The sequence below is a fragment of the Lissotriton vulgaris genome, chromosome 11 (genome assembly GCF_964263255.1).
Source record: "Lissotriton vulgaris chromosome 11, aLisVul1.2, whole genome shotgun sequence".
Lineage (NCBI taxonomy): Eukaryota > Metazoa > Chordata > Amphibia > Caudata > Salamandridae > Lissotriton > Lissotriton vulgaris.
The window spans coordinates 789,344,286-789,488,464 of NC_141699.1; positions in this window are offsets into that span (position 1 = coordinate 789,344,286).

Sequence of the window (144,179 nt, forward strand, 5' to 3'; positions counted from 1 at the left end):
GACGGCGTTCACTTGCTTGGTCATCGTGAGGGAGGAGTCCAGGATGAAGCCCAGATTGCGTGCGTGGTCCGTTGGTTTGGGTGCACTGCCCAGGGCAGGGGGCCACCAGGAGGGAGATGGTCCGAGGATGAGGACTTCCGTCTTGTCTGTGTTCAGTTTCAGCCGGCTGATCTTCATCCAGTCTGCGAGATCTCTCATTCCTTCCTGGAGGTTGGCTTTGGCGGTGGCGGGGTCGTTGGTGAGGGAGAGGATCAGCTGGGTGTCGTGGGCGTAGGAGATGATGTTGAGGTTGTGTTGGCGGGCGATGGCTGCGAGAGGGCTCATGTAGACGTTGAAGAGGGTGGGGCTGAGCGAGGATCCTTGCTGGACTCCGCAGATGACTTCCGTGGCCGCGGATCGGAACGGGGGGAGGCGGACTCTCTGGGTTCTTCCGGCGAGGAATGAGATGATCCATTCCAGGGCCGCTCCTTAGATTCCGGCGTTGCTGAGGTGCTGTATCAGGATGCGGTGGCAGACGGTGTCGAAGGCTGCTGAGAGGTCCAGGAGGTTGAGGGCAGCCATTTCCCCATTGTCGAGCAGGGACCTGATGTCGTCGGTGGCTGTGATGAGGGCGGTCTCGGTGCTGTGGTTTGCTCGAAAGCTGGACTGTGAGGGGTAGAGGGATCCGTTGGTCTCGAGGAAGGCGGATAGTTGACTGTTGACGGTCTTCTCGATGACTTTGGCTGGAAAGGGGAGGAGCGAGATGGGGCGGAAGTTCTTGAGGTCCGTGGGGTCCACGTGGGTTTCTTGAGGAGGGCCCTCAGCTCGGCATGTTTCCAGCTCTCCGGGAAGGTGGCTGATGCGAAGGAGCTGTTGATGATGTCCCGGAGTTGGGGTGCGATGATGGAGTCGGCTTTGTTGAAGATGTGGTGTGGGCAGGGGTCGGTAGGGGAGCCGGAGTGGATGGTGTTCATCATGCGGGTGGTGTCTTCGGTGCTGACAGGGGTCCAGGTGCAGAGGGTGGTGGTGGGGGGCGCTGGTTCGGCGGTAGGGTGCGTGGTTTGTGCGCCGAAGCTGTTGTGTATGTCAGGCGATCTTGCGGTGGAAAAACGAGACGAGAGAGTCGCAGAGGTCTTGCGAGGGAGTGATGTCGTTGTTGCAGGCGCTGGGATTTGAGAGCTCTTTGACGATGCTGAAGAGTTCCTTGCTGTTGTGGGTGTTGTTGTCCAGTCTTTCTTTGAATGCTGTCTTCTTGGTGGTGCGGATCAGCTGGTGGTGTTTGCGGGTGGCGTTCTTGAGGGCGGTCATGTTTTCTGAGGCTTTCCTGCGCCGGGTGTCCTGGGAGCGTTCTTCAGTGGTGCGAGTTTTTTCGGCGCAGTCGGTGAGCCACTGTGTGAGGTTGCGGGCTGCTTCGTCGGGGTCTGTCGTGTTGGTGGGCGGGTTCTGGCTGAGGGCGGTGGCGAGCTGGTCGGCAGTGATCTTGCTCCAGCTTCTACAGGGAACCTGTTGCGGGCGGGGGTGGGTCGTGGTTTTCCTGAATTCGAAGTGGACGCAGCTGTGGTCTGTCCAGTGTAGTCCGGTGGATTGGCTGAAAGAGATGTGCTTGCTGGAGGAGAAGACGGGGTCAAGTGTGTGGCCGGCGTAGTGGGTGGGGGTGTTCACCAGTTGCTTGAGTCCGAGGTTGGCGAGGTTGTCCAGCAGGGTGGCGGTGTTGCAGTCCTTGTTGTTCTCCAGGTGGAAGTTGAGGTCCCCTAGGAGGATGTAGTCTGTGGAGATGAGGGCGTGTGGACTGACGAAGTCTGCGATGGCTTCGCTGAATTGTGTGCATGGTCCCAGGGGTCTGTAGATGAGGGTGCCTCTGAGGGTGGTCTTGGGGTCTGTGTGGATCTGGAAGTGAAGGTGTTCGGCGGCGGTGAGGGTGTCGTCGGAGTTGGTCGTAATGCGGATGGTGTTTCTGTGGACAATGGCGATGCCTCCTCCGGTTTGGTTGATGCGGTCCCTCCGGGTGATCTTGTAGCCATCCGGGATGGCTATGGCAATGTCGGGGGCTGAGGAGGCGTTCATCCAGGTTTCCGTGAGGAAGGAGACGTCTGGAGATGTGGTGTCGAGGAGGATCCAGAGTTCGACGGCGTGAGACATAAACACATGCACTCACACACACTTTCAGAGCTCTTAATCATAGACATGGTGTCATAGACATTCATCCACGCTATGAACTCACTAAGACCCCTAGAGAAGACTAGGTTCACAGTAGGCACTATACTAGAATTCTATGTCGCATGAAAAACAAGCATTGGCATAGCCAATAGGTCTCGCCTTTGGGACCTTATAAGTGTTTAGTTATGCAACACAATATCCTTGGTGCAACAACATTAACTGTTGCATGGCTAAGCACTTATAAGGTCCCAAAGGAGAGAACTGTTGGCTATGCCAATGCTTGTTTGGCTTTTGTTGTAGGGTTGGCCTTAAAAGGCAAGTACTGAAGCATGTTTGCAATTAGAGAGAAGCCTTTGTGTTCTCAGAGAGGCACGTTGGCCCTGACAAGTCCCACTCTTCCATTTCACGGTGGAGGACGGTGAGAGGCAATTTTGGTTAGACACGAGTACCAGTTGACGGCTCTAAATATTTAGAAGCACCAGTTTTCCTTCAGAATAGGACCTTATTTTCTGGTCCTATAAGTTACTGACCACATAGCAATGAACCACAACAAAAGTTAGCCACCACAGCGCGTAACAAAACTCGAGCAAATGTAAGCCTGATAGGAGATCCTCAATTCTATTAAGTCTCCAGTATTTGTAAATCGCGAACTAATCACCTCTTGGGGTCTCAATGCGCTGGGGGCCGTCGGGGAGATTAAGTGAGCTACTGCCCAGGGTCACAGGGTGCTGAGCAGAGCTGCTGTTGGCAATTATCAGAACGTTTTTTTTGCTTTCGTGAGTACAGTGGGACAAGACAACTCACAGCTCTATTGTAAGATGAAAGGTAGGCAAACTTTTTAAATGTTTTGCCTTGTGTTTTACACTGCTGCATTTTTTGCTTCAGAACATCAGGCAATGGCATTTGCATACTTCAATACAGTAAGGACTATGATGACATTGGCAAAAGCGCTTTATGTCCCCTCTCGCGGGTGTGAAGCGCTATATGAATGCAATAATAAAGGCATTAGTGCTAAAACAAAACACTATAGAAAAGCAGTCACACAGTAATCTCTACTGGAAAAAGAAACGCAAAAATAAGCATGATCTTTGTATTTGACTTGGATCATGAAATGTGACACTATCAAGTATTTAAACAATAAAAGACGAATGAAAAGTATGTCTTAATTTCAAGGTGCTACTTCGTATTAATGATCACAAAGTATATGCATTTGTACGTAGTGCCCATTTGCATATCTCAATACAGTAAGGACTGATGACATTGGCAAAAGCGCTTTTTGTCCCTGCTCGGGGTGTGAAGAGCTATATGAACCCAATAATGAAGGCGACAGTACAGTGCTAAAACAAAACACTATAGAAAAGCAGTCACACAGTAATATCTACTGGAAAAAGAAATGCCAAAATAAGCATGAACTTTGTATTTGTCTTGGAGCATGAAATGTGACACTATCAAGTATTTAAACAATAAAAGACGAACGAAAAGTATGTCTTAATTTCAAGGTTGCTACATCGTATTAATGATCACAAAGTATATGCATTTGTACGTAGTGCTTGGTTTTTTAGACCTTCACATCAGGACACAGTTACTATTACCGACCCTTCGGGGCTCATTTTATCACCCCTAGAGAGATGGGAGGCTGAAAAGGACGGAATTAAAATCCCTGACCTGATGGGCGCGCCCACGCATACCTGCATCAGGCGCTTTAGCATTCTGAGCTAGCGCAGCTTTTCACATTAACATATTATCCCACTAATGAAAGCCATACAAGATACGCCTTCTTCGTTCGAAGTAATTTGGGGAGAGGGAGTGGGTAACATTTTTGGAATCACCAGCCTAATGTCAAGTGGCAGACCTCACGACCTCCCCTTCTACTAATATGGCAGATTCCAAAGTAATTATTTATTTTCCTTTTAGCACGCTCACTTATTAATTCCTTCTTACAACAGTCGACAATACAAAAAATATGAATTGCACCATAAACGCAATTATCTGAAAACTGCACAATGTCTACAGAAACAAGCCTTTGATCTTGTGACGTTTTCAAATTATAAAATCAACTTAGTGAAAACGTAGAATAAACATGGGTGAATTTTGCGAATTCGCAATCCACTAATTTGCGGATTTGCGAATTCGCAATCCGCAAAATTCACGAATTCCCGCCTATTTGCAGATTTTTTTATTTTTGCGAGTTCGCGGGTGTTCCCGGGGCACTTTGCGTGTTCGCGGGTGTTCGCGAGGCGCTTTGCCTTTTCGCTGGGTTTTTTTTTTGCTGGTTAATCACTGCCACCCTCTCATTTTTTATGCCCATCTGCCCTCTGTACCACTCGTTTCTGTGCCCTTCTGCCCTCTGCTTCACTCATTTTTTGTCCCCTTCAGCCCTCTGTCCCACTTTTGTGCCCTTCTGCCCTCAGCCCCACTTAGAATGGCGCCGGCAAGCTGCCAGCGCCATTCTAAAATAGCTGCAAATAGCTTCAACAGGAAGCACTAATAGATAAAGTAAAGCAGGTGCTGGAGTTGAAGGTCAAATTAAGTTACACAATCATTAATCACCCGAGTTTGGGGTGATTAATGATTGTGTAACTGAATTTGAGCAGCACCTGCTTTACTTTATCTATTAGAGCTTCCTGTTGAAGCTGACTTTTGTAACTATTTTAGAATGGCTCTGGCAGCTTGCCGGCACCATTCTAAAAAAGTTACAAAAGTCAGCTTGAACTTTTGACCCAATCCGTTCCCCTCGCGGATTTTGCGGAAAATTCGCGAATCTCGCAGATTGCGAATTTACCGAAAATCCGCAAAATCCGCAAGCGGAACGGATTTTCGCCCATGCTTAAAGTAGACTACTGCAGGCACAATGCTCATGAAAAAAACATTCTTTGGTGGCCCCTGGCGGCCATGACTCCTATTTCATCAAGCCTGAAAAGTATGGAGGCACAATAGTCTCTTTCAAGTCTTACAATTGTGATGTTTCTTTCTTACTCGAAGAAAAAGAGAAAGGGCGGGGTGTGATTCGGCTGAGTAATGTAATGAGAATGCACTGAAAGCAAACAATCACAGGAGAAACAATAAATGCGCAGGCCTTTTAAGGAAACTTAAACAACAGAAATGCCAAATTCTAATACAATATATGCTACGTTGTCAAGCATTGTGACATTGGGACCCACCAGTAGGGGGGGGAAGCACTGACCACAGACACCAGAATAGTGTAACAAAGGCCAAACAAAACTAGACCTCACTAATAAGAGAATGCCTGACAGCCCCCCACCTCCACCCCTAAATGGATCCCCAAAATTTCAACATCAACACAACATCCCATCTGCAACATACCCCCCTACCTAACTAACTGTAAATGACCTCATTGTCCCCCACCACCTACCGAACAGCCCAGGCCTCCTGCAAATATCCCCCTTTCTTAAATAGGAGAAGCGCCACTCGAAAGCCGCCTAACGACTTTTAACCCCCCATAGGACTCCAGCCCCCGTGGATACCTGCGCACCCCCAAAGCCACATCAAGTGCCTCCTTCAACTGAACGACGTACAGCTCCATCCCATACCGAGAGAGGTGAACCTCATCCTCCCTAGAAAAGTACACCGCCCCGTACCTAAGCTCAGGACGCTCCATCCGACCTATACCCTCCTTGGCACAGAAATCCCTCATCTCCCTGTTGATCTCTGCCTCGTCCTATCAATGGCCCCTGGGCGCTCAGCTCCCCTCCAAAACCGTCTAGGAATAAACTCTGACCAAATCATGTGACAGCCTGACCATTGCCTCCGTATCTCCAACAGGTCCCTCTTCATCTGCTTGACCAGCGCCAAGCCCTTACACAACACCAGGTCATTTTCGCCCAAATAGATAACCACCACATCCGGGCACACCCCGCACCACATTATTCAACAAGGGCATCAACTCATGCCAACGCATTCCCCCCTTTCCCCGCCAATGACATCTAAACATTCTGTCATCCAGTTCCAAGTTGAGCTTCCGATGTCTGCCCCACTCGGCCCTCTCTGCCCGCTTGACAAAGGAGTGTCCCACAATGAAAATTTGCAAGACTGCCGCCTTCGGCCCCGCCACAGCACCTGCAAAGACACACATGTAAGAGGGCGAACAGAAACAGCTCAATGCGCTCCCTCTACCCCCCGCATCCTGATGTACATCCTATAGCAATCCGACTTCCACCGCCCCAACCGCTTGATCTCCTCTTTCCCCCACCCACTCAGAGCCGCTTCCGTCGCTGCCCCGATTCGAAAGGAATGTGTCCCAAAAGCCTTCGGGTCCTCACCCATATACCGCAGAACCCACAAAGCCTGAGCCGCCGTCACCCTGCCACCGCCCCGTCGACCAAAGACCTCCTCATCCAACGCAATCCGACCCGCTGCCAACTGCCAGCCCCACACCGTGGGACACACCACCTCCCAGCCCCCCGGGCCCAACACCACCCATGTTCCCACTCCCCGTTTATCCGTCTTGGAGCATCGCAGGCGCACCGCCACATCCTCCCACAGGATCCCCGACCCCCCTTTTCGGCCCACCAACTCTGACACACCCAAAATGCTCCAAAGAAAAGCCATGACATGAGTGTGGAAAACAAGACCGTCTCACCCCCATCTCGGCACACCGACGGCAACGCACCAAGCAGACCCACCAGTAAGCCCACCGTGATCGGCCGACGCTGACTCACCCTCGCTCCCCTCTCCTCGCCCACCCTTCCAGCAATCGAGCCCCCAACTCACCCGCTGACGGAGGGTACCCCACCACAGCTTCCCCATGAACGCCACCGCCGACAACTTACCCGCAATCGTCACCCGCGACAAACCCTTGTCCATCAAAGTCAACATGAACCTTACCACCTGCTCCTCCCGCTGCCACCGATCCCCATGCCTTACCGCACCAGACCGTCGCAATTCCTCCCAAGCCTGCACATACGCCTTCCAGGTAGACGCAGGCACCGACGCCCTGACCAGCTGACGACCCGTCGTCTCCCACTGACCAAAGTTCCCTCGGGACTAGCCCATGGAACCTCTGCCACTGTGAACGAGACAAAGCATCCGCAATGTCATTGTCCACCCCCGGGACGTGGCGAGCGTGAAACAAAATGTCATTCTCCAAGCAGCTCAGCACAAACACTCTCATCAACTTCAACACCTGGGGTTCCCGAGACGACTGCCTGTTCACCACCTGTACGACTGACATGTTGTCAACCCGGAACAAGACTAACCCTGGGCGTAGTATCCATAGTGGGGCTACGCAAAGCTACGCAAAGTGGGCGTGAAACTACGCCCACCCTCGCACTTCGCGTAGCCTCACTACGCGCCGCATGCCCCCCTCCCCTACATACCTAATTTTAGTATATGCGCTAATAAAAATAAATAAAAGGCACTTACCTTATCCGCTGCGTCCCGGGGCTCCCTCTGCTCGTTCACGCCGCCGTCTTGAAAACCAAATGCGCATGCGCGGCGGCATATACTAAAATTAGCTATGTTCGGGAGGGCGGGAGGGAGGCGGGTGTCGGGCAACTTCTATACGCCCAAGGAGTGGGCGTAGTGTTGCCTGCTACACCTACTTTGCAAAGGGCGAAGTAGCCAACACTACGCCCACTTCGTGGGCGTAGCGAAGTCCTTCGCCCAGGGTTAAACAAGACCCTCTTGTGGGGCAGCTCGAGCGCCCACACCGTGACCGCCACCACCAACAGGAGCAACGCCAGGAATGCGATGCTACGTCCCCCCCGCCTGTCAATTCGTCGGCCATTGCTCCGCGCACCATCTCCCGGTCCAGTAGAGCCCGAAACCTCCAACTCCCGCCGCATCTGAATACAGCGTGACGTCCCACTCCCAGTCCTCCGGCGGCGCCATGGGCACGCTATTAAAATGCCACAGGAACGCCTGCCGCATCCGCAAGTCCTCATTTGTTCCCGCCGACAAGCGCACATGATGATGGGGCAGAGTCAAACCCGACAAAGCCAAACCTAACCTCCTGCAGAAAGTACGTCCCGCTTGCACCACGCGACATGCAAAGTTGAGGTGCTCCAACAGTACCTGAACCTCCCGCACTGTCACCTTCCGTTTTTCCAGCATGCCGTCCACCAAAGCCAACATTGCCGACCTCTTGTCCTCCGGTAGGCCTGCTTCCATGGCCGCAGAGTCGAGCTCTATGCTGAGAAAGGACAACACCGTACTGGAACCGTACGTCTTCTCTGGTGCCAGGGGAACACCAAATTCACCCAGTATCTCTGTCAAACTGTCCAGCTGCTGCTGGCAGTCTGTCGAACTGGGCCGCCCCACCAAAAAGAAGTCATCCAGGTAGTGCGTCACCGTCTCAGAGCCTGTGCGCCTGGAAAAAACCCACTGCAGAAAGGAACTGAACCGCTCAAACAACGCACAGGAGATAGAGCACCCCATAGGCGGCGCCTTGTCAACAAAAATGCCACAGTCAAACTGAATCCCCAGCAGCTGGTGATCCTCCAGGTGCACCGGGAGTAAGAGCAATGCCGACTTAATGTCACACTTCGCCATCAACACACAGTCAACAAGATTACTCATTCCCCCCTCCCCCTCCCGTATCTCCCCTTCCTCCTCCGACTTCCCCACACCAACATCCTGCAACTCCCGGCCGCCCCCTAGGGACTCCAGCCGGTTCAACCCCGACTTCTCCCGCACACCTGCATCAAGTCAACCAGATCCCCACTCTCCCCCCGTCCCGCCGCTGCACTCGCACCATAATCTGAGTCAAATACATCCAAAGGCACCTCCCAACACTGGCGGCCATCGCGAGCCTTCGGGGGGGCTGGCGGGGAACTGTCCTGCCTCCGACCAATGCCGTCCCATGCCATGTCCTGCGTTGGAGCTGGACTGCCCGTACAAGGCAGACCCGGCCCATCCCCTCGGTGGACCGGAGCCGCATGCTGCTCCCCCGAGCGCCTCACCAACAGTTCCTGCCAATGACAAAAGGTGGAGTCCAGCATGCCGCTGAAAAAATGCCATCGCCCCCCCACGCGCTGCCCCCCCAGGCTTGTGGTGCGTCCCGACCCCACCCTGCGGGGTCGGGACCCGCCAAAGGCCCCCACCCACTCCCCCCGCTCCACCCTCCAACCCCTCCCCCCAACCCAACCAATGCAGCCCCACCAGTCCCCCCACCCACCATCCTCCATCCCAATACCACCCCTCCACCGAGCACCCCTCAGCCCCCGCCTCGCCCCCATCCCCCACCATGGCCCGGCTCCCCCCACCATGCCCGGGCCCCAGCTCACCCCCCCTTGTGCCCGACCCCTCCCGCACCCCCCTGCACCCTCCCCAGCGACGGAGACCTGCTCGGACCCACCAAACTCGCCCCTCCCCCGAAGAAGACCTCCAGTCCAGCTCGCTTTCCCCGCCCTCTTTGTAACCCATCCACACCCCATCTCACCCTTCCTCCAGGTCTGACTCCTCCACCAAAAGCGGGGACCCCGCCCCCCCCAGCATCACTCCCCTACCCCTCAGCTCTCCCCTCTCCCCCTCCCTGCTCCTGTGTCACCACCGTGTCCCCCCAGACCTCCACTGTCCCCTGCAGCCCTGCCATCTCCCCCAACCCCGAGTCCCCCACCAGGCCCCCTGCAGTGCCCCCAGCCCCCATACCATGTCCTCCTGAGTTCCCCCCTGCCGGCCCCTCCCGCCACCTGCCCCGCCCACAAACATCAACATCGGGCGTCCCCTCGGCCCCTTGCTCCCCCCCGCCCCTCTCTTTGCGCACCGCCGCTTCGCGGCCCAACATCGCCGCCCTCTTTCCCCCACCCCCGCCCCCCTCCCTCCTCCAGGAGCCTTCCGCGGCCGAAACCGCGGAGGCTCACAGGCCAACACCGCGCTGCGGCGCCGCTCGCAGCGCATCGCGGCGGTTTTACCTGGAGGTCTGGCCGCACCAGGTCCATGCGGCCCGCCTCCCCCAGCAGCCGCAACGCCTCCTAGACTCGGGGATCAGCCAAGGCCGCCATGTCCCCGAAGCACCACATCACAGCCAGCATTCCACAGAACCACCAGGTACCGAGCACCGCCAAGCTCCCGGCCGCCGCACAACCACCAAAAGCCCTGCACCAAAGCTTTGACGTAAAAAGCTTGTGCCCTCAACTGTCCCTTGACCGGCTGCTGTGTCACTGCACACCAAAATGGTGGACAGTGACACAAAATGTCCGGCTTTGAAGACCCCCAAGCCTAAACAGCCCAAAAAAATCACAAAAACCCTTCCCCAGCCCAACAAGCCCAAATCCTTTGGCTGTTTGCTTGTGCCCCCCCTACCCCCTATTGCCCAAAAAAAAAACCCGGGGGAGGCAGGCCTCCCGCTGGTCGGCCACCCCCCGTCTCCATTATTTTTGGAACATAATAATGATTTACGAAACACAGTGCATTTAGCATTGGTCTGCATGGCAATCTCTAAGAGAGTGCGGTATCAAGATATAACAAGGACGCGAAAGACCGTGAAAGCGATCACATTCGCGGGGACGCGCAATGTGATTGGGGAGGGGTGGAGCGAGGCACGCTGCTTTGGAGAGGCGAGCGAGGCGCGTGCGTGTAATCGCAAGCTGGTGGCCGCCTTTGGTAGCACTTTTAAAATCTGATTAGAAAATGTCTCGCAGAGCAGCGCATGCGCTGACTCAGCGAGACCTAAAAACGACATAACCACATCTGGGAAAAACAAATACATATAGGGAATGTAAGATAAAGAGAAACGTATGAAATTTCAACAGGGACTGAATTCATTTAATGGATTAACTTAAGGTTTTTTACAGTCAATGTTGAGAAATTGACATGTGTTTTTGCTGTAAAGTCAAGGACTGAATATAGTGCCCTGTGGGGACTCGATTCAAAGTCAGTTTTTAGATACAGCTGAGTCTGCAGCCTGGCAGGAATTGCTCACAAAAAGTCCTGCATCTATTGCTTCAACAAGCTGTAAATGCACCTTTCTTGAGCAAAAAAAAAATACTCCAAAGATTCGTGGCCATGATCCTAAGTGAAAACTTTAAAATCAAATAAATAATTTGCAGGCAAAACTATATAAACTATATAAAGGATCATGAACATGTGCTGTTTTTAAGGTAGTGTAGAGATTTCATGATAGGCCAATGCCTGGGAATGACTTGGAATGTCGACATTTTCCTGTAGCCTAGTTTGTATTTATATGAAAGAAGCTGCAGTTGCTTAGACCACATGAGCTAACTGCGCCTTCTACTAAATCAATCTATTCTCATTAGTATTTAACTAGTTCAATGTGTTCAGTCAGCGGAATTTAGTTCTTCCATCGCTCTCCGCAATTGCTGTACATGTCTAGGCTGCTACAGCTTTGCTGTTGCACAATTCAATGCTAAACGCATGGCAGCAAGTTGTGTGGTGTGTTGCACATGCGTAGGGTGAAATACTAGCTGTCTAGTATGTATTTCTGTGCTGCGTGCTTGCGCTCAGGAACACAAACAATTATGGATGGAATGTTTGACCACGATCCAGCCATATGTGAATCAACATTGTTCCAGCTCCATTAGGAACACTACAGCTATATATGCCTTGGTGCATTTCCTCAGAATGGGATCACAAGCAAACCAAGATTGCTGTTGACCTGTTTGGCCTCATCTATTGGGGCTGCTTTAGTCCTATGGCAACGTGAGAACGGGATACATATTTGGGCAGACCCTCGGACTTAGGGCATCGCACTGAGGAATACAAAAAAGTGATGGGTGAAATGCATGAATTAATCTCAGCCACTGGTAATTACTTGTGCCATATCCCAGGCCATTGTTTCTTTGCCCACCATTGTCACCTCAAACAAGGGCTAGCCATATACAAACCAATCTTGGCCCTGCTCTCACAGGAACAGTCCATCCTGAACTGCCAGGCCACACATCACCTCTGAATGGAAATCGAAGAAACCTCAAACCCGTCATGGCAATTTTGGGACTTGTTAATAGGGTGGAGCTGGAGTCTTATGGCTTAGTGAGCACAGGCCCCATGCCTTAGCATGCCTGCACATTTAGGGGGAAATGTGTTATTATATCATGCAGTGCAGCAAGCCACATTGCTGCCCATTTGCTGCGCTGCCTGGAAGAGAAGGGGCAGGAATGCATCATATTTAACATGATGCTGCATATTCCTGTCCTTTTCTTGCACTGGTGCAAAATGTGCTGCCTAGAGCCAACACAGCAGCCCTGCGTCGTGGTGCAAGGGGGCCTGGGTTGGAGACAGGGTTGTTTTATGCAGGAAGGGAGACCTTCCTGTACAAAAACAATCCTATGAGGCATTTTCCTCTTTCTAGGTGTGCTTCGGAATGCACACATAGAAAGAGAAAAACACAAGGAAAAATAAAGATATGTCTTCTCGTTACGCCTCACCAGGGAAGGCGTAGCATTTTGATGCATTTCCAGGTCTACCAGTAATGGTAAATTAGTGAATCCCCCAAAGTCCATGGGTGAATGGGATTTGCGCGGCATTTCGTTACTCTAGATGTATCATTACATGCAGGGCCCGCAAGGTGCCCTTGTGGGTCTCGATAAATCTGTCTTAGAAGATGTGTTGCTCTTGCACCCCCTTGCGTGGCACAAGGGCAACGCAACTCAATAATAAATCTACTCCTCAGTGTATTGCACTGAGCCATACAAAAAAAGTGATGTGTGGAATGCTTGAATGAATCTAAGCCACTGGAACGACCTTGCCTACACTTGTCAGGTAGCAGGTTTTGACATGAGTAGGCACTCAGTCAGGCAACCGTCCACTCACTGATCCATTGACACATTGTTGCATTCATCCATCCATCCATCCACATAGCCATAGATCGCAGACATAAACAGCCACAGCCCGTGGAGGGAGTTGCGGTGGGGCAAGGAGGCGGGATGCAAAATGCGATGCAGGGCACGCTACGAAATTCGTTTTGTTATTTAAATTGTTTACTTACCTCCAAATATCCATATGCCGGTTTTTATCACCCCCCTTCCTCCCCTCCCCCGCCTCCCTGCCCCACCGCAACTCTCTCCACGAGCCGTGGCTGGACATAAACAAACTATTCAGTGATGAAACACTTTCACTTATTAAACAGCCAGTCTTATGGGCTTTGCGTCGCTTGTTGTCCTTTGTAAGTATTCATTTAAGCCATGGGTTTTCTAGGAGAAGCAGAGACAGAATGAACGAACGAATTAATGAATGAATGAATGAATGAATAATGTATTGCTTGGTTACTCAAAACCATTACATTAAAAGCAAGATACAAAGGTAAAATAATAATCACGTTAAAAGAAAATCTGTATAATTAGAAGCAGAGACAGCTCTATCTAAGATTTTCAATTTGTCCTTCCACTATGTAAGTGAGGTCCAGGTAGATCCAGGTTATGAACATGTATTTTAGGAATATCCCCAAATTATGGCAGGGATCCGGTAATCATATGTCTATTTTGAAAACTGGACTTAAACGCGTTGTACTGCGCAACAGCCCCCTGAATCTGCCAAAATACAACTGTAGATTTAAATAAATAAATACCCGAGGAAATAGCAATGCAATAAACAGTAAAAAAATTAAAACAAGCATTCAAAGGGGGGAAAAAGAATAGAAAAAAACAAGAAAATAAATAAAGAAAGGGAAGGGAATTAAATAAGGACGTGGAGAAAAAGAGAGGTGCAGAGCTAGCGGATTAAAGGGAAACGCGTGGGCCAAAGAGAATGATCAAGGGCAAAAGAGTTTGAAGAAAGAATTGGAGAGATAGGCAGCCCGATGCAGGATAAAAACCTGAAGGGAACAGCGGAAGGAGCAGAGAAAGAAAGCCTGAAGAAAAAAAGAGTAAAGGAGAGGGCCAGAGAGGCTATGAAAGAGAAAGGCCTGTGTGAAATGCCTGGCCCTTTGTGTGCTCCCTTTTCAGGCTGATTTGTCCCCCTTTGTAGTGTTAATTATTTGTGAGAACGGGATAACAGAGGTACTGAGCTCTTCCATTATACCCCACATAAAAACAGCACACAGAAGACGCTGATCACTTGTGAATTAGCAAACATGATACTTACAAAAAGAAGGAGAGAAGAGAGGGAGAGGAGAGGGGAGGGAGGCAGGGAGAGAGAGAAAGCAACATAAAAAATCATTAATACCGTCAGGGATTAAAAGGCTGATTAAAGTGTGGCTGTAAGCGTATGCAAATGGGAGATATGCGTTTATCGCGGCTCATGCAAGCTGTCTGTGTGCTGCAAAGCCCTGCATATGTTTCTCAGCTGATTAAAAGAGTTTTAACTTCAGCAGGATTTCTTTCTGTTTTTTTTTCGGGGGGATGGGGGCGATGAGGAGGAAAAAGAAGCAATTTGTCTGCTTACAGCTTCCTTTTGGCTAAGTTCCTCTAAGTGCACTCCAGACGGATTCAGATCCTTGCTCTACCCTTGTATTGTAGACAGTTCTTTTCTTTTTTATCCATAAGAAAAACAGGACTGGGTTTATACTGTCGCCCTTTATTTCCACATGGCTTCCTTGAGGGTTGCTCTTGATATGAGACTCAATCGGGCTAGTGGTTTGTGATCATGCTGAAAGTCTGGTTTATTGGCATCTGCCTTTTAGCTAGAAGCTGTCAGAAAAAGAAAAAACTGTGAAAAACATTTGGAAAGAAGGTTATTATAATTCATAGAGTACTTACATATCATTGATTTTAGCTAATTCTGCCAACAGAATTGGCCGATATTACAGAGTCTGCTGCCAGAGCTGCCAGCGTAGAGTATTAAAAGAATCTCTGAGAATCTCCTTAAGTTCCCTAGAAGCTAGATTGGATGTATGCCGTAACAACGCATGCTTTTACCACGCATGCTGTTCCAACGCAGGTTTTACTACGCATACCATTACAACGCATTACAATTTGGGGTGCTCGATAGTGAATAGTTTAATTTACTATTCCAACTCCAGTCCCCGTGGACACTAGGGAAGGTGTTGGATAGTAAATTAAAGTTATTCCTTATCCTAGAGCGCCCCCCAGTGTAATGCGTTGTAATGGTATGCGTAGTAAAACCTGCGTTGTAACAGCACTGCGTGGTAAAAGTTGCGTTGTAAAGGATGTTCCCCAGCTAGATTTCATATCGACATGTGTCTTTGTGGAAATCTCTTTAGCCAAATGTTCAAATAGGACGAAACTCTTCTGGGCTTGGAGAAAGAAAACAAGCTCTGTCTCAGTGCTGTGAAAGGCTTTCCTTGCTGCAACATAATGTTGCATCATTTCCAGAATCTCAAGTTATGCCTGCTATGTGGAATTTGTGGAATTCCACCATTTGCCTGTTGGTGACATTAAAGACCCTTGGCCTGATTTATCAAAGGATTGCATTGCCCTCGCGCCACACATGGTGACGCAAGTGCAACATAACCTTAGGTCCGATTTACCAAGCCATGCAAACCCACCTTGAGTAGCCCTGCATGGCTTGGTAAATCTGGAGTAATGCAAGGCAGCATAAGTCGCTGCCTTGTGTTACTCTGCGCCGGGAAGGAATTGCGTGGTTGAGAGTGGGTGTTCCTGAGTATCCACCCATGGATTTTGGTGCATTCCCAGATTTACCAAGACAAGTAAACTTGGAGCTGCATCAGAATAGTATGCCTTCCCGAAAGAGGCGCAACTAGGAGAAATATCTTTATTTCTCATTTTTTATCCTCTTTCTAAGGACCTAAAGGTCTGAGAACTGCCAGACTGGTGGTGGTTCGGCGGTGGAAGCCCAGCCACCGCCGCACCGGTTGCCCAACCGCCATTTTACAAGTTGTGTGGTCAGACCGTAAGTGGACAGCTGGCTCCGCCAGGGAACCACTGTTCCCTGGTGGAGGCCCAGCAGTCAGGGCCATTGTAGGATGCAGGTAGTGCTGCTGCGGCACTGCCATGCATATTACAAGTTTCAGGACTAACAGCATTTTCATAAAGGTCTTTCCTCCATGAAAAGGCTGGTGGTGCGGAAACAAAGAGGGCCCTAAAGGAGCCCCCGTTCCTCCCCAGGCAGGGGATGCATGCGGGGGGCACAACATGTGCCCCCCTGTATGCATGCACCGCAGTTCTTGCACAGCATGGACTTTACAGTCCAAGTTGAGCAGGAATCTGCGTGGCATTCCCATTGCTGTGCCTTTTTCAAAAATACCGCCACCTTTGAAAGAGGCATCTCCTTAGGAACCACCACACTGCCCACCCGCCAGACCACAAGATTTCATGTAATTTGACAGGCAGCAGTGACTCTTGACGGTGCCGGGGCGCGGTGGTGGCGGGCTTCTCAGCCCCGCACCACCAAAAGACGTAATCTGGTCTTTAGTGTGCTGCAGTCTGTGGCACACTTAGAAAGAGAGAAATGCCTCTAAGGATTTCTTGGTCCCTTCCAGGACAAAAACAATCCTACCTACAATGCTGGCACCCTTGCAGCATGGTGCAAGGGTGCCTGTGTTGCCACTAGCAGCACACTGTGCACAAGTATGTGCCATATGTTAGTAAATATGGTACATTCCTGCTCTCTCCATTTGATGAAGCACAGCAAATTGTCTTGCTGGGTTGCCTCAAATATTATTAAATCTGGGCCCCTATTTCTGGAGCAAGGGAGTTGTGCAAACAATTTGTGTGTGAGCAGTTGCTGTTTGCTCAAGTGTGTTTTTTAGCTACTTTTTAGTGCGCAATAGATGCACGGATGCATTTTGCAATAAAATCTAGCGCTTAATGCCAGTTTTGCATTTCACATTATTTTTCTGAAGTTTTCTGTATTTATATAAAAGGAAATTTTACACATCTCTACTCTTGATCCCCTTCATTGCCGATAAAATAAAGGTCTTCATATCACTTCAAGGCTGTTTCAGGGTGGGAAAACATAATTCTGGCATAGCAAAATGCGACAAAGCACTGGGAGATATTTTGATAAAGCAGAAAAAATGCTTTATGACTGGGATAAGTTTTTATCACAGTTACAGTGTATTTAAAGAATAAAGTTTACAGCCTCACAGTTTATGAGTCTTTCTCCCTTTTCCTCCTTTACAGGGAACGTGCCTACTGACCACTCCCCCCCCCCCCCCCGAACCCTTGGAGCGTGTGCTTGGTCTGGCTGCAATGAGATTGGTGTCCAGTCCCTTGCTAGGTTGTGGCCCAGTAACCCTTGCGGAAACTGAAGGTGAGAAATAAGAAGAAGATATGTAAGGTAAACACAAAAAGAAAAACACCCACTTGGCTATTCGCTCATTTAATGGAAACTGTCTTCAAGTGGGTCTCCCACTGCCCTTCTAGCTGTACTTCCCATCACTCTCAGGACAGATCTGTGGATACCCCTTCCAGGAGGTATGGAGTATATTTCTCAATTTTCCCATTCCAACAATAGATCACTGCCCATCCTCTACCTCACATATTTCCCGTCGTCAGACCCACTGGGATTGGTCACGACCCATCCTCGAAACATGGCAGGACTGGGTGCTTCACTGGGAAGGCCTGGAAATCACCACTCATCCCCCGGTCATCTTCCTCCCCGTCATCTGAGTAAGCCTGGAAGCCTTTCACATGGTAACAGTATGACTGCCACGGTTCAAATAACCTGATAACTTGGATTTGGCTGTGGTAGCGTTCCCTTAGTCCATTCCCTGCCAATGGCACTGGGTTCTCTGGAGTCCCTTTTCCACTGGCGTTATCCTTGATTCTCTCCACGCTCTTCCTCCTTTTAGACTTTCTTCCTGGATCATCTTTCCGTTTGTGCAGTGCTGTAACTGTAACTTGGTCAGACCTGCAGATTACTCAGTCAATATTTCCCTACTACCACCTTCTCAAAGTGCTCACACATCTTCCTCATTAAGGTCTTTCATTCGTGAAAAACTGGACTGTGAAACCTGAAGAGAAAGTCTGCATACACTTGGGACCGAACCATTATATATGAACTTTGAAATCTGAAGGTTTAGAGTCACAGAAATCATCACAATATTCTACTATTATTCATTTTATTCTGGTTTAAACAAGTTAGTGAGGCATGATATGTTTATAGCAGAAATTCTCCTTAATTCAAAGAATATCTCAGGATTTCCACTGCCTCTTTTATCACAAGCTTTTTCAATATTTGAATAATTTGTTTCTCGCAGAAAAAGTTTTCTGTCTTTCCTGACCCTCTTCATCTGAGATCATTATGCCCCTAAACCTAACCCTTAAATGGTTCTCTGTAGGATAAATGTTTTTTTTTTAAATGAACTGATAGTAACATAGACTTTGAACAGATGAAGTATTTTAGCTGGTTAAATGCCCTAACTGCTGCTTCAATGTGATGTCTTAATTGCTTCTCTTCACTTTCTTTCCTTAGAAAATCAGTTAGGGGAAACGTTGGGTCTGAAACTTAATAGTACCCTGCGAGACTTATGAATGCTCAAATGTTTCATTCACTGTCTGGAATTGAGGATCCATTAATGACCATCATCTTTTTACTTGAGAACTAATAAGCCCCTGCCCTAGCAGGCATCCTAGGCATTTAACTTAAATAGCTGCTAACTTACTTTTGTTTGGATTTGCATGTAAGCCCGACGATTTAGGGTGATGAACATGGTTTCCAAATCTGCCAAAGTTCTAGAACTTGCAAATATAGTAAATTCATAAGTTCTGTGCAGCTTAGGGTCGTATTCATGAATTTCTGGAATGATGAATGGGGATTCAATCCAAAAAGCAAAACTGAACATTGGTACATTCTATCTTGGGTGGAAATGTGTTTTTCTCTTTGTCCAGAGCATCCAATGGAATTTGCTTGTATGTCCTTATGAGACCTAAAGTGGAGGTGTGTCTGGCCTATCCCAATAGTTCAACCTTCTCATCTACATGTGGTTGCAGATACGCATTAAACTTAGGCATCTGGTTCACTTTTCTGTAGTCAATGTTAAATCATATTAACCAAATTTTCATTGGCAACAAAACTATAGGTAAGTTCGATTCACTTTTCGATGGTTCAACAACACCTAATTCTAACATCTTCTCTACTTCTTCCTTAATACAACTTGCCTGGATTCTGGAATGCAATAAGATTTCTGCTTTTCTACCTTCCCTGGCTCTGTATGGATCTAATGTTCAATTAAGTCAGTTTTACAGGGTTTACCGGAAAGGAGGCCTGGGAAGTCGTGGACAGTTATTTTCACTTCCTGCTGTTTCCCCAATAAGGTGTGATCCTATCAGTCAGGGCCAGCATGACTCGTGGGTAGAGGAGCGGGGGATCGCGTAGGGAGAGGGTCACGCAGGGAGGGGGGATTCATTTAGGTTTTTTTTAAAATCAAACTTAACTTCGTCGCCAGTCCTGCTTTACGTCTCCTCTTTCTGCTCACAGGAAGCAGAAGCAGGCAGGCTCTCTCCTCTTCTAAGCCAATCACAATGCTGCAATGGCAGCATTGTGATTGGCTGGGATGCCGACCGCAGAGGCGTCTATGGGGAGGCCGTTTTCTCCATGCAGGTTGCATGCAGCCTACATGGAGAAAACGGGAGAATGTGCATGACTAGTTTGGTCGGCCTTAGGGCCGAACAAACAGTCAGCGCCCAAAAAATAGGGCTATCCACTCCTCCCCAACCTGCCTACCTGCCCGCCCCCAACCAAACCCTTCTTCTGCTTTCTCCAGACTACAGCCCAATCCCATAGACCAAACCTTCATGGTTTACTGCCTCAATTATAATATTACTGCTGTTTTGTTTGTACCTCTGTTCTCTTAATTTACTAATATATGTAATTTGCTGGGCCTTGCATTACAGTCAAATCTTGTCACAAACTCCTTGCTGCAAGCATTAAAAACAAGTATTAAAAGTCCATCTCGCCAGCATGTTTGTACCAATAATATTCCAATGCTTAAACAACAAGATATGTTGTATTAAGCTAATGTCTTTATGGTTATTGTCTTGTGTGCTTTACCACTCATGCCAGAAAGAGGCTTCCCTATGTGACTCATTTGTTTGTGCTCATTCTGATGTCTTATTAGATGTCTCCCTTAGTCAGTAGATGTCATTTCTGCAACATGCTCAAATTACTCCAGACCCTGATGACTCATTTCTGGTGACTTCATTGTTGTTTTCCTTTGGCAGCAGGTGCATGTTCTGCAACAAGCTTGAAAGCACTGCTGTTTTAGGAGGCACCTCTATTTAACGAGGTTGTACCCTTTCAGCTGCACTTGTTATTCATATTTGGTTTTGAGAGGAGCTGCCCCATCAAGGAGCCAAACACATAAGAGGTTTTCTTGGTTTCAGAGAACTGTTCTAGTCTTGCTGCAAATAAAGGCTGCACATGTTTCCTGACACTGTGCACTCTGTCCACTGTGCACTCTGTCCACTACGTGCTTTTAGACCACGGACATCTTCTTCAGACATTCGGATGAGGCAAGGCCTTCTGACAAAGCACTTCTGTAAGGTGGTGAGTTAGGGAGGGGGCACGCTTAGGACTCCACTAGTGGTTGTGAAGGAAATCAGTGCAAAACCAACAGTTGATGGACAGAATGTAGAACAATGTCATACATTCACCCCAGTACAGAGATCTGGGCCTAAATCCATCGTTTTTTGTACTCCAAACCACCCCAGGTCAGACATGGCCATATGCATATCAGCCTTGACCCTGTGCCTCATGGGAACAGTCCAGCCCGAACTGCCAAGCCATGTCTTTACTGGACCGGAATCAAGCATCCTAGGACCGGTTTCTGGCTATCAGCCGTCTTCAGCCAGGATAGCTTGACTCCAGTGGTGTGGACAGCACGGGACTCACGTCTGAGCATACCCTTCCCACTCAGGGTTACAAATGCAAAACCAACAGTTGATGGACAGAATGTAGAACACTGTCATACATTCACCCCAGTACAGAGATCTGGGCCGAAATCCATTGTTTTTTTGCACTCCACACCACCCCAGTTCAGACATGGCCATATGCAAATCAGCCTTGACCCTGTGCCTCATGGGAACAGTCCAGCCCGAACTGCTAAGCCATGTCTTTACTGGACCCTAATCAAGCATCCTAGGACCGGTTTCTGCCTATCAGCCGTCTTCAGCCAGGATAGCTTGACTCCAGTGGTGTGGAGAGCACGGGACTCACGTCTGAGCATACCCTTCCCACTCGGGGTGACAAATGCAAAACCAACAGTTGATGGACAGAATGTAGAAAAATGTCATATATTCACCCCGTACAGAGATCTGGGCCTAAATCCATCGTTTTTTTGCACTCCACACCACCCCAGGTCAGACATGGACATATGCAAATCAGCCTTGACCCTGTGCCTCATGGGAACAGTCCAGCCCGAACTGCAAAGCCATGTCTTTACTGGACCGGAATCAAGCATCCTAGGACCGGTTTCTGGCTATCAGCCGTATTCAGCCAGGATAGCTTGACTCCAGTGGTGTGGAGAGCACGGGACTCACGTCTGAGCATACCCTTCCCACTCGGGGTGACAAATGAAAAACCAACAGTTGATGGACAGAATGTAGAACAATGTCATACATTCACCCCAGTACAGAGATCTGGGCCGAAATCCATTGTTTTTTGTACTCCACACCACCCCAGGTCAGACATGGCCATATGCAAATCAGCCTTGACCCTGTGCCTCATGGGAACAGTCCAGCCCGAACTGCCAAGCCATGTCTTTATTGGACCGGAATCAAGCATCCTAGGACCAGTTTCTGGCTATCAGCCGTCTTCAGCCAGGATAGCTTGACTCCAGTGGTGTGAAGAGCACGGGACTCACGTCTGAGCATACCCTTCCCACTCGGGGTGACAAATGCAAAACCAACAGTTGATGGACAGAATGTAGAACAATGTCATACATTCACCCCAGTACAGAGATCTGGGCCTAAATCCATCGTTTTTTGTACTCCAAACCACCCCAGGTCAGACATGGCCATATGCATATCAGCCTTGACCCTGTGCCTCATGGGAACAGTCCAGCCCGAACTGCCAAGCCATGTCTTTACTGGACCGGAATCAAGCATCCTAGGACGGGTTTCTGGCTATCAGCCGTCTTCAGCCAGGATAGCTTGACTCCAGTGGTGTGGAGAGCACGGGACTCACGTCTGAGCATACCCTTCCCACTCAGGGTTACAAATGCAAAACCAACAGTTGATGGACAGAATGTAGAACACTGTCATACATTCACCCCAGTACAGAGATCTGGACCTAAATCCATAGTTTTTTGCACTCCACACCACCCCAGGTCAGACATGGCCATATGCAAATCAGCCTTGACCCTGTGCCTCATGGGAACAGTCCAGCCCGAACTGCCAAGCCATGTCTTTACTGGACCAGAATCAAGCATCCTAGGACCGGTTTCTGGCTATCAGCCGTCTTCAGCCAGGATAGCTTGACTCCAGTGGTGTGGAAAGCAAGGGACTCACGTCTGAGCATACCCTTCCCACTCGGGGTCACAAATGCAAAACCAACAGTTGATGGACAGAATGTAGAACAATGTCATACATTCACCCCAGTACAGAGATCTGGGCCTAAATCCATCATTTTTTTGCACTCCACACCACCCCAGTTCAGACATGGCCATATGCAAATCAGCCTTCACCCTCTGCCTCATTGGAACAGTCCAGCCCGAACTAACCAACCGTACCATGAGAGACACATTGTGCACTAATTCCTAATTCCCCTCAGTAGAGATTTGTCTCTGGGTATATAGGCATGTTTTGGGAACTCACAATGAACCTTAAAAAGAACTGTCATAGTTTTACATTCCAGAATATCAAGAACTTTGTGCTACTTAACATGAGGAGCTGTAATTCATGGCTTTGCTCTCTCAGGGGAAGCAACCAGCATTTTCTTATGTGAAATGTAAAAGCAATTCTTCATGAAAGTAAAACTAAGAATTGTTGACTAACCCTTTTCCTTCCAGGTCTCCCTCCCTGCGGTAGCCACCCTAACTTTCCCTCCCCCCATTTGGCCACATCGATACTCTGGTGAAATATAAAACTCAGAATTGGTGATACCAGAAGGAGGGCATCTTGAGAGCATCGCTTCAGAGGAACCTAGCCTGACAAATCTTGTCATTATTGGGTTGATTTTACCATATTGCTCAAGTCATTTATCTTTTTGAGTGTGACCTTAAAGGTGGCATTATATTTAACCCTGGGTGTAAAACTCAGCTCCGCTCATGGAGTTTTGAGACTCCACTTTTCGGGTAGAACGCAGAGTTGTAGAACACACCATGTTATGCAAAGGAGTTGAGGGTTTTTTTGTTTGTGTGCACGAAATGTGGTTTTGCACACTTGGTAGCGACTTATTAGGTGATTGCGATTGCTGACAAGATTTCCCGAGCCATTCACGAGCGTCACGAGGTTTGCTAGGTGGCGCATGGTCCCACAAGAGTTTGCGATGGTGAACACGTCATTTGGACGCACCATCGGACTTTCGGTGGTAATTTTGTGAAGACCAGGATCTTGAACACTCAGAATCTGCAATCTGGAGAATGTTCCCTCCCGAGCAGCATCAAAACCTTCTCAAAATGAACATTTGGAATAAAAAAACTCTTCAGATTTACATTTGGCTGTACTGTTTGTGTAAGGAGTCCTTTTTCTTGTTTTACTTTTTTTTTAAGAGGAAAGAAGTGCCCCAGAGTCTCCAACTTCCTGTTCTTTTCCAGCAGGCTCCTCCCAGTGCTTTGTCCATCTCCTGTTCACTTTTCATTTGGATTTGGAGCTGGAAGGATCACTCTTTGTGTCTGCTGCATCATATATCATTGGATTTGAGGACTTTTGAATTTGAGATTTCACAAGTAGATTGGAAAATTGGTGTTGTTTGCTTGATTGGGCCATGCACCTAGATTTTTGTACTTTTCATCATTTAAAAAAAAATGTATTGTGGTGGGTGGCCTGTAGTTTCAGTAGGGGGCTAGTTGTTTCTTTGTAAGTAATTTTCTTCTTTTATAAAGGAAACATGTTGCACAGTTCACTACATTTTCTACAACTTTTGAAATCAATTTGCAATATTTATTTAATTCACTATGTAGCCCAGTAGTCCACCAATAGATTTTTCAGCCAGTAGGCCCAGAACTACTCATGGGTGCGTGAAACAACTGTTTCTGTGGTGTCTGTTGACTTTAACATCATTTAGGTTAATGGATGGCATTGGATTGAAATGCCAAATGTGTTTTGGGGGGTATTTCCCTTTGTTATGTGCCTTTGTTGGATGTGTGTGGTTGTAATAACTTGCAAACCTATTTTAGCCCTGGGGATTTTTACTTTTGGCATTGTTGCATTAAAGATGTGCTGTTAGCATGTCTCCTTTGTCTGGCCACTGTGTGAGTGTGTTTGCAATGCCTTCTTGCTGGTCATTGTTTTGCATGCAATTGTTTCTTCTTTTATCCAGCAAAGAATGTTGCACAGTTCACTGCATTTTCTAATAAATATGCAATATTATTGATTTGAATTGATTCACTATGTGGCCTGGTCTGTCAATGGGTTTTCCAACCAATAGACCCAGAGCTACTCATGGGTGCATAAAACAACTGTTTTTGTGGTGTCTGTTGAACTTAAACATCATTTAGGGCATGGATGGCATTGGATTGAAATGCAAATGTTTTTGTTTTTTATTGATATTTCACTTTTATTATATGTTAAATAAATGCCATGTTGGATGTGTATGGTGGTTGTTGTAACTTGCAAACTTTTTTAGCCCTGTGGATTTTTGTTTTTGACATTGTTGTATTAAAGCTGTGTTTTTAGAGTGCCTGCTTTGTCTGGCCAGTGTGTGAGTGTGTTTGTAATAGTGGGTCAGCATTTGCCTTGGCTGAGCCTCCCCATGTGGCCAGGGGCCATTTTGTAAAGTCTGTGTCCATATAGGCCTGCTTGAGTTCATTGTTTTCCAGGCCTCCTGTCTGTTATGAGTGACCATGTGGCTGGCGGCTATTTTGTGGTGGCAGTTAGTGTATTTTTGCTCTATGCCCTAATGTCTTTCCCTTGTTCCTCTTGGCTTATTGCTTCCATCCATTGTCATTTGTCAGCTGCAGCTCCCTGAATGATGCATCCCACGTGATGCACAATGCCACACTGTTACTTTTGTATTTTTCTTGTTGTTCTTCTTCTTTCCTATCCTTATTGCATGTACTGTGCAGTACACCATGTAAGCCCATGTTGTTGTCAAAGTCTCCAAAATGGATACACTGTATTGCAAATTGTTTTAATAACTGAGGTAATAAATGTAATAATATTAATTAATAAAAACACTAACAAGTGTGACCACACACTAAGTTATATTATATTTGTTTGTACTAGTAGTAATTGAACCACAACAATGAATGCCACATTTCACTGATGTTCTTCTTGCTTCTTTGCTTTTAGGTGCACAAAAGAGGAGGAGACAACATCACCCATTGTACTGCCAGACAGAAGGCCAGCGCATGATGTCAAGTGACGTGTGAGCACGGACATCTCTTCAACGAGTGCCACTGTGTACTGACATCTTTAAGATGGCCCCAAAGAAAGGCACCAGGTCCAGTACCAAGACAATAGCCAGTGAGAAGAAGGTACTGCCACTTACCAAGAACGGTATACCACCCAAGACCTTTTTTAAGAAACCAAAATGTGTGCCTGCAGCAGCAATGTTCGGGCAGCAAGCTGGGAGCAGCAACCCCGCATCAGTGGACCCACCCCACCAACCTAGGCCCAAGCCCATGTCTGTCCCAGAGGCAACCAGTCTAATCACTAGTCCAACGCCGACGAGCAGTGATCTTGAAATTGACTTATTGTTATTGCAAAGTAGTACCCAATTAATGCAGGAAACTCAGATACGTTGACAACAACAGTTGCAACCACCCCCAATAGTAGTTGTTCCTCCCGAAGTAGGGGCAGTTCAGAAGGTCAGGCTTACTGCAAAGGAAGAAGAAGAGCTAGCCACTCTTTCAGAAGATCCATTGCATGGAATCAAAAGTCACGCCCACCTACCAGTTCATCTGACATTGAAAGTGGCACCAGCAGCGTCAGACAGTTGATCTCCCCAGTTTGGGACTTTTTTTCGGTTAGCAGGAAGGAGGTTAACATTGCTATATGCTCCATTTGTCAAGCAGGGGTTAGTCGGGGTAAGCTGTGGTACAAACTATGGTACCTGAGGCCAAACAACCCATCTGAAAAAACACCACTTGATCCAGTGGGAGGAGCAGCTTAGCAGCCAAAAAACTGCAAGTGTTGTTGATGGAGGGGATGAAGAATATCCAATCACAGAGGAAGGTTGTAGCGATTACCTGCCCGCTTCCCATGAAACAGAAGTTTTCCCATTGCGGCATAGCCGCCAGCACTACATGTACCAGCAGGCCATGGGGCAACTGACACGGAGGCAAGGGCGGTTCCAATGTAAGCACCTCCCCTGCAATGGGAAGGTGCTTGACAATCGTTCTCGTGTATTGGAATGGCGGATGGTGTGTCCCCGCCGGATCCCAGCGAGAAGACTGCAGCCGTGAACATCTTCTTCTAGCTCCTGCTCGAATCTTCAGTTAATCCCCAGTTTCCTGAGCTCCTCGTTGAATCCCAGCTTCTGACTTCGTACCCAATGGGTATCAGGTACCGGAGAGGAGTGCTGGCTCGCCTCCTTCCTACGCGCTGTACATACAGTCAGTTTCCTTCTGAGCCGCGGTATTCAGCGGAATCTCCCAGACGCGACTCAGTTGTTCTGAGACTCGTTTTGAGTAATACGCGTGTTCTGGACTTTTTATGCCTCATATGCTATGTTTGCTTTTGGATGCTTTTGTGATTTTGGTGCAAGTCTGAGTTCTTTCATTTCGTATCCAGGAGTGACAATTGGATACGCCTTTGATTAACTATTTTTTGGGCACTTGAAAGAGCGCTGTGTTCAGCGTTTTCTTCGAAGGATTATTTCATTATTGTTTGGATCTCACAGATCGAAAACACTTGACTTGAGAATCCTATTGTGCTCATAAGGCATACCCTGGAGTACCTTGTATTCATTTTGTGACTCATAACAGCACAGAACTTTTGCTCCCAAAGTTATTGGAATATACAAGCATGTTCTGGTAGTGCCTTCTCCTTCTTTGACTTACAGTGTATCAAGTCAATCATATCAACTTGCAATTAGCAGAAAGGGTTGTTGGTGAGTGAATGTACAAGGAAGGCATATTGTATATCAGAGTGTAACATAGAGAGTGGATACCTCACTTCTGTTTTTCTGTATTCCTGTCCTGCAGCACATCCATCAATACAGTTGATGTGCTGTTCCTCAGACCAGACCCAGAAGGGACCCCAGAAGTTTCTGCTAGTTTATTATTTTATCCACTCCCCCTTTCCCCTGGCTCAATTTCATGCAGTAGGCTTTATTCCTCTGCTGGAGGTTGTGTTAAAGGGAACTGGGGGGTCATTCATCTTCCATCGTCTCTGCTGGCCACAAGATAGAAAGGTTAGTGGCAATTTATATTTCTTGAGCTACTGACTATCGCCACAAAGGTGAACAAGAGGGAGACATTTTATCAGGTACACAAAGCAGCCCTGTCCCCAGCAGTGCAGTGGTACCACCCACATTATCATCAGCAACATTTCAATGGCACACAGCCAGGTTGAGAGTATACCAAGGGGTCCAAGGCAAGAGAGTACTGCCATAAAAAAACACGCATTGAACCTAATATTTGGTCTCAAGAATTCACATGCATCACTGGCACCAGAAAAGAAAGAAATCCAGGCTACCATCCTCAGCATGTTTAGGTCAGAGGGGCAGGACGAACGCACCCACCCAATGGCATGTTTGTACAACACGAACCTTGCTAAAATGTTGGTGCTGGACCTCCTTGCTTTTTCTTTTGCAGATGGAGTGGTTTTTTGTGAAATTGTGGCAGCCATCTGCCCGAAATGGAAGGTTCCCAGCTGGTCCTATTTCACTAGAGTTGCTGTTCCAGTACTACATCCTGAAATGCTGTAATTACATGGACAAGCTATGCAGCAGAGTCCTGTTCACACTATCCATCTGACAACAGACTTGTGGACCAGTTTCCAAGCCACCGATTGCATGTGCAGCACTGCACACTGGATCTCTTTTGTGGGGGTTAGAGAAAAGATATCTGCAGGTGTTGACACTGCTGAAATCTTTATTGCAGCTCGGAAACATGCAACTGTAGCCAGGTTCGCCATGGAGAAATCTCATCCTACTGCAAACATTTTGGAACACTTTGATAAGAAGGTCTTTGAGTGGCTGCAAGCAAGAGGGCTTAGCATTGGTTTTGTTGTCACAGACAATGGCAGTAATATAGTTAAGGCCATGGCTGATGGTGGCTGTTTCAGGGTCTGGCGCATGTTCATGACTTTCTGAAAAAAGGAGACAAGGTCAGCAACTTACTGACCACCTGTAGAAGAACTGCACACTTTTCAGCCATTCTTTTAAAGCCTGGAAGCAGCTGGGGATCATTCAACGTGATAATAGAATGCCAGTTAAAGCACTCAACTAGGAGGTGCAATCACTTTGGAACTCAACTTATTACATGCTTAAACACTTGTTTGGGCAGTACAGACCAATCAATGAATATGTCATGCAAAGAGGGGATGCTACTGTGAAAAGCATGATCAATGAGATGGACCAATGGGGCCTAGGAAAATGCCTGACAGAGATGCTACTTCCTTTTGAGGTCTTCACATGTGAAGTCAGCAAGGAGGACTGTACTATGGGCCAAGCCATCCCATTGCTACACATGCTACAGGAACAGCTGAAGAGGGTGTCTGCAATGTATGCAGGTGTTGAGGAAACAAAAAGCATATGAGTTGGTGGAGAGCTTAACCCTTTGCTTATCAGAAAATACAAGGGTGCAAAGAGGCATCCTTTCCGAGCCTAAAGGGACTGCCCCGTGAGAACAGGTAAATGATGGCATGCATTGCACACTGAGTGATTGGTGTTTGTTGTGCATGATGTCTACTAGTATTCTAGACCCCGAAAATTGACTCATGTCAATCTTTCCCTTTTTGTTGTTCAATAACAAAATTGTACTACTGCAGACGGATGCATTGCCTCTGGACTCACTCTGGACACTTTTGGTACAGATTTGGACACTTTGACCGAACTATACTAGCAGTCAGAGTCAGTAGGATCGGAGATGATTGATGGAACAACTTGGTGCATGAAGTGGCCTAAAAGGTAAACAACAACACCAAACCTACATGTCTGTGTAGTAGTGGAGGCGATTGTGGTGGTGTGGCTGACAGTGGTGCATTGATTCTGTTACTTAATTTGGAAAATGCTATGTTGCTGTGTGTGTATGTGTGCTCACTGCTCTGTGCTGTTTGGCTCAAATTCAAAGCTAAGAGGCGGTTGGGTGGGGGGCCTGGTCCTGTTGTTATAGGTAACTGCTGGAAACAGGCATGATTTAGCCATGCCGCCTCTGAAAGTCTTCTTGTTGCACTCCTCCTTAATTATGCAGTTTAACTTTTCTCCTTGATTTTTCAATATCCTTTTTGCTTTTCCATCTACAGGCCGGCCTTTACCCTGCGCTATATTGGGAAAAACAACTAACACTTACCTTACCAAACCGCATCCGCTAGGCATTCAAGAATGACGGACGGACAGTCTAAGGAAGGACCAAGAGGAATGCGGAGATGCAACTCCCATTTTGGCAATAACTGTAGTATCATTTCATTTGATTATGTTTTTCCCTTCAATCATTACAACTGTGTGTGTTGTTTATGTTTGCTTATATTTAACTCTTACAGATATGTTTACATTTTATTTGCTATCTTTCAAAGGAATCCCAGTACAACAGAACATAAAATGCATGTAACTTGGGTCTCTCTGGGGGCAGACAGGCAAGGCAATCGCATAATTAATAATATACTGCCCTGTACTAGTCTAGTACTACTCATCAAGTCATCATCATGCATGCATTTTCTTTTTTTCGCTTAACATATTTATGATGGTCGGCTGCCATGATGCATGTGTGTTGTCCATGTGTAGTGTTTGTCTTTGTCGAACCTTTCCCTCAAATCCCCCTTCCCAACCATTGATCAAACCCTAACCCCGACCCGGTCGGCTGATTGAGGTGTGACTATATAAACTGTACATCAATTATTGATCGCACACTTGCTGGGGCGGATGAGGTGAAAGCAACACTAGCTCAAAGCAGGGCGAGGATCTTCTTCTGCTCTAAGTATATATACTTAGCCAACACTGGCAATATATAGAGATTAGATTGCTCACCCATGCACAATATTCAATATTCAATTTTTTTCCAGAGGAACATAATCAATCATAATATAGTTGCCAGCATCGAGTCATCAATCATCCTTGTTTCAGCACTAAGGGTTACTTACAAAGCCGCTTGTCCACTTCATAATCATAGCTCGAGTCGACTTCAATTTGCAACTTGTACTAGGCTAGCCCTCCATTCTGTTTTATTTTACTTTAGCATTGCTTATCATCATGGTTTCTTGTTTGGCAGTCTTCTTGTGTACTGTACTTCTACTACTCATTCCCTAGTCTCCCTCAAGTGACTAACTGTCTCATTTTAGTTTTTTACAAATGCTACTGTCGGTGTCTTCTACTATTATCACCACCATGGCACCTTTGGAAACCAAACCAACACCATGCAGCCATCACTTCGCTTAAGTATAAACATTAAACACAGATAAGAGAAGAAGTTTGGGGGAGACATAATGTATATACTATGGAAATTAACTAATTCATCCACCCACACCCTTCCGAGTCCATTGGGGTTTTAGTTGCAGACTGCACAGACTGGGAGGAGAGACTGACAGTACTAGTAGGACAAGTGAGGGTACCGCCTCTATCTGTTGGTGTGTTACACTATCGGGAGATTATTTTTAATATATGACTTGCTGCAGCCCTGCAGCAAAGGAAATATTGTGAAGTAAAAAAATAACACCCCGCAAAAGATTTACATCATATGTAAACTATAAATAACATATTCCCTTAACAAATAAACTAGAATGAAAAAAAACACAACACCTGACCCACCCCTCTCCCTAACCCCAACCAATGTCCAGCATTAAGTCCAATTGTTCAATGTCCATAAATTAAAAAATCGAAACCCCAAGTTTTCCCCAATGCCCAATTCCCACCCACCACCACAAAAAAGGATTTAAAAAGGGGCAAGGGTCAAGACGGAGGTCTAGCGGCGGGCTCGCCGTATCTTCCTCTCTAGGGTGTTTAACCAACCCTCAATCCTGGCCTTAAGGCAGGCCATCCGGAGGAGCATGTGACACTGAAATGTCTTGCATGAACAACAGGGGTGTGCATCAGTGCTTGAAGTGCGGTGGGTGGCTGCCAGACCACAGCGTCGGAGGCACTGTGGGGCCTGGCTGGGGCCAGGGGCATTGGAGGAGGCTGCAGCTATTGCTGCCTCCTCCTCCTCCGCCAGAACCACCAGTCACCAATATTTGTCCTGGATGGCCTTTAGCTTCCGTTTCTTGGACCTAGCTGCTAACTCCTGCCTGGTGAGTGGTTTTGGTTGGGAAGGAGTAGCTATATCAGGAAAGAAAAAAGAAAATTGTAACCAATAATCTTAGCAAAACAGCAACGCAAAATTCTACACATAAAATTATACTGGCACAGTAGCACTAGCAAGCACAGTAGATAATATTTGTGGTATCCTCCAACTTCCTCGGCCCCTGACATTTGTGGGAGTTTCAGGCATTACTAGGCACTATGAAGTAGAGAAGTCTTCTTCTTCTCTGTCTTGTTTAGCTAAAGTAATCTTGTATGTATGCCAGCTCAGTCAGCTTGTGCCCTAGACAGACATACTTGTGTCACAGTAGCAGATTATTTTTCCATTATGGCCATACTCTGTTAAATCAATGGCAACTGTTCAATTTCACGTTCACCCTGACTACTACAACAAGGCAGATGAAATCTGATTACTAATATGAATGATGCTATATGGGACAACGTGAGCTACTACTATTGTTTGATTGTGTGACCACCATGCAGCTGATAGGCCACCCATGGCTGACATGGGCATAATGAGCAAATGACATAGGTAGGGAGCGGGAGTGGGCCTCAGAAATGGAGGGATGCGATTGATAATGGGTGGGCGTGGGTACATACATACACAATATATATGTTGTGCTTGCAAACTACTATGAATCAATGGAGTATTCAGAAATATAATGTTGAATCAAAAACCTTGAAAAAAAAACAGTCCTTTTTTCTTCCCAGCAATTATTCAATTTACCATTTCATTGCTCTTCTAGCATTATTTTTTTATTCCAATTGTATTCTTCACCCTTGAATTGTTTCTCTTTCACGTTTATTTTTCTTTTACATTCTCTTTATCCAGTTACAGTCTCCACCCATGCTATGATTGAAAACCATCCAGACATCCATCCATTCAAAGTAATGATGGCTATAATTCTTCTTAATCTCAACAAAACTTTCACCAACAACATACATTAGTCATTTTTTTAACCACCACCCATGCGTCCTTGCTTGCCTTTGAGTTTGACCCATCAAACTCCCCAGAGGATGTCTTTCACCCATACAGTTTCACCAACCCACCCAGACAGGCATCCTTTCTTTCACCTTTCACCCATTCTTCAACTGCCCATGCATCCTATCAGCCACCTATATGCATCCCGGGCCACCTTCCTCCACCCATGCATCCTTCTCTGCCAGTCATATTTTGCATGTCACCTGTCTTTCCTCCTTCCATCCTTCTAGTTCTTTCCCTTTTTGTTCAACTATCCATCAAGGTCGTCTGACTCTTAGGCCCCCATTAGGATGATGGGTGGACTTTGTCCGCCCACCATCCCATCGCAAAAAGGGACCACCCCCCATAAGGGCTGGGGTCCCGTTGGTGGCATTAGGATGCGTCCGCCACAGTGGCGGGCGCATCCAGCATTCCTACCATTGTGGTGGGCGGTGCACTCAGCACCACCCGCCACAATAGCAGAAAGGCATGCTGTGCACTTCCATGCACAACTTGGAAGGTACCACGCAGTGCCTGCCATGTTGTCCATGGAACTTCTGGAAGGTACCATAGGTAACCCCCATGTGCACCCCCCAGCCCCCGGAGTCCTTGGGGGCCCCCCAACAGGCCCCCAAAGCAGACTCTGCATGCCTTTACGTGGCTGCATTGCCGCCACGGAAAGGCATTGCAAAATGCCCATCCTAATATGGCTGGTGGTGTCTGATAGACACCGCCACTATAAAGAACCCTTTACCGCCCGATCGCAAGGCGACCGGGGCGGAAAAGCGGCGGACGGTCTTGCCGTCCGCCGCAGACCCCCAGCCATACTAATATGGCGGGGGGTCATTCCGGCACGGATGATGGGCGGATCGCCCCCGCCAGGCCGGGGGTGGCTACCGCCGGCCTGGCGGGGTGATCCGCCATCCATCCTAATGGGCCCCTTAGTCTTCTTCATAAAACTTTCCCAGCTGAGTTGAAGTCAGATAGAAGAGGCCATTAGTTACTCAACTCCCGCTGCTAATGCTATTGCTAATGCTATTGCTAATGCTAAGTAAAGGGTGTCTTCTTCAACCGGTGCTCACAACAACTTAGTCCCTCTCAACAGTACAATGTAGACCCTTGCAGCAAATGTATTATCAATAAGGAAGGAATATAACTTACCCTTGTCCGCCACTGTTGCTGGCTCACCCCCTGCAGCTGCTGCATGTGCTGCTCCCTCCTTACTGGCATCGCCTTTGCCACTGGTCCCAGCACTGGTGGTCGCTTCACCTAGAAAAAATATTGCAAATTTTTTAGATGCCATATACGCCTCCCCCATTTATGTTTTTTCACTAGCAAGATTGAAAATACAATACATACATACACCACACACATTACTAGTACAAATCGGGAAGATAGTATGTCCTATCCTATCACAAATAATAAAATATATTCTTGGGTATTTTGTAGGTGGAAATGTTTTTAAAGCCTCTCAAGTAGAGGACAACCCAAAGGACTAGACTCAGTGGCTAGAGCTATTGGTGAATCTGAGTTTTTAAAAAGAAGAAGAGTGGCCAACCGGGCGAACAATCAGACATGAGGTCTTTAGTCTTGAGTCCTCTCTCTTGGTTGGAAAAAATATTTGTGCTCTCTTCCTCATACTTCCTTCTAGCCATGGTATATGTTTATCAGTTATTCACCATCAACTGCTGCTAATATTAGTGCTAGGCCTAGACGGGAAAACGTAAAAATACACCACTTTGGGGTGTCCAACGTGACCATCATTTTATTTACTGATTGAGCATAAGAAAGAAAGTAAAAGAAAGCCTTCTAATCTCAACATGCGTAGAATACCTTAGTTGGACATGCAATCTGAACAGCAGAGTAGTCGTACTAGTAGTAGTAAGGACCAATGTGTTCTTTGAGTCTTACTGGAGTACCACCACTAGGCAGTCAACAAAATATAAGGGGAGAGGGAAGGCTGACTTAAAAACCAGAATAAAGCAAGCTACAGATAGACTAATAGTACAAGGTCAGAGGCAGTTAGATTGATGTGAAAAAACAGACACTAGAAATACGAATAACTAAGTTGGTAGGTAATGCAGGGATAAGAAGAATTTAGAAACAGATAGATCGAAGAAGATTTGGTAAACAATTGAATTAAGAAATGGAAATAATAGTTAAAAAAATAAGGTACAGTAGGAGGACTTACTGGGATCAGCAGAGCCATTTGCAGAGGAGCCATCCTGGGAGGCACCTCCAGGTCCTACCTCGGCAGATCCCGTTTTCTTCTTGCCCCTGGATGCTGATCATGTAAGACATATTTAATTAGACAAAAATTGATTGGTGTGAAATAATAAATATTAAAAAATCACTCCATAAAGGTTTTGGACAAGGATCAGCAATTGCAATAAAATTGACCTTTCTAATCAGATCGTCTAGTAGTAGACAAGTATTGTGGTTGCGGACCATCCTATCTCTTTTTTATTCCACTGTTCCATTCGGATTCCAGAATACTAAACCTAAGTATCACCTAGCCCGCCTATTTCAAAGACTTTGGAATTTATTGCCCAAAAATAATATTTGCTTCTTCTAAGTTCTGATCTCATTCGCAATCATCAACCCCCTTTGACGGGTCAATTCACTAAATCTGCATTTATTTTAGTCCTCAAATATGCATAGATAGAGTTATGCATATTGCATATACCAAATTGCTGGTTAGTTGCTGAGTTGCTATATTATTCATTCACTAAAAAACTACAAATGGTTCTACTAAGGAATCAGCAGCACGTGAGAGGAGGACGCGTCACACTAAAAAATTACCAACCAATACTAAGTAACTAACTAACTACCTACCACTATCTTAGTGACAGGACAAAGGAAAGGAGTCTCTCTTGTCTGCCTTACCTAACTTAAGTTCTCTAACCGCTCTCACATAATCAGCCCAAGTGAGCGCAAAGTGTCAAACAAGTAAGATAAGCAGCACCTTTCACCTGTCTAGAAGAATAACAATCACATAATATAAGATTTTTTAACGTAACTTACCTGCAGGTAAGCAGCAACATTCTTGCTATTTGGGAAAAAAGTAATATTTGCAATAACACAGGACAGAACACACAATAGTAATATAATTAGCTACTCACCAAGCCCCACAACCTCAAAATCTAGCAGGTCCAGCAGGCCCTGTTCCTGGACCTCAGAGCAGCGATCCTCACCCCCCCCGGCGATGACACTCCTGGATCCCGTACCCGGAAGCATGCCTGCCTCCTGCTTCCTGGGTTAAGGGGAGGTGGTGCTACACACAAAAAACGAGTGCAGCCACCTCCACCTCAGAGAATAAGACCCGGCCTGCACCCCTTCCACAAGGAAGGCAGCTCCTCCTGTTCCCCGGGAACTAGAGGAAAGGGAAGTACTCTTCGTAATGTTCTTGGCCATGGTTCTCGGGTCGGGTCGGAAAAGAAAACATAGGAGTAAAAAATTAAGTCAGGAGATAAACAAAATTTAAAAAGCAAGTAATAGAAAAACAATACAAAACGCAGTAAAACACACAAAAAGTAGAACAAAATGCAAAATATACACTTGGGAAGAGAGAGGGATAGATATTAAATAAAAAAGATCAGAAAAAGAGTTTCAGGGACAAAGGATTGGAGTGATTTAAGGAGGATTGAAAAACAGGCTCCAGAACAATAACCTGACAAGAAAAACAAAATGGCTGTGCCATGTGCGACCGAGTGGTGAAGGAAGCCAATATTTCCCCCCAAACAAGCAATCCATGTTGCTGAACGTCAGAAAACGTCTCACGAGCATGCAGAACAAGCAACTCCACATGCTTGCGGAACTCAGCAGAGCATTGCACAGTTTTTTTCCCGCTTTGCGGAGTGCCACCTGGGCTTAATTATATTATTCTACTAGCCCATCAATTTAGGGATGGTAAGCAGATGTTCTTGACTGCCTGATTACTAAGTGATTTCATACTTTCTTCATCATTTATTGCATGAAGTATGTTACATGGTCTCCAAGGATTTCACAGGGACAATCTGTGCACAAAAAGATATCAATCACGGCAGTTGCCGTTTAAGTGGCTCAAATGTGGCATAAAGCTAAGGCTGCAGATTATTTAGTGGCATATTCAAGGATGAGGAAGATAAGTCAAAGCCCTCTTCTTAAGGAATTAGTGGGCCTACCAAATCAATCCCAATCCTATGAAATGGGATGCAAATTAGTGGCATGTTTAGTGAGGGAGCTTTTGGGGGTTTATAATGCTCACTTCTTGTCATACAGCATATTTTTGGCAATACATCTTGATTTATTCCAGCCAGTAGAATTGCCCGGAACCATTCTTTTCTGGGTTTTTGTGTGAGCAAAGTGTCCCCCCATTAAATGAGTGCTTGGAAGGAAAAGTGCTGTTTCCCTGAAAGGCTCAGGTAATCAATAAATGTAATTTCTGCTGTCGGTCTACCTTTCCATCAACAACTTATCAAGGGAGGGAAGTAGAAGTGTCCCACTTCCTATGGGGCAAATCTGAAGACAAAATAAGGTAAATACTGTTCAACAGAACAGATCAATTCACCCATAATCGTAGTTTAAAAACACCTAGAAATTACACTCAGTAAAAATGTAATATAAATGGTAAAATAAAAAATTGCGTAACATCTTTTGGGAATTACTATGACCCTAACCTTCAGCTAGGATCTAGATAATGACTACGACCTAACGGAGAGCACGGCACAATTCTTGACTTGTTTAAATACCATCTGTAAATTGGAAATTACCACGATCCTAGCCCTTGCTTAGGATCTAGATAACAACTACGATCAAAAGGAAAACACTGCACATTTCTTGACTTGTTTAAATACCATCTGAAATTATATGTGTTGGCATAGTAGGATGTATGTATGAGCTAGTAATGGAGTAAAAGTGGCAAGTTAACATTTTTCTTCCTTTCACAATTAAGTACAACCAAGTGAAAATAGCACACAGAGTTTAGGCAACCACCATTAAAGGCACATCTCTAGCCAACACATAAAATCAGTTTATAGATTTAATCATAACAAGATAAAGTAAACAATGTTTTGAGAAATATGTTGGCTAACTTCTCTTTTTCAATTACAGCTGAGAACAATGTATTCTTGATAGCCGGAATGAACAAAACCGGCTTACAAATTTGATCCAGAGGATAGTGTTCCGCCTAACGTGAGTAATAAAAATAAAAATAAAGGGGGACTACTTCCCCCTCAGATTTGGTCCTGATGAAAGCCAGCGGCTCAGCAAAGGTGCATGTGGGCTGAAACATGTAGACCAGCGTTATCCATGATGTGAAGGATACATTGCATGTCACACCCTCACATTTACTATTGATTTTAAATCTTACCTTATTGTTTCCTTTATTAAATCAATTCTACAATAAGAGGTCATTTTAATTCACTTTTTCATGAATAGATACCAGCCAACCTCTGGGGATCGAATCACTGACATAACCTCGACAGACCGAATATCGACTAGACAAAATATCGATGCCAAATTATCGACTACAAAAATATCGACTCCCAAAACTTAAACAAGAAATAACAAATATATCGAAACAACAATACCGATAATAAAAAAATCGACTACAACATTATCGACCATCTACAATATTGCATGTAAAAAACATCGACCACCAATCCTTAACATAAAACACCGTCAAAATTTCGACCAACACTATATAGAATACTATAATATCGAAAAAGAAATATTATCGACTTTACAAAATACATACAAAATTCGCTTTCTAATAAAAATAACATATTATACACATCAATAATATACATAATATATTTTTTTAAATAATACGACATACAATAAACATTTCTAAAATGTAAAAAAAAACATTCACATCAAATATACATTTTATAATACATATACAACATTGCAAATAATAAAACATTGCTTAATACACATAATAAATATTCTTTCACTTTAAATATAAAGAAACGCCATTAAACATTGAAAAAAATTGCTTTAACCATTAAAAAAACATTAAATGGCGTCACCCATTTAAGGGAAACAATTACCAAAACAAGTAAAAAAATTCAAATAAACCAATAAGAACAAGCTATCAAAGTGGATAACCAATAAACTTTCAGAAACAATTTAACACACCCTATAAAAAGAAGAATTACACCTGCAAAAATCACAATCTAAAACACCAAAAAAAAGGAAGGAGAAACTCTGCCACTTTGCCGAAAGAAAACGGATTTACTTCTACCAAAAAGCAGCTACACCTATCTAAAGTAAGTACTACCTGATATTTAGAAAACAAATAACTGAAACATCTCTTTTATTCCTACTCTATTTTCTACAGATAAAAATAAATTATTGAAAAACTCCACAACATCAACACTTCAAAGAAAAAATATAAAAAGTAGGTATCTAATCTAAAAAATGACTTAAAACCTTAATAAATAGAAAACTAAGGACAAACTAGATAGCAGAGAACAACAAAAGAAACATAAATAAATATACATTCTTGTAACACATCTTCTCCATCTTAACAGGTACAGAAGAAATACAGCTAAAAGAACAATTCGAAGAAAAGCAACAACTGAATTCAACAAAGAAATAAACTGGGAAATAATTAACGTGCAAATCAATGTTATTATAAAACTAAATATATTATTTAAAATCTTTTCTAATAATGTAATGTTTAATTTCTCCTAGCACCAAAAAGCAAACATGACTGAAGGAGCTAAATTTGTGTATTCTCAGAAAGGCAAAATGCTTCTTTGTTACATGGGATATGTATACACTCAAGATAAACAGAAAGATATGAAAGTTTTTTGGTAATGCACTAAATACTATTCTAACAAATGTTATGGGAGAGCTATAACTCAGGAAACTACTGTAACTTATACTAAGGAACATAACCACCCACCCAATGTTACAGAAATTGAGATTAGAGAAGTGCTTGATTCCCTTAAAGAAGCTAGCACTACCAGTGATATAGCAACAACTACTATTCTAAAACAGCAATTAAGTGCTCTACCCCAACATGCCTCTAGCCAACTACCAAGTATAGATTCCCTTAAAAGAACCATAGCTAGACAAAAAAGAGCTACAGCAACTACTCCTCCCACACCTAAAACTTTTGAAGAAGTGCAATTTCCCCCTGAACTCTGTGTAACTCATAATAATGAACCATTTATACTATATGACAACAACTCAAAAGATAAAAGAATAATACTGTTTGCCACTGCAGACAACATGACTAAACTAAACCAATGCCAAACTTGGATGATGGATGGTACTTTTGCCGTATGTCCTAAACCTTTTTACCAATTGTACACTATCCATGGTCATTTCCAAAATGCTAATATTCCATTCCTATATGCCCTCCTACCAAACAAACAACAATCTACCTACCAAGAAATCCTAACCAAAGTCAAACAACTAACTAATGACTCTTTCCCACAAAAAATTATCATTGATTACGAAAAAGCAATGATAAACAGTATCCTAAAAATATACCCACACACAGCAATACAAGGTTGCTATTATCATTTTAATCAATGTATATGGCGACATCTACAGAAATCTACATTAAGGGGCCCATTAGGATGTCGGGCGGATTGCCTCCGCCAGGGTAGAGGTGGCGACCGCCACCCTGGCGGAGGCAATCCGCCCGACATCCTTCCCTGCATTCCCGCCCGACATCCTTCCCTGCATTCCCCCCCGCCATATTACATTGGCGGAGGGGACCGCAGCGGTGGGAAACACCGCCCGCCTGTTTTCCGCCCCGGTCGCATTGCGGCCGTGGTGGAAAAGGGATAACATGGTGGCGGTGTCTACCAGACACCGCCAGCCATATTACAATAGGCATTTTTCAATGCCTTTCCGTGGCGGTAATGCCGCCACGGAAAGGCATGCAGTGTTCACTCTGGGGGGCCCCTGTGGGCCCCCAGAGTGATGGCCAAAGGGGGGTGGCACACGGGGGGGTACCTGTGGTACCCCCCTGCATTTGCATAATCGCAGCGGCAGGCACCGCGCGGTGCCTGCCGCTTCGATTATGCAAATGCGTGCATTTGTTTTTAACATTCTGGCGGGCGGTGCAGTGAGCCACTGTGGCGGGCGCATCCTAATGCCAATGTCGGGACCCCCGCCCTTTAGGCGGGCGGTCCCGATCTCCGTTAGGGGCGCAGGCGGACTTTTTCCGCCCGCCATCCTAATGGAGCCCTAAATCTCCAATACGCCACAGATAGCACCTTTGCTTATCAGATTAAAAAACGTACCTCTCTAGCATATGTTCCTGTAACAGACGTTGCAGAGCACTATAACCTATTAATAGACAGTCCCTACTATAAAAGAAACGAAGAAAGATTAAGCCCTATGCTTGACTACTTCGAAGATACATGGGTAGGAAGGCTACACCGATCAGTTCATAGAAGACAACCTAAATATCAAATCGCCTGGTGGAAGGTCTACCTTAGCACCCTAAATAAGGAAGCAAAAACAAACAACGCAGTTGAGGGATGGCAAAACGCCTTCCAAGCAACCACAGGCAGAGGAACACCTACTCTTTACAAATTAATTCAATCCCTTCAAAAAGAACAGAGTTACCAAGAGCTCCGAATGGAGCAATCAGTAACCCTGATAGGACCAAAATTAACTAAACAAACCAAAAAAATGTATAACGCATTCCAAAGCCAAGTTACCCTCTATCCAAGTACCAGAGGACTAGAATATCTCTCAATGATAGCTAAAACAATTCTATAAAATATATCACAACTGTACAAACATTAGCCATTTATAAACACACATTTTCCTACCATTACTATATGTAACAAATTGTGATTAAATTATCAAATAAATTACAAACACATTTATTAAATTAATTTTGATAATTTACTTTCAAACTGTTACATATAACATAGCAATAGAACAAATTTAAACTGATTTCCCACCCAAAAACATTTCTTTATATACTTACAGTTTTTGTCGCTTCTTCTAAAGTAATCCAATGTCAAAAGATCCATACCAAATAATCCAAAATGTCCATACAATCCAAGGAAGCCCCCAAAAAAATGAAAAAATACAAGCAAATCCATGGCGACTCCTCTCCAATGTTTTTCACAGAGTATACCCTTCAAAACCCGAAAATAGTAATTTAAAAAAGAAACGCTCCTGGAAAACCGTAAAAACAAAGTATGTGTGTAAAAATCTGAGTATATAATACTCGTCACACTACTTAAAAAAAAACGGACCTCCTCCAAAAACTAAAAGGGCGACGACAACCTAAAAATAGAAAAAACACATACCCACCCACACAAATACACCCATACACATATAAAAATACATATTTATACTATGAACATAAGCATTTAGTAACATTTAACCATATAAACATCTTTGACACACCTACTACTAAAACGCGATAAACACTAAATATCGTACACTCGAGCTAACACCTAAAACACAAAGTACGATATATCTTACAATCCTACTCAAGCTAAATAAACCACACATACACTTAAATTAAATTTATTACCTTATAAAATAGAACAAAAACAAACTTTCCAGTACAAAATCAAACAAAATAACATTACGCGGTTAAAAAATAGTCCTATTATTACTGAAAAGCCTATTTCTGTTCGATATTCTTACACTTAAAAATTAAAAATATAGGCTTACATTATATATTATTTCTCCTAATAATTTTTTTAAACAATTATAAATATATATTTATTTTAAAAAATTATTTACAATATTTTTTAATAAAGTATGAAAAAGAAAATAATATTTATATGTACACTTTATAATGAATTATAATGTTGAACTTACTTTTATCCTTCACCTTCTACTAAACCTTATGCTTATAAATATGTTAATGTGATTATAAAATGTATGTATGCAAAATAACGTACCCAGGCAAGCAATGTAAGCACTGGCACAATTCAATTAGCAAGCAGAGTGAAAGTAAATGGTGAGACACTGAATTAGCACGAAAAGTACAATTTAATAGATTTCATAAAAAGTGTCATGAGATAAATCATTGACATATTGATAAAACATGATAAAAAAAAGGTTCTTATAACAGATATACATTGTTTATACAATAAAGTAATGTAGTGGAGAGATGGTTTCCTGTCTACGTGTTTTGACACGTTGAAGGTGTCTTCCTTAGGACACTACCATCTTGATACTAGAAATAAATAAACAATATTTAAAAATATGTCTTTGTGCTAAACAGTTTACAGTGATAAATACAGTTTACTAGAGTATTTGGGCCAGTGGGTTGATAGGGTTTCATGATATACCGCATAACATCAGTTCATTTTATTTAGCATGCAAAAAGATACTAACAGAGCATGATTACAGTCACATTCGTTGTTTTCGAGGAAATCTTTGGTAGGACATAGTTTAATTAAAGCAGACAGTTCACATTTCATTATAAGGGAGTGCTAAAAGAGAGACAAAAAGGAGAGTGGTGAGGATGATATACAAGTATTGAACAAAGGAGAAAAGAATGTGGTGTTTATCTATTCCTTACAGATGTTAAAGCAGTCAGGGGTTCGTTTTGACCTATTTGGTAGTATTTAAGGGGGGGGGACTGTTCTAAATAAAGTAGAGAGTTTTATAACTCAGGGGGTATCTAATCAATTAGGGATATTGTATAAACTCAACGTAAAATTATATTGAACAAAATGATGATAAAACTAGGAAAGACCTTGTAGGGAGGAGATATAATAAAAATAGTTTAAAATAAAATCACATACATGATGGGTAGATGATATTTCCTGATAAATACCTGAGTTACAGCTGATAAGTACTGATATGGTTCCCTGTGTGGATAAATAACATCAGCGTTGCTTAGGAGGGGTAGCAATTTCCATAAGGTTGTATTCAGTCCCTAAAAGGTCAAAGGTATGGTCAGTGTGGTTAGGCTACCTGGTGGTACATTGTGCATCTGTTGGCAGATCTACTGGGAGCATAATATTTTAATAGTTAGGTCTATTGATAGCTGAGTTTAGCATACAATCGATTATTTCGGCCCAAACGGATGTTTAGAATACAAAATAATAAAGAGGTGCCATCTTGAGTATTTTATCTCATATACATATTATATTTTTATCTGTCTTGTGAATTTGCTAGATGTTTCATAGTTAGTAAAGAATGGACACGAAAGGCATCATCCCTATTTCAGAGGTGGGACAATGTGTTCTTAGCAGAGCCGGCATATATATCGATAGTTTTCTTTACCTGGAAAAAGGGGATGTGGTGCTGATCCTCTGTTGATCGTACGTTAACGCATGAATGGATGTTCCAGATTTATATTTATCGGGTGATGATAGAGGTCAGATTGCCAAAGCCGTTATCTAGATGTTAAAAATACAAATGTGTATATAAAGAAGAACAAACGATGAGTAGATCCTCATATTTATTTATATGTGTAGACCGAATATTTATATCCTAGGGAGAGTATATGGTATTAGATAAGCCTTGTACATTCCTATTAGAGAGAAAGAAGATATTAGTTAAGTCTAATAGTTTTACATTTAGAAGTCTGGGGCATAGTCAGGCTACGATAATGAATAAAGGGATGATGCTTAGGTAAATATTTGTTACTTTGTTGGGTGGGGCGGGGTTGGGGGGGTTCTAGCTGCGAAGTACTACTGCCCCGGCTCACTATACATGCCTATACACAGGTAAACTGCAACAGAGATATCGTAGCATTTGACAAATTCTGTGGCATCTTAAATAACCAATCGATGCTTTGCGCCCTATTTATGGTTATTCGTTTTTCTTGACAGCCGGCTACACATTTCTGGCAAGTGTTTTACTTGAAACGCAACAACACAGAGCCTCAATTTTAAAAACCACGCTGCTACGGCTCTGCATAAAGACCTCGACATAGGTAACAATACACGTAGATAGACTGCTACGCTACAATTGCAACAAAGTAACAAATATTTACCTAAGCATCATCCCTTTATTCATTACCGTAGCCTGACTATGCCCCAGACTTCTAAATGTAAAACTATTAGACTTAACTAATATCTTCTTTCTCTCTAATAGGAATGTAAAAGGCTTATCTAATACTATATATTCTCCCTATGATATAAATATTCGGTCTACATATATAAATAAATATGAGGACCTAATCATCGTTTGTTCATCTTTATATACACATTTGTGATTTTAACATCTAGATAACGGCTTTGGCAATCTGACCTCTATCATCACCCGATAAATATAAATCTGAAACATCCATTCATGCGTTAATGTACGATCAACAGAGGATCGGCACCACATCCCCTTTTTCCAGGTAAAGAAAACTATCGATATATATGCCGGCTCTGATAAGAACACATTGTCCCTCCTCTGAAATAGGGATGATGCCTTTCGTGTCCATTCTTTACTAACTATGAAACATCTAGCAAATTCACAAGACAGATAAAAATATAATATGCATATGAGATAAAATACTCAAGATGGCACCTCTTTATTATTTTTTATTCTAAATATCCGTTTGGGCCGAAATAATCGATTGTATGCTAAACTCAGCTATCAATAGACCTAAATATTAAAATATTATGCTCCCAGTAGATCTGCCAACAGATGCACAATGTACCACCAGGTAACCTAACCACACTGACTATACCTTTGACCTTTTAGGGACTGAATACAACCTTATGGAAATTGCTACCCCTCCTAAACAACGCTGATGTTATTTATCCACACAGGGAACCATATCAGTATTTACCAGCTGTACCTCAGGTATTTATCAGGAAATATCATCTACCCATCATTTATGTGATTTTATTTTAAACTATTTTTATTAGATCTCCTCCCTACAAAGTCTTTCCTAGTTTTATTGTCATTTTGTTCAATATAATTTTACGTTGAGTTTATACAATATCCCTAATTGATTAGATACCCCCTGAGTTATAAAACTCTCTACTTTATTTAGAACAGTTTCCCCCCCTTAAATACTACCAAATAGGTCAAAACGAACCCCTGACTGCTTTAACATCTGTAAGGAATAGATAAACACCACCTTCTTTTCTCCTTTGTTCAATACTTGTATATCATCCTCACCATTCTCCTTTTTGTCTCTCTTTTAGCACTCCCTTATAATGAAATGTGAACTGTCTGCTTTAATTAAACTATGTCCTACCAAAGATTTCCTCGAAAACAACTAATGTGACTTTAATCATGCTCTGTTAGTATCTTTTTGCATGCTAAATAAAATGAACAGATGTTATGCGGTATATCATGAAACCCTATCAACCCACTGGCCCAAATACTCTAGTAAACTGTATTTATCACTGTAAACTGTTTAGCACACAGACATATTTTTAAATATTGTTTATTTATTTCTAGTATCAAGATGGTAGTGTCCTGAGGAAGACACCTTCAACGTGTCGAAACGCGTAGACAGGAAACCATCTCTCCACTATATTACTTTATTGTATAAACAATGTATATCAGTTATAAGAACCTTTTTTATCATGTTTTATCAATATGTAAATGATTTATCCCATGACACTTTTTATGAAATCTATTAAATTGTACTTTTCGTGCTAATTCAGTGTCTCACCATTTACTTTCACTCTGCTTGCTAATTGAATTGTGCCAGTGCTTACATTGCTTGCCTGGGTACGTTATTTTGCATGCATTATTTGCCCTGACCCAGGAACTTTATCCATATCAGGGAGTCCTTGTTTCTTCACATATTATAAAATGTATGTACAGTTTAAAAATTATTTCTCATTATTTACTTTTGTAAAAATGAATAATATTAATATTTACAATATTAATTTTATTAATATATAAAATAAACATTATCATTTTGTAACCAACAAAAATGTTACTACTTTGAGATCTGTAAAAAAATGTATCTATCAATGATTTCTACTATAAAATACTAAAAAATTTATGAACAACGAATATAACAATTATTTGCAACATGTTTACTATTAAAATATTTCTATTTTGTCTGTGATTTAAAATAATTGTTAATAAATAAAATGTACACTATGTAATTATATTTGTTATAAAAATTGACATTTGCAATATATGTGAATTAACATAAAAATTATCTCATTGCAATTTATGGATGTTTTTAATATACAAATATTTACTTGCTATTTTTTTTAACTATTCACTTACAAAATAAACTGCAAATAAAAATGTTTCCTCTACTCCCCATTTCTTTTTACATCTTAATAAACAGCTTGTAAATATTTTCACTTAAACATGTGTGTGTCTCATTTTTTAATTTTCTGAATAAAATATAATGAAAATATATTTTAAAATATTTAATAATTATTTTTATTAAATAATAAAAATGTTGATTTCTTTATCAATCTACTACTAATATAACAATAAATAAAATTACTACTATATTTAATATATTTACATATAAATAATAATTGTAATATTCTACCAACCAAAATGTATATATCTACAAAGTTTTTGCTATTCCCACTCCACCAAGTATAAAATCAGCGAAGGTGCTGGACAGTAAACACATATATATTACTATTCCCACTCCACCAAGTATAAATTCAGGGAAGGTGCTGGACATTCAACCCATATAAATTTCTATTCCCACTCCACCAAGTATAAAGTCAGGGAAGGTGTTGGACATTCTACCCGCATAAATTACTATTCCCACTTCACCAAGTATAAAGTCTGGGAAGGTGCTGGACAGTAAACCCATATAAATTACTATTCCCACTCCACCAAGTATAAACTCAGGGAAGGTGCTGGACAGTAAACCCATATAAATTACTATTCCCACTCCACCAAGTATAAATTCAGGGAAGGTGCTGGACATTCAACCCATAAAATTTACTATTCCCACTCCACCAAGTATAAATTCAGGGAAGGTGCTGGACATTCAACCCATAAAAATTACTATTCCCACTCCACCAAGTATAAAGTCTGGGAAGGTGCTGGACATTCAACCCATATAAATTACTATTCCCACTCTACCAAGTATAAAGTCAGGGAAGGTGTTGGACATTCTACCCGTATAAATTACTATTCCCACTCCACCAAGTATATTATTATTATTATTATTTATTTTTGTAGAGCGCGTAGTCACCCGGAGGTATCCCAGCGCTAAAAGATCCTATCTCCTAAGTTCAGCGGGACAAGGGAGGGAGAGGAGGGAAAGGAAAAGGGCAGGGAGAGAGGAACGGAAGAACAAGGTAAGGGCCAAGAGTGATTCACTGAGGAAAGAGGTGGGTTTTGAGCTGTTTCCTGAAGCGGAGATATTGAGGTTCGAGGCGCAGGACTAGGGGAAGTGAGTTCCAAAGTCGTGAGGTATGGACTGAGAAACGCCTTCCTCCTGATCGGGCTCTCTTGAATCTAGGGGTAACAATGAGGTTTTCTGTGTCAGAACGGAGGGGTCTTAAGGATTTGTAGGGTGTGATAAGTTTCTTGAGAACAGGGGGGCCTTGATTTTTTCGTAGTTTGTGGGCTAGACACAGGGCCTTAAATTTGACCCGCTCTCTTATGGGGAGCCAGTGGAGGAGTTTTAGGGCCGGTTTGGCCGATGCCCTGGCAGGGGTATTTGTGAGAATCCGGGCCGCGGTATTCTGAATTCTCTGAAGTTTACTCAGAGTCACCTCGGGGGCGCCCAGGTATATCACGTTGCTATAATCAAGCCTCGAGATTATTAGGCCTTGAATTAGCAACTTTTGGGAGTTGGTGGGCAGGAGGGGCAGGACTTTCCTCAATGATTTCAGAAGTCCGAAACAAGTCCCGGCCACTTTCTTTGCCTGCACAGTGAACGAGAGGTCGGTGTCAAGCCACACTCCCATACTCTTTACTTCCTCTCTGGGTTTGGGAAGAGGGCCCAGACAAGCTGGCCAGATGTTCGGGGACAGTGTGAGTCCTTTTGGGCCGAGGAGCAGAACCTCCGTTTTTGACCCATTTAATTTTAGGGCAGAGATGTTCATCCAGTGATGGACCTGCACAAGGCAATTACATAGGTCTGCTGGTTGTTTTCTGGGGTGGGATAGTGATACAACCAGTTGTGTGTCGTCAGCGTAACTGACGACGCTCACTCCGAATGGGGTGATGACCTCCTCCAATGTGGACATATAGATATTAAATAATGTGGGGCTCAGGGAGGAGCCCTGAGGCACGCCACATTGGAGGGGAATTTCGGAGGAGCAGGCGTTGTTCTCCCAGATCTGATAGGTCCGTTGAGCCAGGAAGGATGCGAGCCAGGCTAAGGCAGAGCCCTCTACACCGGCTCCCTTGGGTCTTTTAATGAGAAGTCGGTGGTCAACGGTATCGAAGGCCGCGCTTAGGTCGAGGAGGATCACTGTCACTGATCCTCCTCCGTCCAGTAGCGTTCTGGCCTCTTCAACCGCTGCTAGGAGGGCGATGTCCGTGCCCTGCCCTGGGCGAAAGCCCGTCTGGGAGCTTTTTAGTATGTTATTGACTTCCAGGAACTGGGAGAGTTTTTTGTTAACCAGTTTTTCAGCAATCTTGCTGATTCCTGGGAGTAGGGAGATGGGCCTATAGTTAGCCAGGTTTTCGGGGTCGATGGAGGGTTTTTTTAACAGAGCTTTCACGACCGCCGCCTTCCAGCTTAGGGGTACAACTCCCTGTTGGAGTGAGGTGTTAATCAGATGAGTCACGGGGGGGATGATCGTGGAAGCTACCTTTTTAAGAATTCGGAGCAGGGCGGGATCCCTAGGAGAGCCGCTTTTTATGGATGTTAACGTGTTTCCCACTTCTTCGGTCGTAATTTGGCCCCAAGAGGAAAGACGGCAGTGTATCGGGGGTTGCGGGGGATCGTGTTCCTTGCCCGGAATCACGGGGGGAATTGACTCGAGTATTTTTTGGATAAAGTCTGGGAAGGTGCTGGACAGTAAATCCATATAAATTACTATTCCCACTCCACCAAGTATAAACTCAGGGAAGGTGCTGGACAGTAAACCCATATACATTACTATTCCCACTCCACCAAGTATAAATTCAGGGAAGGTGCTGGACATTCAACCCATAAAAAATTACTATTCCCACTCCACCAAGTAGAAAGTCTGGGAAGGTGCTGGACATTCTACCCATGTAAATTACTATTCCCACTCCACCAAGTATAAAGTCTGGGAAGGTGCTGGACAGTAAACCCATATAAATTACTATTCCCACTCCACCAAGTATAAACTCAGGGAAGGTGCTGGACAGTAAACCCATATACATTACTATTCCCACTCCACCAAGTATAAAGTCAGGGAAGGTGCTGGACATTCTACCCATATAAATTACTATTCCCACTCCACCAAGTATAAGGTCTGGGAAGATGCTGGACAGTAAACCCATATAAATTACTATTCCCACTCCACCAAGTATAAACTCAGGGAAGGTGCTGGACAGTAATCTATACTACTATTATAAAGAGAGAACTGTGAACCTTTGAGGCGGGTAAATTCCAGAAGTACAGCACCAATCATAACACCCAATACAGCGTTGTAAAGGGGAGTTCCAGGAGATGGACATAGGCTATACATCTGGCCACCATATACATTAGAAAGGTAACATAACATAGGGGGGTAAAGTAGTCCCCGAAAGTAGTCCCTTCTGCGAGTGGGCGTGTCGTGGGCGTCATTAGGGGGCGCTGCGTGTGCCATCTCATTGAGCTGAAAGTTCGCCACCTTCACTACAGTGGGCGTGTCGTGGGCGTCGTGGCGTTATGTTGGAAACTACAGAGGGCGTGTCGTGGGCAACATTGGGCGTCGTGGCGTGTGCCGTCTCATCAAGCTCAATCTTCACTACAGTTCGCGTGTCGTGGGCGTCGGGGCGTTATGGTGGACCATTGCCGCTGGATACAATCAATCAATGTGGCCGTCAATCATATAGCCATATGACAATAGCGTTAGCCGCCTGCTTCACGCCCCCTGAGAATAGCGTTCAACGAACCCTGACAACGTCACACGCCGCCTGCATCACGCACCCAAAGAATAGCGTTCGACGCACCCTGACAACGTCACACGCCGCCTGCATCATGCCCACTGAGATTAGCCTTCGCCGCGATCGCTGCAATGGAAACACAGGTTCGGGATTGACTCACACGCCCCCTGCATCACGCCCACTGACATTAGCCTTCGCCACGATCGCTGCAACAGAAACACTGGTTCGGGATTCAGCATTAACTTAAAACTCGAAAAGTAAGTTACGTAAGCATTTAACACATTCTCTTTTTATGCCCGGACAACGTCGGGACGGGCTGCTAGTCCCATGTAAAATACTATTCCCACTCCACCAAGTATAATCTCAGGGAAGGTGCTGGACATTCAACTCATATAAATTACTATTCCCACTCCACCAAGTATAAACTCAGAGAAGGTGGTGGACAGTAAACCCATATAAATTACTATTCCCACTCCACCAAGTATAAACTCAGGGAAGGTGCTGGACATTCAACCCATATAAATTACTATTCCCACTCCACCGAGTATAAAGTCTGGGAAGGTGCTGGACAGTAAACCCATATAAATTACAATTCCCATTCCACCAAGTATAAACTCAGGGAAGGTGCTGAACAGTAAACCCATATAAATTACTATTCCCACTCCACCAAGTATAAACTCAGGGAAGGTTTTGGACATTCAACCCATATAAATTACTATTCCCACTCCACCAAGTATAAACTCAGGGAAGGTGCTGGACAGTAAACCCATATAAATTACTATTCCCATTCCTCCAAGTCTAAAGTCAGGGAAGGTGCTGTACAGTAAACCCATATAAATTACTATTCCCACTCCACCAAGTATAAACTCAGGGAAGGTGCTGTACATTCAACCCATATAAAATACTATTCCCACTCCACCAAGTATAAAGTCTGGGAAGGTGCTGGACATTCAACCCGTATAAATTACTATTCCCACTCCAGCAAGTATAAACTCAGGGAAGGTGCTGGACATTCAACCCATATAAATTACTATTCCCACTCCACCAAGTATAAAGTCTGGGAAGGTGCTGGACAGTAAACCCATATAAATTACTATTCCCACTCCACCAAGTATAAACTCAGGGAAGGTGCTGGACATTCAACCCATATAAATTACTATTCCCACTCCACCAAGTATAAAGTCTGGGAAGGTGCTGGACAGTAAACCCATATAAATTACTATTCCCACTCCACCAAGTATAAACTCATTGAAGGTGCTGGACATTCTACCCATATAAATTACTATTCCCACTCCACCAAGTATAAACTCATTAAAAGTAATAGACACTAAAACTATATAACTAACCAAAATTCTACAAAACACTCCCAGTAATTTAAATATTTTTTACAATATAACTTTAAAAATGTTATTTCAAAGTTACCTTTATATCTTTAATTATTTTCTAATTTTAATTTCAAATTTTGCCGTTTTTATTCCTAGGCTAATCCCCAAAAAAGGCACAACACAGTCCTAATACAAAATTGTGTAATAAATGTACAAATTTGTATCAATTAAAAAAAGGTAATACATTTTTTTTAATTAAATTTAAACATTTACATTTCAATATTTTTTAAATATTCATACATTATTACCCAATAAATACACTACCAAAGCATAAAACACAAACATTTCTAATACTAATAAATGTGTAATAAATGTGTTATATCAAATATTTTACTTAACATTATTATTGCTATTCAATTTAAAAATTTTATTAAAAAAATCAAAATTTCTCCCCAAAAATTCCACTACACAATCCTAAAACACAAATATTTCACACAATAAAACAATGTTAAATATTTTTTCTATATATAAATACATAACTTCTAAATATTTTCCTATTTAAATTCTAAGAAATGTATAAATTTTATTAAATAATTTCCATTTATTTTCAAATTTATTTTAAAATTATTTTCTAAATTTAAATAAATAATTTCACATTAATTTAGAAATTATTGTCAAATAATTATCTAAATTTAAATAAATAATTTAAAATTAATTTCGAATTTAATTTCAAACAAATATCGAAATTTAAAGTAATAAGTTAAATTTCAACTCCTAATTATTTTCAAATAAATATCTAAATTGTTAAAGAAAAAATCTATTTATTTTCTAACTTAACTTCAAATTATTTTCTAAATTAAAATTAAAAATTTCACATACATTTAGAAATTATTCTCAAATAATTTTATAAATTTAAATTATTAATTTTAAATTAATTTCGAAATTAATTTCAAAATAATTGTGAAATTTAAATAAATAATTTCACAATAATTTAAAAATAAATTTCAAATAAATTTCGAAATTTAAATAAATATTTTTTAAAAAAATTCTAAATTTAATTTATAAATATTTTAAAACACTTTCCACCCTATTCCCCAAAAAACCCACAACCCGCTACTAAAACATAAATTTTTCCTAAATTTTACAATTATTATACATTTATTTTAATTGATTTCTATATGTTTTAAAACACTTCCCACCCTATTCCCCTAAAAACCCACAACCCGCTCCTAAAACTTTTTATACATTTATTTTATTTATTGCTATATATTTTAAAACACTTCCCACCCTATTCCCCTAAAAACCCACAACCCTCCTAAATTTTTTTATTATTTTTCAACTACATATTTATTTATTTTTATTTAAATTATTTATATATTTTATTATATTAAATAACAGACATTAACAAAATTTTACAAAAATAAATTAAAAATACAACATTATTAACATTTTACACTCCACAAAACGATATTCTAACAGTCGATATTTTCTCTTTCGATATTCTGACACTCTATATTTTGACATTCGAAATTTTTTACATATACAAAAACTCGATATTTTTTACACTCGATATAAACTAGTCGTTATTCTATACTTCGATATTTTTTAATTCACTTAAAAATCGATAATATTGACATTGATATTACTTACCTCGATATTACCGCCATGTCGATATTCTGTGGTCGATATTCTGTCCAGTCGATAAAAAAAAATAGATATTTACACTGGGGATCACCGCTGGGCGGAGGCACAAAAAAGTAGCCAAGCAGTGGGATATATGTTCAAAAATTAAACAAATGCTTTGTTAATTGGTTGGGTTTTATCCCGGCTATAGTGAAGTTAAGGAATAAAGTTCACAGCCTCACAAGTCATGAGTCCTTCTCACTTTTCCTCCTTTACAGGTAACGTAACTAGCTGACCGATATTAGCCCCCCCTCCCCAGGTCCATGTGTGACCTGACTGCACTAAGTATGGAGGGTATTTCTCAATGTTCTCCTCTTTTCCAGTAACCTCACTGCTTGTCTCATCCCTCACATGGGCCCCCTCCTGCAGTCCTATGTGGATTAGCCATGACCTATCCTGGAGCCATGGCAGTACCGGGTGTTTCAATTGGAAGTCTTGGAAATCAACATTTCTCAGTCTAGTTGTCCTGCTTGAGTCAGCCTGGAATCTTTACCCTGGTTAAGTACTCCCTGATGGCTTAAGTGTGGCAGCATTCCCCCTGTCCATTCCTTCTGGTTGGTAATGGATTTTCCAGAGTTTTCCCTATTTTGGTATTTTTCTAGCTCCTTATGGGGTTCTGTAGCAATTCCAAAAGTATGTCTTTTGTTTCTCTCTTCCTCCGCTCTATATTTCTGCCTTGTTCATATTTCCCTGAACAAATCTTTCTTTTATTTCCTTAGTTGCTGCGCTGAAGCTGTGACTCGACCCAACCTACAGGCTACTCAGTAAGTCTTTCTCTCACACCTTTAACAAGACCTTTGTTATCATTCAAACATACTGCTCAAACTTTTTCAGCTGTTTCATCATGACGTACATCAGGAACATGAAATATTTGTAATAGAACTCAGACATCAGGATCAGTACACAGATGCTGCTCTCCAAAGAACACCTCAAGAACTCCAGGTTCTCAAGACATATCTCCAAGTAGGACCAGATGTACTGGAGGCCTTTATTGAACCAAGTCACTGGCACTGAAAGATGCTAAGTCACATTAATAAATTGTTTCACAAAATCCTACTCACCAAGACCCAGATATAACTGACACATGATTTTGATATCACCACTCAACGCTTCAATTAATATATCAACTCACCTTCCTATTAGTTATTGAATGTTTGAAGGAGGCTGTAAATGCAGAAATACACCTGTAAGTCATTCTTGCAATGTCCCTGAGATGTCACTGCCTTAATGCCTTTGTGAAAACCAATTTCACCAAATTACGTTGCAAGTTCTTGTCTGGCTATCTTGTAAGGAGCATTGATGCATCCGGAAGGTACACACCATACACATATCTTTCAGAAGCTATATAAAAAGGAAATGAAATGACACCTGTTTGGCTTCTATTGTTTGGATCAAATGCATTTTGCTAGAGTGAAAACTGAGTTCCTGGAGAGAAAGAGGAATGTGGAGGTGTGTCAGGTTGAGGTGATAGGAATGAAAACTTGTAAAAACATGAATTCACCCCATTGTGAAGGATCTCCTACTGCGAACCCTCTCAACAGTGAAGCATGACAGTCTAGAGGCACCCCTGACATTTGAGGAGGTCCAGGAGGCAGAGATGGCTCTGCTGCCAGGAAAGAGACTGAACCCAAATGTTTTTTTTCATCCTGAGTTCTTTAACCAGTTTTTGTCACTCGTGACACCTAACCTTCTTGACCTTTTTAACACATTGTCCATTTCTTGAGGCCAGTTGCGTTGGGCTCTTCTACGGACGATCATGCCTGGGGGCTTTTTCTGGCCTGGCCATAGGATCTCCTGCGCATCATCAACTGTGTAAACTACATGTGTCTTAGAGTTCCACTGGAACCAAAGTCCGAACAGGAAAGTCCAATGGCCGTGCACCTGCTGGTGTCTCAGTTTCACTGTAATGTGTGCTGATAAGCAACTCTTGATGAGGGTGCTATAGGAAATGTCCTGGAAGAGTTCAATTGTCTAGTCCATCTAGGCAATAGAGGTCACCTGCCTGGCCTTTTTCATTATCGTGTCTTTTAGGGACAAAGATGCTTAGTTGGCAATTATCTTGGCCGGATACCCAGCGAGTGTGCCTCTGTGGGCCCTCATTATAGGAATTTCAAAATGTACCTCTTCTTTCAAGATGAAGCAGAAGAATAGCTGCCATTATTTGATCACGTCCTAGCCCTCCTCATTTTTGTGCACAATCAGGATTCTGATATTATCACAACTAGAATAATTCTCACAGTCTGCACACTTATCTCACAGGACTTGGATGTCCTTTGTCATCTTGGCTTGATCTTCTCAGACTCTCTCCTCCTGACTCATGGCCACCAGCTTGTCTTAGTGGATGGACACTTGTTCCCCCAGGGCTTGCAGGTCCTTCGACATGTCCAATAGGGTGGCTGCCATATACGATTTAAGGGATTGCATCTGAGTGGTGACCATGTTAGATATCTTGTTTGGGAGGACGCAGAAGCAGGATTACAAGTCCTCCTTTGTCTTGTCAGGAGGGGAGGTGAATCACCCTTTTTTATTTCTCCTTCACAGAAGAGATCCCTCATCTAGCCGCGTCTCCCTTGCAGTTTTCCACTCCACTTCAGTAAAGTAACAGACCCTTCTGCCCCCTGAGCATTTTGGGTGACATGAATGGGGAGGCAGAAGTCTCCCTATCATAAGAGTTTCTGTAATGTCACACAAGTGATGGGCGGGTGTGGTCTCCAAGGAGCATAGTGCCACTCTCTGCCATGCCCATCAATATGCAGTCCAGTGAGGGGAGGGGGAGAGGGAAGAGACACCAGTACAAAACAGGCACCTGTTCCTCTGAGATCCCAGCCATTGGCAATGTGTTTTACGATGTGAGTGGAGCAACCCTGCACCTCAGTGACTCTGCAGTCAAGACCGTGGTATCAGCCAATGTGAATATTGCAGTTCAGGCTTGAAAAATCAGTGGCTACTTAGGTGGACACATCTCAGTTGTTTGCAGGGCATTCACCTTAGAGCCTAGTGGGCTGCTGGATTCAGTGGGAAGGACCACCCCTGCTTCTGTCCATGGCCACACAGCTTCTTGAGCATGGAAACACTCTGGCAGCCTTGTTCTGGAGTCTGTGGTTCAGAAGCAGGCCTCAAGATGACCAGCGTCTCCCTGTGGGTTGCATGATGGAAAGCGTCCCACTCCTCCCCCACTTAAGGGCGGACTCGTCAGCTGCTCAGCTCATTCCGGGCATGATCTGAACGTCTCCAGGGCTGGGCAGGGAACCAAAACCAGCCCTGGCAAAGTGCTCGGCCCCCCACCTCCCCCACAGGGTGCCGCCGAGCTCTTTGCCAGTGCTGTTTTTCTGGCAATTTTGTTACAGGGACAGTTTTGCAGCTATGCTGCAAAAAGGGCCCTGTAACAAATACGGCCGCCACGGCCCAAATTCGGCCCCCACCAGTGCGGCGCACCGGGGGATTGCCCGGTGCCCGGTGCCTGCTACGGCCAGTCCGGGCCTGAACGTCTCACCCTTACTGCTGACTTGCTGCATCTGCCATTGGTTTCATGGGGTCGGGGGTAGCTGCAGAAGAGCTCACAAGAAAGACGCCATGCCTGTCCCCTCACAGGCCACCCACCCACCCCATCAGCCTGCTTTTAAAGTGCACTACATTATTGTCCCAAAAATTGCCAGTTACCTTTTGGATTGTTTTATTTCATGAGTAGAGATCAAGGTGGGGAGGATGCTCACTTGTTAATGATGTTCTAAAATATGAATGTAGAAAAAAGCATTGGCAAAGCCAGTAGGCCTGACTTGACAAACATCTAATTTATTAATTTATTTACATATGCAACAAGTAGAAAATTGGCAAACATAAAAAATAAATAAAGGTTAAGCAGTGGCCAAGCAGTACAGAAATACTGCATGGCATTGAAGTGCACTCATTTCCAGTAAGCTTTCCTTGAGTGATTACTTGTGATTAGGCTAAATGCCATCACTCAAGGTGGAAGAGAGGCTATGGCTGAAGTAGGATTACCCAATGTCTCATGCTTTATGCTGCGGTGGATGGAAGCAAAATGAAAATGTCAATTCAACAGACCAATGGATGACAATAGCTGACCAAAAGCTTTGGCATGTATATACATTGTTTTAGAAAACATGATTCTGGTGGGGGAGCTAAAGCTTTCTCTAGGCCAAACATAATGACATTGCACGTCACTTTGGAGTTCTAAGACCTTGGTCTTATTTCAATAAAATGCACATTAAGCTCCTTGTGACTTGCAATGTATCCACTATATAAACCAAGAGTATGTGACTTGCAATAGGCATATTACATTAATCAGGAGTACTTTATGAAATTGCTGTGGGTGTCCTGGGTTCATAGGCGGTTTTAATTGATTTTGGCATTAAGTTGAATCAGTCAGGACTTAGTTAACAACATGTAAGGGCAGGAGGAAAAAGCTCATCCGGTGAGATTCACAAAGACATCAAACTGCAATAGAGAGAAATTTCTTCTTAATTCCTTTAGCTTTTATGAAATCTATAATGATTTATGTTTTTTTACCAGAGCACCAAAATGAACAATTTTGTACAGTAGCGGGCACATGCATCAACCTATTTAGGAAGTGCAAACGGTGCGAATAGGTAAATTCGGCCGTTTGCGCTTCCTAAATACGTTTTTGGGATGCATGAAACAATTTTTCAAAATTAGCTTTTTTTTGCATTTCCTAAAAAATGCGAATGCATTTAAGGAATCGCATTTGTGCGATTCCTTAAATGCAATGCATCAATTTTTAAAAAAATGCGAATTTTGAAATAGGAAGTGCAAATTAACACGAGGTTGACCCTCGTGTTAATTTGCAAAATTCTTTAAAAAAGCACAAAAATGCATTTTGGAAAGTGTCATGTTACACACACACATGTCCTTAGGACATGTGTGTGTGAAACATGCACTTTAAAATACATTTCAGGGGTGCGGGGGGGGGGTCCTTTGGACCCCCCTCTGCACCCTTGCAATGCATCAACAAATTGCGAATTCCCCAAAAAAGAAATGCAAAACGGCATTGATTCCTATGGGCCTCTAGACCCATAGGAATCAATGTAATGCCATTCCTTAATTGCGATTCGCAATTAAGGAATCGCAAATTCCGAAAATTAAGAAATCCTAAAAAAATGTAGGATTTCTTGATGCATAGGATTTTGCAATTCCTAAATTGCGATTCCTTAATTTTCGCAATTTAGGAAATGCAAATTCCTACAATGATGCATGTGCCCGAAGATGTGTGAATGCTGTGCTTGCTAGCAGTGTAAATGTTAAAGTTTAAAACATTATCATTCAGTCACCAATGATCTGTCTATTAATTTACCAAAACCATACGATCACATGTCGCTGTTGAAAATGTCTCTTTATATGCCCAAAGGTACTCTCATTTCTTCCATTTGTCCTTTAGCTTGGAAGTGAGAGGCAGTGGGCTTCTGTAATTTGTCTTGAAAACCATTGTGGACGCTCTTGTGCCACAGACAGGCATGCAACCAATAAATGTGCCAGGGAAGGTATGGTCCCATCATCATCTTTTGCAAACTCAAATATGTAAGCAGAAGAAAATGAAAAGTTTGATATCCCACTACTATTCTGGTGGGAGGTTACACATGCCTCCTGCTTTATGTCCATTGACAAGCCATCATTTGTGAATCGGTTTGACTGTGCATATCACTAGTGACCAATGGCTCTTGTCCCTATGTCTGTGTGTATCTTATAGGGAATCTTGGAACTGCTTAGTCTTCACATGGCCAAAAAAAGTCTGGGTTGATTTTGTTGCCTGCTGAAGGGGGTCCTCGCCTGACAGTTCAAGAAAGACCATTCCCTTGGGGAGCAGAATTGGTAATGATTTTCATAATGGCCTCTTTCTAAGGTGGCATAGAGGGTAAAAGACAGTGGGTTGGGGAGCTACTCGTCGTTTTTGCTACTGGTGTACTCTATTTGCAAGCATTTTTCCCATCAATCTTTGGTTTGTGCCAAGACGGACATGCCAACCTAAGAACACGGTAACAAACTAGATGTCTAAGTAGGAGACTGCCGTTTTGCTATTTGTCTCTGATGCAGCACTACAAGAAAGTTAAGTCAAAGAACACTTATATGGTGCCTAGACCTGGTGGCATCTAGGTGCTGGCACAAACTAAGGCCAAGCAAATTTTACCCTACCAAAAGTGTGCAAGTCTTATTTTTGGGTCAAAATTCCATCCACAGCAAATAGCAAACCACTCTACATTCAACAGTCATTTTCAGCAGAACAAAATAAGCTCCCTTCATCATTTTTACTAACTTATTCTTCTGCTGGTAGCAGAAAACACTGCCATTTTATAATGTCAGCACCATTTTTGTTTGTGTTTAAGTTTAACAGCAAACTGAATAAAGAAATAGAAAGTAATGCTAGGTGTGCTGATGAGAAATATGGAGTGGTGGTGTGTGTGAGTGCAGCTACGACTGGGGGTGTGTGTGTGGAGATGAAAGGAGCTGTGGTAGGGTTCTTAATTACAGGTACCAATGATTCTGTAAGTTGAATTCTTGATGTAGATTATAATGTTATTTAAAATATTGTACAAATCAAATTTGAGCAGCAAATGAAGGTCTAAGTCAAATATTACTGACGATAAAAGTGAAATGCAGAGCGTTGATGCAAATGGGAACATCAGTGGATGTACTCCATCGAACACTTCACTCTCATCGGTCTGCCACTTACCACCCCAACCAACAAAGCACCCCCTACCACAACTGGACCAAAGTAACCCAGCAGCAATGAACCAGTGCCCTCGATACCAACATCACCACCAACCTGGACCAGACAGTAGAGAATTTCAAAGCCTGGATCACCAGCGCTGCCAAACAAGTCACCCCACCAAACAAGCAAAAACACACAGACCCACTAAACGAGTCAGCTGGTACATGCCAGAACTCAGCACATCAAAACGCCAGTGTAAACAACTGGAAAGAAAATGGTGAACCAGCAAAGACGACATCGAAGGAGCCACCTATAAATCAGCCCTCAACTACTACCATCGCCAGATCAAAGCTACAGAGAAGGAGGCACTGACATGGGGGGTTGAAGCCAGCAGCAACCAAACCAAGGAACTGTTCAGTATCGTCAGAAAGTTCACCTGCCCCTCAGCCACTGAAAACTTGATCTCTCCCCCACAAGAACTCTGCAACTCCCTTGCCGACCACTTCCTCAAACGGATAGCAGCCATCTACAGAAACTTTGATCCCAACCCTCCGACCTCTTCTCAAACTCAAAAAACACTTCCACCAACCACCTGCTCACCGCATGGGAACTTGGCTCACCAACAACTACAACCCTGATGAACTCCATTTATTGAGGAACACCCTCCAACCCATATCCCTTCTGACTCTTCAAACTGGGAAGCAACGCGTTCAGCCTTCAGCTCACCACCATCCTCAATGCCTCCATATAGACAGCAACTTTCCTGATGCATGGAAAAGCACGGAGGTCAGACCCCCTCCTCAAGAAACCATCAGCAGACCCCAGAGAGCTCCACAACTACTGTTGCTTTTGCCCTCCTCCCATTGCTCTCCAAAGTCCTGCAGAAGGCATTCAACCTCCTACTCACAGATCATCTGGAAAGAAACAAACTGCTGAACCCTTCCCAAATGAGTTTCAGAGCCACCCACAGCAACAAGATAGCGCTGAGAGCAGCAAAAGATGACATTGAGCCCTACTTGACAGAGGAGAGAATCAGTCGCCCTCATCCTCCTTGATCTCTCCACACATTTTCACACCATTCCCCACCACACACTCATCGATCAACTATGCCAGATTGGAATCACAGACAAGGCATTCAGATGGATGGCATCTTTCATCAAGGGGCGAACCCAGAGAGTCTGCCTCCCTCCCTTCACCTCAAAACACAAGCACACCATCTGGGAGTACCCCAAGGCTTATCCCTCAGCCCTGCCCTCATTCAACATCTACATGACATCACTCATAGACATCTTTAGCTCTCACAACATCAATATCACCTCCTATGCAGGAGACGCTCTGCTCGTCATTTCACTCTCAGCAAATCCCACAAAGACCAACTTCCACAATTCCATGAAGACTGTCGCAACTTGGATGAAAGACAACTGACTTAAACTCAACATGGACAAAACGGAGGTTCTGATCTTCGGCAGACACACTGACTCCTGGTGGCCGACAAGGCTTGAAACTACCCCCACACTCAAAGACCATGCCACCAAACTTGGCATCATACTGGACAAAACTCTCCATGAAACGTCAGGTCAACGCCATCACCTCAGCCTGCTTCCACCTGATCCGCAAGCTCCGCAAAATCTTCAGATGACTTCCTGTTAGCATAAGGAAAACGGTGACTCAAGCCCTCATCACCAGCTGGCTTGACTTCGGCAATGCACTCTATGCTGGCACCACCACGAAACTCATGAAAAGACTGCATACAATCCAAAACCCAGTAGCCAGACTGATCCTCAACCTCACCAAGAGGACACACATCACCCATCACCTGAAAGACCTACACTGGCTCCCCATCCAGAAGAGATACCAGTTCAAGCTCCTCACCCACACCTACAAAGCCCTCCACAACCAAGGACCAGACAGCATGAACCACCAACTGATCTTTCACCAGCTGACCAAAAACCTCTGCTCTGCACATCTCGCCCTCGCTTAGACAACACATATAATTGCAGCCGCTCGAAAGGACACTCCTTCCCTCACCTTACCGCCAATGCCTAGAACACCCTCCCACTCCACCTCCATACTTAAAAACTAACTGAACCACTTCAGCAAGGGACTCAAGACCTGGCTCTTCAACTGATACCTGCAGTATAGCATCTGGATACCACTGTGGTGATTAGCTGTGCTATACATATACTACTTGATTGACTGAATGTTTGAGTGGAGGGTTGTATGGCAAAATATCAGGCACAAAAATATTGTGATATACAAATATTGAGTTTATATATTTATATTTATATATATGCAGATTCTCTATAGATAGATAGATATATATTCACTGAAAAAACCAAAGGTTACATAGACGTTATGGTTAGGATCAGATTTCACTCGTACAGAACCAGTGAAATGCAGCAGTTATAGTTACCTGAGCTAACTATAACTTATGCCCCTGCAATGCACTGCATATTACATCACATATTCCAAAACTCACAACATGGTTAGTAACATCACAGATAATATCACTCATGACATCATTAAGTTAGTGTAAGTGTTTTCAAGAGTTTATGGGTGTTAGATATATATTCTAACCTACTGCAATAGTTAAATTAGTATACTAGGTGCAATACTACTGAGTGATACTACTTCTAACATATATCATGTGAGTGGCTGTGTGGCTGTATGTATCATTATGTGTGTGGGTGAGTAAATGGCTGTATGGGCATATAAGTGGATGTGTGAGTAGCTATGTGGTGAGTGAGATGCTGTATTAGTAGCTGTATTGATGATGAGTTGGTGTGTTAGTGCCTGTTTGGATCAGTGAGTTGCTCTAAAGGTGGGTAGGTAGGTAAGTTGGTGTGCAGTAACTGTATGAGTGAGTAAGTGGGTGTCTGAATGGCTCTTTGAGTGAGTGACTGCATGTGCAAGTAGCTGTGTGGGTGAGTGAGTGGGTGTTGTCTTAAGTGAGTTTGTTTGTGAATGGCTGTATGGGAGAGTAATTGTCTGTGTGGTTGGCTCTATAGTTGAGTTAGTGGATGTACAAGTGCTTTTATGGGTGTGTGAGTGTTTTGTCTGGGTGCGTGAGTGGCTGTGTTCAGAGGCTGCATGATTGAGTGAGTGGGTGTGTAAGTTACTGTGTGTGTAAATAAGTAAATGTGTGAGTCACTGTATGGGTGAGTGTGTGGCTATGTGACTGGCTGTATGGGTGAGTGACTGGTTGTACGAATGGTTGTATGGGCGAGTGAATTATTGTATGAATAGCTGAACAAGTGAGTGAGTGGGTGTGTGAGTGACTCTATGGAGGAGTGAATGGATGTATGAGTACTGGTATGGGTCTGTGAATAGGTATGTGAGTGGGTGTATGGGTATGTAAATAGGTGTACGAGAGGTTGTACAGGACATGAGTGGGTGTGTGAGAGGTTGTGTGGATGATGTCATCAGTGATATCATTGACCATGGCATGAGTGATGTAATACGGGAGGTAATAAGCAGTGCATTACAGGTACTTAAGTTATAGTTAGCTCAGGTAAATATAACTGCCAAATTTCACTGGTTTTCTATGAGTGAAATCTGAGCCTAACCATTTCTAAGGGGTTTTAAATGCTAATTCCTAACTATAACATCTTTGTAACCTTTGTTTTTTTCAGTGACTTTCTAAGGTTTTTTTAATTCTATTTCCTAACCATAACTTCCCTGTAACCTTTGGTTTTTTTTTTAGGTGAATTTATAGGGGGGCGGAACCTCCAAAGTCCTCACAGCAATTGCGTTCTATTGGACTTACTTATGTAACAAGAGCACTTGTTAGCCTCAAGGACCCTCTGTAGCCAAGGGTACTTCATCCCCCAACAAAGCAGTGTACCTGGAGGCCTGTCTGTAGAGTGGTGGAGAAAGGGGGCATGGCCCCCAAAGTCTTCTCAACAATCACACTATGGGACTTACTTGTGGTAACAGGAGGGCTTGTTGACCCCAAGGACCCTCTGGAGTCAAAGGGACTTCACCTCCCAACCAGCAGTGCACCAGGAGGCATGTTTGGAGAGTGGTGGTAAAAGGGGCTGGGCCTCCAGCGATTTGTCAGTCCCTTTTTTTGAATTTCCTTTTTTATTATCAGGGAAGAGGGGAAAGCCTTTTCTGAATGTAGGAGGGAGTGAGTGCCCCCCCTCCTTGGGCAATATCGGCCCCAGGGACCCATCCCCAGGACCTGACCTTTTTCTGTGTTTTAACAAAAATAGAAATAAAACCAGGCCGACTTTGGGCCCGAGGACCCGATCTCCCTGTGCCCAGTCTCTAGTGTGGGTGCCCTGGTCCCACACAGGGCATCCACATTGTAGTGTTGGGGACTGTTTGGGGGAGCCTCAAGGCCCCCGTGGTCCCTGTCAGCTCTCCGCCTCCTCTGGGAGCCAACATTGTTTTGACAGAGATAGAGCTACTAACATTTAGCTCCGTCAAACCAATTTTGCTGGCTTTCAGCAAGCAAGAGCATTTTCAATGCTCTCACTTGCTGAAAGTGAGCACAGTGAGCACAGTTTGCTATGGCTTAGTGGGAGCGGTAAATCTCCCGCCAAGCAATAGCAAGCAGCTATGTCCACAGGGTGGGCACCCTGGGATATTGCAGGAGCCAACCCTGGGGGTGGCAGTCCCCAGGTCCATCTATGGCTCCAGGAGGGGGGCTGCACTCCCCCCTTCATTGCAGGACACAGCCCTGTGGAGGCGGTGGTCCACGGAGATATGGGGGGCGCAAGGCCTCCCCAGTTTCATTATTAAAATTTGGCCCAGAGAGGTGGCGTTCCCAGGGGGGTTGCGGTGGGGCTGAAGCCTCCCAATAATTAATATTACATTCCACCCCAGGGAGGTGGTTATCTCTGGGACTGCAGGTTGCAGCACAGGCCTCCTGTATTCCTACAACATTTGCCCTGGGAACGTGACGGTCCTTAGGGCAACCCCAGCATGAATGAATAAAAATGCTTCAGGAGGTGGTGGTCCAAGGGGCTTTAGGGATCCCAGGAGAGGTGCCTTGTGTACCCCCTTCTGCATATTCTGGACATGCCTCCGGGATCTGGCTCACCCGGGGGCTGATTCAAAATGAAGCGTAGGAGTCTGCTTTACAGAAGTGGCACTCCCACTGGGGCACCTTCTGTGTTTATATTTGTAAGTACTTCCCGATGAGGTATAATTTCTGTGAAATAAGCATCATGGCCATAATGCCAGGTGCCCCTGTTGAAGCTCCACTTCTGTAAAGCACAAATGATCCTAAGTTCTTAAACTTCACAAAGGCAGACCAAGTGTTTTCCTCTTGTATTCCACATTGAGAAAAACTATATGTCATCCATATGGAGGTGAATTCATTATTGGTCTTTTGGAGCACAATCTGATGTCTAGTGACTGTGATGAGTGGTTTCCTTCATGTTGTTTCCTTGTGAGAGTAGAGTCTATGGTTCTACATTTTAAATACCCTCAGTATGCAAATGCCCAAAATAAATATCACCACTCACACACCCACTCACAGACCTACACAGGCACTCACACACCCACTCACAGACCCACACAAACACTCACAGACCCACTCACAGATCCACTCCCAGACCCAAAAAGGCTCTCACAGATCCAAACCCATACTCCCACACAGGTACTCAGTCACCCACTCACATACAGTACATAGAAAATATTGTATAATAGATCATTTGTACAAAGGACCTGTATTGGCATTGGATGTTTAGGAAAGCCTATGTGAAATCAGATCCTTTGTGAGCAAATAAAAAAGCTGTACATTTAACAAAGGCTGTCATAACTGCCAAAGAAATCAAATGAATGCTGAAGAATGATTATCTATTAGCACTTTGTCTTTGTGGTGCGTTTAGGCATCAGAACTGCAATTACCTCCTAGGACAAAAAGCCATAAACTATCAATCAATCAATCATTTGTAAAGCCGACTACATACCCGCGAGGGTCTCAAGGCGCTGGGGGGCCACTACTGATCGAACAGCCAGGTCTTGAGTATCCTCCTGAAGGTCAGCAGGTCTTGGGTCTGTTCTAGGCTCATTGGGAGGGTGTTCCATGTCTTGGCGGCGAGGTGGGAGAAGGATCTCCCACCGGTGGTTGTTCTTCGGATGCGCAGGACGGTGGCGAGTGAGAGGTCGTCAGAGCGTAGCTGGCGGTTGGGGATGTAGAAGGAAAGCCGACTTTTGAGGTAGGCTGGTCCAGTCTTGTGGAGTGCCTTGTTTGTGTGGGTGAGGAGCTTGAAGGATATTGTCTTCTTGACAGGGAGTCAGTGCAGGTTTCTCAGGTGGGGTGATTTGGCCCTGGTGTGGTACGTCGAGGATCAGTCGTGCTGAGGCGTTTTGGATGCATTGTAGTCGTTTTATGAGCTTGGAGGGCGTTTCTGTAGTCGAGTCAGCTGACGACGAGCCTGGGTGACTGTCTTTCTAGTATCTGTCAGGATCTATCTGTAGATCTTGCAGAGCATGCAGAGGGTGTTGAAGCAGGAGGAGGAGACAGCATTGACTTGCTTGGTCATTGAGAGCTTTGAGTCGAGGATGAGGTTCCGACGACTGGTCTTGATCCAGTCGGTGACGGCCTTCATTCCTTCGTGGAGGTTGGCTTTGGCCGTGATGGGGTCCTTGGTGAGGGAGAGGATCAGCTGAGTGTCATCAGCGTAGGAGATTATGTTGAGGTCGTGCTGTTGGGCTACGTGTGCGAGCGGGGTCATGTAAATGTTGAACAGCGTCGGGCTGAGGGAGGATCCCTGGGGTACGCCGCAGATGATCTCAGAGGCTTTGGAACGGAATGGGGTAGGCGGACGCTCTGGGTTCTGCTGGAGAGTGAGGAGGTGTTCCAATCCAGAGTCTTTTCTCGGAACCCTGCGGTGTGGAGGCATGCACGTAGTGTGCAGTGGCAGACGGTGTCGAAGGCAGCAGAGAGGTCTAGGAGGATGAGTGCTAAACTATCAATTAAAATGCAATGGTGCCAGAAAAGTAAGTGCATTAAGAGGCACACTTTGGCTCCTGTCTAAGAAAAAGATTATTGCTTCTCATTAATAAAACTTAAAAGAATTTCATATGGGACATGCATTCATTCACAATGTCATGGCTGTGATGGAGTGCTTGATTAATTAGCACAAATAGTGGATTGACTTGTTTTTCTTTCTTTAGGAAAACTTAAGTTTTTAGCCAACCAGTATCATCCATCATCCATCATCCCTCATCCATCATTTCTCAACCATTAACTAGATACATTTCCTTAATACCTTATACCTCATCCATTTCTCGTCACTCCTTACTCCTTGTCACTCATTTATCATCACTGTGAGAAAGTGGCTTATTAGTTGAAGTGGATGGTAGACCTCTTCAAGTAATAATTGCACTATACTTTAGAAAGTCCATTTAGTTCTCAATAATTTAAACCTGAACTCAACCCTTGGTAGCTATAGCACAGAGTAGACAGGCTTTAGATGTTCTCTAGTGCCAAAAAGCACAAAGTGACCATCGGGGTATTTGTTTGTGCCAGCAGGTCTAAGGTAAAAGTAAGTGCGATCACGATGGAGTGCAGATTAGATACAGAGAACGAGATTCAGTCCAGTGGAAGTTTTACCTTATGACTTAAGAAGGTGGGCTTCTTGCAGCTTTTTTGGGACCCTGCATGATAAATTGCAGTAAAATACATTGAATACAATGGAAGTATTGTAGATCTTTATTTCACTTTATCCACTAGTCGATTTCAACTGGTATTTCTATTTAAATCTAAGCATTCTCTTTGCTAACCTAACTACTTCACACTTCTCCCTTCTTATTAACAGTACCTACCCCTTTACTAATTCCACACATTTCCCCCAATATATAATGTGTACAAAAGACAAAAACAACAAATGACAGAGTATACCCCCTTGTATACAAAGATCTAGGGCCTGAATTTGATTTCATTGGACGGGTTACTCCGCCACAGCTTTGATGATATCCTGTCCCCAGAAATATAAATTCCATAATATCATATGGATGTATACCTGTCTGCTGAAATATACATTCAATAATATCATATAGGATTTATATTTCGGTGGACGGGGTATCCATCACAGTTGTGATGGAGTAACGCGTCCTCTGAAGTCTAAAACAGAATTTCTTATCCAAACGTCTTTTAACTCATTATATAGTTGTTTAGGTACTGAGGGAATTCACGTATTTTCACACTTCTCCTGTTTTCTCCAACTTTTTCAAATTCCATTCGATTATTTTGTCCTTTATCGACAGAATGACAGATTGTTTTGTCTACATCAGACTCATGACAGGCACACACTACCTGATTTCAAGTTCCAAATACTGGAAACATCAATCTTTATAGCATTCTTGAATACATTCTAACAATTTGTTTTTTTGTTGTGAATTTTGACCATCTTTGACACCTAACTGGTGCTTTAATCTTCACCCAATCACCGATCTGAAATGTAACATTTGTGCAAATGAAAATACTCGTTCCTGTCCTGTTAACGTTTAAGTTCCCTATCTCTCGTTCACCTAAGCCAGTAAATTCTAAGCTTCTGTCTAACTTTCTGGAAACCAATGCCTGCCTGGACGCGGCCCAGTTTGGCTTCAGGCCGGCCCACGGTATGGAGTCTGCCCTGGTGGGCGTGTTGGATGACCTGCATTCGCGTGTCGACATGGGCAGAGTGGCATTTTTGGTGTTGCTCGACATGTCGGCCGCTTTCGACACGGTTGACAACGCGGTGTTACTGGGCAGGCTTCAGAAGGCCGGGGTGACTGGTCTGGCCTTGGACTGGTTGACTTCCTATCTTTGCAACAGGCAGCAGGCTGTGGCACTCCCACCTTTTCGGTCAGCAGTGAAGAATGTAAAGCAGGGCGTGCCTCAGGGATCGGCAATTAGCCTGATCCTTTTCAATCTATATCTCCGTCCACTAATAAGTTTGATTAAGTCTTTCAGCATATCTGTTATTAACTATGCCGATGACACTCAACTTATTTTTTCATTTGAAGGAGATGATGCGGTTTCGAGGGAAACCTTTCACCGCTGCATAATTGCAACGGCAGATTGGTTACGCCACAACTCACTCCAATTCAATGGAGTGAAGACCGAGGTGCTCCACTGCTCGCTGGACCGGTTGCCTCGCCCTCTACCTGATGGGTTCTGGCCTTCTTCAATCTTGGACACAGTGACTGCTGCTGACTCAGCCCGTAATCTTGGCATCATGTTCGGGCCTAGCCTGCAGCTTGACGCTTTTGTTAATAAAACCACGGCGACCTGTATGCTCCTGCTTCGCACTTAACGGAAGATTCTGCCGTTACTTCCAACTGCGGTCAGGACAGTAGTGGTGCGTAGTACCATCCTCAGTAGGTTAGACTACTGCAACGCACTGCTTCTAGGAGCCCCTAACATCTTGGTTTTTAAGCTGCAGAGGATTCAGAACATGGCTGCCAAGCAGGCCCTCTCTCGTCCACGCTCAGCGTCGACGTCTTTGGCGCTTTTGGACCTTCATTGGCTGCCTGTTCAACAACGGATTCATTTCAAGGCCTCTTGCCTTGTTTTCAGGGCCTTACATGGGCTGGGGCCAGTGATGTTACAAGATCTCTTCTCCTGGTACTCAGCCCAAGACCGCTGAGGTCTTCCTCAGCCTTCCTGGTAGTTGTTCCCAGGATTAAAAGGGTGAGGATGGGTGGTCGGTCGTTCAGTTTTGCAGCTGCAAAACTTTGGAACTCCTTATCCCTGCCCCTGCGGAGCTGCCAGGATTTGTCGGCTTTTAAAAAGGGTTTTAAAAGCTATCTCTTCCCAAGAGTAGTGTAGTGCGTAACATCTGTCGGTAATGTTTTGGTCACAGCGCCAGGATACCCTTTTGGGTGACAGTTGCGCTCAATAAATACGTATTACATTACATTTACATTACATTTTACACTTACCCTGGATATGACTTTTTATTAGCAGCTCTCCTCTTAAACAATTCAAATGGTGTTTTACATTTAGTAGCATGGGGTAACAGCCTCTACACTGTGATTTTTTACTACAATTCCTTTTACCAGTCTAAACTGTTCAACCTTGCCAGCTCTGTACTCTCTTTTAAGGTCTTATTTAGCCTCTTAATTGCTCCATTTGTCTCTGGATGATGAAGAGTGATTTTCTTATGACATATGCCACACTTACTCAAGTATCTCTTCATTTCTTGTAAACAAAATTGAGAACTATTATCAGACAAAAAATAATGTGGATAACTCTCCTAAAAGTATCTTCTAAAAATGTGATCCCATTATGTGAAGAAATATCACACACACACAGCTAGCCTCAACCCATTGTGAATATAAATCAGCTAGCATTATCAAATAAGATGTCCGATGTTCACCATGAAGAGGCCCTACAATGTCAATTGCCACTTCCTCCCATGGATATTTAGGCAACTCTCTCTACATAACATTAGCACATGTCAAGTTTTAAGCACTTTATCACTCATATTGCATTGTATACAGTCTCCTACTGCATGTTCCTCCATTAAATCACCTGGCCACCAAACGCCTGGACGTATCACACCTTTGTTTTAGCAGTGCCCATACGGCCTTCATGTGCTAAGGAAATCAATTTACCAATCAAAGCTTCCAAGGGAAGCAATCTTGTTCATCTTGTGAAAATACCATCTCTTACTGCCAATTTTTCTTTAACCACAGTCCATGGTATCTCGAATTTATCTATTTGCCTGACAATATTAGTTATATGGCATTGAGCAGTGCAGAATCCTTTGCTATTTCAGCCTTCCATTCATCTTCTTCTACTGCGCATAGTGTGATTCACAAATTCTTACCTCCTGCTCAAGAAAATCATCCTTTGAATCCTTTGAATCCACCATTAACTAAGCATGACAAACAGTCAGTTGTGAAGTTTTCCACACTGGGAATATATTACAATCGGGGAGTCATACTCCTTGAGAGAAATAACCCATCGTCTTATCCTGGATGATACAGAATCTAAACCTTTAGTTTGAAAAATGTTGTTTAAAAGCTTATGATCAGATCTTACCTCAAAAGATGTTCCCCATATCAAATTTCAGACTTTAGCTAAATCCCAAAAGATAGCAAGTGCTTCCTTTTCAATCATACAGTAATTGCTATGTTATAAAATGTGTTATGTTATAAAATGTGTGAAGCACATAGCTGCCCCAGCAATGGAGCTTCACAGCACTAGTCCAATCTAAAAACAAACTGCAACAAAATGGCTTCAGGGCAGTAAGAGAAGAGGGACCCTACGTAGAGAAAAAACAAGTCTTCAGTATGGACATGATAGTCAATAGAAAATTACCAGATTGGACAAAATAGGAGCTCACTGGGAATACAAGATCTTATGGGTGATACATAAGGTCTGAAAGTGCACACGCCTGTCCACAGAGGGCCAATGCAATTTGAGGAGAAGGCCAGAAGCAGAGAAAAATTTCTGAAGGAAGAACAGTAGCCTAGCCATGGCATTTTGTGCCAGCTGGAGTCTTCTTAATACAGATTGTTGTCTCCCATGTACAGAATGCTTCAGTAATCCAGCCGGGATAGGATAACTTCCTGAATGATAGTTTGACGAATGCCAGAATCGAAGAAACCAAGAACGGGTTTAACCCCTTCCATGAGCCCAAAGCACATCCTTGCTACCGATTTGGCCTGTGCCTAAAAGGATAATGGATTATCCATACAAATTCCTAGATGTTTGGTCGAAGACTTTGGTAAAGGAGAGGTCCCAAGAGAGGGAGGCCCCCAGTGGTTGCCTTAAGAGTACGTTTGTTTTCCTAAAAGTAGAATTTCTGTTTTGCTCACATTCAAGCATAAGCAATTAGCATTCATCCACTCTACAGTGGCTAATATTCCTTTTGAAAAATTGTCAGGTCTGACAGATGATTATCAGAGAAGGAAAGCAGGAGCTGAGTGTCGTCAGCATATGACACCAGCATGAGCTCCAAGAATTTAATAACCTGAGCCGAAGGTTGAATGTAAATATTGAACAAAGTAGGGCTCAAAGAAGAGCCAGCGGGAACACCATGGCGGAATGCATGAGTTTGGGAACTACAGGGGTTAGAGATGACCTTGAAAGATCAAAAAGAGTCAAACCAGGCCAATGCAGACCCACCTACACTGATATCCTGTAAGCGTTGAAGCATGATTTTGTGTGACACCATATCAAATGCAGAGCTTAAGTTAAGCAAAATCAAGGCTGAGGATATGCCTTCACCCAGAGTGCTACTTAGTTGCTCCATAACTGCAACAAGTGCAGACTTTGTGCTGGTCTAAAGCCGTTCTGTGAACTGTCCAGAATCTGGTTGTCTTCCAGAAGCTGAGTTTGAATGGCATTGACATGTCTCTCTGTTACCTTGGCATGAAAAGGCAGGAGAGAGATAGGCATGAATTCTCAGGCTTGGAGTCATCCAGTCACAGCTTCTTTGAAAGGGGAATACCTTTGGCATGCTTCCAAGGACCAGGTACAGAGGCGGAAGACAGAGACAGATTCACCAATTCTAGACAGGGTGGAAGGAGAAAATCCTGCAGTTTCAGGAACAGATCAGGTTTGAACAGGTTGCAGGGGAGCCCAATTTGATCTGGCTATATAGGGTTTGCAATTCAGGCAACCCTAAAGGGGGTCATGAAATGAGGTGAGGGCGGAGAAACTGGCAATGCCATCAGTCATCACAGCAGGAACATCTGAGATAAAATTGAGATAAATATGCAGATAAAATATTCAGCTAACTTCTCGCAATGAATGTTGGAGGCTTCAACGGAGTCTGCTGAGAGTGCTGGATTAGTGAGGCTATTAACCAAGTCAAAAATGTCTTTTGCGAGGTTGTTGCTGTTCCTGATTTTATGTTAAAAGTAATCTGCCCTAGATTTCGGAATACATTTATGGTAGGACTTGATGACTGCTCTATAACGAGTTTTTAGAGAGGTATCTTGTTTTCGTCCTTGAGCATTCTGAGGCTATACATGTGATTTTTAGTAGAGATCAGGGGTTCATTAAACCAGGGGGTGGCATGCTCTTTCCTACCGCAAACATGTCTAAGAGGAATAAAGGCATATAAGGCTGAAGTAAGCCAAGATTGTTAAGTGTTATTCCCTGCCTCTTTATTAGAGGCCAACTGAGGACGGCAGACCTGGATGAAGTCCCCAAAATTTTGGAGGTCAAGCCTATGCCACAGCTATTTAATAATCGGAGCAGAGTGGGGTGTCTACTTGGCGAAGCAGGCAGGTGAACATGGGAATTGCAAAGTGGTCAGCCCATGGCAGGAGTAGGTGAGTCAAGCCGCTAACTGAGCCAAGATTAGAGAAGAACGGATCTCAAAATTGACCAGCTGATTGTGTGGCACCAGTGACTGCCTGTGTTAGCTAAAGTGCAGCAAGATTGTCTCTAAAATTAGAAATGTTGAAGTTGTGATTGGAGTCCAGATGAAGGTTAAGATCTCCCAGGATGTTAAAATTAGCTGATCTCACAATTAGTGCAGTGTTAAGATCGATCAGGGCCTCCTTAAAGGCTTTAAAAGAACCCAGGGTGGTAAATAGGAATCCCTGATAAGGAAAATTTGCTATTCAAAGCGATTTTAAACAAATCACTTTCGCAGTCAGGAATATTGCAGAAGGTCAAGCTGCAGATATATCTATGTCTATAAATCACTGCCATTCCACCTCTCTGCAGCTAATTCTATTAAAACTCTTCAAATGGTAACCAAGGAGAAGTGCTAAAGCAGGTTCAGCAATGGAGGCTGGGCCAACCATTGGTCAACCATGTTTCAGTGAGAATCAGAATAACTGGAGCGTTGTCTTCAATAAAGTCGAAGACCTCGGCATGGTGTTTGACCAAGGAGCGGCAGTTGAGGGTATAGTACTTGTATTCAGGAAACTAAATAGGTCATGGGCCCAGAGACACCAGCAAGAGGGCCAGCTGGTTCACCCCAGAATTCCTAGCCTCCAAGCAAGCCTGCCGGAAACTAGAGAAGAAATGGCATAGTGAACAAACTCCGGACAGTCACGCAGCTCACAACCACCACCACCTAATCAGGGCGGCCAAGAGGACCTCCTTCAAAGACCACCTCGACAACAACGCACACAATAACAAGGAGCTCTTCAACCTCGGCTCCACCACCAACGACATACCGCCATCGCAAGCCCTGTACGACTCCCTAGCCACCTTCTTCCACCGCAAGATAGCAGACATCCACGACAGCTTCAACACCCAGACAGCCCCAACAGGACACCATCAAGACCATGCGCACAATCCACTCTGGCTCTCCGTCAGACCCATTCCCGCACCACATCTTCAACAGAGAAAGCAGCTCCATTGCACCCCACCTGCGCAACGTCATCCATCTCTCCCTCGAGACAGCAACCTTCCCAGAGATCTGGAAACACGCCAAGTTCAACGCCCTACTCAAAAAACCTAAGGCAGACCCAAGAGACCTCAAGAACTTCTGGACCATCTCTCTGCTCCCCTTCCTGGCCAAGGTCATCGAGAAAACTGTCAACTAACCCGAAAGCTAAAAAAAAAACAGAATCCTGGACCCTTCCCAGTCCGGGTTCCGCAGCAACCACAGCACCGGGACTGCCCTCATCGCCGCCACGGACGACATCAGGACCCTGCTGGACAGTGGCGAGACCGCAGCACTCATCGTCCTAGACCTCTCTGCCGCCTTCGACACCGTCTGCCACAGCACACTACGCGCACGCCTCCACGCCGCAGGGATCCGAGACAAGGCTCTGGATTGGACCACCTCGTTCCTCTCTGGCAGAACCCAGAGCACCCACCTCCCCCGATTCCGTTCCAAAGCCTCCGAGATCATCTGCGGCGTACCCCAGGGATCCTACCTCAGCCTGACGCTGTTCAACATTTACATGGCCCCGCTCGCACACATAGCCCAACAGCACAACCTCAACATAATCTCCTACGACGACGACACTCAGCTGATCCTCTCCCTCACCAAGGACCCCATCACCACCGAAACCAACCTCCATAAAAGAATGAAGGCCGTCGCGACTGGATGAAGACCAGCCCTCTGAAGCTGAACTCGGAGAAGATGGAGGTCCTCATTCTTGGCTCTAACCCTTCAGCCTGGGACGACTCCTGGTGGCCGACAGCACTGGGGGCAACCCCGACACCCACAGACCACGCACGCAACCTGGGAATCATCCTCGACACAGCGCTCTCAATGACCAAGCAAGTCAACGCTGTCTCCTCCTCCTGCTTCAACACCCTCCGCATGCTCCGCAAGATCTACAGATGGAGACCTACAGATACAAGAAAGACAGTCACCCAGGCCCTCCTCAGCAGCATACTCGACTACGGAAACGTCCTCTACGCGGGAGCCCCGACCAAGCTCATCAAACGACTACAACGCATCCAAAACCCCTCGGCATGACTGATCCTCGACGTACAATGCCATGGCCACATCACCCCCCACCTGAGAAACCTGCAATGGCCCCCTGTCAACAAGAGGATATCCTTCAAGCTCCTCACGCACGCACACAAGGCACTCCACAAGACCGGCCCAGCCTACCTCAACAGATGGCTCTCCTTCTGCATCCCCAACCACCAGCTACGCTCCGCTGACCTCTCACTCGCCACTGCCCCGCGCATCTGAAGAACAACCACCAGTGGGAGATCCTTCTCCCACCTCGCAGCCAAGACATGGAACACCCTCCCACTGAGCCTACAACAGACCTAAGACCTGCTGACCTTCAGGAGGATACTCAAGACCTGGCTGTTCGATCCCTAGCTGCCCTATCAATGCACACAAATAATATGTCAATGGTCAAGGTGGTTGCCCTTGACACTTTGTGTCAGAGTTTTTCCTTCATGGATTAAGGGGTCGATACAATTAAGTGGAGCGGGTGAATCATCCTAAATCAGCAAACATACGGCTCTGCCAAACCCTCCGCTCTTCTTTCTCATTTACGAATGAGCAAACTGCTATGTTTTTGATGGTGGAGCTTTATTTAACTGGAGGCCCATTTGATAACCCACCCTATTTAGAAAGGGGCATGAGGATACCAAGCAGAAAAAAGCACAAAAGCCCCTGACATGCTGGGAGAAAACTCAGGGGCATATGTACAAAACAATGTTGGAGCATTTGGCAACGCCGCACTCCAACATTTTTCAAATGCAGGGATTAGCAGTATTCACAAGAATACGGTGCACACCTGTGCGTCTCCTAGCACTGGGGCAAAAGAAGCTGCCTAGAGCCAGAACAGGCACCCTGCCGCCATGTTGCAAGGGTGCCTGCCTTGATTTACTCTTTCTATGTTTGCTGCAGAATGCACTGCTGCCATCCTCTTCTCACTCTTTCTCTCTCTCTTTCTTTCTCTCTCTCTCTCTCTGTCTCTCTCTCTCCTATAGCACCCACTCTGCCTGCTGCAATTCACCTGGTCGTGCTGGAGAAAGCAATACAAAAGGGGGTGGTGATGGACGGAGCATCTGAAACAATCAAACACTCACACCCAGTCAAAAGATCTGGGTTTTATCCATCACCGTTCTTTAGCCCACTCTGCCACCCCAGTTGAGACATGGCTATATGCAAATCAGTACCAGAAAGAAGCACCACCAGCAGCCCTCTGTCTTAAAAAACCAATCTCCAATTGCCACAGCCGACATGACAACGCCGGACTGAATAAATGAGAAGTCCGACCCTACTTAGTTGACTGTGACATGAGACTTCTTGTTTATTACTAGAACTGAGTATCAGTAATTCGTAATCTTTACTCATTATTTATAAAAAACATTAGAGTGTTTAGAGCCAAGTGTTTACTGACTTGGTGAAGTCCCTGTCTGAAAAGCAATCCTTGAATCTCTTTTGCATGTCTCCAAATGAAAACCTTAAACAGGACCTCATACTAGAATCCATTGGAGACAAGCAAGCACTTTCCAAAGGAAAGTGGAATGCGAGAATCAGGGTGTGGTTTAAATAGCAGAGATTGCACAAATTCCACAGGAGTTTTGGAAATTGTGTGAAACTGACAGAGGTTTGGAAATGATGGGGCATAATATCAAGAAACAGTGTTAACATTATCGTCGCTTTAGCGGCGGAAAACTGCTGCTACAGCGTCGATAATGGCCTTGACAATACGCCCTTGGGAATTCCCATAGAAGCCCATGTTCTGTTGTGAACATGGACTTCTATGGGAATTCTCAACAGCGTATTATCAAGCCCATTATCGCCGCTTCAGCAGCAGTTTTCTGACGCTAAAGTGGCAATAATGTTAACGCTGTGCTTGATAATATGCCCCATTGTTCCCACCTTCTCATTTTGTTTTCTGAGCCTGTAGGATTGATTTAAGCAGACCGAAGAAGAGTTATGTGAAGCTGATAAACCTAATAATCATTGATTAGCAAATTTTCCCTGATGTCCTCTAGAAGACAGCAAGAAATATGTACATTGTGCAAGTAACAAGGAGGGATGTGAGCACTTTAAGCCTTGAGAAAGAGCTGTGAAGAGAGATATTACTTTTGACCCTCTCCTTCCTGTACATCTCATTTCTGTCCCCTACTCAGAGGCCCGCTTAGCTTTGTTCTGACAGCTGCCTCTGTCTCTGGGACTCAACACATCAGATCCTCATGGTCAGTGGCACTATGAGATGCTATGCTGAAATGGAATATAGGCCAGCCTTGATTAGCCTACGAAGGAGGACCAGGGCAGCAGACAGCTCACCTGGGGCCTTTTTACAGAAGGTACCCTGGAAGAGCAACAGCCATAAGTGCCTGCTTTGTGGGCCCCTGGGGTGCTTTTGTATTACAGAAGGGGCCACAGAAGCTTGTGAGTCCATTTCAGTAATGCGGGCTGCACTGGTAAACATGTACCCTGAAGTGATAACAAGGAGCTTTCCCTTGTTTGCATGGGGAAACACTTTGCCTTTGCACCTGCTCCGTGTTATCGACGTGGACACAGAGGCAAAAAGGTCATCAGGAGGTATACTTACTGTGCGCCACAAAGAGGTGGTCACAGTGTGCTCCAAGAGGGTGCCCCTCGGAAGGAGGAAAAGGGAGTCGCATGAATTTCCTCAAATATCCCCCCGCAGGCGGGTGCAGACTCTTACTGCACCTACCTGCAGGCGGATCTCTTCTCCCTTTTAAAGTACAGCCTGGTCGTCCCCTACACTGTGATGGGCAGATAGGCTGCTTTAATCAGACGGTTCAACTTTCACTATTGTGCTGTCATCAGGGCAGGGGCAAGTTTGCAACAGCACTGGGGCAACAGTTTAACTGGAACAGGGAGCATTGACTCAATCTGTGCCCGGCTCACCAGGTTAAAGGTGTGCCATAGCGCGCGAACAGGCCAGTCACATTATACATAATATGTGCCTCGGTGTCCAGTTAGCAATAGGAATTTATTGCTACATGCTAGTGCTAGTGATTTGGTCTCCCTTTGGTGATACATACAGCAGAATGACTATTATGCATTACAATGAAGGAAACAATTTGCTCATGCAAATGAGTACAAGAAATTTTGCACACTAAAAATGTAATTGACACTGTTATTTGACACTGAGGTTGGGCTAGTCCAGTGTTATGTTATGTTGTGTCGGAGGTTTCTTGGCGCTGCATCTATTTCAGTAGTCTGAACTGCTCTATTGAGATTAAGATATATAGGGCTTAGTTGTTTTCAGTGCTTTCCTGAAGGACAGGAGATCAGATATGGATTTAATGTCTGGAGGGAGAGTATTCCATACCTTAGAGGTGTTTACTACAAAGCTTCTTCCGGCCCACGAAGAGCGTATAAAGTTGGGGACAGCAACATTTTTAGCACTGAGAGAGTGTATCTGTCTGGTAGGACAGTACCATTTGAAACTTTTTTTCAAATATTCCGGACCTGTGTTATGAAGTGCCTTATGAGTAATACTCAAAGCCTTGCAGGTAATTCTCTGTTTGATGGGCAGCCAACGGAGCCTACGTAGTGCCTGGATAACAGATTGGTATTTAACTAGCAGCATTTGTGCTGCTGCATCTTGGAGGACCTGGAGTTTATTTAGAAAATGGTGCTGCATATTTAAACAAAGACTATTACAGTAGTCAAGTTTGGACATGGCTAAGGCCATCACAACTGTTTTCTGTTATATCTTTGGTAGGTAGGGGAGATGTTTCTTCACTATTTTGATTTTATAGAAAGAGGAGGAGAAGGAAGCATTTACTTGTTAACCACATGTGAGTTTACTCTGTCTGCAAGGAAACCTAAATGTTTTACTCCCTTAGCTGCTGTTTGCAGATTTCCTAGCTCTTGAGGCCACCAGGCAGGGTACCAAAAGGTGGTTTATTTGCCAAAAAGGATGACCTACGTTTTTCTTGAGTTTTGCTTAAGGCAGTTCATGCTCATCCATCCACTGACTGCCAGCATACAATTACTACAAATGATGTTGGTGTTGTCATCATTTCTGGCTAAGGAGGCCACGATCTGGGTATCATCAGCATAAGATGTGAAGAAGAATCCAAAGGATTTGGTCAGACTGGCCAGCGATGTTACATACACATTGAACAACATAGGGCTCAGCGAAGACCCCTGAGGGACACCACAGGGTAGTGAGAAATGATCTGATTCAAAATTCCCAGATGACACTGTTTATTCTCTCTCACTAAGAAAGGAACTTAGGGGGACTAAAGCGCTCCCTTTGATTCCAATCTTGTATAGACGGTAAGCATGGGCGAATTTTGCGGATCTCGCGTTCGCGAATTTTGCGGATTTGCGGATTCGCAATCCGCAAAATCCGCGAATTCCCACGAATTTGCGGATTTTTTTTTTTTGTGTTCGCCCGTGTTTCTGCCAGTTCGCGAGGGTTTTTACAATTTCGCAATTTGCGAACTTACCTGTCGGGTCGCAAGTTTCGCGAACTTGTTGTTTCTACGTGTCCAGCCTGTTTGGGACACTCTTCTTCATCACTGCCACTCTCTGTCACCACTGCCACTCTCTGACTACTCATGCCACCCTCTGGCCCACCCATGCCACCCTCTGTTTCATCACCACACCCTCTGGTTGTCCAGTGTACATTATTTTCGGCAAAGCAAAGCACACCTTCCCTGCCTCAAGTGACCTGAATTAATTTGGGGCTGATTAATGTGTCACAGAATATTTTTTTAGCTGGCACCTGTTTCCTTAGTGCGCCCTGATTAGTGATCTTTTGCACTTGCTAAGTGCTTTCATTGTTGCAAAATTAGTTACAACACCTGCCCTGCCCCAACTGACAATAATGAATTAGGGGCTGATTAATGGATTTTAACTTCCAGCCTGGCTCCTGCTTGTCTCCCTTAGCTGTAATTCAGGACCTTTGTGGCATATGTGTAACTATTCTGAGGTTCAGAGCAGGGTCACATAATAGTTTCAACTGGCAACTGAACTCTGGAGGGGCCCCTCAGGAAGCACTACAGGAAATGGCTACTAATGATGAGCCTGAACTTTTGAACCTGGTAAGTAGTTACTTTCAGTTTTGCTAAAATCGTATTTCTGCAATTTTGCACTTATTCGCGGGGCGCGAACTCACGCGAACAGTGCGAGCAGTGCGAGCAAAATCCGCTGCTCGCGGATTTGCGGATTTTGCGGGAGATTCGCAAATCTCGCGGATTGCGAATTTCCCGAAAATCCGCAAAATCCGCGAGCGGAACGGATTTTCCGCCCACACCTAATAGACGGTCAATCAACAAATTGTGATTGACCATGTTGAATGCAGCTGATAGGTCAATTATGATGAGTGCTGCTTTTCCCTCCTTGTTTAGGGTTGCCTAATCTCTTTGGGAGCTACAGTTTCCGTGCTGTGGCTGATTCGAAAGCCAAATTGCCTGGGGTCTTGGAGCTGGTGGTTCTGTATATATGTAGAAAGTTGTAAGTTCATTGTTTTTTCCACTGTTTTAGCACGGAAAGATAGCCTTGAGATGGGAAGGTAGCAATTTGAGTCCAATTCATAAAGGAATTGCACTTGGCTTGAAAATAATAGTGTTCATATTGACATGCTCCGCTATATAGATTTAACATTTCTGTGATAAATGTACAGAAAGTCACTCTTTACAAGCTCTCATCTACGTCTGAGCATAGAATCTGGATTCAGATCCAGGGATCGCATTTCCAGTGCTAAGGGTCACAACTCAGTAAGATTAAATATCAAATGTAAAAGGATATTTCAAGAGATTCAAATATTTAGATTGCAGAAAAGGAGAGATCTGTGAGAAATGACAGAAAATTAAACATGCAGGTACTTTCAGGGTCTTACTCCCATCACATTCTATTGTTACAAGGCACCATTGCAGCAGGTCATTGAATGAGTGTAACACTTTTGATGGAATAGTACAAGAAATTACCTGTACATCAGCCCTTGTAAGTAGGATCAACTGATAATTGTTGGGTTGTTGCACAGTATTGCCTAAGATTCCACAATAAATCATCTGTTATGTTGAGGCAGAACGTTCAGAAGTGAAGATTCAATTTACTTAAGGATGATTAAGAAACACCATAAACTGTTAATGCTTCTGCGCAGAATTATGGAATTTTATAATTTCTTCTAGGAAGAATGTTCATCTTGAAGTCGGTTTTTTCAGTGGATTCTTAAAATCAGAATATAGCTGAAACCTGCCTACAGGGCCTTTGTTTAAACAAGTGCACTCAGTCTATTCCTGGGAGAAAGTTACCACTTCTTACACATGTCAAGATTTAAGCACTTCCAATATATTTTTTCTCTTTGCAGTTTTTATATAGCATGAACATGACCCACAAATTAGCTCTCCTGTAGTGGAACTCACTACCTACTCAAATGTGGGCCCTCCAAGATAAGAGCTCTTTAACCCCTCCCCTGCTGGTGACGGAACCACTCCGTCATCAGCTGCGGTCGCGCTGATGACAGAGCGGTTCCATCACGGCCCGCTCGGCACGCCTGCGCGGCGCGGATTCCGCGCCTGCGCTGAGTGTTTTATTGAGCGGGCGGGGCCGTGACGGAACCGCTCCGTCATGAGCACAGCTCAACTGCGGCTGGTGACGGAGCGGTTGCGTCGCCAGCTAATTTGTGCCGCGTGGCCCCCCTGCCCCATTAGCACTGCGGCGGAATAACTGCCGGAGTGAAGGGGTTAAGGAGCCACCTAACCTTCTGAGTCTGTGTGATGCGTTCTTGTGTGGTTTTTTTTCTGCTAATCTCCTGGTGTTTCCAAAAACTTGCTTGTGGCCTTCGGTATTTTACAAATAAGTATAGCATTTTGTAATGTAATATAACAAATCACAACATAACACAAAACTACATGATAATTGTTGGGAAAAGAAGACCATTATATTCAATACAAAGAGAATTGTCATGCAATCCACCAAAACATTTTTTCCATTTCATTATATAGGATATTAATCTTCTGCAATTTTTATTATTAAATGTGAATATAGAAGAAGAGGACATTTGGTGTTGGAGACAACTCAGCAATAAACTAGCAAATAAAAACAATAAACAGGCATTGGCATAGACAATAGCTCTCATCTTTGTATCCTTATAAGTGTTTAGATAGAGCTATTGGCTTTGCCATTGTCTTTAAGCTATGGTGTAGAGCAGTGTGGCTGCTGTGCAGCAAGTTGACAAGTTATATTAAAAAAGAATTGTAAGCATTTTTGTTATTTTTGAGATAAACAAAAAGATATGTAGAATTGATAAACCCAAGAAAAAAATGTACATAAAAAATGTCTTCTAGTTTTTTTGTTCTTGAAATGCTGGCAAATTCTTCCTGCCTGTTTTGAATGCTTGTTTGCTATAGTTCTTTTTTTGTTATGGGGAGGACGGCCATAAACAGCACTGGTAGTGAGGTGGTGCTGCATTGGTGCTACCCTTGTGCGGAGGTGTTACTGCACAGATGCTGAGGTGGTGCCCAGATGGTGCTGCACTGGTGCTGCGCTGGGGCTGAGTGATGCTGTGGTAGTGCTGTGATGCTGTGATGTTGTTGTGGTGGTGGTCAGGTGCTGCTGAGTGATACTCAGGTGATGCTGTGGTGGTGCTGCTAAGTGATGTAGAAGTGGTGCTGAGTGACGCTGACTGGTGCTGCAATGATGCTGAGGCGGTGCTGAGTTGGTGCCACATCCTCTCCCCAACTGAACACCATACTGCCCAACTGAGATAAACTCGCACTGCCTTGAGCTAAAACCGAATTGGGCCTTGCTTTTGCACCTGGATGTGACTCAATTCAAATTAGGCACTAGACAAGAGTAATATGCTGCCTGAAGTAAAAAAGTAATATCTTGGAAAAAGCAAACACTCATAGGCAATGAAAGATTAAGTAAAGGGTGTGAAATGTAAGCAGGAACCACATTGTTACCTTAAAGCTTTCACATTCATTATTCAGAAATCAGTGAGTGTTTTCTTCTGAAAAGTTAAGGACATGACTACAGGACCCGGAAGGGACCCATTTCAATGTCCATTGCTTCTATCCTTACAAAACATAATCAGTATGGTTTAAAAAGACCCCATCCCTGAACACAGAACTGCGGAACACACTTAAACATTTTCTACTCCATTCATGAACCAGGTATTGCAGGACCACCCAGGGAAAACAATGTAGTTCACAGAAAAATGAGAAAAAGAGGGTAGCACTTCACTGGCATACCCTGTAAAGTGGTGCTAATGGGTTTGGGTGTGAATAAAACCAATCTGTTCACTTTGCAACCACTCTGTCTTGCTTTATTTAGTTACTTTTCGTATTTTTAAATTTTTTTCTCTCCATTCCAAGGCTGCGCTTTGAAATAGAAAAATTACAGAAAAAGACATATCCAGAAAAAGTGTCTTTTTGTATCCATTTCACAGGGGAACAAATGAAGGAAAGGAGAGGAAAGAGAGGGTAAGGGCAGTTTCTTGAAGTCACGTTTTGCAGCAAGTGAGGAGGAGCGAGACAGAAAGAGAGGGAATAAGAGGAAGAGGAAGAAAGAGAAAGAGAGAGGGGGCAGCTGCCAGAGGCAGAACAGGAGAAGTAGACAGGGGGCACTGTCATTTCTATGCAGCTCTCACAGATATAAAGTTGGATGAGGTGGTAGGAAGTGGCTGCTGAATCAAAGGTGTGCTAGGATTAACCAATTCCTGTTACTCTGCCACCTGCTGCCGTTACTGGGCCCCAGCCCCCTCCTCTGTGATCCTCCGCGGCGATGCCAGTGAGAACATGGTATCAACAACAACGCCAATGCTCACTGAAATCGCTGGTGTGCCTTCAAAGCGGTGACATAAGAGGCTAGGGAACAGCAAGCCGGAGGCAGCAAGGCATCCGCACAGTTGATGCTAGAATGGGCCGTCGGGAGCCGGGCTCGGACCACAATGAGAGGCTTGCGGGTGGATTGAGCCAGGGAGGGGGCTATCGAGTGTGCACTGGGACTCGGAAGGGCACGCACGGTGCAGTAATGCCACAGATGTTGGCAGGTAAATGCGTACCTTTTTTGCACCTATGCTGTCAGTGCTGGTGAAGTAAAGAGCAAAAAATAAAGGCACACACACACACACGTAGCCACTGTATTTGTTTTTTTGAAGTCCATAAGCAGAAAGCAAAATAAGCAGAAGCAGACAAGTCCTGCGGCAATACTCCAGAGCCCACAAAGTACCTACAACAGATGATCCTGCAGCGCAAGTGATGTAGGCTCAACCTAAAAATTGAGGCTATTGCTCCCATTGAAGGCGAGCATTGTTAGGAAGCGAGCTCAGCAAAGACTTTTGTTAAAATTAGACAGGACGCAGGGCTGACAGGGAGCATACTACTATAATAAAACAGTATTACAACAACTTTAAACAGGCAAGTCTTTTAAACATATGGGAATTTGTAGTAGAGTATTACTGGAGACAGAGGGACTGATTTGCAATTACTATGCAGTGAGTAGATGTGACTTGCTCTTCTAATATTCTCTTATCCTACTACTAAGTTACAAGAATATGCTAGGAGTACTCTAGGCTTAAACCTGTGATTCAGGAGTAAGCCAAGAGGACTACAAAAATAGGTTGCAGCAAAGTCTATGTGAACTCGGCTGAAAATTGTATCAAAGTGTCTGAAAAGCCTGTGACGGTCTGACGAACATGGTGATCTTTACGTTGGTGGGACATAGTCCCAAAACTTTTACTTTGGTTAAGCTTACCTTTCTTTTGGACATTTTAATGACATCCCGACTTTGTCGGTGCTCTTGGGTGTCCATGCACTATTGCTCTTTTCTGGCACAGTTCACATTTTTAGGTCTCGGCCTGATCCAGCGCTTGCGCTGGTCTGGCCGAGACATTCTGTAGCTGCTTTGAAAAGTGCTACTTTCCCAGCGACCAGCTTACTATTATGCGCACAAGAGAGTACGCACATGCGCGTAAGCTGGTGGCCGGCAAGGAAGCACTTGCAGTGACGCGTGTGCGCACCACTCGCATCACCACTCGCGTTTTTTTATTTTTTTTTATTTCGCTGCTGCGCTCCTTTACTTTTATGGCCTCGAAATGCTTGTTTTGTTCTTTCTCGGACAAACTATTCAATTATGATGCAGCGAAATGACTGTAGTATGACATCAAAGGTAGAACCAATACGAGTCAAAACCTGGCAGTCAAACAAAACATCCGCTAGTATCCGTGTTCAATAACGTATGGGTGGGTGCTGTGTCCCACACTACCAGTTACAAGGCTGTCTCCTGTCAGAGGCCCATGCCATTACTAGAGGAGCTTCCTTGTATACTGTCTTTTATGTACCCAGTCCTGTTTGTATACATGTATACAGGAATCAAATAGCTGTATGCCTCGTTAAATAAAAATACATAATAGATAATACCCGAGCAGTACTGAGTAGGTCAGAAAACAGAGAGGTACTAACTGCACCGTGTAAATACCATTGCTGCACGGTGAGGTATTTACTGTGTGCGGTTATACATGCTATCACAATTTTTTTTTAATTGGAAATGAGTCGAAACTCACGTTAGGGAAAGCAGTGTCTGTGCAATAGTTCTCAAACAGCTTGGAATTCGGATCAATAAATACATTGGGGGCAAAGGACTGCAGTGGATGAATAGGTGAGTGATTAGGAAAGGAACAGTCTTTTGGACGAACCTACTCCTTTCCCATCACAACATGCTGTTGTAGTGTGTTGCCTCTCGAGGTGGAATGTCTGGTTATTGCAGCTATGGCTTGGTTAGATAGGGATCACCAGGCCTCTGAATTAAAAATGTGATTGCATTATAAAGCCTACTCGTTGACAGCAAAGTGGCCACAATGAGAAAATAAAACGCTTGATTGACAGATGTCACCAAAAAAAGATAATCCTGTGTTTGACTTATAAAGTGTACCTTGTCAGGGCCTCAGGCGTGTTCCTAATAAACGTGCAACTATTGCCCAAATCTGTTCAACAATGTCCAGTGTGTCACGGCCAGTGGTATATTTTACAGAATGCTGTGTGAAGGAATTTTAGGATGAGCCTACTGAGCAGTTCATGTGCCATCTGTTGCAAATCATATTGTGGCTTACGAAGAGCATGGAAGGGTTTGGAGTCTGCCCATTGCACACCGTTGATTGGCTTTCTTTGTCACTCTCATTTGCTTGCTACTTATTTGTGTGCCAGTTTGTCAATCTAGTCTTTGTCCCTTGCACGGAGCATTGCCTCTCAATTGTCTCTTTGACTGGCTATCACTGCAGCTTCCACTGCTTGCTTTTTTCAAGAACAATGGGCCTCATTTATGAGAAATGATGCATCGCTGCGTGAAAGCAGCGATGCGTCACTTCTCAGTGCGCACTCCTTGCGGCATTCCTGATGCGTCATATTTAATGTATGACGCATCATGTCGCAAGGAGTTACAGATACGTCAGTATTTCTGACGTATCTGTAAGCGCAAAAGTGACGCATTGCTGGAGTTTGTCACAAACGTTATGCAACTCCAGCAATGCATCCTTTCACATGGGGCAAGCCCCATGTGAAAGGGCCTGCGTCAGTCTTACGCCTGCTGTGAGGCAGGCGCAAGATTTTGACGCAACGGCGTCCTAAAAGTGACGCAGTGAAATCTCATAGATTTCAATGCGTCACTTCTACAACCCTTCCTTGCGTCAATACACCCCCCTTGCATACATTATACCTGGCGCAGGTATAATGTGGCGCAGGGGTTTACAAAGTGACGCATCTACCTAGATGCATTACTTTGTAAATATGGCGCTACAAGGCGCATTTTTTACACCACTGGTGCGTCACAAAAAGTGACGCACCAGCGGCGTAAAAGTGACGCACAGCCTCATAAATGAGGCCCAATGTTTTTCTTTTTTTCTGATGCACTTCATTAGTGTGCATGTGTTTTCAAGCTGTCCCCCTTGTGTATGTCTCTCCTCTGCATTCTGCATTACTCTAGGTAGCCCAATTGCTCCTACAATCCTCCTCCCTCTCGAGCTTGCCCAGGTGCTTTTCCCCATTTTCCCCATTTTGCCCATAGCCGTGCACTCCCTGTTGCTTTCCCCCAATCCCCCCAATAATTTCACATCTCCTCCTGTGTTGTTTGGTGTTCCCTCCACCCTCCCCCGTGTTGTTTTACTGTTCACCACAGTCTCCCCGTGTTCTTCGACCTTCCCTCCAGCCTCCCCTGTGTTACTTCTGCTCCCACCACTCGCCTGCTTTAAAAAAAATGATTGTATAAATGTTATATTCTTTTTAGCTATTGGTCCAACTCAGATCGGTAACTAAAAAGAAAAAAAAATCACCTGTCTCGTCTTGTAGTCACTCTCGTGCACTACAAAAGGACGCGAGGGCTTTTGTATTTTTTTTTTCACTTTATCCGCAATTCACAGCAAGTTGGGTGCTGTGCAGCGAGGCTAACAACCATTAGAAAGACAATAGGTCACAAAGGAAAGACCTATTGTCTTTGCCAATGCTTGTTGTACAGGGCTACTGCCGGATCCTGCCTGCTTCACCTTCCTCCTGCTCGGTCTTTTCTCTGTGCCGAGTTCTTTTTTCCCTTCTCCACCCTTGGACTCTCTGTTCTTACGGACTCCTCGCAGAGGATAAATCCCTTTCAAGAGTCCACATCAAAGCAGCCGCCCTATCGTAAAACATCAAATTAACTCACCCTTATCGTAATCTCTGGATAGGCCACTGGTAGCTGCTATTTCATATGGGCCATAATAAGAAACTAATAACCCCTTTAAAGCTGCTAATTAAACACACATTTCTAAACTCGGAATCCTTGTCTGCTCGGGATCAGCATCCTCCTACTTTCGTTAAATAGGTCAGGGCACATGAGATAGGGAAGTGTAAATCGTGCACAGTATTTGTGGGTTAACTCTGCAGGAGCTCACACATCCGCTTTGGCTCCCTTTCTCTCTCATTTTCTCTTGCTTGTTTCCACGTGTGTACCCCCCATTCACCCCATCCCCTAGCTCCAAGAACAACAGCACACCTTTTCTCCTTAACATAGATTTTCGGGAACTGTAAAGGTTCCGATTTGATCTGGACTTCAAAGCATTTTTTGTCATTCACAATTTGAAAAAAAATCAAAATAAAATATTATGCCGATGGCAGAAGTTATATTTCCTGAGTCTATCCCCCAGATTCATCATGGTCATGTTTTGCGAGTCCTTAATAGCGAATTTTAAGGGTTCGCTATTAAAGACTCGCAAAACGGGATGCATGTAGAAATCGCAATATTTTATGCGATTTCTACTGCTTCCTTATTTGCGATTCGCTAATTGCTAATCGCACATAAGGAATGGCTTTCCCATTCATTCCTATGGGCCTAAAGGCCCATAGGAATGAATGGTGAGTCATTCCTTATTTGCGATTCGCAATTAGCAAATTGCAAATAAGGAAGCAATTTCAAGGGTGCCAGGGTGTCCAAAGGACACCCTGTAGCACCCCTGAAATGGTAATGTACACTGGTGTTGCGCACACACATGTCTGAAGGACATGTGTGTGTGTAACATACAACTTAGAAAAATGGACTAAAGTCCATTTTTCCAAGTTTTTGCTATTTACCACGTAGTTAGACTTTGCGGTAAATAGCGGCCCCAGATTGCGAATTCGCAATTTTTAAATGGTTCATGAATTGCATTTAAGGAATCTCAAATTGAGATTCCTTAAATGCAATTAATCGCAATTTAGCGATTTCTAGAATTGCGATTTTTGCATTTGGGATGATGAATCCCAAATGCAAAAGTAGCGCTCGCAAAGGGCCAGATTCTCAGAATCTGGGCCTTTGCGAGTCGATTTTGGCTTGATGAATCTACCTGTAAGTCTTTGGAGATGTTTGCCCTGTAGACATTCTGCATGCGTGACAGTGGGAAATAAGGCAAATGTAAAAAGTGTTGTCTTGTTTCATTTTCATTGAAAATGTTCAGTGCTTAATTTGAGCCGGTGGGAGCCACCCAGAACTAATTTTTCCTTATCAGACGTTTCCCAAGAGCAAGAGAGGGAAAACACACGAAGTAAACAGAGGAGGAAAGATGGTAAAACCGTCACAAAGGGAACAAGCATTTATAATGCAATAGGTCTCGCATTTGCGAGACTTTGAGCTACTGGCATTGTAAATGACAAACCTTTTATCTATGTGTTGATTTTTGAAAACATATAAATAAAAGGCATTGTCATTTACAATGCCAATAGCTTAAAATTTCGCAAATGCGAGACCTATTGCTTTGCAAATGCTTGTTCTAGTCTATTCTTGTAACTTTTAATGGGTTTCAAGAAAGACCACATGGCGTTGCCTCAAAGAAGACGGTAGTGCTCAATCAAAGCAGCACACAACAGATCACAGGTGGTTGGCTTTAGTAAGGCCCCATAAGGATAGTAACAGTTGCCCTTGCGGTTTGATGTCTTTCAAATCTTACTTATAGTAGCAAAATAAAAAAATAAAACATTTTCCGGCAGGCAATCTTGTGTTTGTTATTTTAACAATGAGGACAGTTCCAGTTTCACAGAGGTCAAATCCAAATACCCTGTTGCGCTTTAACATCCCTGAAAGTACAATAGAAACATTGTATTTGAGATCTAGCAAACAGCTCAATGCTTGTATGTGGTGGGGGGACAAAGCCAATCACAAGGCACATCATCACTGTGCAAGGTCAAAGGCAAAGATCTGGTGAATAAATTATAGGATGAGTAGCTGGGTTCCAAGAGCTGTAGTGTACTCAGGCGCGGTGCGTCCATTGGGGCGTAGGGGCGTAGCCCCACTAATCCCCATGGACCCACTGCGTCGTCACTAAAAGCCAAGTAAGAAAATTTAAAAAAATCGCGCAACCTGCCGGCCGGGAAACCGGGAGACACCCGACTTTCCCAGAGTGCGCTTGGGGGGGGGGGTTGGAGGATGGGCCTGCTGCAGCTGCGCAAGTGTATTTTTGGGCACATACATGCCCGCGCATGCGCAGATCATTTTCCTGTGAATTCCCCCTTAGAGAGACGACCAGGGGCGGGCCGCAGCCCCCGGGGTTGCACAGGGCGACTGGGCGAGGAGTCATGGTGCCCCCCCCAGCCAATCCTGGCGCTGCATACAGCGCCAGGATTGGCTGGTCAATACATAGCCCGGGTACATAACCCCCTTTTTATGTGTTTTTCTGGATCATTTACACTCGTTTTGCAGCCCTTCTGAGACTCGTTTTGCTGCCCTTCTGCCGTCATTTACACTTGTTTTGGTGCCCTTCTGAGACTCGTTTTGCTGCCCTTCTGCCCGCATTTAGACTCGTGATGTATCTCCTTTTGTTTCAAATACTGTGGCTCTGTGCCGCATTACATATACTGTGCCTCACAATAAATATGATGGTAAAATTCCTCATTACAAATATGACGCTTTGTACCTCATTAAAATGTCACATCCCTGTGCCTCATTACAAACACTACAGTTCTTTAGCTTATTACAAATTACATAATGCAATACTTTATTTGTAAATAATGCAGTTCTGTACTCCATTATGACTCAGTGGCTCATTACAAACGTCAACAAATGTTGTGACCGCAGTAGCAATCGCCAGTTAGGCAGAAATATGCAAATTAGCTTACGCCCACCACTGTCAAATGTCACCAGCCGCCCCTGAGTGTACTGCATGTGGAATCCACAGAGAACAAAAGGCTGAGCAGATATTGGACACGAATAGTCAGATCATCATTGGGGCGAGCTATAGTTTTCAACAGGCTTAGATAAGGGCAGCAGCCACCAAGAGATCTTTTGGGGTGATAGCTAGCAGTCTACCACGAAGAAAAGAATTGAGGCGATTAACTTTTTCGGGCACTGCTGAGTTTATATTCTGCAGATTAACACTTAAAGTAGTAAATACTGAATTACAGTTTCCGACTGCGTATTCTTTGCTTGATAAAGCAGGTTTGTGCGACATTGCTGCAAATGGTGTTTCTTGAAAAACGGATCTGTATTAGCTATGAGCTCCGACGTACAACATGTCTGTTCACGAGGGATGGAGTGTGTGTGCGCGCCCAAGTGAAAATGACAGTCACTGTGTGCATACAATACAATAAAACAGCATTTGTATAGCGTGCTACATACTCGTGAGGGTCTCAAGGCGCTAGGGGGTAGGGGGGTGGGTCTGCTACTGATCGAAGAGCCAGGTCTTCAGAATTCATCTGAAGGCCAGCAGGTCCTGGGTCTGTCGTAGGTCGGTAGGGAGAGTGTTCCAGGTCTTGGCGGCGAGTTAGGAGAAGGATCTGCCGCTGGCAGTGGTTTTCCGGATGCGAGGAGCTGTGGCGAGGGCGTATACTGGGTGCATACTGCCATGCGCATATGGCTGCTGCATGTACACATACTGCATCTTAAAGCCATCAGTGCCAATGTCTGTTCTCCTGTGACAGGAGAAGTCATTGACTTAAATTAGTATATGGATGTGCATAGAATGTAAATGAACCCAGGAGTTTTCCCCCTCCCTCAGCCAAAACACCACAACACACACGAGATAACTTTAACCAATGAGAGGCTGCAGAGGGTGGAGACTATATTTGCAAGGGACAGATCAGGCAAACAGGAATGACCTGTATTGGGCTTGACAGCAGCACTGCTCCAACATAGTTTGAAAGTGTGTCTAGACAACGCCAACCAAGCAATTGTGTGTTGTGCCGAACAGGCTGGGTGCGGGAAGCAGACAGACCAAAAACGCAAGCAAATTAAACACTATGGTGTTTGGAGAATCTCTCAGTTTGTTTATTTGGAGGAAGGGAAGGACATATTAGACAATTCAGCATTGCACCCAATTACCATTCCCTTGTTAAAATCTCATTGCCCCTATCGTCCATTTCAGCAGGCGGACTCCAGTCAGGAATTGGATAGCAGACTTAGATCTGGAGGTCTCTAGTTGGCAATGGTATTCACCTTTGTCCAAATAGGGACCCTTACTTCTAAGTCAGGATAAGGGGATTACACTACTAAATAACCCCTGCTCACCCCCTTGGTAGCTTGGCACGAGCAGACAGGATTATCTCAGAGGCAGTGTATTAAGCATTTGTGAATATACACAGTAATACAGTGAAAACACTACAGATGGGCACAACACAGGTTTTATAAAAATAAGAATTCTTTATATAGACTTAACACAAGACCACAAACGAAAAAAATCCACAATACTATTCTTAAGATTGCTTAAAGATGATAAAACGTTGCTTAGTTCAAGTTGATGATCAATGCGACAAAGTTCTCAACAAAGTACCTGGATGCATAATGCAAAGTGAACAAAAGGCTCGCAAAAGGGGAGATGTGTCGGTTCTGTGATCCGGGGGAGATGATGTGTCGTGCCTCAATGTTTGCGTAGAGTAGGGGATGCCTCGTGATCCTTACCGGTGTGGAGATGATGTGTAGATTCTCGGCCTGCGGGCCCGTTGCGATGCGCTAGATGACGTCTTGATGCGATGATCCGATTGAGATGCGAGAAGATGGCGCCCTTGACTTCGCAATGCGATGATGATGCGTAGACGCCCTGGCAGCCTTGTGACGACTCTGTACTTTGGAGCTGCGACAGGTCCTGCAACACGCTTCTGAAGGGATGCGATTGAGACTGTCTGAATCACGTCACGTTTCTCCGGTGATGCAACAGCAGGCAGCTTCGATGAACACACGCTTCCAGGGAGATGTGGCGAAGGCTCACTTCTCCGGCGATGCGACGATTTCAGCTGCCGCTTCCTCTCAATGCGTCGCGCTTCCAGCTCCAAGCGGCACGCAAATGTCAGTAGTTGAGAATTTCCAGCAAGGAAATTCAGAGGGGAGCTGGAGATGAAGTCTTTTGTCCCTGAGACTTCAACAGGAGGCAAGCACAGTTCACTCCACAGGGGCCATGACCCAAACTTTCTGTCCAAGTTGAAGCTCAGAGCGGCATTCTGATAGTACCACCACTTAATTTCCTCCTGGCTGGCTTCCAGATTCGCCTGAGCGAGATCTCTGAATTGCTGAGTCTGGTCTCTGAAGGCCAGCATGTAACTATATACATTCTGGGGAGGTTTCTTGGGAGATTGCTACCAGTCTTCCTTGACCAGACTCAAAGGTCCTCTTACCGGGTGTCCATACAAAAGCTCAAAGGGGCTGAACCCTAGGGACTTTTGTGGTACCTCATGGTAGGCAAACAGAAGACATGGCAGTAGGACGTCCCACTTATACCTCATTGATTTCTCAAGATCCATGATCATGCCTTTAAGGGTCCGGTTGAATCTTTCAACCAGCCAATTACCTTGTGGGTGGTAAGGAGTGGTGAACTTGTAGGTAACACCACACTCCTTCCACAGAGACTTCATATAATTAGAAAGGAAGTTTATACCACGGTCAAACACCACCTCCCTGGGGAACCCCACACGGGAAAAGATCCCCATCAGTGCACGTCCCACCACGGGGGCCATCACTGTCCTGAGCGGAATGGCTTCCGGGTACCGGGTAGCATGGTCCACCAAGACCAGGATAAACCTGTTGCCCATGGCTGTCTTGGGGACCAGTGGCCCCATAATGTCAATGCCCACCCGTTTAAAGGGGGTTGAGGGGGCCTTGTGCTCCTTCCACTTTTCCCACTTGCCTGGCAAGTTTAACAGGTCCTACAATGAGTATCTGAACTCTTCTGCATTTGGAGCCAATAAAAGTGGGAGATAAGCCTTTCAAAGATCTTGTTCTGCCCCAGATGACCAGCTAAAGGAACATCATGAGCCAAACCTAGTAGGAAGGCTCTGAAGCACTGGGGTACCACCAGCACAAGGGTTGACCCAGGCTCAGCAACCTTAGGCTCGCTATACAGGAGACTGTTCTCCCAGTAGATCCAGTGTGATCCAGACTGATGACCTGCTGCCTGGTTTGTGGCCTGTTGCCTCAAACCCACAAGAGAAGGGCACTTCTGCTGCTCTTCACAAAATTACTCCCTGGAGTGACCCCCTTCTTGCTGCCAATGGGTCAGCTCAGGTAGGTTCCCCAGTTCAGAAACTTGCTCTTCTGTAGGTTCCAGGGCATCCCCCTCGAGGTCTGCCTCCTCCTAGACTGTGGGACCAATGGGGGCTGGTTTGGTTTCCCACGCCCCCTACCTCTTCCTTCTAAGGCAGGTCCCTGGGCCATGCTTTCAGGCTCCAGGGTCTCGTGAACACCCTTATCTGCCATAGACCGAGTGGTCACACACGCCCACTCAGGCAGACCCAGCATCTCTAAATGCGCCTTCTTCTATACCTTAACCCATGGGGAGCTTTCTAAAGCATTGCCTAACAGCCAATCCACAGGAATGGCTGGCCTCACAGCTACTTGAAGAGTACCAGAGACCCCCCCTACTCAAAGGGAACTTGAGCCACTTTGAAATGGCTGTCTGTGTTGTCAGCATCAATAACTGGGAAGAATGCATTGGGGACCACCTGCTCTTCAGACACCAAGTGACACTTGACTGCTGTCACACTTGCTCCGGTGTCTCTCAAAGCCTCCACTCTATAGCCATTGATGGTCACCCACTGCCTGTATTTCTTAGTTTTATCAGGCAGCTGAGTTCTAGGGACCATCTCAAAATCTCCTAATGAGACGAGGGATATTTCTGCGGACCCCACCCACCTTGGGCACCCATCTCCTCCCCACCCAGGGCTACACTGGCCATCTGAAGGGGAGGTGAACTTGGTGGCACATACTGACCCTTTTGGGGACACTGGGAATCATACCAACGGTCAGAACTGGTCGCTCCACTCGCAGCTCGCCCCAGCCATCTGTGCCAGCGACCTGCACTCTGCCCTGCTATCTGTGCCAGCGACCTGATATCTGTGCCAGTGACCTGCATTCTGCCCTGCTATCTGTGCCAGCGATCTGCATTGTGCCTGGTATCGTTGCCTGCATTGATTTCAATTGTGCCAGCTATTTGTGCCTGCGACCGCAATCTGTTTTTCCCTTGATTGTGCCAGTGATTGTTTTTTGTGCCCACGACCTCCTCTGTGCCAGTGATCTCGCCCAGCATTGTTGTTGTTCCCTTAACCCGTCCACGCCGCTGCTCCCCCGCGGCCCCACCCCTGCTCCCTCCAGCTCCTACAGACCCTACCAACTCGCCACCCCGCTCCTGCCTCCCAGCTGCTCCTCCCTCGCTCCGCCCCCCTCCACTATCCACTTATGTCAGAGCAACATACGCGCAGCCAAAGGTAAGCCCGTCTACGCCCGTCCGTGCCTGGACCGCGCCCAGGGCCAGACCCCCTGCCCCCGCAAAATCCACTCCGCCCGCCTAAAGTACGACGCCGCAACCCTCTCTGCACTCAACACCGGCTGTCTACCCGACTGTCACCAAGCCGCCCCAGGATGCACCCATGGACCCTTCACCTGCCAATCCTGCAAGTTCGATTGCTTCAAGACCCACACTACATCCACAAACGCCAAACAGAGCTCCGACAACAACCACCTGAAGTGCATCCTGCTCAACACCCGTTCAATCCACAGACACGCCATTGAATTATGGAACCTACTTGACAACACCACGCCGGACATCGCCTTTCTAACAGAAACTTGGATGAACGCCTCTTCAGCGCCCGACATCGACATAGCCATCCCGGACGGGTACAAGATCATCCGAAAGGACCGCATCAACCAGACAGGAGGAGGCATCGCCATCATCCACAAGAAAACCATCCGCATCACGACCAGCTCCGACGACACCCTCACAGCCGCCGAACACCTCCACTTCCAGATACACACCGACCCCAAAACCACACTTAGAGGCACCCTCATCTACAGACCACCAGGACCCCGCACACAATTCTGCGAAGACATAACTGACTTCATCAGCCCACATCCCCTTCCTTCCGAGGACTACATTCTCCTAGGGGACCTTAACTTCCACCTGGAAAAGAACAACAACAACAATACCATCACCCTTCTGGACAACCTCTCCAATCTCGGACTCAAACAACCGGTGAATACCCCCACCCACTACGCCGGACACACGCTCGACTCGATCTTCTCCTCCAGCAAGCGCGTCTCCTTCAATCACGCCACAGGACTCACTGGACGGACCACAGCTGCGTACATTTCAACTTCAGAAAGACCACGACCCACCACCACCCACAACAAGTCCCCCGCAGAAACTGGAACAAACTCACCACCGACCAGCTCACCACTTCGCTAAACCAAAACCCTCTCGCCAAACATCGGACCCAAATCAAGCAGCCATCAATCTCACACAATGGATCACCCACTGCGCCGACGAATTAGCTCCCCTGATAAAGCAACACAACAAGCCAGGTAGCAAAAAAGCCTCTTGGTTCAATGACGACCTCAAGAACTCCAAAAAGAACTGCCGCACCCTCGAGAAAGCCTGGCGAAGAAACCCAACCACAGACAACATGACCTCCCTCAAGGAGGCCACCCGCAAACACCACCAGCTGATACGATCCACCAAGAAATCAGCATTCAAGGAGCTACTCGACAACAACGCCCACAACAGCAAGGAACTCTTCAACATCGTCAAAGAGCTTACCAATCCCAGCGCCGACACCAACGACATCACTCCCTCTCAAGGCCTCTGCGACTCTCTAGCCTCGTTCTTCCACAGTAAAATCGCTGACATACACAACAGCTTCAGCGACCACTCCACCCCCCTTACCACCGAACTGAAGCCCCCCACCACCACCCTTGACGCCTGGAACCTGATCAGCACCGAAGACACCATCCGCTTGATGAACTCTATTCACTCTGGATCACCAACTGACCCATGCCCCCACCACATCTTCAACAAGGCCGACTTCATCATCGCACCTCACCTCCGGAATATCATCAACTGCTCCCTCAACACCGCTACCTTCCCGGAAAGCTGGAAACATGCCGAACTTAGTGCCCCCCTGAAGAAACCTACAGCAGACCCCACTGAACTTTAGAACTACCGCCCCATCTCGCTCCTCCCTTTCCCTGCCAAAGTCATAGAGAAGGCCGTCAACAATCAGCTCGCCGCCTTCCTCGAGTCTAACGGCTCCCTCGACCCCTCACAGTTCGGTTTCCGAGCCAAACACAGCACCGAGACCGCCCTCATTGCAGCCACAGACGACATCCGATCACTACTCGACAACGGGGAAACAGTTGCCCTCATTCTCCTGGACCTCTCTGCAGCGTTTGACACGGTTTGTCATAGCACCCTTGTACAATGCCTCAACAACATCGGAATACAAGAAAAAGCATTGGATTGGATCATATCGTTCCTCGCCGGAAGAACCCAGAGAGTCCGCCTTCCCCCTTTCAGATCAGAGGCCACCGAAGTAATCTGCGGCGTTCCCCAAGGCTCCTCGCTCAGCCCCACTCTCTTCAACGTCTACATGAGCCCCCTTGCATCCATCGCACGCCAACACAACCTCAACATCATCTCCTACGCTGACGACACACAGTTGATCCTCTCCCTCACCAAAGACCCAAACACCGCCAAAACCAACCTACACAAAGGGATGAAAGACGTAGCCGAATGGATGAAGAACAGCCGCTTAAAACTAAATTCAGACAAGACGGAAGTCCTCATCCTAGGATCTTCACCCTTCGCTTGGGACAACTCATGGTGGCCACCAGCCCTAGGCAGCGCGCCCAAACCAACGGACCATGCTCGCAACCTGGGATTCATTCTAGACTCCTCCCTCTCGATGACCAGACAAGTCAACGCCATCTCATCATCATGCTTTAACATCCTACGCATGCTCAAAAAGATTTTCCGATGGTTCCCCACCAAAACAAGAAAGACGGTCACTCAAGCACTTGTCACAAGCCGACTGGACTACGGAAACACCCTATACGCTGGAACCACAGCCAAAGTACAGAAAAAACTCCAACGCATTCAGAACGCCTCCGCCAGACTCATCCTAGACATACCTCGCCACGACCACATTTCCGGTCACCTCAGAGACCTTTATTGGCTCCCCGTCAACAAGAGAATAACGTTCCGTCTTCTCACCCACGCACACAAAGCCCTCTATGACCTAGGACCCAAATACCTCAACACGCGCCTGACCTTTTACACCCCCACCCGCCAACTACGATCATCCAATCAAGCCCTCGCCACAATTCCACGTATCCGTAAAACCACCTTGGGAGGAAGATCTTTCTCCTACCTGGCAGGCAAAACCTGGAACTCTCTCCCCACCCACCTCCGCCTTACACAGAACCACCTCTCCTTCAGAAAACAACTCAAAACTTGGCTATTTGATAAGTAACACCCCCCCACCCCCTCAAGCGCCTTGAGACCCTCCGGGTGAGTAGTGCGCTATACAAATTTTAACTTGACTTGACTTGACACTGAAAGCAGGTAACAGGCCCCCTATGAACAGGTTTACCTGCCCGGGGTCCAGACTTCTTCTCAGGGGGAGGCTGGGAACCCTTACCTTGGTTCCCTTGGGAAATACTGTGGGGCCCTTTCTGGAACTCCCTCTGTTTACCCTTGTACCCCCACTCTTCTGCTGGGGACCCTGCCCACCTTTAGCGGAGTCTCCCACAAGACCCTTGTGGACCCTGGTACTGACCCTGCGGTCCACCTCTTCAGCAAGCTTTCTAGGGTTAGTCAACTTGCTATCAAGAAGGTGCTGGGGTAGCTCTGGAAAACAATTAGCAGACAAGTGCTCCCTAGCAATCAAATCATAGAGCGCTTGAAAATTATCCACATTGCTACCCCTGACCAAACCATCCATAGCTCTGCAAAAGAAAGACACATATTCTACCCAAGTGGCTCCCTACAACTTCTTACAATTCCTGAACCTCTTTCTATAGAGTTCTGGAGTTAAACCATACTTTGTCATCAGTGCTTCTTTCATGTGGGCATAAGACATCCTATGATCAGTGGGCAATACTAACAAAGTATCCCTACCTTCAGTTATAAAGCGGCCCCACAACCCCGCACTCCAATTCTTCTCAGGGACCCGGTAGGCCAACATTTCTATCTCATAGGCTGCAAACCACTGCCCAATATCTTCACATTTGTGGAAATATTTTATGACGTCCTTGGAATTATGTACCCTGCCTTCTGAAGGCATAGATGGTGTGATGCCACCAGAGGGATTGATTTCTAAGCCCTTGGCCTTGATTTCTAACTCCCTCAAAATTCTCTCATGTTCCATTCTCATTCTCTCTCTATTCAAAGACAACCTGTTATTCTCTGTTTCCCTCTGACTCTCCATTTTAAGCTTAGCCATCTCCAGCTTGAGTGCCCTGTTTCTCTCCCTGTCTTCCAACTCTCTGGGGGAAGGGTCTTTGGAAGAGATACTGCTGCCAGGTGGAGAGAGCCCCCCTCCCCTAGCTGAAAACACTGGCCTCTCAATTGGCCTTCTGCATCCCCAACTGGCCCCACCACAAGATCAGGGGCATTTCTTGCTTCTACTCAGGCCCTCAGCGCCTTTTGGTAGTCATCCTTTTTGGAAATGCCCGGTGTAGCACTTTCAATTTCCTGCTCAGATGCTCGAGCTGTTTCACAGTGTAGGTTTCCAACCTCTCTTCCTCAAATTCAAGATCCATAGATGCAACAGATGCTGGTTTACTCATGGTAGTAAAAATTAGGAGTTTTCAGGAAAAACTAACAGTCCAAGGAAAAAGATTCTAAAAAAAATTATGTGGTCGCATTTGGTCTGCACTTACTAGTAGTGTACGCCAATCACTTTATATGAAACACAAATGCAAAGTCCAAATCCTCACCACTGACCACCAATGTTTGATCTGAGGGTATCTAGTTGGCAATGGTATTCACCTTTGTCTAAATAGGGATCCTTACTTCTAATTCAGGATAAGGGGATTACACTCCTAAATAACCCCTGCTCACCCCCTTGGTAGCTTGGCACAAGCAGACAGGCTTATCTAAGAGGTAGTGTGTTAAGCATTGTGAATATACACAGTAATACAGTGAAAACACTACAGATAGACACAACACAGGTTTTATAAAAAAAAGTATTCTTTATATAGACTTAACACAAGACCACAAACGACAAAAATCCACAATGCTATACTTGAGATTGCTTAAAGAGGATAAAACGTTGCTTAGTTCAAGTTGATGATCAATGCGACAAAGTTCTCAACAAAGTACCTGGATGCATAACGCAAAGTGAACAAAAGGCTCGCAAAAGGGAAGATGCGTTGGTTCCATGATCTGGGGGAGATTATGCGTCGTGCCTCAATGCTTGCGCAGAGTAGGGGATGCGTCGTGATCCTTACCGGTGCAGAGGTGATGCGTTGATACTTGGCCTACGGGCCCGTTGCGGTGCGCAAGATGGCGCCTTGATGCGATGTGATGAAGCAGTTGTGATGCGAGAAGATGGTGCCCTTGATGTGGCGATGCGATGACGATGCGTAGACACCCTGGCAGCCTTGCGACGACTCTGTAATTTTGAAGCCGCGACAGGCCCTGCGACATGCTTTTCCGGTGATGCGACAGCAGGCAGCTTTGATGAACACACGCTTCCAGTGATATGTGGCTTGCTTCTCCGCCGATGCAACGATTTCAGCTGCGACGGCAACATGCTTACTTCTCCTTTCCTTGGCAATGAAGCAACCACTGCAGGCCAACCCAGCAAACAGCATACTGGCAAAGGGGCAGTAAAACTCCTGCAGCTTCCTTGGTTCTTCTCCTTGGCAAAAGGTTTTTTGTTGCAGAAGTGAACTTATTTCTTGGGATCAGGGTCCCAATATCTATACCCCCAAATCCTTTGTTCTCTAAAGGTATAGAGGCCTCTGCCTAGTCCAAACCAGTTCCTGAGGACTTTGTTTACATGACTCTCTCCTTCCTTTCACTGTGCAGGGCAGAGACATCAGCCGCCCCACAGGAGGTAGAGCCAGCACAGGGGAGGGAAGGCACAGCTCTGGAGCACTTTGTTGACAGGATTCCTTCTCTCCTTTAACAGTACAGGGCAGAGACATCAGACAAGCTACAGAAGGTGGAGCCAGCATTGTAGAGGTAAGACCCAGCCCTATTCACGTCCCAGGTGCAACTACTCCCTCCCATCTAGATGCAAATCTCTCTATTCACCACTGGGATGCCCCAGCCTGTCTCCTGGAATCCCCCAGCCCTGTCACTCACAAACCCAGACAAGAAATACACAACCTAGCAGAGGCAGGCCTGGACAGTTAGGCAAGAAAATACCTACTTTCTAAAAAGTATATTAAAACCAACTTAACTAAAAGATGTATTTTACCATTCGGAGTTCAGGCATATTACATTCGAATTTCCCTGAGTCAGTTAGGATAATGAGAATGTAATGATCTAGCTGCCCATTCTAGCCTATGGGGAACAGGTAGCCTTCAATAGTGAAAAACGAAAATGGCTGTAATTCACTATTAGGACATGCTACACACACCAGAGCATGTCCTACCTTATACTTACAATGCACCCTGCCCTTGGGCCCACCATAGGGGTGTCTAATATGAAGCAAAAGGAAGGTTTAGGGACTGGCAAGTGGGTGCAATGGGCCAAGTCGACAGGGCAGTGCTAGACTGCCCATAGCGGTACAAAAGGGGGTGGAGATGAAGAGAGCATCTGAACCAATCAAACACTCACACCCAGTCAACAGATCTTGGTTAAATCCATCACCGTTCTTTAGCCCACTCTGCCACCCCAGTTCTGACATGGCCATATGCAAATCAGTCTGAACCTGTGCCTCATGGGAACAGTCCAGCCCGAACTGCCAAGCCATGCCTTTTCTGGACCGGAAACAAGCTTCCTAGGACCGGTTTCTGGCATTGCAGCCGTCTTCAGCCAGGCTTGCCTGAATCCAGTGGCAAAGTGAGCAGGGGACTCATGTCTGAACATACCCTGCCAACTTATGGTGAACAAAGCGGTACAAAAGGGGGTGGTGATGGACGGAGCATCTGAACCAATCAAACACTCACACCCAGTCAACAGATCTGGGTTAAATCCATCACCGTTCTTTAGCTCACTCTGCCACCCCAGTTCAGACATGGCCATATGCAAATCAGTCTGACCCTGTGCCTCATGGGAACAGTCCAGCCCGAACTGCCAAGCCATGCCTTCCCTGGACCGGAAACAAGCTTGCTAGGACCGGTTTCTGGCATTGCAGCCGTCTTCAGCCAGGCTTGCTTGAATCCAGTGGCAAAGTGAGCAAGGGACTCACGTCTGCCCATACCCTGCCAACTTATGGCGAACAAAGCGGGACAAAAGGGGGTGGTGATGGACGGAGCATCTGAACCAATCAAACACACACACCCAGTCAACAGATCTGGGTTAAATCCATCACTGTTCTTTAGCCCACTCTGCCACCCCAGTTCAGACATGGCGATATGCAAATCAGTCTGACCCTGTGCCTCATGGGAACAGTCCAGCCCAAACTGCCTAGCCATGCCTTCCCTGGACCGGAAACAAGCTTCCTAGGACTGGTTTCTGGCATTGCAGCCGTCTTCAGCCAGGCTTGCTTGAATCCAGTGGCAAAGTGAGCAAGGGACCCACGTCTGAGCATACCCTGCCAACTTATTCAGAACAAAGCGGTACAAAAAGGGGTGGCAATGGCAGGTCTGAGACACACTTTACAAGCTGCTTCTGTGGGTGGCACAACCAGTGCTGCAAGTCCACCAGCAGCATTTGATTTACAAGCCCTGGGCACACATGATGCACTGTACTAGGTTCTGACAAGTAAATCAAATAAGCCAATCATGGAGTCACTAATCAATACATCAATTTAACATAGGGAGCACTTGCACTGTGGCACTGAATAGCACTGGCACAGTGCCCAAAGCATAAAACCATCAAAAACATATCAAAACAGAGGAGGCAATCCGTCAAAAAAGGAAGTGATACTCACACCAATGATGCCAGGTTTAACACAGACAATGACACCCCTGACAACAAAGGTGGAGTTGGAAAAACTTCTAATAAAAAAAAAAGTCTACCTGGAAAGAGGGAGGCAAACGGAAAGAGAGAGACAAATGTCACTTCCCCTCCCCTGGCTTTGTCAGTTTAAATTAATCAGAGAATTACAGTTTTTAAATAGCAGCAGAGATAGAAATAAATTGTGTCAATCTAGTGGCAGCAGTTTTCGGTTGTCAAGAAGAGGGAGAGACCAGGCAATGCTGACCTGTTCATGTATGCCCCATCCCCAAATTAAGCGCTGGGGCGATAGACAATGGAGCGAGATTAAGGAAGCAAGTGGTACTGGAAGGCAGGATGCGACAAGGGGTGGTGCAGAGTTTTTTGTGCATCAGGTGGACAACTGGGAGAGATGCGGAATACGTAAAAAAGGGAGAGGGGGCTGAGCAGTGCCTTTACCTGCTCATCCCCTGTCTGGACACGTGCAGATCTCCTGTCCCCCTTCCAAACAAAAACCGACAACAATAGATCCCAACAAGGGGAGCAACGCATGCGCTTCGTCACTAGGCGAGACCTAAAAAGTAGGAACCTATAAGTATGAGATAAAAGGGCAGAGTATGTCAGTGACTGGGTTTTAGAGGTATGACCTAAATTGAAGACTATGCAGACATTTCATAATGCCAGCCGCCACCTTCTGACCAGAGCTTTGAGCAACACTCATTGCTTTACAAATAAAGCACCGGAAATGTTTTTCAATAAAACTCTTCAGTTTATCCGCTGTGAAAATAAGGAAATATGGGCTTGGTGTAGGAAGGCTTTTAACATTTGCCCACCTGTGAATCAGGTAAAGCAAGGGGTTCGTGATTGTCAGAACCCCTTTTCTAATGTAATAAACCCATTTAGTGATTTAAAACGTTTTACGGAATTGCTGAATGCAGTTAGATATGGATACCAAATTGCAATTTGGAAGATTGTGCTTAAGAAATCCTGTCCAAAATTCGATTCTGTATTCTGTGGTGAAGTGGTAAAACCATTGACATGCTGCCGGCTCTCAAGTTACAGTGAAAACTAATTTACTAAGTCGAAGAGGGGCCCCTTCCTCTTTGGAACTAGATTTGTAGCTTCAGGGTGGATAGGTGGTGGTCCAGGGGACCATTGCTGGCTCTCACAGAGTTTTCCAAAATTGAAAAGTTTTTTTTTCTTCACACTGTCCCTGTTGTTTTAGTGAACTTGGGCTGCTTTATAAAACAAATCTGTTCTGAAAAGCAGTCACAGGGATGGTGGCCGGCTGTCCCTTGCAGGCCCCGGTCAATGTAATTGGAGTCAATAACCACAGGTGGCACATAATATTCTAATGAATAATAATTTGGCAGGTTGTTCATCGACCCCCCCTTCAGTTTGGTATTTTGTGAACCCATTTCATGTTGTTTTTCCAAAAAGTGGTTGAGCAATTAGCAGTTGGTTTTAGTGAACGTAATCTTAGTACTATTAGCCATTTGTTGAGGTTTACCCCACGTATTGTGTCATTTGGATTCATGCATTGGTGCTAAAACAAAGTAAAATCCTGGTATATCTCTATTACCCATCAGGAAATTCATGCAAATTGTGGAAGTGAAGTGTCAGCTGTTAACTGGTGATAAGTTGCGCTCAAAACTACAAAATACCAAACACTGGCAAAGCCAATAGGTTTGGCTTTAATGTGCCAACACATGAAGCATTGCCACATTAGAATGAGACACAAGGGAGAGAGAGACACCAGAGAAGGCTACAGTTGTAAAGCACACCGATGCAGTTCAGCGAGAGCTCTCAAGTGGAGCGTAAGGATACATCCAAAAGCATTAGGGGCCAGATGTACGAAATAGCGTGATGACAACAGTGTGTTTGACACTGTTAGCGATTCACAGTGGGTCACAAATGGACCTGCCTCATCAATATTCCTGAGGCAGGCAGCAATTTGCGACCCAATGTGAATGGCTACAATCACAGGGATGGTAGCCTGCTAAGGTCAGCAAATCCACATGTCTGTGGTTGATTTTTAAATAGAGCTGGGGTTGGTGGTAACTGTGAATGTTTTGCAACTGCATTCCCGATCGCAATAAATTCATATATACCAGTGTGACTCGCTATTAGGAAGGGACACCCTTAACACGGGCTATTTGGCAGGTCAGTAATAGGTTACTGACTAGCAAAATAGAGTTAGTAGATGCCAAAAAGCATTTTACTGGTCAAATTCTTCATGCATCTGGCCCTAGGTGAGAAATCCATTGCATTAGGTGAGAGAAAAATAGTCTTATGGGCCGAGCATAATTGTGATAGACAAAGTCTCAAGTAATGGTTAAAGAGGTAGATGAAGAAAACCAATCTCTGTTAGTATACTTTTAGCAATACGTCCATTTGACAGCTTTGCTGCCAAAGCCCAGGCTTAATTATGTACTGCGCAAAAATAGTAAAACTCCATTCGAATGCAAATCAAATCAAATCAAAATTAACTTTATTCGGATTTCAATATGAAAGCCACAAAAGTACAAATTTATACAGTAAAAAACGCTAATTAAAAAAAGACGTTTAAAAGTTCATGATATGTGTTAAACATTTAGATCTCTAAATACTGTGCAATACATTTACTAGAGACTATGTTAAGACGAATTTTCAGAATGCTCATAAGTTCGTACGGTGTTTAAGGCACACTCTGAGGTAGTGTGCCACGGATCTTGAGACTAGAGGATTATCCAAGAACTGTAATGCCAGGAATGCTGGGCGACATCTTCTGACCTTCATTGCTTTTAAGATTGGTAATATCCATCTCTTTCGGAATGGAGTGTAAAAGGTACAGAAGAAGAGAACATGGATTGTGGACTGGGATGAATTAGAGTCACAGGGGCACGCTGTTGTAATATGTGTCCAGTTGTTTTGGGTGGGGAATGAAACCATGATGTGGAAAAGATTGAACCTGAAACGGGTTAGCAGTAACTTTTCAAAATGTGTCAGGTCTTCCTGTAGATATGGTTGTATGGATGGAACAGTTTGTATCATAAGGCTATGTTGTACTGACGATTTACCTATTTCTGTCATCAGTCTTAGTTGGTTTAAGTGAGACAGACATATCTTTTTTAGTTCCTTTTTTGCTATGTCTGTGACTGACTGTGGGTCATTGAAAAACCTCAGAAGGCCGATATCTGTGAGGAAGGTTTTTACGTAGTGAAGCCACTTAATCTTTTCCATGTGCTCTAGGTTCATGCAGTCCTCGATAATTGCTCTTGTGAGTGTGCATTCTTCCGTTGCCCATATTCTGCGCCATAGCATTATGGGTTGAATCTTGATAAGATCTGAGATATATTCAAGTCCAAGTTCTAGATGGCATCCAAAGGTGGTCGTACTCTTAGGGACTGCTAGTAAAAATTTGAGGAAGGTGTTTTCGATTTTTTGGATTTGTTCAGCATTTGCCGTTCCCCAAACTCCTGCTCCAAAGATGGCCGTGGTAATGCATTTTGCATTATAGATCTTTAACATCTCTGCCAGGGGTTTTTTCCCTAGTCGGAGAGAGAAGGCTTTTAGAGCGCCGACTGTTCGTATGAGCGATAGCTTGCGGGAGTTAATTGCATCTTTCCATTTGAACTCCTCGTCGATGGTGATTCCAAGATATGGGTAGGTTTTTGTTGTTTCGAGTGGTAAGTTGTCTACTAAGATTGTTTTCGTCCTTTTCCCTTTACTGCCGACATGCATCACAAAAGTTTTCTTTATATTAACTTTCAGATTGAGGTTGGTCATGAAGGTACAGTAATTGTTTACAGCTTTTTGTAACTGTATTGGAGTTCGGGCAAGAATCACCGCATCGTCGGCGTATAGCAATGCTGGGATTGGTCGTCGTCCAGCTGTTGGAAAGTCTCTTGTACCCTGCAGCATTGCTGCCTCTAGTCCGTTAGTGTACAGCGTGAATAAGAAGGGGGCCAGTACACACCCCTGCCTGACCCCCTTCCGTATTGGGAAGCTGTCTGCAAGTTGTCCTTCCAGCCCGTATCCATTCGAATGCATTATTTCCCTCTATTAAGCTGGATCTGCAATTTTGATGCTAAAAGGCTTCAATCATCAAATGTAATTTGTGCTATTGTATTTGTATTTACATTTATACACTGGGCCTATATGATCTTGCTTGTGTTTTCCCAGTGCAGGTTTGGCATACAAGTAGAAAAAAGGATTACCGAGTTAGAGTCGTAGGTGACAACAGCAACAGTAAAGTAAGCAGGGAGGTGGGTTGGACAATAGGTAAATGGATGCAGGTTGGCAGGTAGGGACTGGAAAGACCTTCAACTCCAGCAAGACAACTGAATTTAGTTTCACAAATGCCCTTTTCTCTCTGAATATTACTTTTTCCTATTGTCTGTAAATTAACCTATTATGATGACATGGAGTATGTTGACCACTTTGATATGAGTCTTGAACTTCTGCATTGTCAACTTTTTAAATAATTATTGGAGCATCAAGGATCTGTGTAACCCACATTGTACATTTCCCCCAGCCATCATATATTGGTAGGAGTGGTAGACGGAGCTGGTTGCAAACAGCTGTGACAGCAAAGACAGTGCATGTGCTCTGTAGAGAGTTCCCTGTCTGTTGGCAGAACATATGTGCCAAAAGTGGCTAACCCAACCAAGCGGGTGCATTTTCAGTGAAACTTTACTATGTCAGATTTTCTGTCCTGCCAAAATGCCATGACGTTTCAGATTGGTTTTGTTTTCCAAATCCAAAACTGAAAAAATTGATTTTTCCCTTTGGAGCGCTCTCTCAATATGTGTAGTGGTAGAGCAGGGGGAAGGAGGCATTTTCAAATTTTACATTTTCGTTCTTCATAGTACACATGGTTGTCCTGAGCATTAAAAAATATCATTTGAATGATGTATTCAAACCCAGCATAAACAGAGCTATCCCTTCCTTACGATTCTCGTTGGCATTTGGAAGGTATGTGGTTCATCCGTTTTTTAATGAGATTGCAAATTCAAGGGTCCAGCGCACTGGTCAACTTCCTATTATTGACTTTACTACCCGACTATAGATTAGGTCCTCTGTCATTAAACTGTCCAAAGCTGATGCAGTACGACAGTCTATTGAGGTGTGTGCCTAAGAGTTAGGGGAGTGCAGAGCTTGGAAATTGCTTGACTCACAACTTTGTAACTTTGTAAAGCTATGCAAGCTTTACAAGGTACTAAGCTTGTTAACTGTAAAACAATTATAAAAGGTCCACTTAAGTAGGCTTTCATGCTGTGGAGCATTCCTGCTGCAGAACAGGTCTTAACAGGTCTTTGGGTGATAAGGCCCTCCCTATTTCTGCCTCCCACCTCTTTTGGCCTGCTGACTTGCCCGATGGGGAAGTGGGAGTAAGCATTTTGTAAAGGTCCATTATAAACTGCTTGTCTGAATCTTTCGTCACCAGCCACTTCTCGAAGGCTGTCATGGGCCTATCAACCAAGGGAGCGATGTCAGGATGGGTAAGCCAGTGTCGGAGCTGGAAGTATTGAAATAGATGAGGTGAAACAACGTCATAGCTTTGGGTTATGTCTTTAAGGGGGAGGAAACCCTGCAAGTCGAAGAGATGGCCAGTAGAAAAGTTACTGATGCCTCGCCATTGCGGGAAAGCCCTAGGGGCGTTGCCCGGTGGGAACTCTGGATTGTCGAGAACAGGCGTTAGGGGAGAGGGGAAGGTGGTGAGTCCCCTTTTGACCGCGACCGCGTTCCAGACCTGCTTGACAGTGCGAGTGATAGGAGACCTTAGGAGATAGCGTGGTCGGTGCTGTCTGAGAAGGAATGGGACCCTCCAGAGGGAGGTGCCAGCTAGTGCCCTATCCTGGAATAACCAGCACTTCTCGGACTCCGGCCTGAACCACTGTACCAGATATCGGAGTTGCGCAGCCTGAAAATATTGCAAAAGATTGGGGACACCCAGACCCCCCTCGTCCGGACTCCGATAGGCTAGGTGTTTATGTAGGCGCGCCCGTTTGCCCTCACAAATGAAATGATGGATGGCGGCTTGGAGGGCCTGGATGGTGCCCGCAGGGGGAGCACCGGGAGAGTCTGGAAAAAATACAGAATTTTAGGCAGGGCCGACATCTTGATCGCTGCGACACGACCCAGTAGGGAGAGTGGCTGTTTGGCCCTACGTGCAAGGTCGGACCGAATCCGGGAGAATAGGGCCGTATAGTTGAGAGTCAGCGTGGAGGCCGTGGAAGCAGTGAGCGTGACACCCAGGTAGGGGAGATGTACTGCCGATGGGACTCCTCCCCCGTAAGCAGGTGGAGGGGTGTGCGTTTGGGCGTTCTTGCCTAAGGGTAATATGAGGGATTTTCCTCTGTTGATTTTGAAGCCGGAGACAGCTCCAAAGGATTCCAGCTCTGCTAGAAAGGCAGGGATGGAGCAGTCCGGGCGATCCAGGGCGGCGATGATGTCGTTGGCATAGAGACCTATCACATGGGGCTCCCGACCGAAGGTCATACCTCAGATGTTGGGGTTGTCCCGGATCTTTTGCGCGTAGAGGCTCTACGTAGAGGGCGAATAGAAGGGGCGAAAGGGGGCACCCCTGCCTCGTGCCCCTCTGAATATCAAAAGGGTCAGAGCGTAGACCGCCTATGCGGACTCGAGCCTGGGGGCGGTGGTAGCAGCTTGCAATCCAGGCCTGAAATCGATCTCCCACCCGAAAGCGCTGCAGGACTTGCTGGAGGTAGAGCCAGTCCACTCGGTCGAACGCTTTCTCCGCGTCAATAGCCAACAACGCGGAATCCGAGTTTTGGAAGTGGGCTTCATCAATCAGGTGTAATATACATTTAGTGTTGTCGCTGCATTGGCGATTTGTGACGAAGCCGGACTGATCAGGCTTCAGGATCCCGGGCCGGCACGGGCCAAGGCACGCAGCTAAGATCCCTGTAAAGATCTTTAGGTCCAGGTTAAGTAAGGATATGGGACGGAACGCGGAGCATCAGGAAGGCTTTTTGCCTGGTTTGGGTAGCACAATAATCTCAGCCACCAGCATGTCTGGAGGAATGGAGCTCGGGCCCTCGAAGGAGTTGAAGAGCCGGGTAAGGACCGGAGCTGACAGCTGGCAGAAAGTTTTTAAAAACCCGGATGAGAATCCGTCCGGCCCTGGGTATTTAAGTGGGCGGAGGCGAGAGATAGCAGCTAGGACTTCATCCAGGTGGATAGGGGCGTCCAAGGAATCTACATTGACCTGCGACAGCTCCATTACATTAGCCAATTCTAGATATTTACGAACGTCCTCCGGCGAGACAGAATCGGCCTTGTATAATGTAGCATAAAACGTCCTGAATGCCTCCGCGATCTGGGTCTCACCAGAAATGTCCTGAGAGGAGTCATCCGTCAGGCTAGTGATCTGGGAGCGTTGGGCCTTTGCCCTCAGGGCGCTAGTAAGTAAGCGGCCTGTTTTGTTCGCCCCGACATAATAAGAATGACGGAGGCGCAGAGCTGCGAATTCTGCACGGACCGTGTATAGGCTGGCCAGTTGGGCCCTGGCGGTCTTCAATTGTTTCCAAACCCGGGGAGCGCTGGTGCAGCTATGGACAGAGACACGAGCCTCTTCGCTTTGCGGTCCTTGGCCTCCGCTGCAGCAATGGCAATGAGCTCGCCTCGGGCCACCGCTTTCAAGGCACCCCATAGGGCAGTCACAGAGGTCCCGGGAGTGTAGTTAATATCCAGGTAGTCGGTGAGGCGTGCGTGTAGTTGTTTGGTAACTTCCGGTCGCTGTAGGAGGGTCCCACGCAGCCGCCATGTACCAGGAGGGCGGTAGACCTGGGAACCTGTAATATTAGTTCCACAGCGTAGTGGTCAGATAACGCCGCAGGGGTAATCGTTATGTCTTTAAGAATGGGAAGAAGCAGTTCAGAGGAACCTAAGAAGTGGTCTAGCCTGGCATAAGTGTGGTGGACATGAGAGTAGAACGTGAAATGTGATGTGGTGGGATGAGCGGATCTCCATAGGTACACTAGGCCCTTGTCGCGTAGCCAATCCCTACCAGCAGCCGTTATGGCTCCCGTATCCCCATACCGACGGCCCGACCTGTCCATATTTGAGTCCATTACTAAGTTGAGGTCCCCCCCCCCGACAAGCAGAGGCGAGGTAGGGGAATGAAAGGATTCGGAAGCAGCCTGTTTCAGAAAGGTTTCCTGACCTGAATTCGGGGCATATAGTGAGACAATCGTAAAGCGCTGTCCCCCCATGAGGAAAGTGTGTGCTAGCAATCTGCCTTTAATCTCCCCCACTTTGTCCCCCACGCAGCCACGGAAGCTCCTGGAGACCAAAATGGCAACACCTGCCTTCTTTGTCGGAAGCGAGGAGAAGAACTGCTGGGGGAAAGCGCGCAAGCGCATCCTATGCCAATCTTTGAGTAAGTGATGGGTTTCTTGCAGTAAGCACATATCGGCTCCGGAATTCTCCAGGTATGAGAACACTGCCCTCTGCTTAATCGGGTTGTTCCGGCCCTTAACATTAAGAGTTAGTACCTTCAAACTGGACTCCATCATAGGAGATCACGTAGACCCCGAGCTGTGAGAGCGCAGTTTCCCTGAGGGAGCTGTTGATGAATCGAAGAGCGAATTAGCCCCATAGAGTTCCCCGACACACTGGGTCCCACCCACATCCCCATCCCCAGTCTTTGTCCTACCCTCCCCCCACAAACATCTCAAAAACAACCAGTGCCCCCCTCCCAGAAACTGCCCCTCCCCCTCCCCCTCCAACATCCCAACTCTCAACCCAACATCCCCTGTCCAAAGCCTCAATTTGCTAATCAGGATGGTCGTCCCCCCCACCCAACTCCCCCCACCAACCCCCAGATCAGAAAAACGTACAGTCCCAGTCCTGCCAGTCCATACAGGGCCGTGGTGAGGTTACTTATAGGGGTCATCTCCAATGGCGGCCAACCCGGCCCCCCGCCCGTCACCCCCCATCACGTGAGCAAAGAACGTGCTGTGAACAATCTCCCCAATAAGTGCACAAATTATTCAGGAGGTGAAATATCTCGGGTCACCTCAGCCACCGCAGTTGCCCTTTCTTGCGTGATGACGGAAGCAGCAGGTTTCAAGCGGTGTGTTGGGGATCGTCTACGGCCCACCGTCTGCCATCCGCCTCTGGAGGGTCCTTGTGACGCTTTCACCGCTGGTACATCATCTTCCAGTTCTATGTCCAAAAGAGCGCAGGTGTCTTTGAGCGAACGCATTTGGTGCAGGGTGCCATTCCATTTAAAAATCAGTCTGAATGGGTGGCCCCAGGAGTATGGGATTTCTTGTTGCCGTAAAAAATCAGTCGCCACTTTGAATTCTTTCCGTTTTTGCAAAGTGATGGCCGAGAGGTCCTGGTACAGGGCAACAGGGTGACCCTTAAAGTGAAGGGGCTGTGCACGCCGAGCTTCCCTGAGAATCCTCTCTTTGAGCGGGAAGTCAGGGAGAAAGGCCAAGATGTCCGGTGGCGGGGCAGAAGCTCTCCTAGGAAGCCCAACTCTATGTGCTCGGTCGATGCGGACGTTGAAGTCGGCAGGTTCCCCTAAGATGTCCCGAAAAAGATCCTGCAGGTAGAAAAATGATATCTGACCCTTCCGTTTTCTGATGGACTTCCCGGACCCATATGTTGTTGCGACGGGAGCGGTTTTCAAGGTCCTCCGCGTGGGCCTGAAGGTCCAGCTGTTGATCAGTGAGTTGCAGGACCTCCTGCTGGAGCTGTTCAACCTCGTCACTTCTGGTTTGGTCAGCCTCTTCAATAGCGACCACTCTCTCTCTGAGACCCTCCACATCCCGCTGGAGCTCTCGGACCTCCCCCGCCACCTCATGTTGCAGGGACTTAAAGTCCTCCCTGAGGGAATTAAACAGCGACTCCAGAAAGGACCTGATGATGGGCACTTGATCGCTGGACAAGTCCGACGGTGACCCCACGGTCTTCGGGAGGGTGGGTCCTTGCTGGACCGAGGCTGAGATTTGGCCATCAACTCCGGGAGTATCTGGGTCCCTTTTTTTCCCCTTAGGCCCGCCATGCCTCACACAGCCGTCGGGACCGACCCGGCCCGGGGCCCCGGGGGGGGCGGGGGAAAGGCAATGGCCCGGTGAGCCCAGGGGGGAAGGCGGGCCGCGCCGCAGGTGAATTGGTGCTCCTCACTGTCCACCAGGATGTCGGCGAGCGATAGCTTCCCGCTCTCCTGTCCCAATAGGGTTGCCTCAGAGCCGGCGGTCTCCCAGATGCAATGGCGTGATTCAAGGCCCGGAGGCTCCAGGGGACACCCAGACAGCAGGTTGGTCCTCAAAGGGCACTCATGTGCGCCACTGCCGTGCTTTGCGAATTTTTTTTAGGGGGGTCAGCAGCAGCCAGGCGGGGCGTAGTGGTGAGGTAGGCCTTTCCCCTCAAACAACTGTCCCGGCTCTCAGATGGCCCCCTGGTGACCACACGTCTGCCCCTCAAGCAGTAGACGGTGCCCAACTGCTCAACAGCCTCGCTGGGGATCGCGGTATCGTGTCCCCGGACCTCGGTAGAGCGCGGCCCGTAGGCCCACCCTCTCCGCCCACCGAGAGCTCGATTGTGCCCCCCGAGCGTTTCTCACAGCGCCCTCCTCCACTCTCCTCACCTCCGCTCTTGATACTGCCGTCTCTTGGTGCCGGCGTTTGAGTTACTCACTGCTGCAACCTCTGCCCTCCGGCCACATTCGCCGCTGCCTCGGGTGATTGCGGGCCCCACAGGAGACCAGCGTCCCCGCCTCCTCCGAAGCCGGGCCCGCCGTCCTCCAAATCAGTCCAGCCCGGGGGGGGGGGCACTATGCACCTGCGGCGGTCAGCCGGGGCCACCCTCGCTCCACCCGGAGGGTCCGGCGTGGTCCCGCGGGACTTCGCTGGTGTCTTGACCGTTAGGCCCCAAAGCCAGGGCCTCGATTTTCGCGGCTCCCGGCTGGTCCCTTCCTTGTCTCCTGCCGGGTTGCGATGGCAGAGTACAGTGCTGAGCAGGGGGTCCCCAGCCCAGGCCAGCTGTCGCGGGTCGCCCCCCGCGGGCGCAACAGGCAGCAGCCCCGCGGCCTAATCCGCCGAGGCAGGGACAAGAGGCACTCGGGACGGCTGGCGTTCTCAGGCGGCCGCCATTACGGGGGAGCGCCGCGGAGCCGTCTCGACCCTGAAGAGCCGCGCTTGGGGGTGTAGGTGCGGCGGCGGCGCTCCGGGGGCCGTGGCTGCTGTCGGCCCTCGATATCCGGGTCGCTAGATGGTTTGGGGAGATTAGGCAGCGCAGTTAAGGGCTTTTAGAAGGGTTCAGGACGGGGAGCCGTAGAGACCCACGTCTATCTAGATCACCATCTTGGACACGCCCCCTGAATGTCTATTTTTAAGTATTCACGCCCCAAGATAGAGGGAGCAGTCAATTATCCTGATTCCAGGCCTACCAGAAATCTTTCCTTTTGCGCCCAGCTCCATTTTGGATGCTTGACTCCATGGCTGAATGCCCTCTATGGACCTCTATTAAACAACTCTTTTTATCCCCCTTTTCCTTTCATGAATACCTTTCGTTCTCAGGTAAGCCACAATCTCTCTCTACCCCTATAATAAAACATACCTCCAAACTCCTCAACTTTGCACCCCCTCTTATTCACCTTACTATGGACTCTTTTCTTGAATCAACTATTTGGCATAACAAGAATTTAACTATTCGAGGTAAACATTTTTATTGGAAGACATGGAGACAAAAATGATAATTATGGATTCATCAGCTATTCTTAAATTCGATTTTTATACCTTTTCTCATACTTAGAAATCTTTTAGTTTACCCTCCTCCTTTATCCACAAATATAACCTGCTTAAGTTAATGGTTATGGATATATTCACTCAACTTCCCATTGCACACAACACTCCTGCCATTTTAGATTCCTCTTCACGACTCTATACTTTATTAAAAACAACACCTAAGGCATCCATTATTTATAGATATTTACAAGATGCAGCTGTAGACAGACAAAAATCCAAAATAGAAGAGGCTTGGGAAAGAGACTTTACAACTGATTGGCCATTATCCCTTCCGAAAAAACATTTGGATTAAGCTGCACAAGTCATCCAGGGCAGCCAACACAACGCAAACATTGTTCTTTGTCTATAATAGGCTCCTACTAACACCGGCTGCTTTGAACAAAAACTTTTCCGAATACCCCAGATACGTGTTGGACGTGTATGGCATCAAAGGCTGATCTATTTCACTTGTTATTTTCTTGTCCACCTGTTTGTACCTTCTGGCAACGACTATGGTCTCAAATTAATCTGATATTTGATACTACGTTTTCTTTTTCCTTTACTCATGTTTTCCTGAGTAGTCTTTCTTCTGTTTGGGAGAATGCTGCATTCAATGTCAAGATTATTGATTTATTGTTAGCAATCGCTTTTCAGAAAATCAATATTAATTGGAAAGATTTTAAAAAAAAGTCTTATAAAGCATGGTGGTATGCTGTCTGCCATAATCATAGATTTGATACCACTTTCGTTCATCCCCTACGTATGGCAATGAAACATTCGGACCAGTGGTCACCAGTTACAATGTATATTGACTCATGTGCCAAAAAATCTCCTAAACTTCTGCCATCCCAACAGGAAGTTTCAAAACCACCTTGATTCACCTAACATTTTCCTAATAAGTTTGTACTCTATGACGTTCATATTTCATTTAGTTTGTTTGATTTTTCCTCTCTTATTAATAAGTCTGATTAATATACTTTTATTGTAATAGATTTAAAACGCTTAGTTATGACCATAATATTCAGTACCGTACACAGACACCTTTTATCTCTTTAATAAAACTTTTTTGAACTTAAAAAAAAAACAACCATTCCTCTTTTCGGTGTAACAAGCTCCCTTTTCTCCTTCCATGCTTTGGTATGGAGATTTTCAACCACAAACAGTTACCAACCTGCGCCAGTACCCTAATGTGCCATGATATTAAGTCTTCAGGAATCTCCATCACATTAGGCCACTTTTGCACCTGAATGAAATCATTTAGGACCTTTGAGGGCTCACCAGAAATTTGAGTAGTAAGACGTCTGGGGTATTCCTCTTGCATTGGGATGACATGTTCCCTTAGCTCCCTTGGCCCTAAATTTAACACTAGATGTAAAGGCCAGTGATCACTTCCCTCTGTGTGCAACACCTTAAATCCTTCTACGGAGGGTCACTACCATGCATAAATGAAGACATAGTCAATTGGGCATCCCTGATTCCCATATCAAAAGGTTTGATTAGCTGGGCTATCCGTAGTTACCAAAACATGTACACAAATCTATTGACCCTAGGAACTTCACGAAAGCTACATCAGGTGCTGAGCAGCAGGTATTTGGAAAGTTTGGTAGGGGCACCTGGGAAGGAGATAACAAACCTTTTCAAGATGAATCGCTAGAGTACCCTAAAAGACCTTTAAGGTGAGTTTGTTATTCTGTATGTATAATTTTTAAGTCTTCTTCCAACAAACCTATCTGGATTTCATAATCTTAATTTGGGGACAGAATACATGTGTTAATAATTATTATACATGTCTTTTTCTTAATATTACTTTATAGCTATACTTAACCGGCCAAGATCCATCTACATTTTACCTTTTAAATGTTCACTTTATTTGCCACTTTGGTTACGATTACTGGCGACCTGGACTTGGACGTTGCTGTTTCGTGGTTTTTGGAAGCATTAAAAATCCATCTACTGCTTCAGTCCCTTCGTACAGCTATTTATCCTGCAAACACATAATCTCATATATTGACAGTATTTCTTAAAAAATGTCTTGATTTAATAATTTCCTATACCCACCTGTGTTCCAAGATTGAACTACCAGGCTGGGCGAAGGGCTTAACACCTAATCCATATCCACGCATCTCCCCTTACACTATCTTCAAAACTCGGCACTCAAAGCGGTTTCTTGTTTCTGAACCCAAAGTTAGCTGCTTTAAATTGTCTCCTGGAACAGCCAGGCCTCTTTCCCTTACATTTGCCACAATTCTGCAATTATAATCATTCTGCCAATATGACATGGTTTAAACTTAGCCCTACATGATGGGTCAAGAGAGTATTACCCATGTATTCCTCCTTCCCTAACTCACTCACATGTAGGTGTCTTATACCATCCCTCAAAACCTCTTTCTCCACTCTCACCAATGTGGATTTTACAATTTCTGAATAAAACTGCACCTTTGTCACTTCTCTTCCATTCGTATTTATGACCTTGCTGGGGTTCCAAGAAGACTCACTGGTTGTCCCTACCATTAGTGCCTATTTTAAGCTGGCTCTCTTTTTCGACCTTCACTCACTTTCATGTCTCCTATATACTGGTGCTGACCTGCTCCCTTCAAAGTGATCCAGACTGACGTCTCTCCCTGATTTTCCTCTAACATCCTTTGTATCCGGCTTACTTTTTTCCCTTTTTCTGGTAGAGGGCAGCCTTGCCCTTTCTCAGAAAGACTTTGTGAACTACATTTCGTTTTAACATGTTTTTCCCCTTTTCCATCATCCTTATACCATATGTGGCACTCTCATCCATCTCCCCTGCATTGGTGCTTATTATCCTTGAGTTATCAACCCATTGGGGCTTCCTTTTTTCCTTTGGAACTTCCCCCCGAAAAATCCCTTTTCTTACAGGTTACCCTTTCTTATTTTATATATTCTTTGCAATCTTGGGAAGTTACTCCTGTAACCCCAATATACCCCTGTTTTTTTAATCAACATCGGACTGTTTTGAGATAAATACGGACGGAGGACAATTATTGGGCTCTACTGCCCAATCCTCTGTGGGTTCACATACCGCCTGTTCCTTTTCTTCTTCTATAGGTTTAACTAAGGTGGGCATGCACTTATTCATTTGTTTTAATTCCACAGCAATCACAAGTAAAATTCCTTGTAAGGTCCTATGCATTAACAACATCACATTCAAATTCAATTCAAATTATCTTTATTCGGTACTTACAAAGATACCATTAAAGAGCATAAAAAATACATACATACAGTTTTTACAGAAAAACAGTTAAAAACAGTTTAAAAGAATTTTTTAGGAAAATTTTCAGTTAAAAAAGTTCATATATAAAAAGAGTGCATCATTCATTCAGTGAGGGTCTCAGATTGGGTTCGGATCAGGGTATACAGTTATTTCCCTGGTATTCCTCAATCTTATAGCAACTTTGATGAAGCTTATGACACATAACAAAGTGTGTGGGTCTGATGCTTTTTGCAAAAAAAGAAGGGCTGCTTTGGCATGCTTCAGTTTTTGATTTTTCAGGATCCTAACTAAAAACTTCTTTCTTGGCTCTGAATAAAAAGGGCATAATAGGACAAAGTGAAGGGTATCCTGTGGAGACCTAGTGTTGCAGCCGCAGGAACCCTTCGCCTTTACAGTAGATGTGAAACCTGCAGGAACTGCCAATAAGTGGTGAAGTAAATTCAAAAGGAGCCTAGTCATATAAAATCTTTCCTGCGCATTATGCATTACTGCTAGGTATGGTTCCATTTTGAAATTTGTAGATACCACTGACCCATGTGCCACCACCGAGGGTTTTTTGTTTTCAATGAGGGCCCTCCTTGCTGATGACCATGCACTGAATGAGTTTTTAACCAGTGCTTTATTCTGTACGGTCATCAGCTCTGGGTCGGTGAGCAGATCTTTGCAGTCAATACAGTCCAAGGTGTCCTTTACATATTTGAGCCATGTGATTTGCTCCCATTTATCCCGGCTCTAACAATCCATATGATCTGTCTGCTAAAGCAAGCCTCTGGGTTTGTCCATATCCTTATCCAGGCCATAATAGGTCGAATCTTAATTTTGTCCTCGATATAGGGCACGCCCAGTTCCCAGTGAGTTATGTGTGCAGGGGTGCTTTGAGGAACCTTAAGCAGTTTTTGAAGAATTTGTTTTCCTCAGCTTGTATCTGCTGTACATGGTTGGTTTTGCAGCCCCACACTTCCGCTCCATATGCCACCTTAGCACAGGATACGGCTTTGTATAAGTTTGATATCTGTTCCGGGGACCACCTGCCTAGCCTCCTTCCGAATGCCATTATAGCACCCGTTGGGCCACCAATTTGGATGCGTGTTTTTCCGCCAGATTCTTGAATTCTAATTTCTCGTCAAAGAGAACGCCAAGGTAGGAAAATGACTTAACTATTCCCAGCTTATGTCTTCCTATGCTGTACGAGAAAGTGTTTTTTGGGTTCCGGCCTGTGGTCATAACAAAAGACTTTTCCAGGTTTGCTGAAAGGTCCAAAGAGTTCATGTAATTTACAAACCCATCAATTAGCTTTTGTAGTCCCAGTGGGGTACGGGCTAGCAGCACCGCGTCATCCGCATAAAGGAGGACGGGTACCGGACGCTGGCCGATCTTAGGGCAATCCACACCCAATTTCATAAGTTCTTTGTCCAGGTTATTTATCTACAAAGAGAATAGAAAAGGAGCTAAAATGCAGCCCTGCCGCACTCCACTTGTACAGGGAAATGGTTCAGTCTTCATCCCTTCGTTATTGTAACGAACTGTAGCCGTGGTCTTCCAGTGTAGTGCCTTCAGAGTATCTACTAGTTCGTGATCCACCCCCATAGAGATCATCAGGGCCCATAATTTCTGTCCGTTAACGCGATCAAAGGCCGCTGAGAGATCCATAAAACCCATATGGATAGTCCCCTTAGCTGCGATGGTGTATTTGGTTGTGAGGAGGTATAGGTTTAAGCATTGATCTGTTGTGGATCTCCCTTCTCTGAATCCGTACTGTACATCAGTTAAAATATGGTGTTCCTCTGCCCAGGCTTGTAGGCGATTTAAAATTACACGTCCTAGAACTTTGGCCGTAACGTCTATCAGAGAAATTGGACGATAACATTGGGGATCGTCCCGGCTGCCCTTCTTATAGATTGGAACAATGGTTGCAGAGGACCAAGAGCGAGGCAGTCCTGCCACTACTGCCTCGTTCAAGACCCTAGTGAGAACGGGTGCCCATAAATCAACGTTACTCAAATAGAGGTCCGGAGGAATGCCGTCGGGGCCGGGCGCTTTATTTTTATGACAGCCCTTGAATAGCTGATTTAGTTTCTTTTAACGAGAACTTTAAACCTACAGGTGTTGATGGTTTTGTCCCTTTTTCTTGTGGTATGGCCCCCGTGTGATTATAGAGACCACAATAGTGATTTTGCCATTGCTCGGGGAGACTGGTGTTTACTATGTCCGGCCCTCTTGGGTCTTTAAAACATGGGTCATTTATGATTTTCCAGAAAGCCGACATATCACCCCGCTCTGCTGCTTCCCTTAAGTCCTCCCATGCTCGATTTTGCAGGGATTGTTGCGTGTTTTCAGGGCTTTTTTATAAATGGCTCTCTTTCCTGCAATCTTGGCTTTATCTTTCGGTTGGTCAGTGAGGCTTTTTTTTAGATCTTTCATTGCCTTGGTGCAATCATTGTCAAACCAACGTGGGGTCAGGGACTGTTTGGATCCTGTTCGGGGTGAAGATTTCAGCAGACTGTCTACAAGTTTGGCAATTTCTTCAAATGCCCTAACCACAATTGGACCGCCCATGTTTTCATCCAGGCATATTTGCAATTGTTTTTGACCCTTCGTCACTAGGTCAAGATAGAATTTATCTCCATTTATCTTGGCCAATTTCAGCCTTCTCCCTTGTGATGTTGCCTGTTCTATGGCCTCAGGTACACCCACTCCCACTCTGAGATTCATGCATATAAAGTCCAACTTCAGTGGGTTATGATCACTGAAGGGGCTGAAAATGATATCAAAGTTTGTGATCCATTTTTTGAGTGTTGGGGACACCATAATAAAGTCTATGTAAGAGTGACAACCTCTTCCTTTGAACGTTGGGTTAGGTTCCTTCTTATTGTCTATCTTTATAAGGTCCATTACGGGCAATAAATTATGCCTCTTAGTGAAATTCTCCATCTCCTTTCCTTCGATGGTGTGGGCAAAGTGGGGCCCCTTTCCCTCCGTACACCGTGACCAATCTTTATTTATAGGTCTTAGTTTTTCACAAAGGTGACAGTTGAAATCCCCTGCTAGAATGGTGTATGGTAAAACCTTGGCATGGGTAGCTGAGGATAGGTTTTTGAAATAATCATCCAGTTCTTTCAAGGTTTTATTTCTATCCCGTGTGCCCACCGAGTTATACCAGTTTATCAAGATGATTTTTAGACCTTTGTGCGAGAAGCCAATTGCTTGCATATTTATAGAGTCACAGTTTAGGTTTGACCAGTGCCCCTGGATGCGAAGGTCCACATATGTAATTAGTCCGCCCATAGCTCTTCCAGATGGTGCTTTTGCTGCAGGGACCCCAAAGCTTTTAAACCTCTCAAGTGGAAATTGACTGGGGTCGACACTCCAGGTCTCCTGGAGGCAGATGATGTGGAAATTGGTTACAAACTCTCTCCACTCCTTCACATTATGTTTGGCTGCTATCCCTGCAATGTTCCATGATAAAATTCTTATGCCTTGCTCAACCTCCGTTTTTTGTTTACCAGCAGCCATGAGGTAGTTGACTGGTGCCTCTCCCAATGTCACTGAGGTGCCCATTTTGTTTAGTAAAGAACCTCCCCAGGACACAGTGTTCTGCCCAGACTTTGGATTGTCATTGGTGTTCACTACTAGAGATTCATCGGTAGATACAATAGGAGCACTTCTTTGCTCTGCTAGGGTGGTAAGAGGCGAGTGGCCTGATTTTCGCCTTCTTTTCATAGCGCTGTCCTCCGTCAGACTTGGGTTGCATTCCCTATTCTGTTGGAGTCAATCAACATTGTCCAAGGTACAGAACCTATTCCAGTGTGCGTGCATTGAGACTATTGGGTCATAGAAGGGGGGTGCCTGCCAGGGGGTCTGCCAATTTTCTACTCTATGGAACTGCATGGGATGTGGGGCCATATTTACTCGTGCCCTATTTGTATATGGCAGTCCATGTTTTGGGAGCAAGGAATAGAAGTATGATAAAGGTAGAGGGTGTATGTTTGTTTGTGGTCCCATCGAGGGGGAATTACATATATGGGTAACTACCGAGGTGTCCCTGAAGTTAATTGCGATTACGTCCCCTGCCACCGTTTTTGCACCATTTCCTATCCATTGCCCCCTTCTTACAGATAATATTTCCCCGGACATGTGTAAGGGCAATGGTTTATTGGACCTTAGCCATTGAACGCATTTGTTCCTTAGCTCACCTTCATGTTCTCTTTTCCCTTCTTTTAGGGGAGATACTCCTGTTAGCACAACTACATACGGTAGTGCTTCTGGTGGTAGGTTAATGGAGTGGAACCGCACTCCAGGTTTTTCTCTAGGGGTGCCTATAGGGGTGTTAGTTTTAGGTTGGATGGAGTTTCCTATTTTAGCATTACTTTGACTGGCCTTAGCTAATGACGTGGGGCTTTTCCCTTGGTTTTTATTTTCCTGTAGTACTACACTCTTTGCGTTAGTCGTTGGGTGTGTGTTGGTTTTCGCCGGCATGTTGTTTTGTGGAGCTGTATTATTTATTGATTTGCCGGTATTTGAGGAAGAGGTTGTCTTTCTCTTGTTTGTATGCTCTTCAACCCCGGATCCAGAGTTATTAGGATTATCTGAGGCTGTAGTTAATGCTTGGGGCATTTGTCTAGTTGACCCTATCACTCTATTGTTTATGACAGATGTTAATCTATCCAATTTGGCCATTAAGGGCTTAAGCTGTACCCTGATGGTCTCTTCTAATTCTGTCTTTAGGTCTGACACCATATTGGCTACCCAACAGGGTATGCCAGATACGGTGTTAGCCATCAGGGTTGTCAGATTGTGGTTGGCCTTTGAGTTCTCTTTGCCCCCCTTTTTATTATTCGACTTGCAAGCACTGTTTTTCCTAGACTTTTGGGCAGGCTTGCCTGGATTGCTAATTTGTGTGGTTGCCCGAGGTGACTGCTAAGCATGGGCGAATTTTGCGAATCTCGCGTTCGCGAATTTTGCGGATTTGCGAACTCGCAATCCGCAAAATCCGCGAACTCTCGCGAATTTGCGGATTTTTTTTTTTTGTGTTTGCCACTCTCTGTCACCACTGCCACTCTCTGACTACTCATGCCACCCTCTGGCCCACCCATGCCACCCTCTGTTTCATCACAGCACCCTCTGGTTGTCCAGTCAGTGTACCTTATTGTGGCAAAGCAAAGCACACCTTCCCTGCCTCAAGTGACCTGAATTAATTTGGGGCTGATTAATGTGTCACAGAATATTTTTTTAGCTGGCACCTGCTTCCTTAGTGCCTCCTGATTAGTGATCTTTTGCACTTGCTAAGTGCTTTCATTGTTGCAAAATTAGTTACAACACCTGCCCTGCCCCAACTGACAATAATGAATTAGGGGCTGATTAATGGATTTGAACTTCCAGCCTGGCTCCTGCTTGTCTCCCTTAGCTGTAATTCAGGACCTTTGTGGCATATGTGTAACTATTCTGAGGTTCAGAGCAGGGTCACATAATAGTTGCAACTGGCAACTGAACTCTGGAGGGGCCCCTCAGGAAGCACTACAGGAAATGGCTACTAATGATGAGCCTGAACTTTTGAACCTGGTAAGTAGTTTCAGTTTTGCTAAGATCGTATTTCTGCAATTTAGCGCTTATTCGCGGGGCGCGAAGTTGTACTGGGAAGCCGCGAACTCACGCGAACAGTGCGAGCAAGCCATAAAATCCGCTGCTCGCGGATTTGCGGATTTTGCGGGAGATTGGCGAATCTCGCGGATTGCGAATTTACCGAAAATCCGCAAAATCCGTGAGCGAAACGGATTTTCCGCCCATGCTTAGTGACTGCTCTAAATTTATGAGATCTGTGACTCCAGCCGTGTTATTTAAAGTGTTTGGAATAGGCTGTGCACAGGGGAGCTCTACATACGAGGAGGTTAAAGAAAAACTAGCGTCTGGGTTATCTATTAAGGATATCACCTGGCTCTCCTCTGTATCATGGATAGCTACTGTGGGTGCTAGCGAGAGTCGCCTTTCTGTGTTCTCAATAGCTGTTGCCACTACCCCAATTGTCTGTTGCAACATTTTATCTATAGCTGTTAAAGTTGGGAGAGGCTGCGACTGTGGGTTGTCGCCTTTCTGTCTGGTATTTGATCTTAAAGTGGGCAATTTACTTATTTTAGATCCTCTCTTCATATTTTATTACACGAACAGCGGCGGAGGGAGACCGGCGCGGTACACCCGCAGGGGCTCCGCCTCCAGCAGCAACACTCCTGGCAACCTGGTCGGTGATTTAGAATGCCTTTGGTAAAACCCCGCTCTGCCGGTGGGGCTCGTCTGTTTTATGCGCCAGCGGCGCGCTCTCAGGTCCCGCCTTCTCTTCCTGGTCACGGGGCAGCTGGGAAGGGTAGTTCGTCAACCCTCTCGGTCCCCCCCTCTCGGCGGCTGTTACACGAACAGTGACCGAGGGAGACCGGCGCGGTACACCCGCAGGGGCTCCGCCTCCAGCAGCAACACTCCTGGCAACCTGGTCGGTGATTTAGAATGCCTTTTTTAGGACCGCAACACCTTACTGTTCGAATTCTGATGTTTTACTGTTGTTAATGTGGAACTATTGACATTCTTATGTGCAATCATGTTTTAATCATTCCAGATTATACCAATTTGTGCCATCATGTATCGATCATCCCAGATTATATCATTGCACACGCTCACTCGTTTGCTCACACATAGTCTTTTTACTATGGACACGCCCACGCCTCCAGCGGGCTGAGTATAAGCGGTCAGGGTACAAGTGCAAGGTGCTGCCACTCCTCGCCTCTTTTCCTCCCCCCTGTCGTATGGCTCCTGGCTCCCAGCGCTCGCCTCTTTGCTCACCTGTAGTAATTGCAGGGTCGGAGTGGAGCAAGGGCAGCGCGGTGCAATGTCCTGTGTGTCCTGTAGCTCAATCTGTGTTTGCTGTCCTGACCCCCCCCCTCTGAACCTGCCTCCCGGCTGTGCTCTTGCAGGAATGAGGCTCAGTCTGGGGCTGTTGGCTGTGGGTCAATTAACCCGGTTAATGAGCCTATGGCGGCCCGTCACCTCCGGGAGTCTGCAGTCGGGAGTCAGGGAGTCGGGAGTCAGGAGTCGGAAAACGGGCAAAATGACGTTCTGCCGAACTGCCTACCGAGCCGCCCCGAGCAGTGATGTAAGTCCCGAAGTCCCGATGTAAGTCCCGCTCCGTGTCTCTGTGCCCGCTGTGCTCCGGCACCTGCTCCGGACGCCAAGCTCCTGCCGCAACAACACAACAACGCTCTCTGTGATTGGTCCGTCACCTCTGTCCAACTTAGGTCAACTCCCTCGTGTTTCTGCTGTCACTCACTGTATTCCTCCTTCCCTAACTCACTCACATGTAGGTGTCTTATACCATCCCTCAAAACCTCTTTCTCCGCTCTCACCATTGTGGATTTTACAATTTTTGAATAAAACTGCACCTTTGTCACTTCTCTTCCATTCATATTTATGACCTTGCTGGGGTTCCAAGAAGACTCACTGGTTGTCCCTACCATTAGTGCCTATTTTAAGCTGGCTCTCTTTTTCGACCTTCACTCACTTTCATGTCTCCTATATACTGGTGCTGACTTGCTCCCTTCAAATTGATCCAGACTGACGTCCCTCCCTTATTTTCCTCTAACATCCTTTGTATCCGGCTTACTTTTTCCCCTTTTTCTGGTAAAGGGCAGCCTTGCCCTTTCTCAGAAAGACTTAGTGAACTACATTACGTTTTAACATGTTTTTCCCTTTTCCATCATCCTTATACCATATGTGGCACTCTCATCCATCTCCCCTGCATTGGTGCTTATTATCCTTGAGTTATCAACCCATTGGGGCTTCCTTTTTTCCTTTGGAACTTCCCCCCGAAAAATCCCTTTTCTTACAGGTTACCCTTTCTTATTTTATATATTCTTTGCAATCGTGGGAAGTTACTCCTGTAACCCCAATATACCCCTGTTTTTTTAATCAACATCGGACTGTTTTGAGATAAATACGGACGGAGGACAATTATTGGGCTCTACTGCCCAATCCTCTGTGGGTTCACATACCGCCTGTTCCTTTTCTTCTTCTATAGGTTTAACCAAGGTGGGCATGCACTTATTCATTTGTTGTAATTCCACAGCAATCACAAGTAAAATTCCTTGTAAGGTCCTATGCATTAACAACATCACATCTAGCATGGAGGTCGATGAGGTTAGTGAAAAATTAAGTCCCAAAGAGGTCTGTGGAGGGGGTGTGGAAGTAGACAGAACAGTGTTCACACTTATCCCCCATTATAAATAGACTTCTTCTCAATGCTTCCACTGCTAACCTCTACCAAACTGACCCCCATTGGACTTCCTTCCTCCAATATGGGCTTTTTATCTAAAATGGGGTGGGGCAGGGAAAGGGGATAGTCTTGGTTGTGGTAAAGGCTTTTTCTTAGCAACAATGTCTAGTTCTTTCATTAAAAATTATTCTAATCCAATTCTGGCTCCAACTGCCTGAAACTTCCATTTACATTCCCCCCTCTTATTTCAACTTCCCCTATTGATGTCATTGTTGACAAAGGGGCCTGACAATGAACGCTTGGCTTTCTTTTAAAATGCTTCACTACAAAGTTCTTTATTTTTTTTTTCAGGGGGGTTCTACCTAAGGTCTCCGAAGTCCTCAGAGAATTTCCACTAGGTTCCATCTCCCCTGGTACTCTCATATTGACATTTACTTAAGAGGTACCTAATATAATTCTCTCCAGGTTGTCTGTGGCGTGGTGGAGAAGCAAGACAGAGACTATATTCAGTAATTCGGTGGTTTAATTTCACAAACCAAAGCAGGCTTTCGCCTTGTTCAGGGTGTCAGAAGGAAGCGTCTTCTTTCTGTCTCTTCTATTCAGAGATCTGGTTGGCTTCTTCACTCTCCCACTGGTAACCACGATGCTCCGACGATTTGACATCAAAGGAAACAAAGGAATTTAAAAAAACTATATAAGGACGTTGCCCAAAGGTCCTTACTATAAAAAAGGGAAGGGTGTGAAGGGAGACTTCACCCGAGATCCACCACCAGTGTTGCCTTCAGTTTTGCCACGCTCTGCGTTACAATCAGCCTGCCATGTCACACACAATATGAGAACCTCACTCGTCTTCCTTCTCCTCCCAACCCGGCTTTATGCATCGGGTTCCCTTTCCCCAAGTGGCTTTCCATCCAGGGGTGGCTCTAGGTTCCGGGAGGCCCTGTGCAGGGAGCGTAGCTAGGGTGCCCCGGAAGAGTGGGTCTGGGCGGGGCGGAGCGGGAGGCCAGTGAAGAGGGGGATCAGGGTGTTTGAAAGTGGAACAGAGCAGGAGGCCGCCAAATCCCTGCCAGGGGCCACCATGCAAATATGTATCCATCCTCAGAGGGTTATTATATTAAGGATATATATTGGTGTGGTGGCCCCTAGGGTTTGGTGGCCCTGTGCAGGTGCACAGCTTGCACATGCCTAAGGCTGCCCCTGTTCCATCCCTGTTGTACCTGGTATAGCCACGCTCCTCCTGGAACGTGGCTGGCCTGCTCACAGTGCCGAACAGGGTCCGGCTCCCTCTCATCTCTGGTTACGGTAGCAGTCGCCCATCTCTATATTGCCTCCTGGTTCTCTCTTTCTCGTGGCGGGTTTCCGTCCTTTTTTTCTTCCTGCAAGAAGTTGTTAGGACGCTTCTGACTCTGTTGTCTGGCTGGAACTCTTCTTGGAGAGGTCTCCATTTCTCCTCTTCCGGATTGTCAGGCTCTGCCCTGACTGGGGCATGTGACCAGGCCACGTGAGCGGGGGCGGGTCCCCGAGATCAAGGTCATTAAAGGTATAGTCCCGGATTTGTAACGCGGACGGTGACTGCAAATAGAGGAGAGGAGATGAAGAGGGAGAAGGTGGAAAGAAATCTCCATCGGTTTCCTGCTCCATTACTTCTTGGTTCGGCACCTCGTGACACACCCTTTTCGCAGACTGTTCCCGATCGGGGAACAGGGGAATAAATGAAAGGAAGTCTGCGTTCCCATTCTCAATGCCCTTATGATGTCTAACCTCAAAGGAGAAAGGCTGTAGGGAGAGGAACCATCGTAAGAACAGGGGATTGTGCCCTTTATTCTAGCTCATCCAACGCAAGGGTGCGTGATCAGTATACAGAAGGAAGTGGGAACCCTCCAGATATTATCAGAGCTTGTCCATGGCCTATTTAATTGCAATACATTCTTTTTCTATAATGGGGTACCGTTGTTCTCGGGGGTATGGCTTGCGGCGTATAAACAGTACTGGATATTCCGTGCCGTCATCGGATATCTGCAATAAAACAGCACCTAGGCAATTTCCCAAGCATCCATCTGCAGAAGGAAGGGTTTAGAAAAATGAGGGGACTTTAGTATGGGACGGGAAGTGATAGCCTTCTTTAGGTCTTGAAAGGCCTGTATAGACTGAGGTGTAGGATTCAGAAGGTCTCTAGTCTCTGCCTATGTTTTTAGAAGATCAGTCAAGGGGGTCGCTATCTCCAAGTTTTTGGGTATCAATCTTCGGTTGTAGCCAAGGAGACCCAAGAAAGCCCTGGCTTCTCTTTTTTTGGTAGGGAAAGAGGTGTTTAAGATTGCTTTCATCTTCTCTTGTTGGGGTTCAATATGCCCGTTTCCGAGGAGATAGCCTAGACCCCTGACTTTCTGGAAACCGGCCTGGGACTTCTTGGCATCGAAATGTAGGCCCCCTGACTGAAAGGCCTGGAAGACCTGATGACAATGGTACAAATGGTCTTCCCATGTGGGACTGTAAATAACAATGTCGTCAAGGTAGGCGGATGAATATGACTGGTGGTCTGAGAGGACCTTATTCATAAGCCTCTGGAAAGTGGCAGGGGCTCCGTGGAGACCAAAAGGCATGACAGTAAACTCGTACAGGCCTGTGCGTGTAGAGAAGGAGGTCTTTTCTTGGTCTTGTGGTCTGAGGGGCACCTGCCAATATCACTTTGTAAGGTCCAAGGTTGTTATGTATCTGGCATTGCCTAGTCTCTCGATAAGGTTGTCTACCCGAGGCAATGGGTATGAGTCGAACTTAGAGATTGAATTGATGGCCCGGAAGTCTATGCAAAACCAAACTGAACTGTCCGGTTTTGGCACCAATCACTTTGGCAGGGTCTTATCACTCTCATAGCAAGCATGCTTTCAACCTCTTTCCTTATTGCTTCTCTCCTGGCGGAAGGTGTGTGGTAGGGTCTTTGTTTCACTGTTTTTCTAGGCAGAGTGGGGATAGAGTGTTCTACTAAGGTGGTCTTCCCGGGGAGGTCATAAAATAAGGTAGATAAAGGATGAAGGGCAGCATGTAGGGTCTTTTTCTGTTCAGGAGACAGGTCATTGTTTATCACCAGTTGGTCTAGGGTGGTATTACGTTCGACCACTGGGATGGTTAATTGAGTGTTCTTTGGAAGGGGGCCTAGCCATTTTTTAGGAGGTTAATGTGGTATATTTATGTCTTTTTGCAGGTGTTTTGTAAGTGGTAAGACATTAGGCCGATCTTATTGCTAATATTGTATGGTCCTTTCCATTCAGACCGGACTTTAGGTAGGGTGTCAGGCACGAGCACCAGAACCCAGTCTCCTACGTTTAGATATAGCCATTTTTTCCCCTTATCATAGAACAGTTGTTGTTTGGTTTGGGCTTGCTCCAAATTGACCTCTGCAAACTCCCGCAGTTTATGTAGGCGGGTGCATATGGCCTTGGTGTAGTCAAGGAATTACCTAGTTTCTTCCTGTTTCTCTTGCTCTCGTGCCTCATTGATTATCTCCAACAGGCTGTGTGGTTCTCTGCCATAAAAGAGCCCAAAAGGTGAACAGCCTCAGCTGCTTTGTGTTTGGCTCCTTACGACAGAAAGCGCTAGAGGGAGGAGAATGTACCATTCTTTTCCTTCGATAGCAAGCATTTTCTTTAGTCTCAGCTGAAGAGTGGCATTGTACCGCTCATACAAACCATCGGTTTGTGGATGGTACACAGATGGTTTGATGTGGGAAATGTCAAGCGATCTACATATCTGTGACATTAACCTGGATACGAAGGGTGTTCCCTGGTCCGTAAGTATTTCTTTTAGGAAGCCCACCCTTGAAAACAACTCTACGAGCTTGTCGCTATTGTTGGTAGTAGTGGGGCTCTTAATGGGAAGGCCTCAGGATAACGGGTAGCGTAATCCACCATGACTAAGGCGTATTGGTTACCCTTCTTGGACCATGGTAATGGGCCAATGAGATCCATTCCCACCCTCTCAAACAGCTTTCTAATTATTGTAAGGGGTTGTAGTCTGATAGAAGGAGGCTTATAGGGATTATTTTTTGGGCGGCAAACCTCACATTCATGGCAGTATTTGGTGACAGCAAAGATGCCTGGCCCATAGAAATGTTGTAGTACAATTTTTGTTGTCTTTTGAGCCCCCTTGTGCCCTGCAAGTAAATGGAAGTGAGCAAAGAACAGGACATGTTGTCTGAAAGCCTGTGGGGCCAATAGTTGAGGAGGGACCCCGCGTTTTCCGGTTCTAGACAGGAGTTCATTTTCTATGTGAAAGAGAGGGTAGACGGGGTTAAGTAAGGTAGCGGTCTGTCTAGGGTGAGCCCATGCAGTTTGGAGGGTGGGATCCTGTGTTTTTGGTTGAATTTGAAACTTTTGTCTGAGAGCCAGGGAGCTTGGGTGAGTAAAGTCGGTTGAATGTTGCTCTGGGTCTTGGGGGAGTGTATCTTGATCCTAAGTAGATTGAGGAACCTCGGGTTATCCAGGCCTAATATTAGCTGTTCTGGTACATAGGGTAACACTCCTAGTCTGGCCTGTAGTACTTTACCATTCGGCAGGGTGATGGAAATCTGTACTACCGGATAGATACAGATATCTCCATGGACACACCTAATTGGGATGGTGTCTTCTGTTGTGAGACTGGAGGAGTCTATGAGAGACTGAAGGATGACAGACTGACGACAGCCTGAGTCCAGCAAAGCTCTTACGGTTTTCCCCTTCACCTTTACACTTACATAAAAACATGGTCCCAGTTCTTCTGTATATAGGATGCAGCGAGGGATACAACTAACGTCCGTTGGTTCTTCCACTGGTTTCTATTGGGGACAGACTCTGGCGATGTGGCCCAATTCCCCACAATCAAAGCATTGTGGGTATTTGGAGGGGAGAGGATCAGGGCAATAGTTACAGGATCTGGGTGATTCTGGGATGGGTTTAGTGGTCTTCTATCGGGTTTAGCTGAAGGAGCGGAGGAGCGTGTTGTTTTCTCGGTTTCTCAGGGCAAGGAACGAGGCTGGGCCCTATAAAATGTGGTGGCCATTTCTACTGCTTGTTCTACCGTCAGGTGGGTATGTTGCTTCAGCCATCTCTGTGTGGAGAAGGGTAACGCCTATAAATATTGTTCACAAGAAATCAAAGACATGATCTCCTCTTTGGTATGTTCCTGTGGTTTGAACCATTTATCGGCAGCGGCCTTCAGTTTAAAAAACAGAGTCTTCGGGTTATCTCCTGGGGCACCCCTGTCTTTCCTGAAGCGGACTCTATAGGCCTCAGAATCCATGCCTAAGTGGTCCAAGATAACCCTCTTTATTTCGGTGTAGGGGGTATTTCCATTAGCGCTGGTCACTTGATACATGGCCTGAGCTTCTCCAGTAAAGAGGGAGGCCAGGAAAAAAGACCATTTGGCTTTTGGCTAACCACAGGCCCGCGCTGCCCTTTCAAAATTTAATAGGAAGGCATTGGGATCCTCCGCTGGGAGGTATTTTTGTAGGGACACTTTGGGACCACCTCCTGGGACTCCTGGGCGTATTTGCAGCTGTGCGGTTAATTGTAACTGATCGAAGGCAAACTTTTGGATGCACTCCACCTGATTGTTCATAGTATCTTTAAACATGTCTCTGTCTGCTTGGGCAGACATCATTTGTTTTTCCATCGCCCATTCCAGTTTCTCCTGCCCACAGATTAACTGCTGGATAAGGTTCTCCATACTGTCTGTCTATGGAGCAAGATCCTACTTCTGACACCATGTGTGGCACGGTGGAGAAGCAAGACAGAGAATATATTCAGTAATTCAGTGGTTTATTTTCACAACACAAAGCAGGCTTTCGCCTATTCAGGGGGTCAGAGGGAAGCGTCTTCTTTCTGTCTCTTCTATTCAGAGATCTGGTTGGCTTCTTCACTCTCCCACAGGTCACCACGATGCTCCGGACATCAAATGAAACAAAGGAATAAAAAAAAAACAATTTAAGGACGTTGCCCAAATGTCCTTACTATAATAAAGGGAAGGGTGTGATGGGAGACTTCATCCGAGATCCACCACCAGGGTTGCCTTTGCTTTTGCCACATTTTGCGTAACGCGTAACCTACCACATCACACACAAATGCAAGAACCTCACTTGCCTCCCTTCTCCTCCCAACCCGGCTTTACACCTCGGGTACCCTTTCCTCAAGCGGCTTTCAAATCGTGTTGTACCTGGTGTAGCCAGGTTCCTCCTGGAACGAGCCAGACCTGCTCACAGCGCCGAACATGGTGTGGCTCCATCTCTTCGCTGGTTCCGGTAGCGATCGTCCCTCTCTCTGTTGCCTCCTGGGTCTCTCTTTCTTGTGGTTGGTTTCCGTCCTTGTTTTCGTCAGGCGAGAAGTTGTTAGGATGCTCGGCTCTGACTCCATTCTCCGGCTGTAACTCTTCCGCCTCCCCTCAGAGGAGAGGTCTCCATTTCTCCTCTTCTGGATTGTCAGGCTCTGTGCTGATTGGGGCATGTGACGAGGTCCCATGAGCGGGGTACGGGTCCCATAGATCAAGGTTATTAAAGGTATAGTCCAAGTTAGGTAACGCGGACGGTGACTGCAAATAGAGGAGAGGAGATGGAGAGAGATAAGGTGAAAAGAAATCTACATCGGTCTACTGCTCCATTAATTCTTGGTTCGGCACCTCGTGACATTGTCACAACAAGCTTGTTTCTGTTCTACTTGCCTTTTCTCAAATCCACCTCCTCAACATCTCCTTTGTGCATGTTCACCACGTGATTTAGGTTGTTTTGTAGCATCTTGTCACTCCTTCTTGTGTTAGCCTGGGTAGTCCTTCTTTCCACTCTATAAAACTGACCGGTACTTACATCAGTTTCTATGTTTTTCCCACGGGTAGATTAACCATACAACCGAACTTCGAGATCCTGGTGTCCTTGAACCCAAATGAATGGCTACTGAGTGACACTCTTAACCAACTATTTATGCAACAATCGTTATGGTCCACTCCTAATCACTTACCTCCTCCCTTCAAGCAGCATACACTCCTCTGTGTTACTGTGCCCTACTACCGCCACTGCTGCCGCTGCTCGCGCCGTTGCTGCCATTGCTGCCATTGCTGCCACCGCTGCTGCCCTCTCCACCGGTGTGTCATGATATAAATGAAGATACATGCTCTAATATGTATAATAAGTCATGTCCATCTATTGGAGCATCCAACAGCTTCAGAAAGCAGTTACAACTGTACCAACCAACCAATTAGAACATTGAACTTCGTACAAACTTCGTACCTCTGATTGCATTGATCAAGTCTTATAAGATCAATGCAATCAACTATGCTGATGACACCCAACTCATCCTGTCCTGGGAGGGTGAAGAATCGATCCCGCTGGAGACGCTTCATGACTGTCTACGTGACACTGCCGACTGGATACTCAATAACTCCTTGTAGTTTAATGCTAGCAAGATTGAGGTGCTTTTCTGTGCTGGTAATCAGGTCCTTCGCCCTTTTCCGGATAATTTTTGGCCCCCAGAAACATCTATAAAAGTTCAACCGGCTACCACTGTCCGTAATTTGGGCATCATGTTGGACAGCAAGCTGAGCATGGAAGCTCAGGCAGCGAAAACGGCGTCCTGCTGCTTTGCCCTTATTGGGTCCCTTAGAAAGATCCTACCACTACTCCCCCTACAGGCTCGTGCTTTAGTGGTCAGGTGTACTATATTTAGTAGACTTGACTATTGTAATACCCTACTGCTTGAGTCTCCAAATCTGTTGATTGACAGACTTCAAAGAATTCAGTCCGCCTCTGCCAAGCTGGCCTTTGGCTGGCCCAGAAGAACTTCTGCTTCAGCAGCGTTGGCTGAACTCCACTGGCAGAGAATATTTTTTAAATCCCTCTGCCTTGTCTTTAAAGCCCTTCATGGGTTTGGTCCCAGCTCTTTGCAAACTAAATTTGTCTGGTACACCCCAACCAGAGCACTCAGCTCAGCTACGGCGCGTCTGGTGAGAGTACCCAGATTTAAGAAAGCCAGGTCAGGGGGTAGATCTTTCGGAAGTTGCAGCTGCTAAACTCTGGAACTGTCTGCCCTTGGAGATTCGACAAATTGAGGAACTTCTCCCCTTTAGGAAACGAGTGAAAACCTGGTTGTTTCCTAAGGTTTAACCTGCTGGTTACTCCTGCCACTTTTCCCTCTGTCTGCCACCCATGTGGAGCCCAGCGCCAGGATGCCTGTAAGGTGATCGTTGCGCTTTATAAATTTACCAAATAAATAAATAAATAAATATCATCAACACTGTTAGCCCACACATTCTACCACATTAACTTACCATATATCTCTATTCCTTATAAATGAAAGAAAATAAAACAATAAAACTAAATTGACAACATGACCACAACTCCAACCAAAACCTAATGAATTCATCAAAATTCTCTGGAAACCTAGTGCTTTTTTCCCTTTAATTTCCTCTGATGCAACAATATTTTCAGACACTATCCTAACATTCTCTTGTTGATTATTACTATTTCAATCAATAGATTCACTAGTAAAACCAGGTTGACTGGTCAAATCTATTTGAGCATTAACACAAGTGACATTATTATTTCTATTCAACTTAACCAATCTGAAAATGCTCCGCCATGTGTGTGTTGTTGCTTAAAAAAGCTGATGTTTCTCCCAGTTTCACAATCTCCCTAACTTTGAGAACATTTTGAGAATCCTTTCCGTATATGTCCTGGTAATTTGATTTAAACTGTGACCCCCAACACACAACTTAATGGGGTTCGAATGCATCACTTGTTTACACTTAGAATTGTTCAAATCGATATTACTGATAACAATATCATACATTTTCTTAATGTTACAAATTTTCCTTTTGGAAAACAACCAACACAGATCCAATAGTTGTGTAGGCATTCTCCCTCTTATAAGCATAAAAGGAGAAAATGTTTTTGTGCAATGTGGTGTGCAATGAAATGACCACAGTAAATCTGACACATGTAATTTAACATCAAAACTTGCTGTGATAGTTAACTGAACCCTCCTACTAATGTCTTGTTGAATCTTTCTGCCAAACCGTTCATGTTTGGAGAATATAAAGGAGTCTTGATATGTCTAATGCCAACACTTTTGAAATAATCTATTACTTTACTGGATGTAAATTGTGTACCATTATCAGAGACAATAGCATCGGGTAAACCTTATTTCTTGAAACCATCTTGAAGAGATGTAATGACTGACTCAGAATTTGTTTGAGAAATCCATTTAAATTCCACCCACATTAAGAAACAATCAATTACGACTAAAATATATACTTTCCTGAACCAATTCCTTAATAAGGACACAACAAATCAATGGCTAATTTGGAACAAGGCATTTAAAAAATTGTAACTTGTAACTGCATGAGTCTTTGCATTTTCAACACCTGTCAGAATGCAAACATAGAGGACAATTTTCTACACATGTGATAATGTCATTGTTCACGTAAGGCCACCAAAACAGTTTGACAAAACAGTATGAAATCCTTGGGTCTGAACTGAGAAATAGTGAAGAAAATGTATGTGGCAAGCCAATACTGAGTTGTAACTGAGAAAATCAACACAGAACCATTGACTATAGCCCATAAAACTAACTGTGGACACTTCCTAAATTCACACAGGACAAAATCCCTCACTCACAAAAGGTGACATGCTTCATCATATGGGATTCTCCTCTCAAAGGAAATACCTAGTTCCTTTGAGGGCTACAGCCCCCTCTCTGAGTGGGAGGAGCTCAGGGATGTTTTGAGTACCTACTCTAATAGGATATGGTGGGCCCCCGTCACCAGGACCAGGCTGATGGTCATTTAGACCACACTGGGCAGCAAGGTGACTGGTCATTTAAATGTTCCAAGGCAGCCCCACACTCCTGGTGCCACACATCAGATAGGGTGCCAGGCCAAGCAAACCTCTGCGCCCAGCAAAAGCTGAGAAGCTGACACCCCCACCACACTTTGCTGGGAATGCCACCGAGCAACTCTACAAGCGGGGAGTCCCACACTCACCAGGGTACCACTCATTCACGGAGGCCGAAACTCATGAATGTGGAGCCCCCACCACAACCAAGGGCTCTGAGCAGGCATAAGGGAGGGCGGCAGTCAGTACACCGTGTAGGACCCCGTGGTCCAAGCCATGCAGCTGTCAGTAGTGGGTCACAGTATGGCCCCAGGAGCAGTTTTCTCTGGGAATCTTTGACAGCAGTGGGGGCACAATAGAGGCAGGGAGCACTGTCCTATGGAGAAATTTAGGAAACAATGGTGCAGGATTGTATAGGATAGTGAGTATGGCAGAAGAAGCTCATCTAAAAGGCCAGCTTCAGGCCAGGCAAGCTTTGCACTTTTTTGTAAGTTTAGGTTTGTTTTGGAATTGATAAACCCGCATTTTAATAGTATTTTTAAGAGTGAGGAGTCTCCGCAGTCGGTGTGGTAATCTCCACACATAAAAAGATAGACATATCGTATCTTTTTAAGTGCAGAGTTCTACGCCCCAAATACTGAGTATCTGCACTCGTAAACTTACAATAAAATTGCAGTTTTATCAATTCTAAAACAAACGTAAACTTACACAAAAGTGTAGGTTTACCTTTCTGAATCACGTTCTTTCTTTTAATCTCATGGACTGCATTACGAATATTAGGTGCAGGTGCGTATACATCAGTGTTAGAAAAAGGTTATGATTAATCTACTAAAATACAAACTTTACTGTACCAAACATTTTCTTTCAGATGCATATACCCCAGATTATCTGCCCTGGCTCTGTAGCACCAGACCTTTAACTCCTATCTCAATCTTATATAATCAGTGAGACTCACCCGATGTCTGCCGTTCTGTATGATTTAAATATTAACATTGATGTTTCTAAAATAGGTGCTATTTTCTTGTACACAGGTGAGTGGTTGTAGCAGTCATTTATTTTCTGTTTAACACACATTGCTTGCAAGCATGTACTGTATTATTGGTGTAACTTTAATATATTTAGAGTACCTGTTCTGCACATGTCTGGATTATATGAACATTTTAAACATGATTTACCCACATATTGTATGCCTTCCGTAGTCCACTGACATTTACAAGCACATTTTAGGAACATACTTATGCGACTGCCGTTAATCTACTGCTTGATGTTTTTAAGCATGATCTTTTTTTAATCCCTATGTTTACTTTATTTAGATACATTAAATAGCATAATTTTATGCACAGTCAAAATTACAACTGTTGCACTGCCCTATAGACTCAGCCGCTTGTTATAGATGTTACATGCAGTGGACTGCCCTTAAATATTTGGCACATGATGCCAAGCAAGCCATTGCAACTACAGTTGTGCAAACTATTTTACTGAAACCGCGAGGGTGGTGTGTTCGGTGAAACTTTTCTTTGCTGAAGTAAGCAAAGACTCCTGAGTATGCACTTAGGCCCAGGCTGGGAAGTGCTCAGCCTAGTTCTCACTACATCCTACTCAGCTGAGTCAATGACAAACCACTGTGGTTTCCACCACATGGGTAGTGTTTATTAAACAATACAACCAAAAAGCTTTTAGAACACAATTTACACAGCAAAAACAAGTTCACTAACACATTTTAGGCATCTTAATAGACATGACACAAAAGATTACACAGTATACTTGAAGGAAACAAGCAGGATTTACATGATGGACAGTGTAAACAAAAGGCAGTATTCATTCCTTGTACAGCACTCAGGTGTACCTCCACAATCCAATTCCATTCATAAACACACAGGCCAACCCTCCTGCATCACTGAATGAGGACCCCAAGCCATTTCCCAGACTAGATACCTGTCCTGGACCCACGTCTCCCCATACCCAAATCCATCGGTTTGAGGCGCCCTAACCCTAGAAATGAAATCTTGGCCCTTGTGTTCTACACAGCTCCACTGATACAGTGGGACTCAGGTTTGGAAATATGCTGATCTATACTCTGCTGGCATAAAAATCGACGTAAAATATATAAAACCTTTGAAACTGAATCCATTATTTAACTACATTGCTTGAATAGAAAAGGCTCCTCTTGACTAAGGCGTGCATTACAAGTTGCCCAGATAATTCTGGTTTCTGGGCCATTCATTGTTTGTGAATGGATGGGAATTACAAGTGATTTGAAATTGATAGCACCCGGCCATAATATACTAGGGCATAAATGCCCTTAAAAACCGGGATATGCAGATTTTGGTGCAATTAGAAATAAATTCTGAACTGAATTCCCCATTTTAGGGGAAAACACTTAATAGGTGCTAATTATTACACCTAATGCATTCCAACCACTGTGGGTCATTCATAATAAGTACCTTAAGTGCAGAAATTCTACATCAGAAGTAAAATTCAAGACTTGAGTACCTTAATACACATGATTGTTCATTGTGAAAAAGTTAATCATTTCTGTAACTTAATATGAGGAATAGCAATAAAATTATTGAATTAAAGTTATGTTTTTCAGTTACAAATTTCTTTTAAGACACATTGAGTTTCTCCAGTGATTTATGTGGTAGAAAACATAAAAAATATTGATTTGTTAATTACAATTGCTTCTCTACAGGTTACTTCCTGTTGGAAATATTCCCAAAAACTCTTTTTCTGCATGGTGCAATAGTGTAGGTTTCATTCAAATGGTTGATACTGCTTAGGCTATATACATTAATGATAAGATTAGAAGGGATTTCAATTCAATTCAATTCAATAATCTTTATTTTGATTTAAAAAACCATAAAAGATTACATTCAATTCATTTAAAAAATATCACATTGTAACATTTCAAAGGGTGCCATGCCAGACCAGTACAAAGCTATTGATAATCAATGTCCCAATGCAAAACCTTTCTTAGACATTTAAACAGACAAATAAATATGAATAAAATCCTGTCATTAAAAGCATTTAGTGATAAGATGGCATTTGGGGAGTAATTAAGTTCATACATTCATAAAACAGTATATTTTTTAAAACGTTAGCAGTTCAAATCTGTTCATCAATCTATCAAATATACACAAAAATTCCATGCCATACACATAATATGAAACATATTGATGCTTAATCCCTCTAGAGCGAAACCAACAAGGTATGATCCTAGATACGAATTCGAGTAAAGCACACTCTAGTTCATATAGATGTCTAAAATTTCAATCCTATTCTCTTTCTTATTAGATCTACACCAAAAAGATATCTACTAACACTAAAAACTATTGCTTGTGTTGTGTCTGATCGCTATATTCTTGCCGCCTCATAGCAGGATCTAATACCCAATAGCTTACAAATGGGTTTGATCCATTTCCTCCTGCAATGTATATAAGCTGGGCAGAAGAATAGTAGGTGCAACTTGTTCTCTTTTGCACCTATGTGGCATATGGTACAATAACCATTGCTTACATCCCCAGCGCTACGGGCCCATTTTACCGTATTTGCATTTATCTGCAGAACACCGTAGCGAAATTTCAAATAGAGAGATGTTGCCAGCTCTGGTTGTATTTCATCCAGAAAGGATTCAAATGTCCCATTTGCTTTTATTGAAAGAAACCTTGTAGATAAAGTGCGTAGTTTTGAGCAGTAGGATAAGGTATCTTGATTAAAAGCCCAGAAAGTTAATTTCAACATTTTTTTTGAACCTGTAGAAAATTCATAGGGAAGGTCCCAAAACTGCTTACGTCCTAATATGTAAAACCAGTTACGAACATGATTTAGCCATGGCAGCCTTGTATTATTCTTAATTCTAAAAATTTCCTCTTGGCCTTCTCTATAATGAATACGTTTGTCTGTTGACCACAGACGGACCCAAAACAATAGTGGCCGTAGAACTGCCTGCTGATCAGTGCGACGGATATTTAAATCCAACACTACTGGTATTACCGGTGTACGCTTAGGTAAGCTTAATATCTTTCTAAAAAAATTATTCTCGACCACCATAAAAGTATTCTTTTTACGTGACCCCACAGTTCAGCCCCGTATAGGCATGCAGATTGCACCCTATATTTATATAAATCAAGAGCAGGGGAATCAGCTTTAGAGAAAATATTCTTGTGCATCCTTATAATTGGCATTGCGTTTTGGAGTAAAATAGTCCTACTTTTTTCCAACTGTGGTCTCCAATTCATTTTAGAATCCAATGTAATACCTAGATAGTTCAAATTTAGCACTTATTATATCTTCTTAATTTTGACAGTTAGATTTTTTTTAAAAGATTTGTGTGGGTTAACTGCCATATATTTCGTTTTGGTAGTATTTATTTCCAGACCCTTCTTTTCACAATAAATCTCGAAAGTGTTTAATAAACTTTGCAGACATTTGGGGGTTTGTGATATTTAAATAGTATCATCCGCAAATAAAAGTGCCGGTACTGGCACCCCCCCTGACTTGGGAGAATCATGTTATCAGCCCAAGAGGTATTCGGGGGATGTCAATACCATACAACGAAAATAAGGTAGGGGCCAACACGCATCCCTGCCTTACCCCTTTTTTTATTACTTGTATGTGATCCGTAAGTTCACCATTTGGACCCATCTAACCCTTGCAAAATTATCCTTGTGAAGGGATATAATCTGCACGAGGATTTCTCCTGGAACACCCTGATCTTTTAGTGATTTCCACAGGAGATTTCTGGGGATGAGGTAAGCAAAGACTCCTGAGTATGCACTTAGGCCCAGGCTGGGAAGTGCTCAGCCTAGTTCTCACTACATCCTACTCAGCTGAGTCAATGACAAACCACTGCGGTTTCCACATGGGTAGTGTTTATTAAACAATACAACCAAAAAGCTTTAGAACACAATTTACACTGCAAAAACAAGATCACTAACACATTTTAGGCATCTTAATAGACATGACACAAAAGATTACACAGTATACTTGAAGGAAACAAGCAGGATTTACATGATGGACAGTGTAAACAAAAGGCAGTATTCATTCCTTGTACAGCACTCAGGTGTACCTCCACAATCCAATTCCATTCATAAACACACAGGCCAACCCACCTGCATCACTGAGTGAGGACCCCAAGCCATTTCCCAGACTAGATACCTGTCCTGGACCCACGTCTCCCCTATACCCAAATCCATCGGTTTGAGGCGCCCTAACCCTAGAAATGAAATCTTGGCCCTTGTGTTCTACACAGCTCCACTGATACAGTGGGACTCAGGTTTGGAAATATGCTGATCTATACTCTGCTGGCATAAAAATGGACGTAAAATATATAAAACCTTTGAAACTGAATCCATTATTTAACTACATTGCTTGAATAGAAAAGGTTCCTCTTGACTATCTCTAAGGCGTGCATTACAAGTTGCCCAGATAATTCTGGTTTCTGGGCCATTCATTGTTTGTGAATGGATGGGAATTACAAGTGATTTGAAATTGATAGCACCCGGCCATAATATACTAGGGCATAAATGCCCTTAATAACCGGGATATGCAGATTTTGGTGCAATTAGAAATAAATTCTGAACTGAATTCCCCATTTTAGGGGAAAACACTTAATAGGTGCTAATTATTACACCTAATGCATTCCAACCACTGTGGGTCATTCATAATAAGTACCTTAAGTGCAGAAATTCTACATCAGAAGTAAAATTCAAGACTTGAGTACCTTAATACACATGATTGTTCATTGTGAAAAAGTTAATCATTTTTGTAACTTAATATGAGGAATAGTAATAAAATTATTGAATTAAAGTTATGTTTTTCAGTTACAAATTTCTTTTAAGACACATTGAGTTTCTCCAGTGATTTATGTGGTAGAAAACATAAAAAATATTGATTTGTTAATTACAATTGCTTCTCTACAGGTTACTTCCTGTTGGAAATATTCCCAAAAACTCTTTTTCTGCATGGTGCAATAGTGTAGGTTTCATTCAAATGGTTGATACTGCTTAGGCTATATACATTAATGATAAGATTAAAAGGGATTTCAATTCAATTCAATTCAATAATCTTTATTTTGATTTACAAAACCATAAAAGATTACATTCAATTCATTTAAAAATATCACATTGTAACATTTCAAAGGGTGCCATGCCAGACCAGTACAAAGCTATTGATAATCAATGTCCCAATGCAAAACCTTTCTTAGACATTTAAACAGACAAATAAATATGAATAAAATCCTGTCATTAAAAGCATTTAGTGATAAGATGGCATTTGGGGAGTAATTAAGTTCATACATTCATAAAACAGTATATTTTTTGAAAAGTTAGCAGTTCAAATCTGTTCATCAATCTATCAAATATACACAAAAATTCCATGCCATACACATAATATGAAACATATTGATGCTTAATCCCTCTAGAGCGAAACCAACAAGGTATGATCCTAGATACAAATTCGAGTAAAGCACACTCTAGTTCATATAGATGTCTAAAATTTCAATCCTATTCTCTTTCTTATTAGATCTACACCAAAAAGATATCTACTAACACTGAAAACTATTGCTTGTGTTGTGTCTGATCGCTATATTCTTGCCGCCTCATAGCAGGATCTAATCCCCAATAGCTTACAAATGGGTTTGATCCATTTCCTCCTGCAATGTATATAAGCTGGGCAGAAGAATAGTAGGTGCAACTTGTTTTCTTTTGCACCTATGTGGCATATGGTACAATAACCATTGCTTACATCCCCAGCGCTAAGGGCCCATTTTACCGTATTTGCATTTATCTGCAGAACACCGTAGCGAAATTTCAAATAGAGAGATGTTGCCAGCTCTGGTTGTATTTCATCCAGAAAGGATTCAAATTTCCCATTTGCTTTTATTGAAAGAAACCTTGTAGATAAAGTGCGTAGTTTTGAGCAGTAGGATAAGGTATCTTGATTAAAAGCCCAGAAAGTTAATTTCAACATTTTTTTTGAACCTGTAGAAAATTCATAGGGAAGGTCCCAAAACTGCTTACGTCCTAATATGTAAAATCAGTTACGAACATGATTTAGCCATGGCAGCCTTGCATTATTCTTAATTCTAAAAATTTCCTCTAGCCTTCTCTATAATGAATACGTTTGTCTGTTGACCACAGACGGACCCAAAACAATAGTGACCGTAGAACTGCCTGCTGATCAGTGCGATGGATATTTAAATCCAACACTACTGGTATTACCGGTGTACGCTTAGGTAAGCTTAATATCTTTCTAAAAAAATTATTCTCGACCACCATAAAAGTATTCTTTTTACGTGACCCCACAGTTCAGCCCCGTATAGGCATGCAGATTGCACCCTATATTTATATAAATCAAGAGCAGGGGAATCAGCTTTAGAGAAAATATTCTCGTGCATCCTTATAATTGGCATTGCGTTTTGGAGTAAAATAGTCCTACTTTTTTCCAACTGTGGTCTCCAATTCATTTTAGAATCCAATGTAATACCTAGATAGTTCAAATTTAGCACTTATTATATCTTCTTAATTTTGACAGTTAGATTTTTTTTTAAAGATTTGTGTGGGTTAACTGCCATATATTTCGTTTTGGTAGAATTTATTTCCAGACCCTTCTTTTCACAATAAATCTCGAAAGTGTTTAATAAACTTTGCAGACCTTTGGGGGTTTGTGATATTAAAATAGTATCATCCGCAAATAAAAGTGCCGGTACTGGCACCCCCCCTAACTTGGGAGAATCATGTTATTAGCCCAAGAGGTATTCGGGGGATGTCAATAACATACAACGAAAATAAGGTAGGGGCCAACACGCATTCCTGCCTTACCCCGTTTTTTATTACTTGTATGTGATCGGTAAGTTCACCATTTGGACCCCATCTAACCCTTGCAAAATTATCCTTGTGAAGGGATATAATCTGCACGAGGATTTCTCCTGGAACACCCTGATCTTTTAGTGATTTCCACAGGAGATTTCTGGGGATGAGGTCAAAGGCTGCCTTAAGGTCCACAAA